We start from the raw sequence: 144,179 nt of genomic DNA on the forward strand, positions 1-144,179 counted from the left end.
GTAATCCTGAATTTAACTCTGAGTTACTTTATCATAAATAGAGATGAATGGACACATGGATGGATGGATGGATGGATGGACGGATGGAGAGATAAATAGATTGTCTTAAACCTATCCACCAAGGAGGCCTAAAAATAACATTTACAACCAAAAGACACCAGAGTTTCTTAGAGAAATGGTTGAAATAGCTTATTCCAGGGCTAGGACAGAAAAAGTAGGAGATGAGCTCAGGATATTATATTGTAACAGAGGACAGGAGCATCGACATTGTAGGACTGTGTTTAAAGGACCTGGGAGTTCCATCTACAGAATCTCCATTCACCAAAGACTGGGAAATTTGAGCATCAGTAATGATGTCTGTAATCAAAGCAGACTAAACAGGTGTATATCTGTGAGCTCACTATTAGTGCTCACAGATGTACACCTATTAGTATAGATCCATCAAGATAGTATTAAATGCACAAGAGCTGGTTTATTTTTTTATTTGGAATGAAATGCCCATGTGGGAGAAAATAGGAAGCAAGCCCAAGAAGTGTGGGAAAGTTATCAGACTTCAATATATATGTGCTCCAATTGGAAGAAGGAGGAAGATGCCTGGGTGCAAGAGTCCTAGACTACCAGTCAAGAAGGTTTGGTAGGAGCATTGGGAACCAACTTTGAGACAAAGTTGGATGTCAAGGGAGTTCGGCATCTCCCAGGAACTGATGTCTCAGGAACATGAAGCAGGATGTCATAGGCATGGCCTCAGCACAAACAGGGAGAGAGATTTCATCACTCTGTGGCTGGGTTGAATATGCAACCTGATGTCGGAGGTCTGCCTGGTTGTACACATACACACGCAGGTTCACACACACACAGTTTTAGTTAAACTTATACTATACTAAGGAGCCAGTTAGTTGTTTTGAAATCTTGTAAACAAAAGAAACATCTGTCCCGCTTTTATATGCAAATACCACTGAGAAACTAAATGGCAGACATGGGGATATATTTAAAGGAAGAAAGAGTTACAGAATTGGAGCATCACCACTTTTCAGTAGTTACAAATTAAAGATCTAAGCACTGCCAACTAAAAACCTATGGCTGCTAGATACAAAAGAAGTGATATAAGTAGACATTATGTGCCTCTTGACAATGCATTCAACAGCATCAATGAAGTAATCTTCCTTCCAAAATGAAATCTGAGTGAGGTTAAGTTTATAGATTCAACTATTGATTGCAGGAAACCTAGAGGGCCAATAAAAATGCCACACTATACTATGGGAAGACCATCAGCTGAATCTTAATTCTACAGTTTGATTTCTTCCATGAAATTATTAAGGTTAAAAAGATACAGAGGCGTAAAAGGCATATTTTTAAAATCAGGCTGACCTAAATTACAATGTTCAGGGCTTCTCACTTGAAAGTCACAAAATTATAATAAAAAGTAATAAGAGATTTCCTATAAACCCTGGTGTGGCAGTTACTTTTGTTAAAGGAGATTGCTGCCTTTCTTGGGAAGGAAACTTGAGCCTTCTGAGGTGCCATCCTATGGTCTCATCCATGGATGGTTAAAAGGACATTCATCTTATCATACACCCTTAGGTGACATATTTCATCTGCACTGTTTTCTGTATTCATATGAGTGATAATAACAAAATCAAAATATTAATGGAAAACAGAGACATCTATAGACATATAATAACAGAGCTTACCTATGAAGACACTGAAATGAATACTAAGGATGTATGTTCATAAGAAGAGTAAACATAGAAGGAAGAGTGGGTTAAGGAACAATGTTGATAAAATTAAATACAGCCTACCAAAATTATATTGGCAACCTTAGCTAAACAGTAAGTATAAAAAGTAACTCTCAAGAACTACTTACATTTATTGTAGTTTGTAATCCTGATAATTGCCATTCTGACTGTGGTGAGGTGAAATCTTAGTGTAGTTTTGATTTGTATTTCTCTAATTGCTAAAGATGTCGAACATTTTTTCATATGTTTGTTGATTGATTGTTGATTGATTATTTCTTCTTCTGTGAAGTGTCTGTTCAGTTCCTTAGCCCATTTATTGATTGGGATATTTGGTGTTAAGTTTTTTAAATTCTTTATCTTGGAGATTAATGCTCTATGTGAGGTGCATGTGGTAAAGATTTTCTCCTATTCTGTAGGCTTTCTTGTCGTGGTATTGATTGTAATTATCAAGAATACAAATAACAATAAATGTTGGCAAGGATGTGGTGAAAAGGGTACATTCATACATTGTGGTGGGAATGCAAAATGGAAAGTGGTATAGAGATGCCTCATAAAACTTGGAATGGAACCATTATTTGACTCACTGCTTGGTTTGTACTGAAAGGACTTAAAAGCATCATACTATAGTGATGCAGCTACATCCTGTTTACAGAGATCAACTCAAAATAGATAAACTATGGAACCAACCTAGGTGCCTTTCAACAGATGAATAAAAAAATGTGATATATATATATATATATATATATATATATATATATATATATATATATATGATGGAATATTACTGAGCCTTAAAGAAAGATGAAATTATGGCATTTGCTGGTAAATTGATAGAGCTGGAGAATATCAACTAAGGAAAATAAGCCAGTTCCAAAATACCAAAGTCCAAATGTTTTCTCTGATATTTGGATGCTAATTCACAATAAGGGGGTGGATAGGGAATAATAGAGTTACTTTAGATTATTAGGTAGAGAGGAATGAAGGGATGGGAGAGGGCATAGTGGTAGAAAGGATAGTAGAATGAATCAGACATTATTACTATCTATCTATCTATCTATCTATCTATCTATCTATCCATCCATCCATACAATAAGTGTGATTCTATATCATGTACAACCAGAAAAATGAAAAATTATATTCCATCTATATGTGATGTATCAAAGTGCATTTTATTGTCATGTATAACTAGTTAGAATAATAAAAAAGAACCACTTACAGGGAAGATGGAGGAAACACACACCAAGAAACCTTCTTATTCCATGGAATGGGAGTAGAAATCCTGAACAGAACTCATGGGCAGCAATTTTGGAATTTGGAAAAATAAATATCAGTAACAATATCAGAGAAAACTGCCAGAACACAAAGTATCAATGAATTGCTGGTGAGTTTAGCATTATTTTCCTTGAAAAATTTCCAGTCTGAATTCCATGCAGTAAGAAAAACTAGAATTGTGCACTGTGGTGCAGAGAGTTCCAGCAAATATACTAAAGTTTAGACTGAAAGACCATAAAAGAGAAATAGAGTGAAGGAAATCCCTCATTTTTTCCTTGCGCCCTGCCCCCAGGCAATTATGTAATGGGGGAAGCAGTCACAGCAAAAGCAGCATCAGTGGAAACTTGAAGGAGTCAGATCCTCAAAAGAAGGAAATTTTTTTCTAATGTTTGTTTAACAACATCTTCAAGAGAGCAGAATCATGCCTATAGTCCCAGCAGCTCAGGAAGCTGAGAAGGAGGATTGCAGATTCAAACCATCCTCAGCAACTCAGTGAGGCCCTAAGTAACACAGCGAGACCCTGTCTCTAAATAAAATACAAAAACAGGCTGAGGATGTGGCTCCCTGGGTTCAATTCCTGGTACCAAAAATTAAACAAGCAAACAAAACCCAGAATCAACCCTAGAAAGTTTTTTTCTCCCTTTGGTCTGTGTGCTCTAGAGAATTTGTAATTGTGAAACTGAGTAGCTTCTGTGTAGAGGAACTTCAGCAAACCAGAAAATACTACAGATAGAGCAGAGTAGAGCTCAGAAAATTACCCATAAAGTTGGACTGGATTCACATTCATGGATCTGATGTTAATCAGCATAAAAGACTAAAAGAGCTGGGATGACCAAAGACCTGTGCCCAGGCCCTTGACAGAACACTGGATGGGACAGATCAAGGACAAATCTGAATAGCACTGAAGAGCTTAGAAGAATCTGTCGGATACCGTAAACACAGCTTATAGACAACTAAAGCATAAAATATTCTTCATAAGATTTACATAAGAGGACTGGGGGTGTTGCTCAGTAGTCACAGTTATCCGGCATGTGTGAGGCACTAGGTTTGGTCCTCAGCACCATATAAAAATAAATAAATAAAATAAAGGTATTGTGTCCATCTACAACTAAAAAATATATTGAAAAAAAAAGAGTTACATAAGAACCAGGATCTCACAACCTAATATTCAAAATGTGTTAGCATATAATTCTGCTTCTTGAAATTACATTTATATAATTCAATCATAGTAAAACTATGATGTTAAAATTCAAGATAATATACTCTTTGAAGAATAGAAACTGGAATGTAGTAAAAGAAGGGCTTTTGGGGTGCCAGCCATTTTCATTTTCTGGTTTTTGTTTTTTATTTTTTCCGTACCAGGGAATGTACCCAAGGGCACTTTACCACTGAACTACAATATCAGCCCTTTTTATTTTATTTTGAGACAGGGTCTCACTAAGATTCTTAGGCTGGTCTTGGGCTTGAGATCTTTCTGCCTCTGAGGGACCTGGAATTGCAAGCATGCACCACCACACTCAGGCTTTTGTGGTTTTTGATGCAAGTATTACAAAATTATTACTTGATTATACTTCAATTTTTAAAAATCACAAAATGAAACTTCCTGCAAATGAAACATCAAATTAGATGGCCTTGCCAGTTAATTTTTTCTCATTCCTCATTTCAGGAGGAAATAACACATCTAACACAATGCTTTACACAAAGTCCTTCATAGTATAAGAAAATGGAAACTAATTCCGAACTCCTTTTAGGAGACCAGAATAATCTTGACAGCAAAACCTTCCAAGCTTATTATTAAAACAAGAAAATCTCTGGTATTTCTTTCATAGATGTAGATGTTAAGTTCTAAAGAAAAGATTCACAAAACAAATTCAACAAAACACTAAAAAAAATACCAATACAGTAAAACCAAATGGTTTATTTTTCAGGACAACCAGATGGGAAAGAATTAGTAAACAGTGTGTCTGTAACTCACTCCTCCCACTTCTCAGGCAGTTTTAATACTGATCAAATGCCTAGCAAAGAGTGGTTGATGATATGTATAGCTATGAGATAAATAAGAATTCACTAGGAGTTGCTAGGTACTGACTGCTGAACCAGGATCACTTTTAATATGATATACCTGGTTTATCTATAGTATTTATTATAAATAAATCTGCAATTGATGGGCTACAGATCTTCACGGAATAATAGTAGTTAGTTACATAGGCAGAACAGGGCTGTCTGACTTGCAGGATTATAAAGACTGATGATAACCAAACTCAGCCACTTTCCTGTACTTTGTTCACTATGCAGTTAGCACTCATCTCTCTGAAAGCAGAATACACAGTGGGTAGGAAGAGGGGACTCAGGGAGCTGTTTCTGAAGAGCTCAGTGCCTCCCAGACACAAAGGCAGCATATGGTGCTGCTCTGGCTCCACATCTTCCACTAATCATCAGTAAAGTTTGGTGCTGAACAGGTCTTGAATTTCACATAAGTCCAACTGATAATGTGGGTGCGTGTATTGTATGTTAACAATTAAAAGTGATATGCCTTCAACATATTAAAAGAAAAAAGGAGAAAGAATATCACCTTAACAGATGCTTAAAAAGTTATATAATTCTATACACATCCATTTCTATCTGAATAGGAATAGAAGGAAATTTCCTTCTTGTGAAAGAATTATCTAAAAAAAATAAAGAAAAAATAGAATCACATACACATACACATGAATAATACTACAGCTAATATTTTACTTAATGGTTGCTGTGAATTGCATTTTGTTTCTCCCAAATAGATATGTCGAAGGTCTAATTAATTACTGGGACCTGTGAGTATGACTTTATTTTAGAAATAAGGTCTTTGCAAATTTAATCAAGTTAAGATGAGGACATTAAGGTGGGTCCTAACCCAATGCAACTGATTTCCTTTATAAAAAGAGGGGAGTCTAGGCCTAGACAGGCAAGGAGGGTGATGTGATGGCAAAAGCAGAGGCTTGGAATGATGGAGCTGAAATCCAGGAGCAGACAGGATTGCCAGCTACTGGTAGCAGCTAAGAGACCAGGAGGAACACTACTCAGAGTTGCACAGGGAGCACGCTGACATCTTGGCTTCAGACTTTTAGCTTCCTGAACTGTGAGATAACACATCTGAATATTTTAAGTGAACAAAGAAATTAATGTAGTGGTGAATTATTGAAGGTTCTGCCTGAGACTAAGAATGAGACAAAGTATTGTGCTATCCTTCCTACTCAACTGAGTTTGATGGCCCTAGCTAATATCATAGTTAATGAAATAGGTCAAGAAGAAGAAATGGAAGACTCAGAATTGGGAAATCAAACTTATATAAAAACAACTAAAATTAATAAAAGTGTTCAGAACTTCACTGAATACAAGATATGCAAATATTCCATATATTCATGTATATGTAACAGTTACAAATGAATTTTTTAAAAAAATTATCATTTTTTGTAGTACTAAAAATTGAACCCAGAGTGCTCTATCACTAAGGCTACATTCCCAGGCCTTTTTATGTTTTTCTTTTTAATTTTGAGACAGGGTCTCACTAAGTTGCCAAGGCTGGCATTGAACTGTTGATCCTCCTTCCCTCAGCCTCCTGAGTCTCCAGGATTACAGGAATGTACTGCTGTGTCAAGCTAAAAACTGTATTATTTCAGTAGAATCAAAATACATCAAATGTCTACAAATAATCCTTATGAAAATTTCCCCAAATATATATATTGTAAATTATAAAGTATTCTTGATAAAAACTAGGGAAGATAGAAATAAATGGAAGAAAACATTATAGATTAGAGATCTCAGCATGATAAAGACATTAATGATCCCCAAACTGGACTAAAAATTAAATGGAATCCCAGTAAATTATAATACTATAAAAATTAATGGGGCTGGGGATGTGGCTCAAGCGGTAGCGCGCTCGCCTGGCATGCATGCGGCCCGGGTTCGATCCTCAGCACCACATACAAACAAAGATGTTGTGTCCGCCGAAAACTAAAAAATAAATATTAGAAATTCTCTCTCTCTCTCTCTCTCTCTCCCTCCCTCCCTCCCTCTCTCACTCTATCTTTAAAAAAAAATTAAAATAGTAAGAAAACCTCAGATAAACTTGAATAGAAAAAAATGACAAATTTGTACTACCAGGTATAAAGACCTATCAAAATGCTATTGTAGTTAAGAGAGTGTAATATTGATTCAAATATAAATAGATCAGACCCACATGTGTATGGTTATCTGATACACAAAGGTGAAATAACACTGAAGGGAGAAAAATGTCAACTTTTCATTAAATGGTACTGGGTAAACTGAATAAAATAATAAATCATATAAAACAATGAATCTCTATTCTAGACATGGCACACATAAAATTTAATTTCATATAGGTGAAAAATCTTAATGTGAAAGGTAAAATCAGAGACCTCTTAGAAGAAGGATAATATATTCGTGACTTTGGGAATAGGCAAAAAGATCTAAAGTATGAGGTATAGAATGTAAACTAAGGTTGAAAATGTTAAATATATGATGATAATCGTAAAAAGGATGGGAAAGGAAAATCGAATTTTATTATTATTAGGATTTTGAAGTTTACAGGAAATAGTACAGTAGTAAATGCAATAGACAGGCACAAGTTAATAATGCATATTGCCATCCCTAGAGTGGCTGGTTAATAAATGCACAATACCATAATTAAAAGGCAAAAGAGAAAATAAAATAAAATAGTATATAAAATTTTGTCTAACAACAAATAAAAAAGGTGGGGAAAGTATAAACTGTGGTACAAAAATAGATTGGACATCTAGAAAACTTAATAAAATGCTAATCTACTTAACCACAGTTAATCTAACTAGATCAATAATTACACTGAATGGAAATGAACTAAACACCCTAAGTAATATCTGAGGTATTCAGACTAGAAGAAAACAACACCCAACTGCATGCCATTTTGAAGGTATAGAAAATTATGAAAAATAATAAACGTTATGCCATGCAAATAGCAGGCATAAGAAGACTGATGTGGCTATACTAATATCAAAATAGACTGTAAGAAAAGGAGTATTATCAGAATTGAAAAAGAATATCTCATAATGCTATAAGAGCCAATTTGTCAGCATAACAACCATTCATGCATATACACATACTAACAATTCAAAATACATGAAGCAAAACTGGCAAAAATAAAGGGAGAATAGAACAATAATCAAAGAGTCTATAAAAAGTCAAAAATCAGTGAAAATATAGAACATATAGAACAACACTATCAACTTCTCTAAATGACATTTCACTGAACAATATCAGAGTACTTTTCAAGTGCATATGGGATGTTCACCAGGATAGAACATTTACCATATACTGAATTACAAAAGAGGTGAAAGATTTATACAATGAAAACTACAAAACCCTAAAAAGAGAAGTAGAAGAAGATCTTAGAAGATGGAAAAATATACCCTGTTCATGGATAGGCAGAACTAACATCATCAAAATGGCGATATTACCAAAAGTTCTCTATAGGTTTAATGCAATGCCAATCAAAATCCCAATGGCATTTCTTGTAGAAATAGATAAAGCAATCATGAAATTCATATGGAAAAATAAAAGACCCAGAATAGCAAAAGCAATTCTAAGCAGGAAGTGTGAATCAGACGGTATAGCGATACCAGATTTCAAACTATATTACAGAGCAATAGTAACAAAAACAGCATGGTACTGGTACCAAAACAGGCGGGTGGACCAATGGTACAGAATAGAGGACACAGAGACTAATCCACAAAGCTACAACTATCTTATATTTGATAAAGGAGCTAAAAGCATGCAATGGAGGAAGGATAGCATCTTCAACAAATGGTGTTGGGAAAACTGGAAATCCATATGCAACAAAATGAAACTGAATCCCCTCCTCTCGCCATGCACAAAAGTTAACTCAAAGTGGATCAAGGAGCTAGATATCAAATCAGAGACTCTGTGTCTGATAGAAGAAAAAGTTGGCTCCGATCTACATATTGTGGGGTCGGGCTCCAAATTCCTTAATAGGACACCCATAGCACAAGAGTTAATAACAAGAATCAACAAATGGGACTTACTTAAACTGAAAAGTTTTTTCTCAGCAAGAGAAACAATAAGAGAGGTAAATAGGGAGCCTACATCATGGGAACAAATTTTTACTCCTCACACTTCAGATAGAGCCCTAATATCCAGAGTATACAAAGAACCCAAAAAATTTGACAATAAGATAACAAATAACCCAATCAACAAATGGGCCAAGGACCTGAACAGACACTTCTCAGAGGAGGACATACAATCAATCAACAAGTACATGAAAAAATGCTCACCATCTCTAGCAGTCAGAGAAATGCAAATCAAAACCACCCTAAGATACCATCTCACTCCAGTAAGATTGGCAGCCATTATGAAGTCAAACAACAACAAGTGCATGTGGGGGCGAGGATGTGGGGAAAAGTATACACTTGTACATTGCTGGTGGGACTGCAAACTGGTGCGGCCAATTTGGAAAGCAGTATGGAGATTCCTGGGAAAGCTGGGAATGGAACCACCATTTGACCCAGCTATTGCCCTTCTCGGACTATTCCCTGAAGACCTTAAAAGAGCGTACTACAGGGATACTGCTACATCAATGTTCATAGCAGCACAATTCACAATTGCTAGACTGTGGAACCAACCCAGATGCCCTTCAATAGATGAATGGATAAAAAAAATGTGGCATTTATACACCATGGAGTATTACACAGCACTAAAAAATGACAAAATCATGGAATTTGCAGGGAAATGGATGGCACTAGAGCAGATTATGCTTAGTGAAGCTAGCCAATCCCTAGAAAACAAATACCAAATGTCTTCTTTGATAAAATGAGAGCAACTAAGAACAAAGCAGGGAGGAAGAGCAGGAAGAAAAGATTAACATTAAACAGATACATGAGGTGGGAGGGAAAGGGAGAGAAAAGGGAAATTGCATGGTAATGGAGGGAGACCCGCATGGTTATACAAAATTACATATAAGAGGTTGTGAGGGGAATGGGAAAATAAACAAGGAGAGAAATGAATTACAGTAGATGGGGTAGAGAGAGAAGATGGGAGGGGAGGGGAGGGGAGATAGTAGAGGATAGGAAAGGTAGCAGAATACAACAGTTACTAATAGGGCATTATGTAAAAATGTGGATGTGTATCTGATGTGATTCTGCAATCTGTATTTGGGGTAAAATTGGGAGTTCATAACCAACTTGAATCTAGTGTATGAAATATGATATGTCAAGAGCTTTGTAATGTTTTGAACAACCAATAAAAAAATAAATAAAAAAAATGACCATATACTGAATTATAAGTAAATAAATCACAATAGAGTTAAAAGGGTTGAAATCATAGAGAATGTACTGTGAACACAAAGGATGTAAGTTATAAATATATAAATATTATATATCTAGAAATTATGGAACTATTTGAAAACAAAACAACACACTTTGAAATGAACCATTGGTCAAAGAAGAAATCACAAGAAAATGAAAAAAAAAAAAGGAAATTGAAAATTTGCATTTTAAAATGCTTACCTTTCAAAGGGAATTAGAAACTAATTGTTTCAGTTTATATCTTAGAAAGTCTGTAAGGTAAGCAAATGAAACCTAAACTAACTATAAGGCAAAAATAATCAGAAGAGTAAAATTAAGAAAATAAAAAAATGAAGTTGTGAAACAAAAAAGTTGTTGTCTGGAAAGGTTAATAATATTGATTAATCTTAGCAAATGTGATCAGGGACAAAAAAGAAGACACAAATGACTGGAAGCAGGAATGAAGAGAAGATGTCACTACCCACATAACAACAATAATAAGAAACATAATAAGCAATCGTATGCCAAAAATCCAGTAACTTAAATGAAATTGACAAATTTCTGAAAAATACAACTTAACAAAACTTTCCCAAGAAGAAATAGAAAGTTTGAATTATACTATATCTACTAAAACTTGAGTTTATATTTTAAAAAATCTTTATCAAAGAAAACTCCAGGAACACAGCCTCACTAGCCAATCTTACCAAACATTTAAGGAAGAAATAATATATTGCACAGGTGATTTCATAAAAATAGAGGAGAAGGACACATTTACCAATTTAGTTTGTGTAGCTCTCATAATTCTTCTACCAAAATTGAACAATAACCACAAGAATTGGAAATTATAGAGTAATATCCTTCACTGATATAGATGGAAAATTCCTTTAAAATCTATTAATGAATTAAATTCAGCAGTAGTCAAATCCATAATTAAGGGAAACAGTGGTTTGTTATTTTTCATTAATATTGAAAAAATTTTTAAATTTACTCTTTCAATTTGGCTCTTGCCTTATTTTCACTCTCTGGTTGATGAAGGAATCTTGCATTCCTGAAAGACCTAGGTGGGAGGAGGGCAGACATTCAAGAATGTCACTTGAATTCTTCAACTGTGATGAGAGGGAGAAATAAACTTTGATAGTTAAGCCAATGGAAATTGCAGATTATTATTGCAGCTGACATTATCCACCATGATCAAAAACTTAAGCATTTTAAACATACTAATTTCATAGTTTTTTCCCCCCATGATTGTCCTATTATCTCCATTGGTGGGTATAGATTTTCTGCCTATGGACTTTCCCTTCCTGTTGACTATGTCTCCCTATCATGTGTAGTCTGTTTCCTTGAATGCTTTGTTTTTTTTTATTTTGAACTCAGTCTCATGAATACTGTGACTTTCTTTTGGAGTTCTGTTTGTGAAGGTATGGAAGTCTTCCTCCAGAGGAATCCTTGAATCCTAAACTGGGTGGGTAGTACACATTTGTACTTCACACCTAAACCTAACACACTTTGGAGTAACTTCTTTCTACTAATGCGAGTTCAAGAAGAAAATATGTTTTCCCCAAATTCCCTCAAAAATGGTTGAGGTTTTCTGGTTTCTCTTACGTGGAACAGGAAATTTTTCTCAGGCTCTGGATTTATGTGAATATCTTTATTCCAGTGCCCCATCTTTCATACGTCCAAGTTCTGGTTGTCTTCCTGGAGTGTGTTAAAATTTCAGAGTCTAATCCTTGAAAACGTATCTTTGGTTTACCTCTTCCTAGGGTTATCATAGCAATATCAGTTTGTTAGTAACTATTTGGAATATGTTTCTGACCCCTGTTTATAGAAGCTCAGGTATGTATTAATTTTCTGTTTTCTTTACCATTTCTTTATGCTGGGAATGGGAGTGAGGGTGGAGCCTGAGTAGCCCCACTGCTCTCCTCTCAGGATTTCCTACTCCTTTCTTCACTTTACCAATTAAAACAAAACAAGGCAAAACTGAATCCTAGAGACAGGGCTGAATATAGTAAAGCTCACAGGCTTACTTATTGGCATGATGGTGAATAAAATTTTTCTATACTCACATCATTCTAAAGTGTAAATTGAGTGGATTGTGCTTGTGGGTCCTTCAGGTTCCTAGCAAAGTACAGGGCATAAATGTTTATTGACCAGTTGATCCACCTTAAAATGGTTTATTTCTAATATTATAGTTTCTAATTTTACATATTTCTAATATTATGGTTCTAATTATAGTTTCTGACATAATGGGGTGCCACCATGGTAAGGAATCATTTCTGTTTGGGAATTAATTTCTCTGGGCTCATGTTCCTTTACGGTGGAAGGCAGGGCCCTTAGACCTTGCAAGATGTGTGCAGAGAATAAGTTGCACTCACATGAGGTGATGTGCGAGTGAAGATCTTCCAGTTGATGTCTCTGAGCTTTCTCTATTCTGTTGTTGGGTTTTAACTTCCTTGTCTAATATTGCCTTTGTCAGAAGGTTTTATCTTGCAGCTCATTCCTTTGGGAATGCCTAAGGTCGGGGATTAGGGGGTTTGGGGAGGCAGATGCCACACCTGTCTGTTGTTTTCTTTCCTTGGCACAACACATGCTCTTTGAAAGACCTGGTCAGTTGTCTCCTCTTCTATGAATGCTTCCATGAAAGAATCAGTCTTCCTTCTTCTGGGGCCTTAGAGCAGTTAAAGCCTATACTGTCGTGTGTATACATGTATCAGTTAACAAACAAAAATTTTCTTCAAGAAACCTCATTGCAAGGACAATGTATTTCCTTGAAATTATGGGGGTCAGTACACCATTCCTACTACTACTTTAAACTCAGTTACTTTTTTGTGAGCCTTTCCCTAGTTCTTAGTGTCACTCTAAAATCCCCTGTCTTAGTTCAGAAACGCGCGAACATTGTTGCTGTTGCCTCCTCCACAGTTGTTGAATTGGGGCGGTTTAGATGAGCTGAGGTCTACTGGACAGCGGACGATAGCGCCCCCTATAGGGGCGCAGGAAACCCCGAGTATTTGTTTCTCTGTAACCTGTTTCTGGGAGCAGAAGGACAGAGACTACCAGAGCTCTCCAAGCCCCTCCCTAGTACCTCTCTTCCAGCCCCTTTTCATATCTTTTCAGAACCACACTTCCTCCCCCTCCTCAACATTCAGGACTCTCCCCGGCCCAGATCTCTACGGCTGTCTTCGCTGTAACTTCTTTGCCTATTAATCCCACCTGGGACCCCAAAAGGCCTAAATAATACCACCAAGTTTTGGTTGTCAGTCCAACAGGAGTTGGAGTTAACTTTTCAATATTCTGAATCTCTTTTAAAGGCGAATGGAAATAAATCAAGCTATCTAACGAGAACCTCAAAACATACATTTGCATCTCCTCTCTTTTTCTGTAGATTGCCTTCCGCACATCCAGAACCCAGCCCAGAATCCAGCTGGTGATGTCCAGGGAATGGTTGCTAAAAGAATACCGGGGGCTTAAGGGATGTTGGAGAGGGCTTCCTCTTTGATCTATAGAGAGACTTTCCTAAGCCTGGTTCCGGGTCGCTGCCACCTAGACGCTGATATGGAGGAGGGAGACTTGGATCCGAGAATTTTTCCGACTTTCTCGAAGTGGTCGGATGCTGCTTCTGGTTGAGAGCAGGAGGGCGCAGAGAGAGGGCAAAGAACGCAAAGAACAGAACCCTGTGTTGGAGAGCCCCCGCCCGAGGCGTGATGCGGGGACCGCTTAGTGGAAACTAGGATGGGGGTACCCAGAGCGTAAGCAGCTGTAAGTGCTAGCACTTTCACCCGGGCGCAGCAGTTCCGGAGGTAGCCAGGAAAACGCCCGGCCCTCCCCCGAGGGCAGGCGGGGAGGAGGCCGGGGCGGGGCTCATCACGTGGAGAGGCGCGCGGGGGCGGGCGAGGCGGGGGCGCGCTCGGCTCTTTAAAGGCGTGCGAGCCAAGCGGGAGAGGTGGCTCCGCGGCCGCAGGCGCAGGCCCCGGCTGACAGCCGAGACGGCGGCGCGCCGGCTCGCGGCAGCTCTGGGACCCAACATGCGCGGCACCAGGGGAGGTGTCTGGCTGGCGCTGGTCGCGTCGCTCCTGCAAGGTAAAGCCGACGCGTCTTCCTGTCCTCCACTCTTCCGCGGGATCCCGGGCGGCTCTTTGCGCTCCGCTCGGGGGCCAGGTTGGGTATCCCCGCCAGAGAGGGGCAGCAGGGCGCTGCCGGGGCTGCAGTTCTGGGCTGCATGGTTGAGCGGCAGGGGTCGCGAGCAGCGGGGCAGGAGGGAAAAGGAAGGGGGGGGGGGGGGACGTGGGGGATCTCTCCGCTGGCCTTTCCTGAGCAGCTTCCCGGTGCTCTTTTCTTCGTAAGTGTCCCTGCAAGGCGAGTTCCAGAGGAAGCTCTACAAGGAGCTGGTCAAGAACTACAACCCGTTGGAGAGGCCCGTAGCCAACGACTCCCAGCCGCTCACAGTCTACTTCTCTCTAAGCCTTCTGCAGATCATGGACGTGGTGAGTCCCAGCGCCGGCTACAGGGATGCCGTCTCCCTGCCGCCAACTCCTAGGGGCTGTGGCAGCACAGGGACTGCCAAGCAGTGTAGCTTGGCCCGGACTTCCTAGCTGGTCGCGGACGAGGCGGCCCGCAGTCTGACCAGGACTCCAGTTTGCCTCGGGCTACCTTGGTCTCCCCGCCTGTTATGGAGGGACCGGGTGAAGCTTTTTTTTCATCGCCCAGGCCACCTGTGCATGAGTACTTTGGGTCTCACCTTTCCCTCAGCTTAGAAACTCAGGGCGAAAGTATTCCATGTTAGGAATCAGTAGCAAGAACAGTGTGCGAATGGTCTCATTCGGTGTCAATTTAATCAGTTCTAGGCTTTTCTGCTGCTACTAGTGTGTAGGTTTGTCATAGGGCGAGCTGTGGATGTTTGGACTCCCCTCCCATTTGAGTAATGGAGATTTTTTTTTTTTTTTACCTTTCTGGTGGATCTTCCTCTGGCAGTCTTCCTCGGAGAACTCAAGGCTCCACACCAGAGATCCACTTGTCTGTCCCTTCAGGCAGCTGCTTCCAGCTCTTATTGAACTCTTGCTTTGCAGCCTTACCAGTGCCCATTTCACTTGGCAAATCTGTGCACTGTCCTCTTGTTTTTTCTTCTAGACTGCTTTGAATATTCAATATGCATTGGTATATCCTTCATAGAGTACTGATACTTTTGCAAAATGTTTGATTCATTATGAATGGGTTTGCATGTCTGGTCCACACAAGGCATCGGATTCTGTTCTGGAGTGCCTGGATTAGGGTAGGGTGGGGCAAAGGAATAATGATATTCATGGAGAGGAAATGATGCCATAACAAAGAGGTGTGCAAGTTAGCCACAACTCCAGGTAGAAAGTGCTAAAAGCCACCAGAAGGTTTCAGGAAGAGTGGCATAAGATGATAGTGACATTTCATAATCCTGCAAATAGTTACCCACATGGCCATGCTGATACGTGTTTGTCATTTAATCTAGTTAAAATTGCAGTGACAAATGACTTCCTTCTGATATTACATGTGTGTCAAATGTGTACTTCTTCCTACAGAAAGAATCCTGTTTTAGATATTGAATGTATGTGTGATGATGTGGAAAAGTTATCTTGAGAGATGTAGGGGAAGATAGCTACTGTCACCTGGATTACTGGTTTATGAGTTAGTTGCTGTTTATGGAGCACAGGCTACAGGGAAGGAGAGAGGATAGGGATTTCAAGTTAGGGAAACAAACTGAAAAAGTAGTTCTAGGTCACAGGGCAATGGAGGTGCAGAGGATTTGGGGTGGAAGAGGCATAGAGACTCCAGGGCATTTGTAAGATGTACTGCTTTATAAAACAGCTCCTGTGTTACTTTAAGGAGCTCAGGATTTGTTCTTGGGATTTTGGTGCCTTTGGGCTTTGTTGGTCTCTGGGTTGTTGATTTTAGGTAAATTTCTTGAGTCTCCTGAGTCTTGACTTTCCTGTAAATAGAATGGATATTTTAGCAATTCATGGGTTATTGTGAGTAGTTTAAGAATGTGGAGATAACTTTAAGAGACCCCACACTGTGCACATTCTGTAGTCATTTTCATAGAAAAATGACATGAGGAAGGGCCAGGCAGTTGAGCTAGTATACTCCACAAATGGTACATGATAGGGTGAGAAAGGGAAGTCAGTCCCCCTTTCCCTACTTGCTCAGGATCTGCTCTGGCCAGGCTACCTCACTGTATGTTCCACAGCAGCCTTTTATGGGGTTGCCCTCATGCTGTCTGGATAGGATGTGATGGTGTAGCAGCTACTTTGCTGAGGAACATGTGTGAGCAAGTGAAGCAGGCCTTCCAAGGCTATGGGAGACTGCTCACTCACAGAGAAGCTATAAGCTTTTTATCCTGGGTATCCCTGCCTCTGTAAGAGACTCTTTGAGGAATGTGATTAATATGAGGCATTTGACCTTAGAAGAAGTGAAAGCGTAGTTAGCATTAATGATGAGAAAAATTCTAAAAATTGTCATTTTTTTTAAAAGTTAAAATAAAAAATCATAAGCACTGTGTACCCTGACCATTCCAGTGTTATAAAACATATGAAGATGACCATCAGCAGCTAGAGGTCATGGAAGGGGCAATCGGAGAAAGTCTTAAAGTCACCTTGGCCGTGGATCTAGCTGTGAATGGATTGAACTTCCCAACCAGGCAATGCTGCATGTTTGTGGAGTGGCCTTGAGAAAAGTACTTTAGCTTTATAAGCCCTGTTTTCTCATGTGTAAAATGAGAATAATAATATCCACTTCACAGGATTTTGAGAGGATTAAAAAAGTGAAAGTTCTTGACACACATGATTCACTGAAAATTTGCTCTATCTTAATCACAGAAGTATTTACAGGGCAGGAAGTCCATGCCTAGAAAGGTGTGGTAGCCTGCCTAAGGTCACACAGTGATTAGAGAAAGGGTAGTGAGGAAAACCCACATCTAACTCACAGGTCCTTCTTTCTAAATCTGCAGCCTCCTTTGGACTGGGTAACTTATTTTGTGGAACAAAGTCAGCATAATCTACTCAAACTGAATGAACTGTAACAAATTGAATATGATTGTCCTAACATCCTGGATGAGAAAGAAGTCTCTATATGAGACAAGGAAATATGTAATTATTTGTATTCTAGTTCTGCTTGGCTCTGCCTTGTTAAGAAACAAAATCAGGTTTTTCCAGCTGAAATCTCAGCACCCTGGACAGAGACACTATGGTTCTCATAAGGGAATTATGTGGCAAAATCTTGGCTGATAAGGATTCTCTTTACAAATTCAACTCTAGGGGTCATTTACCCATCTCACTGGGCTATTCTAGACCATAGTCATTTCCCCCCGCCCCGCCCTATTATTGTTCCACTTTTTGTCGGCAAGGAATTCTTAGAGAGCTAGGGAAATGGCGTATGTTTTTACATATTTTATTTTCATTAAAGATCATTTATTCTTTTGTCAATTTATTCTACACATTTATTGGGCTAATAATATGAACTTTGCTAGATTCTGTTAATTTACAGATGAGCAAGAGATAATTTCTATTTTCAGTGATCTCATTATCTGGCTTGAGATACTAAAAAAGTAAATCCAAGCTTACTATATTGATGAAATTTAACATAATATACCAAGTGCTGCAGATCTTCATAAGGAAAACAATTATTTCCAACTATAGTGGCTGAAAATGGTTTCAAAAAGGAAGTGACTGGCTTTCTAAAGGTGAGTGGAGTTTGCCAGTTGGAGAAAGTAGGAATGGCTTTCCAGGTAATGAGAACAGAGAGAGGAAAAATGCAGTGAAGGAGGCACACATTTCAACAAGGTGGGCTCCTGATTCCTGGGTGGTCTTATTTATTGTAGTTGGACATGATACCTTTATTTATTTATTTTTATGTGGTGCTGAGTTTTGAGAAGTTCTAAAAGAGGGATACCTGGTTACTGACAGTTTTACTGATCCTTTTATTTTGTGTTAGAGAAAACACCTAGCAAGATGGAAGTTATGATTTTTCTTTGGTAGAAGTGTTAATATGTGAGGTGTCTTGAATGCTTCTGCAGAGTTCACACTGGGCTCTAGTCTGGGTACCTAAGAGAACAGGAGGAAGTGGCATGCCAAGCATTTCATGAAGCTGAAAGACCAGCTTGCTGTAGCATGTTTTCCTAGAAATGAAAACAATCTAAACTGTGACATTTTTATTAAATGTAACAAGTGTAAATTATAGATTACAGTAAAAAAATGTGCATATGTTTTGAGGACAAACAAGAGTCTTCAAAGGAATTGATTTACCCACTGTGGTTTGCTCTAGTCAATAGGTGCTTGATAAAGCACTAGGTACAGAGTGGGAAGGTGAATTCCTGAGTAGGGGAGGGAAGTAATCAGATCTGTGTTTAGATGATACTGAGAGCATTGTGTGTGGGATAGGTTGGAGAGGAAGGAGGAATGTATGTCAGAGATGAGGATGGGTCTTTTTTAGTCTGTTTTCTGTTGCTAAATTGAAATACTGAGACTGGGTACTTTATAAGAGGTTTAGTTTGGTTCTTGAATTTGGAGGCTGGGTAGTCAAAGGATATGGTGCTGGCATCTACTCAGTTTCTGATGAGAGCCTTGTATTGCTTTAATCTGTGGTGGAAAGCAGAAGGGCAAATAGACACACACAGAAGAGGCAAAATACCAAAGGTGACCTTATTTAGAACAACCTGCTCTTGGGGTAACTAATCAGTCTCATGAGAATGTATCCAAAGAAAGCATACAGAGTATCCAAAGAAAGGCATTAATCCACTCATGAGTGCTCTGTCTCCATGACTCAACTACCTCCCACTAGCCCTCACCTCCTAATACTGGTGCACTGAGGAATTTAAATTCCAACACTTGAACTTTTGGGGACAAACTGAAACAACAGCAAGGTCAAACTTAAAATGATACTTGTGGGAATGTGGAGAGAGGGAAACATTTGTTAAGTGAAAGTACCTCAATTATTCCTAAATGCATACACTCTGACTTATGATGATTATTAATTTATTAACCTCATGGGCTTGTCACTGGGCTGGGAATGAGATAGTACATAAGAAATCATTTTGAATTGTTGCAAATGGAAGATTCTAAACTGCCAACAATTTTCATAATATTTCTCCTTTATTCTTGCCATTTGGTCAGTCACCTGGACACATACATCTAAAGGCCATTGTAAGAGCTGATTTGCATAAAATAAATGTGCATAGTTATGAAATCATGTCCAGAAGGCAAGGTTGTTTAAGATGAATAATATGAATCAATATATAATTAGGCACAAATATAAAACACATAATTATGCACAAATGATTTTTGGAATTTTTATAGATTTTGGATTGCAGGTCCACTTTTTGGAAGTTTTAATCACAGGTCAGTAGTGATCAAACATGTAGAGTTTACCTAAATGCAGAAGGCAGCAAAGTTGTGGAACCCAGTATCCTAGAGGTTTGTGTTTCCTCTGAACTCCCCTTGGTGGCCCTGTGCTCAGGCTCATCAGATTTATGATTTTGCATTTACTCACTACTATTTAAAAATGCTATAACTCTAAATATTATTCCATATTATTTATAAAGATTACACTTATAGAACACATTCTGAGAACAAATGCCTAAGGAAAATCTGGAAATTATCCCAGTAAAGTTATTTTTCCACACTTTTTTTCCCTAGCAGTTTTGGGTTTATAGCAAATTTAAGAGGATGGTACAGAGGTTTCCCATATACCTCCATGCCCACACATGCATAGCCTTCTTTATCAACATCCCCCACCAGTGGTACACTTGTTACATTCAGTGAACCTATATTGACATGTCATTATCACCCAAAGTTTAGAGCTCACATTGGGGTTTCACTGATGGTGATATGCATATTTATGGACTTGGACAAAGATAGAATGGTAAGTTTCCACCACTATAGTGTTGTACAGAAGAGTGCTTTTGCTGCTCTAAAAACCCTCTGTGCTATGCCTTTACATCTCTATCCTCTACTCCAACCCCTGGCAGCTGCTGATTACCTTTTTACTATCTGCATAATTTTGCCTTTCCCAGGATGTCACATATCTGAATTCATACTGTATGTAGCCTTTTCACATTGCCTTTTTCATCATCAATATGCATTTTAAATTCTCCATTTTCTATGACTTGATAGCTTATTTCTGTTTAGCACTGAATAATATTATATTATGGATAAATCATAGTTCATCCTTTCATATTGAAAGGCACTTTATTTGCTTCAAAAAATTGGAAATTATTAACAAATTATTAATGAAGCTGTTATAAACATCTATAATCATGTTTTTATGTGGATTTAAGTTTTCAAATCCTTTGGGTAAATATCAAGAAGGACAATGACTGGAATGAATGGTAAGAGTATATTTACTTTTGTGATAAACTATTCGACTGTATTCCAAAGTAGCTGTACCATTTTGTAGTTCCACCAACAATAAATGAGAGTTCCTATTGCTCCCCATCCTCAGGAGCATTTGATATTGTCACTGTTCTAGATTTTGTCCATTCCCATAGGAATGTAGTGATATCTCATTGTTATTTTACTTTGTGTTTCCCCTATGACATATGGTGTAGAACATCTTTAGGTTTATATGCCATCTGTATCTCTTTGGCAAGGTATCCATTCAGATTTTTGACCCAGTTTTGAGTCAGCATGTTCATTTCTTATTAAATTTTATGAGAAATATATATATTTGAATAACATTTCTTTACCAGGTGTGTCTTTTGCAAATATTTTCTCCCAGTGTTTGGCTTGTCTTCTCATTCTCTTGACAATGTTTTTCACTTAGCAGAAGTTTTTTTTTTTTTTTTTTAATTTTGATGAAGTCCATCTTATTGACTGTTCTTTAATGGATCATACCTTTGGTGTTGTGGATAAAATGTCATCACCATACCCAAGGTCAACTAGGTATTTCTCCTGTGTTATATCCCAGGACATGTATAGTTTTGCATTCTACATTTCAATCTGATAAATTTTGAGATTTATTTTGTGAAGGTCTGTGTCATTTGACTCATTCATTCATTCTTTGTGTGTGTGTGTGTGTGTGTGTGTGCACGCGCACATAGAAGTCTAGCTGTTGTATCATTTGTTTAAAGGCCTATCAGTTGAATATTTTCACATGGGTCTATTTTGGGTTCTTTATTCTGTTCCATTGATCTATTTGTCTTTCACCAACAACTTGCTGTCAAGACCATTGTGGTTTTCTAGTAAATCCAAAGTTGGATAGTATTATTCCTTCAAATTTGTTCTCCTTCAATATTTTATTGACTGTTCTGGGTCTTTTGCTCGTTCATATAAGCTTAAGAATCAATATGTCAGTATCTACAAAATATCAGTGGAATTTTGGTTGGGATTACAGTGTAATTTATATAGCACAAGACGGGAAGAACTGACATCTTGACAATATTGAGTTTGTGAAAATGGAATTGTTCTCCATTTATTTAGTTCTTTTATATCTTCCACCAGAGTTTTGCAGTTTTCCTGATACAGACTTTTGTACATCATTTTTTTAAAGATTTAAACCCAGGTATCTACTTTTGGCAGGCTTAAATTATGTTATGTTTTAAATTTCAAGTTCTTTTGTTCATTGCTGGTACATAGGAAAGTGATTAGATTTTACATATTAACCTTGTGTCCACCAACCTTGATGTAATGGCTTATTAGCTCCAGGAGAGTTTTTAATTTGTTAATTCTTTCAGATTTTCTACATCGACAATTATGACATTGGCAATAATGCAATTTTATCCCCCCCAATTTGTATATATTTATTTCCTTTTTATCTTATTGCGTTAGCTGTAATTCCAGTATGATATTGAAAAGAAGTGATCAGAGGGCATGTTCTTGCCTTGTTCTTGATCTTAGTGGAGAAGTTTGAATTTCTTACCATTAAATGTGTATCTAGTTGTTGGATTTTTGTAGATTTTCTTTATCAAGTTGAGGATGTTCTCCTATATTTTTACTTTACTGATTTTTTTGGTTGTTTTTGTTAATCAATGTTTATTTTGTGAAATGCATCTATTTTTCTGCATCAGTTGATATGATTATATGATTTCTCTTTTTTAGCTGGTTCATGGGATGGATAACATTACTATTTGAATGTTGAGTGAGCCTTGCATATCTGGAATAAATCCCTTTGGCTGTGGTGTATAATTATATTTATTCATTGTTGGATTCAGTTTGCTCATATTGTGTTGAGGATTTTATCTGTTCATGAGCGTGTAGTCCTCATTTCTTATAGTGTCTCTGTCTGATTTTGTCATTAGGGTAATACTGGCCTCATAGAATGATTTAATATGTAGTCCCTCTGCTTCTGCCATTTGAAAGAGATTGTAGAGAATTGTTATATTTTCTACCTTTAAATGTTTAGTAGAATTTGCCAGGGAACCCATTTGGGTCCGATGCTTTCCTTTTTGGAATATTATTAATTATCGATTCAATTTATTTCATAAATATAGGTCTGCCCAGATTGCCTATTTTTATGTGTGTGAACTTTGGCACATTATGTCTTTCAAAGAATTATGAATTTCATGTAGGTTTTCAAGTTTGTGAACATAGAGTTGTTCATAGTATTTTTACATATTATTTTAATATCCATTGGATCTACAGTGTTGTACTGTTTTTTCAGTTCTAATATTGGTAATGTATATCCTCTCTAGTTTTTGGTTAGTGTGGCTTCAAAGAATCAGGTTTTATTTCAGTTCATTTTACCTATTGATTTTCTGTTTTCCATTTCATTGATTTCAGTTATAAATATTTCTATTGTTTACTTCAGATTTGTGGTCTTCCCCGCTAAGGTAGAAACTTAGACTTTAGATTTTATTGATTTTAGATTTTTCTTTCCTGAGATGTTCATTCCGTGTTCTAAAATTTCCTCTAAGCACTGTTTCTACTAGTTCTCACAAATTTTGATAAGTTATGTCTTTATTTCAGTTAGTTCACAATATTAATTCTTGAGATTTTTTTCTTTGACCTGTGTGTTTAGAAGTTTTGATCTCTATATGTCTTGGAATTTCCAGCTATCTTTGAGTTATTGATTTCTAGTTTATTGAGAACTTAGAGTATACACTGTATGATCACTATTCTTGTTAAACAATGCTTTGTGGCCTAGAATGTGTTCTGTTTTGTCGAATGGACCATGTGATCTTGAAAAATGCAGTTCTGCTATTTGATGAAATGGTCTATAGATATTGATTATAGCCAGTTGTTTAATGATGTTGAGTTCAGCTGTGTTCTTAATGATTTTCTGCCTGCTGCATCTGTCCATTTTTAGTAAACTTGTATTGAAATCTCCAACTATGATAGTAGATTCATCTATTTCTCCCTGAAATTGTTAGTTTTTGCCTCATATAATTTTACATCCTCTTGTTAGATACATACATGTTAAGGATTTTGACATTTTCTTAGAAAATTAGGCCCCTTTGTAATGACCCTTTGAAGGCGTCTGTATCTGAAATCAGTATAGCGTTCTTAAATTAGTGTTGGCAAGATATGCTTTCCTTCATTAATTAATCTGAATGTGCCTTTGTATTTAATGTGGGGCTTTGTAGACAATGTAAATTTGGGTCTTGTTCTTTTTGGTCCACTTCAATGATTTATGTTTTTTAATTGGTGCATTTAGGTCATTGAAATTCCAAGTGATTATTGATACTGTTGGCTTATTATCTACCACATTTTTTATTGTTTTCCATTTGTTGTCCTTAACCTTTATTCCTGTTCTTCTACTCTTCTGCCTTTTTGGGCTGGATATGAGCATTCTACATGATTCCCTTTTATTTCTTGGTATATCACTTATACTTTTTTTAAATTTCTGTTTTTCACGTTTTCAGTGATTTCCCTAGAGTTTGCAATACTCATTCAACTAACCCAAGTTCTACTCTTTTGATAATTGTTGGCTTGGTATGTTTTTCTCCATTTATTGCATTGTTACCACTTCATAGATAGTGTGATTACATTATAGTAACAAAATAGTCCTGTATACATAACTAAATACATGATTGCTGCCAATTTAAGAATAAGAAAAACAAATATTTGTATCTTATACATTTTTTTGCAGTCTTCCTTTTTGTAAATTTGAGTTTCTGACCTCAAATCTACTCATTTTATTTCTCTCTAAAGAACTTCTTTTAAGATTTTCTGAAATGAAGGATATCTGGCAACAAATTTCCTCAACTTTTGTTTGTATGGGTTCACCTTTGTTTGTTTATAAATGTGTTTATTTTCTGTTTGTTTGTTTGTTGGGGGGATTATAACCAATACTTTACCACTGAGCTACATCTCCAGTTATTTATTTATTTATTGGCAGAGTCTTGCTAAGTGGTCCAGGGTGGCCTCCAATTTGTAATCTTATAGCCTCAGACTCCAGAGTCACTGGGAATATAGGTGCCCAGCTCTTCTTTACTTTTGAAGGATAATTTCTCAGGGTACAGAAATCCAGTTTGGCGGGTTTTGTTGTTGTTGCTTTTTCCTCTCAACATTTTAAATATCCACTCCAATCTTCTTGCTTGCCGAGTTTCTGAGAAGTTGAATGTAATTGTCTTTTTTTTTTCTTCTCTATAGATAAGGTCTTTTTTTCCTTCTGGCTTCTTCCAGAATTTTGTCTCTATTTTTTAATTTTCTCTAGTTTGAAAATCATACATGTAGATGTATAGTTTTTATTTGATTGGCAGTTTATCCTACTTCATCTTCCCTGCAGTTATTGTCTATGGTTTGGTGATTGACAAGAACTTGGGGGAATTGTGGGTCATTGTTGTTTCAAGTATTCTGTTCCTTTCTCTTTCTGGTACTTCCATTATGTATACATGATTTGTTTTCTTGTCCTACAGTCCTTGGATATTCTGTTCCTTTTTTTTTCTTACTGTATTTGTTCTCTTTTTGTTTTCAGAATTTCTATTGATATATCCTGAAGCTTAGAGATTTCTTTCCTCACATGTCTAGCACATTATAAGCCCATAAAAGGCATTCTACATTTCTGTTACCATGTTTGTGATTTCTAGCATTATTTTTTGGTTCCTTTTTAGAATTCCCATCACCCATATATTCTTGCATGCTTTCTACTTTATCCACTACAGCCCTTAGTATATTCATCAGAATTGTTTTAAATTCCTGGTCTGATCATTCCAAAATTCCTGTCGTATCTGTTTCTGATGCTTCCTCTGTCTCCTCAAATTGTATCTGTTGCTGTATCTGAGAAGGGAAGTGCTCCGTGTCCTGAGGTCAATCAGGTCTCAGTGGTTTGCCTAAGCCTCTGGACTGTGACACTTACAAGTGTTTCTCAGTAATTTTCTCCATCCTCGGACATGGTGGCTAATACAGACTTCAGTTGGTATTTTCCTTTCCTCAGGCAAGTTAGGCTTTGACAAGAAATCAACAGTTTAGAGACAGGTGAATTTATTCTTCCTCAGAGCAGGCTTTGTTTAGAGTAGAGTGGTCTGGTGTATTTCAAAATGGCTCCTTTGGCCCTTCCCTGCTAAGACACAAAGGGGATTTTTCTTTGATCTTTACTGGAGGAAACCTAGTCAGGGTCCTGGAGGTAAATCCTACAATACCATGGGGCCCCTCTATGACTAAGTCTCTCTGCAGTTTTTAACTCTCAGAGTTGACTGCATTGGACTTTTAGCAATTCATTAATTACCAGAAGGATTTCCTGCCCCCCCCCCCCCCCACTGGTTTCCACAGTGGTTTTTGCTCTGAGTCTCTGTTGTGAACAGTGGCTCCCTGTAATCACCTGTTTCTCCAGCACTGGGGGCAGCTGTGTGCCCTGTGAAATCCCCTTTCGGGGGTCTAAGAAGAGCTATTGATTTTTTTTTTTTTTCAGTCTGTTCAGCTTTTACTTCTTGTTAGGACACAGTGGTAGCTTCCTAGCTTATTACATGCAGAACTAGAAACCAGACCTAATAATGTTATGAAAAGTAACATTTCTTAAAATTTACAAAAGAAGTATATGTTTTATATCATGAACCAAAGTAAATTAAAAAAAAGAATGGGTGTGTGGATCATCCAGATCACCCTTGCCCAAGGTGTTCTGGTGCAGCTGTGCTATCTTTTCTTCATGTTTATGGATGTGTAGAGAAATATTTAAAAATTAAAATGGTGAGAAACCATGTATAGTGCCTTAATCAATATTAACAGGCATTAATTTTAAAGTGATGCAAATAGGCCAAGTTGTAAACAACTGCAAGTTTTAAAATCAAATTGTGTTTTTCCCCGTTATTGTATAACTTCCACCATCACTTTCTGTTCAATACCTATTCCTTTGTAAATTTAGAAATCATCTAGAATTGTTTTATTGTTCACTTGTTAGCAGTGTGAAGATGTATTTTTCTTTTTTTAAAAATTCCTTATTTGTTCTTTTTAGATAAACATGATAGTAGAGTGTACTTTGACAAATTATACATACATGGAGTATAACTTCCCATTCTTGTGGTTGCACATGATATGAAGTTTCACTGGTATTGTATATCATATATGTACTCAGGAAAGTTAACGTCTGATTCATCCTACTGTTTTTCCTCTTCCCATCCCTTCCCTTCCCTTTGTTCACCTTTGTCTAATCCAATGAACTGCTGTTCCCCCATTATTGTGTGTCAACATCCACATATCAGAGAGAACATTCAAATAGACGGATTTTTTTAAAGCTTTAGTTTGATCATCTTTGTCTTTGTCGATCTTTAATGTGATTACTGATATCGTTAGGTTTAAATCTATCCTTCAGTATTTGCTTGCTTTTGCCCTGTCTCTTCTCCATTCATTTTTTTCTCCTCTCTTACATTCTTCTGCATGAACTACTCATTTGATATGATTCCAGTTTTACTTTCTTCTAGCCTGTGAGTCATACATTCTTCTTGTAGTGGCTTAGAGATTATAGCAGGAATCCTTGAATAATGAAACACTACGTTATAACTGTTTCTGTATAATATGAGGACTTAAGATCACTTCATTTCCATTTCCATTCCAACCCCATAATTCTAACTTTTGTGCAATTATTGTCATATATTTTATTTGTATCTTTTTTTAAACTCTGTAATACAGATTATCACTATTTTATACATTAGCATATCCTTTTATATTTATCCAAACATTTAAATTTTGGCTACTTTTGTCCCTTCCTATATCTTTTTTTTTTTTGAGAGAGAGAGAGAGAGAGAATATTTTTAATATTTATTTTTTAGTTTTCAGTGGATACAACATCTTTATTTTTTTATGGTGCTGAGGATCGAGCCCAGCGGCCCAGCACATTACCGCTTGAGCCACATCCCCAGCCCCCTTCCTATATCTTCTAACTTTCATCTGAAATCTTTTTCCTTCTACCCTTTAGTGTTTTCTTTTGTGTGGGCCTGGGAATAGCAAGATCTCTCTTTATTTGCTTTTTTTTCAAAATATATTTATACTGCTATCTTTTTTTTTTTTAGTGTTGCTGCTATCATTTTTAATAATTTAGAGATACAGACTCTGGGTTGACAGTGATTCCTTTCAGCACTTTGAGGTACCACCCCATTGTTTTCTGACTTCCATTGACTTTCTAGGGGTCAGCTGTACACCTTGTTTTTGTTCCCTCAGGGTTACTCTCGTTTTTTTTTTTTTTTTTTTTTTGTCTGCTTTTAAATTTTACTTTTGATATTTGGTTTCTAACAGTCTTACTATGCTGTACATAAGGCATTTTTTTTTCCTACTTGTGATTCATAATACTTCTTGAGTCTATTACTTGTTTTTTTTTCATAAGTTTTGGAAAATTGTCACCAATTATTTACTTTAAATATGGCTTCTGTTTCATTCTGCTTTTATCCTTTGGGATTGCAGTTATGAATTGGTCATAGTTTGTCACTTTATCCCAGTGATTCTCACCTAGAAGCAGTATAGTCCCTGAGGGGATATTTTTCAGTGTCTTCAGACATTTTTTGGTTGTCTAACTGGAGAAGAAGGTGGTAATGATATTTATTGGGAAGAGTCCAATTGGGAAAGGAATGCTGTTAAGTATCCTAAAATGCATAGGACAGCCCCCCAAGACAAAAAAAATTGTCTGGGCCCCAAAATGTCAATAGTGTGAAGATTAAAAAAAAAGCAAACAAACAGAAAACAAACAAACAAACAAAAAACATTGTAGTCCCTATATTTCATATTCTTTTCTATAATTTCTGTTATTTTCTTTCTGGGCTTCAGACTATTTTCTGTTGACTGATAGTTAGTAATAGATTCTCTCATTGTATCTATTTGTTGTTCGTTCCAGAATTATAGAAAAGAATATGAAATACAGGGAATACAATTGGTTTTAAAGTTTCAGATACTGTATTTTTTACTTTTAGAATTTATATAGATCTCAAGTTTGTCCTAAAATTTCTCAAATACATCAATAAGAATAATTTTATATCTGATGACTCCATCCTTGTGATATTTTATGCTTCTGTTTCTATTTTTGATTTTTCCTCTCAATTTTCAGTCACATGGCATTTTCACATGTTCCTTCTTAGACTGATGGTTTTGTAGTTCATTTCAAACAATGCATATAAAAAATTGCAGTGATAATCTGAGGGTACTGAAAATACTATTACTCCTATTTTATATTTGCTTCTGATCAAAAGCCAGCCTATAACACCAGCAATAACACCAGCAATAACAAATTACCTTAATCCATGTAGGAATTAAAAAAATAAGAAGCCAGGCTTCAGTCTTTGCGAGGTTGGTTCTTGCATCTACATTCTAGGGTGTAAACCCAGAGAGTCTACTAGAATTTTTTTTTTTTTTTTTTCATCTTCAGTAAGCCCTGAACTCCTGTTTTGTCTTCCTTGCTCTTGAATCTAGGTCTCCTCATTTTTAACTTCTTAGGCATTTTTAAAAGAATCACCATATGGTTCTGGAAGAGTAACCTACATCCTGTTGTTCTCTCAGGGTATTCCTTTGCTCTGGGAGCTTCTCTACAATTCCTCACTGCCCTGTGAGTTTTCCTGTGCCTTCACACACATGAGTTTTGCATTTCTTCCAACTTTCCTAATTGTTCTCATTTAAGGTTTGGTTAACACTACCTCCTTAACATTGCTGATAACATTGTTATCCTTGTTGATAGCAGAATTGAAATTCTAAATTTAAACTTGTTTACAGTGCTCCTTTATAATTGATCCATATTTATTGCAGTAGAATTTTATCCCTGTCAATATTGCTTTTGGCTCTAAGAACATAAATCTACATTTTTTTTTTTTTTTTTACTGTTACAGGCTGAGAATTATGGGCAGTTTTACTAAAGGAGACTTTGTTGTAAATGATACCCTTGAAGTCTACCTCTGAAGGTTTTCTCCCAAAGAATTCAGTTCTCTCAGAGCTCCTGGTTCATTCCTGACATGCTGTTAAAGAAAGAGAAATAGTCTTGTTATGGAAGGATGCCATTGAAAATCTCTGCTCTCTTATTGGTTTATTTTAAAAATCAGGATTAGGTAGTGTTTTACAAAAAAGAAAGTTATTTGGAATCCTTTTTTCATTTTATTTATTTAATTTATTTTGGTGCTAGGGATTGAACCCAGGGCCTCATGAATGCTAAGTATGCTCTATACTAAGTATGCTCTATCACTGAGCTGTATCCCAGCACTCATTTGGTATCTTCTAATAGCAATTCACATGCTCTTCATTTCAGTGATTTCCTCACAGTCAACGCCAACTATAAATGACTGTGGCAAAAATGATTCCAAAGTATCACAAAATAGTGTACATGTGTCCATATTATCCTTACCTATTACCCTTTACTTTCACTGTTAAATATCATTTTTGATAGAATAAAGCATCACATAATACAGTTATTCATATTCCAAGATATCAAATTGGAAGCTATATAGTAGCCTCAGATCACAGCTCCTGGCAAGATGAAATAATCAACTGAAACTAATATGAGATCCAGTTGGAAGTTATGTAAAATCTGGTATAATGCTATAAAAATCAGCAGAGAAGAGGCCTGGATAAGAGGCCTGACCACCTGTTCTGAGTCGATGGCTGGTGCAGGAGCTGATGAGTCTCAACTGTTGGTGGCAGAGGGAAGAGGGAAGGAAATTGCCATTGTCATTGTTAATGAATTCCACAAGTAAGAGATCCTCAGTGTGGGAAATTTACTCTTGGATCACTGAAAGAAAATTGTAAAGATTCCTATCTTAGTTTATAGACCAACTGATATCCAAAATGTTAATATTATCAAGGTGAAGCAACCAAATGTGTATCATATTGGGGATTAGGGCCACAGCACAGCTATTAGGACTAGGATTTTTTTGTTTGTTTTCAGTCCTAGGCATTAAACCCAGAGCTTTGAGCATGATGGAAAAGCCTCTGCCACTGAACTATGTCCCTGGCCCTAGGACTAGGATTTCTGAGATCTTTTTACCATAAGCACCCAGAAAAATTGTATAGGAAAAATATTGGTTTAGTATATTCTGTAGCTGGAGTAGAAAGGGTTTGCCAAGATAAAGTACTATCTAGTTTAATGATGTTATAACAAGAGTCTGCTTTGCATGATTGTCTGTTTAACAATATGATAGACCATCAATAAAATAAAAAAAAAATTCCTGTCTTGAGTCAAAAAGTCTACTTTAGAGGAAGGAAAACCAGTTTGCTTTAGTATATAGAGAGAAGGCAAGCATTGGAGTGGCTTTCAAGTTGGTTTCAAGTTTTAGAAATTTATTATGAATTTCTAATCTGTTTTAAGAAGCTCACATATAGAATAAATTATGTTTGGAAATTTTGATTAAACAAATTAGGCTAAGACTGCTCACTGATTGCCAGAATATATTTCATTAAATTCAAATTGATAAAATTTGCAATTGAAATCACTAATTAGAAAACATTAGTTTGTTATGTTTTCTATGAAAACATTTTATTGTCACTTGAAGTAAACTTTAACTCACCAGCCAGCTCAGGGAGAGACACAAGCTTCAATTTTGGAAATTTCCTTAATTCCATTTTAAAACTTTGTAGTATAATAGATATGGGCAAATGCACCATATCAAAACCAAATGCGCCATATCAAAACAACTCAGTAAGTTGTCACAAAGGGAGCCCACCTAAGGTAACACCACCTACACAGCTTTTCACTCTTTCAGAGTATTTATCTATCTATCTATCTATTTATTTTATTGCGGTGCTTGGGGTCAAAACTGGAGTCTTGCAAATGCTAAGCATTGGCTCTGTCACTGAGCTATATCCCAGCCCCCTTTTCTAGAACTTTATATACAAGCATACAATATGTAATCTTTTGAATCTGGCTGCTTTTGTTCAATTTATTTTTGTGAGTCCCCAGGTTGTTGCCTGTAGCTCTACTTTATTTATTTTTGTTGTAAGATGATAATAAGATTTCTTATTTTATCTATGGATATTTAGGTTGTTTCTAGATTTTCGCTATTATGCAGAACACTGCCACAAATATTCTTTCAGCTGTTTCTTTGAAATTTACATCCACATCTCTAAATGAAATGCTCATATTGCCACTTTTTGGTGTAAGTTATGTTCAACATCTAAGGACTTATCATTGCTGAAAGTGAGGATTTAATTCTTCATTTTCTCCCCACCTCCACTGCCACACAGTTGCCAAATAGTTATCTCCCTGTCTTCCCACCTTCCCACAGTGAAACTACATAATCGGTTTTTGTTAAATTAATCTATAGTATTTATATGAAAATCTTTGCAATCACTTCACATCTGAGCCATGGAGTAAATTATGATATATTTGTTTTCATTAGAGTTAATACTATCTTTTCCAGTTGTTGACTCTCTCATATAATCCCTGTTTTATCCTGACTCTTCAGTAGAAACATAAATCTCTTTCCTTATGTTAAGACACATGTGGATTCCTATCTTTAACATTATTAGAGACTCTTGATACATTTTGTTCTGTTTGAAACTAGATTTGTTGTTTCCTAGGCCTATCCTACAGCTGTCAAACTGGTGCTTATTTTCACTTTTGCCTTCTGTCAACAATTCTGACACCAAGTGGGTGCCTTATAATCCAATTTAGCTCTGACACTACCCACTTAGCCTCAATTCCCACACATTAAAGGGCAAAACTCCTCAACAACACTGTCCTTAATTCAGATGTCAGTCTTTCTGTGCAAGGGTTTGCATTTCTGTCTGATCTGTAGGTAGTAGTGGGCTTGGTAGGTCATAGGATCATGATTTTAACTTTTCCTGATGATGCCAAATGGTTATATCAGTTAACATTTCTACCAACAGTATTTGAAGGTTCTTGTTGCTGCTCATGCTCCCTGAAACTTGGTATTTTCAGTCCTTTAAATTTGTCATTCTGGAGCACTGGATATAGCTCAGTAGTGTAGTGCTTACCTAACATGCTCAGCGTCCTGAGTTTGATCCACAGTACTGCAAACATAGAAAAAACATAAATTTACCCTTCTGATGGAGTTATATTTCCTTGTAATTTTAATTAGTGGCTCTCTGATTACTAATAAAGTTGAGGACATTTTCATTTTTTAGCTTTGCATTTGAATATTTACTTTCAAGAAGTCTTTATTCATATCTCTTGTATATTCTCTTTTTTTTACTTATTTGTAGGAGTTTTTCTATTTTGAACATGCACCCTTAGTTATTGCTTATTTTGTGCAGCTGTAACAGAATACTTGAGACTAGGTGTTTCTTTTTATCTTTCTTAAGGCTGGAAAGTCAAATATCAAGGTGCCAGTATCTAGCTAGGGTCTTCTGTCAGTGTCATAACATGGTGGGAGGCATCACATGGCATAGGAGCAAGAAGAGAGAGCAAGAGAGGGTAGACCTACTACTTACTCCTGCATTTATGGCATTAGTCCATTCATGAGGGTGGAGCCCTCATAACTTCCACCTCTTTAAGGCCCCACCTCCTAATACCATCATAAAGGAAATGAAAATGTAAATTTTGGAGGGGATAAACAGTCAAACCATACTAATCAGTTACTTACTTTGCAAATATCCTTTGAGACTCTTTGGGACTCTTTGGCTTGTTGGTTTACTTTTTAAAATGTTCTTTCTTTTTTCTTTTGAAAACTTTTAATGGAAGTATAGTATACTTGTAGAATATGGTGTCTTCTGATAAGCAGAAATTCTTTAGCATGGCCCAACTTAGAAATCCTTTCTTATATGTTCACTGCATATGATGCCATGTTTTAAAAGTATTTTTTTCCCTCACATTCATTAAGATATTTTTCTTTTTTTGTCTGTGCTGGAGATTGAACCCAGGGATTCAGATACACTAAACATATCTTTTCCTGCAGAGTTTTACTCCCAGCCTGATTCTATACGTTCTTAATAAGGTTTTTGTTATTGTATGATTGTAATTTTATTGTTCTTATTTATATCTGTATTGCACCTAGAACTGATTTTTTTGTGTGGTTTAAAGTATATTTAAGTAGCTTAAATATACTTTAAAATTTAAATTTAAATTAAATTTAAAATTTAAATTTAAATTAAATTTAAATTTAAAGAAATCTTGACCAATGAATTCCTATTATTTTTCAAGACTAAAGGGTTACTAGTGTGATGAATGAATGATTGTCAAACTAAATCACATTTATACATCATATTATCCACTATGGAGAAAATATATTAGCTGTGGTAGTTTTTAATATTTAGAAATGTTGAAATGACATAATTATTTACAGAGCTAACAGTAAAGAAGGATTTATGAGAAGCCTTGGACCCTGTCCTAGGATTTCCCATTGCTGTATATCTTCATAAGACAGCTAGTTTTTACAGCCTCTATTTCTTGTTATTATGACTATTTTAATACTCTTCTTATATTTCTATTTCTTGATTTATTAAAATATCAAAAAATCTAGACTCCTAAGATTAAAGTGCTTTAAGTATGGATATTCTTCAGGGATATTCTTATTTTTAGAGGGGATTTTGTTAAAAGAAAATTTACTGAAGTTTATTGGAGCAAAGAAGCATTCATGAATCAGGCAGCACTGAATGCTAGAAAAGGTTCAGAGAGTTTAACCCAGTAGCAAGCTTTTATAAGCCAAATGCAGAAGTAGAAAAATCAGGAAGGTTTTATAGGTGGAATGCAGAAGTATAGAAATCATCTGATTTGCTACAGGTGGGCATTTGCCTATGTGGGCATGGTCTGATCAGTTGGTTACCTGTGATTGACTGAAACCTGACTGGTTATCATTGGGTGAAACTTTGCTGTTCATTATACTTCCAAATTAGATTGCACTATGGTTGCTTGGGTTTGTTAGGTTGCTATTCGTTACATAAGAAGTAACGGTATGGGGACAGCCTCTGGTCAATGGTCTCTTATTTAAAAATTTGTTTATTAGGCATGACAATGTGTCCCTCAAAGCAGGGTCTGATAATGAAAGTTAGTGGCTCATGAATGAAATGGGGATGGGTTTTTTTTTTGTTTGTTTGATCTTATAATCTGCCTCTGAAGGAAAATCAAAGTAAGTGTTTGCAAAGTGACCTAGTACACCAAAAGCTAGCTAAACTGATTTTAAAGATGGTATTTAAATAGGTAATGCAGTTTTTGGTATATAATCTTGGACAACCTTAACTTTATATTTATACCTTATAAAATAAAACATATTTGGGATTTAAAAATCAATTAGTTAAAAGCTTTGAAAACACTATTTTAAAGCAACACTAGGATTTCTTTATAAAAGTTTTATATTTAATACAAAAAGTATTCTACATTTTTATCAAATGTAGTTTTACTCAGCAAATTTGTGCCTGAATCAATATTTTACATTTGCCTAAAATATCTGTATATTAAAGATTAATAAAATTTCTCGTTTGAAAGTTACAGAATAATAAATATGTTGATTAAAATGGATAAAAAGTTCATAGGATCCTGATATTTGCAAATATTCAGGTGTTTATGGTTGTTATAATTTGTATCAGAAATGTCCCCTAAAAGCCTTTATTTTGAGGGCTTGGTCCCCCGTACATGGCACTGGTGGGAGATGGTGGAACCTTTAAGAAGTGGGGTGTAGTGGAAGGAACTTAGGTCTTTGGGGGCGAGTCTTGAAGAGAGATCTTTCCTCTTTGCTTCCCAGCCACCATGAAGTAAGTAGATTTTCACTATATGTTCTATGCTGCTGTTGGTCCAAGTTGACTGGGCCAATCAACCACGAACTGAAACCTTGGAAACTGTGAGTCAAAATAAACATTTCTTCTTTTAAGTGGACTATCTCAGGTATTTTGTTACAGTAATGGAAAGTTGACTTACATAGTGGCTTTATTTTTAGGGGCATATCCTTTAGATAGTTGAAAGCAGTTAGGTAAATTTCAGGTAGTCTGGGATATTTTAAGCAGGAAGATCTTTTCATATCTGGCTTGAGACTTTCCTGTTCTTCATGTTCGTGGTGTTGTATTTTACAACTCCGGAATAAGTAGAAATTACATCAGATACTTTTCTCTCAGCAGTGAGGCTTGGGAATAGCATATACTGACTGATGACCCCAGGAACAAGAGGCATTGAATTGAGGCTTCTGTACCCAAGGGATGAATGTCACACAGCTGAAGGAAGTTTCTATAGGATTCTCCATCCTGTTCTGGGCATGTAACAGTTTAACACAGTGATAGTGATCCAGGACAATCTTTGGATAATAACCATCAGGCAAGTATTAAAATGGCAGCATACAGATGGCACCTTCATTGTTTCTGACAGGGAAAATTATGGGCAGTGGATTAAAGTACAAAGTGGAAAGCAATATTCATGACAGGAAATGTTTCCTTCCAGTGGCGTTTTGTTCCAGTGAGGAGCAGCTGGTCATTGATGTATTAGCACAAAGGCAGCTCTCCCTGGCTTCCTGGGTATTCTAGATATCACTTGAAAAGCACATTGAATTAGAAAGAAGTACTATTAAAATGCTTCAAACTTACTGTCAGGGGAAATGCTCTAGATGAGATACACCCTGTACTTTTGTCTGGACTGGGAGGATACCACTTATTTCAGAAATACTGCTCTTTTGGAGGAAAGCAAGTCTCCTTTTGATTTGATTATTGAATCTACTAGGTACATTGGAAAGGGCTGTGAGTGTGGAGCCAGGGTACATGGGAGATTCAGGCCTGTCACCCCTATAAGTAGGTAGCTTTGGTTGTATGACTTTGAGAGTCTATTTCACTGTCTGTATTTGAAAAGAGCTGTTAAATGCATCATCTATGTATACATAACTTGAAAGTTTTCAAACAGCCTCACTTACGTGTCTTCAATGATCACATGGGATGTTGTTTCATTATTATGAACAGCTCGTCTAGGTCGAGGACATTTGGGGATTTCAACCCAATCCTCTTTGTGTGTTTTGTTTTCAGGGTATTTTATGTTTAGCTGTTCATTTTATTTAAAAATTATGCAGTCGTTAACCTATTTAGATAGGTGACAGTGAGATTTTATTTACCCTTGAATCACTGATTTTTTTCTTTTTGTATTTAATTTGTTTTGTTCCATTATAGTTATTATTCTTTCTGGATGCTGACATTGTCATTTGGTTGGCATCTGTATCTTAGTGTTGTGGACTCCATGATCCTTGATAATTTCTCTATGAATTTCAGGCACAAGATAATATGAGAAACCCCAGGCAAAAGTGTGTGTACCTTCCTCCCCCTACCCAGCCTTGGGATCTGCCTTGTCATGGAGTCCTTCAGTGGAAAATTGTATTTGGAAACCATTGACTAAAAGTAGGTATTGGAATGAATTCTGACTTGAGTCTGATTTTATCTCAATAATTGAGCAAATGGGAAATACTGATTTTTTTTTTTTTTAGTTTCTAGAGTTTAAGGGAGACATGTGGCTTAAATGTAAAAGATCCATTCAGTATTTCAATTTTATTCCACCAAGTATGAAGAAAAAATCTTATTCATCCAGCCGAATAGAGGAAAACCATTCTCTAAAAGAATGAGCACATAATATCTTTCTTATCAAAAAATACAGGACTTGATAATGTCAAAGCTCAGACAGAGAAGTACTTATTATCCTAGACTCTGCAAAGCCAAGAGTAGAAAAGCAAATACACACACACACACACACACACACACACATATTTTCCCCCACATACACAAGGAATCAAAGTTCACTACCCACAAATTATCTGAAAGAATTTCTGTAATAATGTATACCAATTATGTAAAAACAAAAACAAGCCCTAAGCAAAATAAGTGTGCATAAGAAATACAAGTTGTCAGAGTCCAGAAAATTTGTCATTAAGCCTAATTGTCAATCCCTGAAACAACAACAACAGCAACCTATCTCAAATGATTAGATCTTATCATTGTAAAAAATAGTCCAGGAGGGGTGGCAAATCGGGTATTTCAGAGGTAGAAAAAATTGGGGAGTAAATATATTTCTCTCTGTCTCTATCATCTATCATTTATTTATATCTATAACCCATATATATGTTTGTGTGTGTATGTGCTGACTTATGTAGGCATTTGTAGAGAAAGTAAATTGTGGGTTTTAAAAATTGTAAATAACTGCTATAAGAATAGAAATAGGATATAAAATTTTCAAACCTTGAAGGGAATAATAGACAAAGAAAATTGAAGAATCCATTAAATCTAAGAAATGGTTTTAAAGAACACAGCAAAAGACTGGTAAACTGGTGACACATTATAACAACAGAAACAAGCCCAATCTTATCCATAATCATCATGTTATGAGTGTCACCCCACATTCAGATTGGAAAGTTACAGCTGCATGCCTCTTTCAATAGGAGACTTAAATCATATGTACTCGGGCAAAAATAAATATGTAGACAGGTAGATGGGGAATAACTGCACCAGGTAGATGCTAATAGACACAGCTGAGTACCTTGTTGTAATGGAAACTCATAAGGAAAACCCTCTGCAACTGGTATCAGAGGGAGGGGCCCTCACTGAGGAGGGAGGGGCCCTCACTGAGGTGTGAGGGTGATGGTTGCTTCTTGAAGCTGGCATCAGAGCATGTAGGAGCAGGATGAGCATACGCAGCAAGGGCTGATAGGCAGAGCTGCGTACCCCAAGGAGCACTGTGAACCATGAGAAGTTTGGATTTGCATCATGAGCACAAGATGAGATGCATGACAGCAGGAGCCAAAGTTAGGGCTGATTCTGTGGTAAACATCTCTCATTCAATCCTTCACCCACTCTGTTGGATGTACTGGTGTTAGTATTCTTATATTGTTTATTGTATACCAAATCTAGACCAAATTCATGTACTTATCATAATACAGTAGACCCAACATGAACAGAAAATGATAGGCAGTTTCCAGCCATATGCACAGGAAATCCCTGCATCCAGAGTCATATAGTTGCAGTACTTAGTGCCATCTTTTACCCAGGCCAGGCCTGGAAGAAGGCCAGGTGGTAGCAACAGAAGAGGAGAGAGGAAAGTACTCCAGACACTTTCCCTGCATGCAAACAATAGCCTGGGATTGCTTATGATACTTTCCATAAACAGACTTTTAGATCCCTTCCGGTCAGAATTAACTATTTTAGCTCCCATGATACAGAAACACTTATTTGCAAGTGGCTACTAGGAAGATTTAGAGAGATACAAAAGATTTGGGATCATAAAAGCAGCATTTAAAAATAAAATGAGACCTCAGTAATTGTGTGATCTCTGAAATGCCACCAGAGTTCTTATATCCTGTTCTTGAAAATGATAAAAAAAAATTCCCATGATCGTGTCACAGTACTCTTGTGATTATTTTAGTCAGCATTGTATCACTGTGACCAAAATACCCAAAAAGAACAACCTAGAGGAGGAAAAATTTATTTTGGCTCATGGTTTCAGAGGTTTAGTTCCTGGTGGACTGACTACATTGGTCTGGACTCATGAGGAGGCAGAGCATTATGGTAGAAGGGTGTGGTGCAAGGAGGCTGCTCCTCTCATGGAGCAAGGAAGCAGAGAGAAGTGGAAGAAGCACAGGGCAGATTCACCCTTCTAGGGTACACCCCCGTGATTTACCACCTCCAGCCATGCCCTACCTTGCCTACTATTCCCACCCAGTTAATCCATTCAAACTGAGAGGGACTGATGTAATTACAGCTCTCATGATCAAATTATTTTACCTCTGAATGTTCCTGCATTATCAAAGAAGCTTAAGGGGAACACCTCATTTCTTATTTGTATTCATATAATTCTTTCCCATAGTTTGAAAACTGGATTCTATGAAACTAGTACCTGTATTGCTTCTTTTTTTGGTATAGATGTTGCACATCTAAGGGCTTCTCAGTACTGAAGATGAGGACTTAATTCTTCATTCACTTCCCACCTCTGCAACCACATAGTTATCATATGTCATCTATCCTTCCATAGTCCTCCAGTGAAATGACATCATCAGTTTGGGTTGAATTAATTTGCAGTGTAGAATAATCTATAAAATCATCATTCACATCTGACCCATGTAGTAGTACACTATGATTATATTAATTTTTTAAAGTTAATACTAATTGCCTTTTTTCAATTGTTGGATTTTTCATTTAATGTCATTATTTCACCCACAAACTCTCCAGTAGAGCTAAAAGTTTCTCATCTTATGTTCAGACCATGTGAACCTCTCTACCTTTTATATTCTTAGAGACATATTTTTGAAACGGTTTGTCTTCCTTCTTGAATCCCAATGGATTGTTTCTGAGGCCTGTCCTACAGCTGCCAAACTGATGTTTTTTCCCCCGGCTGCCTCCTGTCAACAATTCTGACATCAAGTGGGTGTCCTATAATCCATACCAACCCTGACACTAACTGCCTAGAGTTAGCATCAGATCCCACTAAAGGGTGGGTTCTCCAACTAGATGGTCCTTAATTCGGATGCCAACCACTAATGGTGTCACCAGTGTGCCTACGTTTCTGCTCAGTTGACTTCAAATTTAATTTGGGGCTTCCCGGTAATTCCTTAGTTTTTTTAATTCACTAGACTCACAGAATTCAGAATGTGCTATTTGTACAATTATCATTTTATTATAAAGGATGCTGATGGCCACCCAGATGAAAGTTACTTAGGACAAACTCCAGAAAATCCTGAGCACAGGAGCTTCTGCCTCTGAAGTTGGCTGGTACCACCCTACTAGGACATACATGATGGTGTTCATTAACCAGGAAGCCCTCCTTAGCTTTGTCTAGAGTTCTTAATTGGAGTTTCATTTTCTATGCATGATTGATTAAATTACCAGTCTCATATTTGAATTATCAATCTATAATCCTTATTTCTCTAAAGTGAACCTGAAAATTCCATTCTTCCAATCATGTTGTTGGTTTTTCTTGCAACCTGGGCCTATCCAGGAACTCTTCAAGGGACCCCTGTGAGTCACTTCATTATATATAGTATAGCAAAGCATTTTTATCACTCAGGAAATTTCCAGGGTTTTTGAAATTGTTAGGAACTAGAGACAAAGTATAGTTTCTACTTTATGTTTTACCTTCACACAGTCATAAAGTTGAAAGGTCATGAATCGAGTTACCTTCAAAGCCTGCATTCTGTATATGACAGTTTGGAAAAGGAAAATTATGGAGATGGTAAAAATCAGTGGTTTTCAGGGTCTGGGGGTAGGCAGAGATGAACAGGCAAAGCACAGGCAATTTTCAGAGCAGTGAAACAACTCTGTAAGATATTGTAATGGGGTCTGTATGTCATTGTATATTTCCCCAAGCCCAGAGACTCTACCTCAAGAAGGAAGGCTCACATAAACTCTGGACTTAGGATGATATGTTTGCCAGTTTTTTTTTTCATCAAGACCAAAATACCTGACAAGAACAACTTAAATAAGGAAAGATTTACTTTGGCTCATGGTTTTAGAGGTTTCAGTCCTTGGTTGGCTGAGTGCATTGTTTTGGGCCTAAATGAGGCAGAAGAGCATATTAGAGGAAAGCTACTCAGCTTATGACAACTGGGAAGCAGAAAGACAGAGCAAGGTCCCAGGACAAGATATAGTCCCCATAGCATACCCCCAGTGACCTCTTTCCTTCAACTATGTCCCACCTGCCTAGAGGTTCTGGCTACTCCCAGTAGTTCATTCACCAATCAATGGATTAATCTAATGATCAAGTGTTTTGGTCATCTTTTTCATCTTTGTGACCAAAAGACCTGCAAAGAACAGTTAGAGGAGGAAAAGTTTATTTTGGCTTATGGTCTCACTCCATCCATGGCTGACTCCATAGCTCTGGCCCCAAGGTAAGGCACGGTATCATGGCAGAAGGGTATGACAGAGGAAATTGACTCAAGGCATGGCAAGCAGAGAGAAAGCTCTGCTTACCAGGGGCAAAAATATGTACTCCAAAGGCATGGCCTCAGTGACCTGTCTTCTCCAGCCACATCCTACCTCCCTACGGTTATTACCCAGTTAATCCATACCAGTGGATCAATCCACTGATTATCCATTGATTAGGTTACACCTCTCAATCATTTCGTTTCTTAAAATTCTTGCATTGTCTCACACATGAGCTTTTGGGGAACACCTCATGCGTAAACCATAATATCAGGTCAGAACCCTCATAAGCTAGTTCAGAACCAATTTGGGAATCAGTCCTTAACAAAAGCCCCTTCTCTGAGCCTAGTTGCTTTGGGGACCAAACTTTCAACACATGGACCTTTGGAAAACATTTCAGATCCAAAGCATAACTGGTAATATTGTAATAAATCTGTAGGTTCACTCAGTTATTAAAAAAAATGAACTCTGATGGTGGATGTTGATAGTGGAGGAGGTTGTACATCTGTAGGAACAGAGGCTACCTTTCACTCATTTTTCTGTAAACCTAAAACTACTTTAAAAATAAAGTTATTTGATATCCGGCAGACATCAAAGGATAAGAGAACTATGAAGAATTCTGTGCTCATAAATTGGACAAATGAGTTGAAAAGGCTTGGATCCTCAAAAAACAACTATCATAAATCAGTTTATAACTGTGAAGGAAACTGAAGTTGTCATTTTTAAACTCTCAAAACCTGTCTACAAGAAACTTGTCTCAAATATAACAGCATAGGATAGTTAAAAGTAAAATGATAGAAAAAAGGCACAACATGCAATCCTTAATCAAAAGATATCAGCTGTGGCTGTGTTAATATCAAAGTAGACTTCAGGGCAAAAAAAAAAAAAAAAAAAAAAAAGAATTACCAGAGACAGGGGAACACTATGTAATGGTAAATGTGTCATTCCACCAAGAAAACCTGGCATTCCTTAATGTATGTGCACCAAATATCAGAACTTCAAAACACAGAGAGGAAAAAACCGATGAAACTGAAAGGAATAAAATAGAAACATCCATCTATCTCCATCTATCGTTGGAGATCTCTATACTTCTATCTCAGTAAATGAAAGAAGCTGACAGAAATTCAGTAAGGATACAGACAAATTTAGTAATAGCAACTAATAGAATGCAATCAACATTTATAAAATGCTCTACTCAAGAAATGCAGAATAATTCCCTTTTTGAGAGCCCATGAAACATGCACAAAGGTATAACATAATTTGGACCATAAAGCTCAGTACACTACAGTGACTGAAATTATGCAAAATATCTTTTCCAGTCACAATGAAATTATAAATTAGTAATAGAAGAATAATAGGAAAGTATATGAGACCAGGTGGCCTCATTTTTGAGGGCCTCTGGCAAGAGTGGCACAGCATGGCAGGAATGCATTATCGGTTCAGCCACTCAAATCATGAGGCAGAAAGTAGGGAGACTAGAGACTAAAAGATTGGTGTCCCACAGTGTCTTTCAAGGGTACACCCCAGTAACCTAAGAACCTCCCACTAAGCTCCACCTCTTAAACACACTCTGCACCTCCTAATACTCTCTGCCCTGGGAATCAAGTTTTATTACATAAACTTTGGTGGGATGTTATCCATATTCAAACTATTGCAGTATTCAAAGTCTAAAACACACTAAAACACACACTTATATATAATCTATGGATCAAAGAAGATGAGTCAAAATTTTTTTTAAAAAACAAATCTTGTAAATGAAAGGTAACATTAAAATTTTGGAACAGAAATCAAGTTCTAGGAAATATATAACACTAACGCATATACGCGAAAAGAGCAAAAGCCTCAAATCAGCAGTTTAAGCTTCCACATAAAGAACCTACAAAAAAAGGGCAAAAATACCCAAAACATGAAGAGTGAAGGAAAAATGAAGACAAGAGCAGAAATCGATAAAATTAAAAAGAAGCGATTAAAAGCAATGAAACAAAGAGTTGTTTCTTTAAAAAGATCAATAAAATGGATACATATCTACCAAACTAACAAAGAAAAACTATTCAAATAACCAATGCCAGGAATGAAATAGGATATAAATATAGATCCTGAAGACATCAAAATATAAGGAGAGTACCTACATTCATAAATTGGACAAATGAGGTGAAACAGATTGATTCCCTCAAAAATCACAAACTGTCACAAGTCATTCAACATGAAGTGGATAATTTAAAATCCCTGTAACTGTAAGGGAAACTGAAATTGTCATTTTTAAACTCTCAAAAAAGAAATTCCCATACCTAGTTGAATTCACTGAATTCTATCACATGTTTAAAAGAGATTTTAAACACCAATTGTAACCATCGCTTTCAGAATACAGAAGAAGAGGAATCATTTTCCACTTCATTTATGAAGCTAGCATTACACTCATTAAAAATCAGACAAAGTACAAGAAAAGAAGAGGGCTGGGGATATAGATCAATGGTCGAGTATTTGCTCTGGGTTTGATCCCCAAGACTACCAAGAATGCATAAACAAACATAAAAGATGGAAGAAAGATGAATATATCTCATGAATATAAACATCAACAAGAAAAAGAATCCTTAAGGAAATGTTAGCAAATGCAAAATTAACAATATGTAAAAAGAGTTGTCATGACCAAGCAGGATTTATTATAGAGATTCAAGGCTAGTTTAATATTTGAAAACTAACCTATAAAATACAACAATCATATCAATGACTGTGAAAAAATTTAATACCCATTATAAAAATTTCAGAAAAATTGTGAGTAGAGACAAACTTCTTCAACTTGATAAAGATAATTCACAAAAAGCTACAGTTATATTCAGTGATTTGATAACCAATAATTTCTCCCTAAAATGGGAAATGGGTCAAAGATGTTTACTCTACACTGAAATTCAATGGCATACTTGGAAGTTCCACTCAGTGCAGTAAACTGAAGAAAAGGAAACAAAGTATTCAGATGGGAAAGGAGGAAATAAAATTGTGGCTGTTTGTAGAAGACAGAAATGCATAGGAAATCCAAAACAAACAAACAAAAACCCCCAAACAATTCTTAGAATAAATGAGTTCTTCAAAGCTGCAGGAATTAATTAAATCAATCTATTTTTATGCACTACCAATAAACATGTGGACACAAAAATTAAATATATTACCTTTTATAAGTGCTTACAAAGAAAATAAAGAAGGAAGAAAGGAAGGCAGTGTTAATCTAACAAAGTGATAAACTGGATTTGTATAGTGAAAATTACAAAAGCTAATGACAGAAATCAATGAAGATCTAAGTAAATGGAGAGGCATAACATATTCATGAATCGGAAGACTGAGTGTGTCAACATTCCCCCAGTTGATATACAGGTTTAATGCAATTCTTAACAAAATCCTTGTAAGATATTTGTACATGGACACAGATTATTCTAAGATTTATATGGAAAGATAAAAAGCAGGAATTGCTAAAACAATTTTTAAAAAAGAATATGTGGGGGCCAGGGTTGTGGCTCAAAGGTAGAGCGCTTTCCTCACATATGTGAGGCAATGGGTTTGATCCTCAGCACGCAATAAATAAATTAATAAAATAAAGGTCCATCAAAAACTAAAAAAAAAATATTTAAAAAAGGAATATGAGGGACCAGTCTAACAGATTTGAAGATTTACAATAATCTAGATTACGGTATTGGTGGAGAAATTAACAAATAGGTCAACTAATAGAATTAAGATCTAGCAGTAGACCCACAGAAGTGTGGTCTCCTGATATTAAAAAGGTGCAAATAAAATTCAGTGTAGAAAGGATCACCTGTTTAGCAAATGAGGCTGCAGCAATTGGATATTGGTATGGGAAAAAAAATAAGGAGCTTCAACTTAAATCTCATATTTTATACAAAAATTAAAGTGGATCATAGACTTAAACATAAAGATGTAAATGTTTCAATATCCTGAAGTCCTCATGACATTGGCCTGGTGAAAAGTTCTTAGCATGATGCCAAAAACATGATCTATAAAAGAAGAAAAATGAATAAATTTACCTCATGAAAATTAAAACATTTTTTTTTCCTAAGAAAGATGTTGAGTGGATTAAAAGCCACTCCACAGATAAAGTATTTTCAGTCCTTATATCTGACAAAGAACTCATCTCTAAAATATGGAAAGAGCCTTCAATATTCAACATTTAAAAATCCAGTTAGAAAATGAGCAAATGAATCTGTAGTGACAACTCAGATCAGTGGTCATCTGGGGGTTCAGGCAAAGTGGGCGTAAGGATGGAAATAGATGGGGCAAAGAAAATCCATATGGATGATGGAAATGTTCATTCTAGACTGTGGTGATGGTTTCATGAATATACACATATTTGTTTAAACTTATTAGTATACTTAAAATAGTGGGTATATTTTGTATGTAAATTATCATTTCAATAAAGCTAGGTTTTGTAAAGTTTAGATTTCTTTTCAATAGAAATCTATTAAGAATCCACCAAGACATGGGAGCAGTTGCACATGCCTGTAATCCCAGCAACTTGGGAGGCTGAGGCAGGAGGATCTCAAGTTCAAAGCCAGCCTCAGCAAAAACGAGGCACTAAGCAACTCAGTGAGACCCTGTCTCTAAAATAGGGATGGGGATATGGCTCAGTGGTTGAGTGCCCCAAGTTCAATCCCAGGTACCCAAAACACAAAAATAAACCCACCAAGAAACATTTCTTCAACTGAGGTAACTAAAATAATTGAGAACCACTAGGTACATCATTTTAAGTTCAGAGTATTTGCATTTTATTATAGCACAACCAGCATTTCTGACCAAAGTATTTCATTGGATATAAGACTATGAGTTGTTTTTTTAGACATTTGAAAATGCTATGGTTCTTCCTTTTGGTCTGTTTGGTTTCTGCAGAACAATACTCTTGCCATTGCTTTGTTTTTGTCCTATGGGCAAATCCCATTTTCCTCTCCCTGCTTTGAGGATTTTTCATTGTTTTTAGTTGTTAGAAGTTTGACTTAGATATTCTTGGTGAGGATTTCCATATATTTATCCTGTTTGGGGTTTGCTCATTTCCTGAACCTCTGGATTTGTATCATTTGTCAGAGACTGTGTCAGCCATTGTTTCTTCCTGTACTTTTCCAACTTTACCCTTTCTCTTTTTAGCCAGGACTCCAATTATACAACTATTAGAACTTTTGTTTTAGTCTCATAGGTCCCTGTGTTTTTTATTTATTTATTTTTTCAGTTTGTTTTATCTCTGTCTTTCAAATTGGGTAGGTTCCATTGTTCTGTCTAAGGGTTCTCTCCTGCTTTTGTTCTATCCTCTCCCTTCTGCTGTTGGGTTCATGCATTTAGTTTACTGCGTCAAGAGGTCAGATAATTCTGAGTAAAGTAGGTTGGATGTTTGAGCAGAAGATTTTAGAATATAATTCATCACTGAAATAATCAAATCACATTCATGAGTAAATAGGATGAATAGTATGGGGATCACAGGATAGAATGTAAGCAATTTTTTAAACAATTGGATAATGGTATAAATATAATTTTATGATTTTTCCCCTATATTTTAAATGTTTCATGATTATATTCTTTTGAAAACATATTAAAATTATATAATATTTTACCTCATGAATCTTTAATAATTTTTTTACTAGGTAGTTAGCTTGTTGACAGTGTTGCTAGCATTATACATAACATCATAACCAACATTTTCAGACTTCCATCTTTGTTTTGATGGTCTGATTACTTTTAGGGTCATTTGTTAGATGTGGAATTACAACCCCCAAATGTGTGTGTGTGTGTATTTTAACTCTTAAAGACAATTAACTTTAGATTGCACTGAAGAAAGCCTGTGATAGTTATACATTGGCTCAGTGTAGGAAGCTGTCAGTTTCACCCTCATCTGCTCTGAGTCTTACTTTAAAGCATTGATTTGAATGGCAACTTAGTTATTTTTACACACATCTGTGTGTAACTACAGATTTAAAGAAATGGTCTACAGTTATGGAAGACAATCAATCTTTCATTTTTTTTAAGGATCATTGCCTACTGTCTGTGGTAAAGAAAATCCATGAATCTATACCCAGAGGAGGGAAGGCATTCAGAATGTGGAAATTTCACAATATTTGACAAGTATATACATTATTTATAAATTTGAAGTTAGAATGAATCCAGGGAGATGAGAGAAGACAAACATACTGAAAATCTCTCGCTTTTCTCTTATTTGTATATTTTGGTAAGTTTTGTTTTGCCCTCTCCCCTTCACAAAGCAGCAATACATATTCATAACCTTGTGAGTATTATTCCTTGTCTCTCCACTTGTGAGTTTTTTTAATAAGATTTGCCTTGGTTGGTGTTGTGTTCAGTTCGCAAGATCCAGAAGAGATGGTGTGTTTCCTGCTGTCTTAATTTCCTTCCGCCTTTCTGATGGAGCTTCCACTGTCAGAGCTCTGGGGGAGCACTCTGGCTTTGAGCTCCAGGTGGAACAACTTAGGTGGGACTTGAAGAGTTCCTCCTGAGGCCTGAGGGAGGCGAGTGAGTATTGTGACATGGGACCGTAGGAGGGGAGGTTAGGAAGTGTCTTTGGGAAATAAGAGAACTTAAAATTCTTAGACTTAAAATGCCAAAGGACTCTTCCATTCCTGGGAATTTCTTCTTATTATAACCTGATTCTCTGTTAATAACCTGACTATAAATCTAAGTTAGGACAAATACATTCCTTGGTTAAATTGAAAAGAAACAGATTGGTGTTCTAGGTTGTAATGAATATAAAAATAGATGCAAATTTATTTTGGTCCTTATGTGATGGGAAGGTGTAGGAAGTAGAGGGCTGTGGGATAGAAATTTGGTGGTAGCTATTTTATAAAGTTAAACTTGGGCATTGCCTACATTGAACAATTTTCTTCCGCTTCAGGGCTTATTCTGAAAAAAACAATCTCAGACATATCAAATGGTTCATACATAACAAAAGGTCATTTATAAAGGCAGTTATTACTTTAGAAATTTATGCAAACTATTTAATCACCTAAGTTATGAAAAAGTGCCAAGGTAATTCTGTCCCTGACTTTGTGATAGGAACATTTTTCTTGGTAATTGGTGTAGAATGCTTTATGGTATGACACTTCATTGTACTTCTCAGAAGAGAAGAGGTTCGTGACTAGTCTGAATTTGGTTTACTTAGTTCCTCATTTTTCCTTGTAAGAGAGGACATCCAAATATGCTCTGGATTCAAAGAGAAAAGGAATTTGGGGGCAGGGAGAGGTGTAGTTTTTTTTCTTAGTGTCTCAACTGCAGTGATTAGAATGAATACCCATGATATTTCTGGGCACCAGTAATTTATTAGCTTTCTGGAAGTCTGTAGGAGAAGAATTGGAGCCTAAATATCTTAGCAAACTCATTATTTATAGATTTTACATAAAAACAAAAAGGATTTATAAATACATTTGGGAACTGCAAGTTTAATTAGATTCTTTGACACTTAAAATCCTCCTCATAATAACAGTATGAACTAGGAGTTGGTAAGAAAGGAGTTGCTTCCTCTTCATTAATGTCAATCATTGGGGTGGCACCCTTTTGGCCCACAGGTTCAGTGTGGCCCCAGCCTAGTTTCATAAGACAGGGATTTCAGTGCTGTCTTTCTACTGTGCCAGTTTGTTCCTAGCTTTGGAGAGCAGAACTTGGGGGATGCCTGGGTAGCAATATGGATGACAACTTAAAATCTCAGAACAAGCACTTGGGACCATGAGCAGCAGGGCTAGACCCATGGTAGCACCAATAGAGGACTGAAGGGTTAGTGTATCTTTCTTCAACTTCCTGCCTTTCTCTGAGGTATTATTTTAGAAAGCACTACTTAATAAACACGAATCACACCAGTGTTGGGCAGTCTGTCCCAGAGTTGGCTTGAAATGGAAAACACTTTGGGCCAGCTGCTGTGCTTAGGCTACTTTGAGATCAGCCCTGCCTACTGCTTATGCTTGTGCATCATAATGTGGCCATGATGCCAGGCTGGCACTGACTGCATGACCACACCCCACCCACTCTCAGCCCTGGCTGGCCTCTGACTTCTGTAAGGGGTCCAATAATGTGGATTTGTTTTCCTATAGGAGTTGCACCATCTGACCCAGGGTCTAAAGCATGCTGAGCATGTCCTCTACCACTGAACTATGCCCCTACCCCTTACCTTATCACTGATTGCTTTAAACACCCATCTTTCCCTTTTTGTTATGTTTTGTGTTGAAATATTTGGGAAAGGACAATGTTTCCTTTTGGTTGTTCATATCCTTCTTTATTAAGGAGTGCCAGGAATGCAGGAAGACATGAAACCAGGAAATTTAAAGACAGTTAAACATTTTTTTTTTTTTTTGTAGTAGGCATAGAAACTAGGAGTGCTTCACCACTGAGCTACAACCTAGCCTTTTTTATTTTATTTTGAGACAGGGTCTTGCTAAGTTGTTTAGGGCCTATCCATTCTCCTGCCTCATTTTTCTGAGTCAATTTGATTATAGGCATGTGCCTCTGTGCCAGGTGACAGAGACTCTTAATATCTTTTCCTGAGTTACATTTAGTGCTCTCACATCACCGTTATGAAATCCCCTCCTCCCCCAGTCTCAATTCTTACAGTTAAGTAATATGTTCCTGTAGGTTATTGCTTCTAGCTTTCTCTGTTTAGGTGAGTTTAGAGGTATCTGCAAACTCAGAAATTTCAGCCTTTGAGATAATTTGTTAACATATCAGTGTTGATTCTTGTAAAAATTCCTCATTTAGGCCCTTTACCACACTTAAGGATTTTCAAACGTTAGACTGTATGACTTTGAGGTGGATTGTTAACAGTCTCTGCTATTTCATGTTTTCTGTAACTTTCATTGCCCATACAAAGAAACCTAATGCCATATTCCATTCTTTTCACCTTTTAACTTATTTTTTAAATAGTTTTTTTAGTATTTATTTTTTAGTTATAGGTGGACATAATATCTTTATTTTGTTTTTAAGTGGTGCTGAGGATTGAACCTAGTGCCTCACACATGCTAGGTGAGTGCTCTACCACTGAGCTACAGCCCCAACCCCTTAACTTATTTTAAAAAATCAGTTTATATCTTAAAGTTGAATGCATCTTAAATTTAATGAAATATATGAAATGAATATTTATTGAGAGGATAAACAATGTAAAAGAATTACACACACACACACACACACACACACCCCTACACACATAAATTGAAAAGGGTTTTTCTAAAATTGTTTTCAGAGTTTTGATTATGTCAAATTAATGTTTTATATTCCATTTTTTTCTTTTAAATGTAGTATTTATGCTTCCAGGATAATACCTGATAGTAAGTACTTCAATGAGGTGGTGTCAGTAACAAAATCTTTGTTAATTTGAAAAATGCTTTTATTTTGATGACAGTTTAGCTGGGCATAGATTTCAAAGTTGATTTCCACGATTACTTTATATAAATTGTAAATGCCACTCTGTTGTTTTCTGGATGCTGTTATATTTTGCCATCTGCTCTCAGGCCAGTTGTTATTCCCTTGTAGATAAACTATGACTCTGTGCTTTTAGGATATTCTTTTTCATGGGGCATAGTGGCACATACCTGCCACTAGCTAGTCCCAGCTACTCAGAAGGGTGCTGAGGTGGGAGGATTCTGAATTCAAGGCTAGCCCAGGCAATATAGCAAGATCTCTTTTCTAATAAGTAAGTAAGTAAATAAATAAATGTTTAATGTAGCATGATTTAGTTATTTTAATGTAAACATTTTATTTTATTTTTGTGGTTCTGGAGATTGAACCCATGGACTTGTGCATGCAAGGCACAATTATATCCCCAGTCCAATATTTTATTTTAAAACTGTATTATATTTTGATAAAACTTACTCTACAATGAGTAAATAGAAGATAATACACTGAGTTTTCACATACTCTACACTTAGTTTTGTCTGTTATTTTTATCTTACATTAATTAGTGTGGTACATTTTGTTAAAATAAATGAATGAATATTGGCATTTTTTTTTTTTTTTTAATGTCCCAGGCACTTCTTGTGTCCTAGTTGTTATCTCCCCTCTTGACTTGGGCATCCCTGAGCACTCTGCGTCTGCATTGCCCTGGCTCTGATTCATAGTGTTACTGATTAGGCTGAACCCTGTGGATATGGTGCTAAGTGGGGCAAGGTAAAGTGACTTATGATCCTGTGTTAGACTTCTATCTCTGTTTCTAGTGGCCAGTGTCTCTGGGCTGTGTTCTCTAGTGGCATATAGCCTTTCTCCCATTTTAGGCAAGACAGAAATGCTATGGAGTGTTGGAGGGGGGCGATGCCTTTACCCAGCAAGGTTAAGGCTCTGATAAAACCAAGACTATAGGCCTCTGTTACTGAGACTGCTCTGGGACATCTATTCACCATGAATACTCCTCCCTTCCTCTTGCTTCAACTTCAGATCCATCATAGGAGTTTCATTGGGTGCCTAGAGGTGAAACCCATGAAACTGGAGGGGCATCCAAAAGACTGGAGCCCTTACAGTTTTCTACTTTTGTTAAAGTCCACACTCAACTGGATAGTCATCACAATTAGCATGTAAGCATTGCTACAGTTTTGTCTATAGCTCCAGGAGCTTCTGCCTAAAGGAAACAGGTCTTGGCTGTGCCTCTGAATTTGCTCTCTCCAATTTCAGTGTGACCCTGAAACCTCAGTCCTCCTGGTTCCAAGAAAACACTGATTTTTTCAGTTTGTTCAGTTTTTGGTTGTAAGTATGGAAGTAGTTCATTCTAAGCTGGTTACATATTGAAGCTGAAAAGTAGTTGAGCTTTGACTAGTTTTTGATTCATCCTTACCTTTTTAGAACCTCATACTTCATTAATTTGAAGATTTAATGGTTCAATTCTATAAACTTCTCAAACATTTTCTTCCCTAAATTTTTCCTTCTGTTGTTTTTATATGCATATGAAATGTTTTCAATGTACCCTTTATGCCTTTTAAACATCATATTTTCTGTTTATCATTCTGAGCTACATTTCAGATTATTTTATTGTGTCTGTCGTCAGCTTCCTAATTATCATTTGTTTTTCCTAATTTGATATTTAACCTGTTCATTGGGTTTTTATTTCAGTTACTAATTTTTTAAAAAAATTTCATAGAGCTCATTTTTTTCCAGATCTACTTTACCCACATCTTCTTTTAGTGTATTTTGATATCTTTAATGTTAATCATACTTATTCATTGTTACCCTCTCATATTTCCCTTGCCTGGGTTTATGGAGATTTACTTCTGCTTATTCATTTTCTGTCTCTCACTTATGAAGAAATTTCACCTACATTTCTCGTTTGAATTTTTGGGAGTTTACTCTGCTCACTTGGTTGTTTCTCGTTCGTAGGGAAATTTTCACTTATATTTAACAGCAGGAGCACATAATCACAATTATAGTTTTCTGGGCAATTTTTTAAAATCTCATTTGGTTTGCTTATTTGTTATTACATTCTGGTTGCCTTAGGTTTTACTCATCTGGAACAAGATTTATGCTACTTCCATGACTTGCATAGTTCTCATGTATTATATATTATTTATGTTTGAATTCTCCATAAGAAGAAAAACCATACATTTTCAGGATTATTGTCCATCTCTGTTTCTCTGCTTTTAGCCCAGATGGAAACATACAAACTTCTTTGTTGTTCTACCAGAGGGCGTTTCAGTATCCCCCTGCTGCCTGGGTGGGGGCTGTTGCCCTCACCTTACCTCTACCTGTGCAGTCAGCCTTGACCTCAGGACAGTAGGTACTGGCCAAACTTGCTCTGAATATGTGTGGCCACAGCTCTCCCTGCCTCTGCAGCTCTGCCTTAGTCATCTCGTGCACTTATGTTTATTTTGATTTCCCCTTGAATCTTGTTTTTGAGGTTTTCTGTTGCTTTCTTGTGAGCTTCGATTTGCATTTTAAAAGTCATTTGATTTCATCCAGCATTTGCAGTTCTGTTAATAGAGCAGTATTCAGGTGAAGGAGTCTACTGTTTTGTGTGTTCATCCCAGAGGACTTAACTTGTGTGCTCTCCACCCACTCTAGTTGTGTCATCTTTGTTTTACCTCCATCTCCAGCCTTTTGTCTCATTAACATAATCTATTTGTGATAGTCCTCTGCACAAATTGCGATTACCTCATGCCTTGCCTTCTTGCCAGTAAATCAATTTCTAACTGTGTCTGTTTTGTTTCTTTGTGTTTCTGATTTATTAACTATGTAATAATGTCATTTGGTTTCTCAGTTTATTTAACTCTGCAGTCTTCCTTCACATTCCACTGTCATTTTGTTATCTCTTTTTGAAATTATGTTTAATTTGAACCAAAGTTTATTAAATGACATAGGACAAAGAACTCCTAAGAAGCATGCCTATCTTGTCTGGGTTTTTCCAGGCTATACATGGTATATTGTTGTGCCTGCTGCATGCCTGTTTGCTTCCTTTTAAATGATATTTATTTACAAATACACTTATTTAATTCTTCATTTTTTATTCATAATCATACCATGATCATTAGCAGTCATTCCAGTTTTTTAAAAAAATTTTCTCATGCCTTGTGTGTTTCTTCATTAATTTTTGTTTTCAGTGTTATAATAGGAGTAAATTATTTTACATGTTCTTATTTCCTTATTTGGAATCCTTATTTATTTTTTCTTAGTTTATTAAACCAGTTAATCTATATTATTTTAAAAATTATTAGAAATGTTCAAGTAAAACACACCAAATTATACTATGTTCATGTACACCACAATGAATCTGACTTTTATGTGTCATTACAATGGCCTAATAAAATAAAAAGTGGTGGTGGTGTGGACCAATAGAGTAAAGGAAGGGGATGAGGGGAAGGAAGGAGATTAGGGAAAGAGGATGTACTGGGAAATGAGGTTGTTCAAATTATATTATGTGCATGTACATATATATCACAGTGGGCCTCACTATTCATAATTATAATGTACCAATAAAACCATTAAAAAACATCAGAAAAAGTTACCATTTCTAAATCCTATTTCCAGCGGGGAGGAGGAAGGATGCAGAAATGTTGGTCAGTGAGTACTAAGTTGTAATTAGGAGCAAGCAGTTTGGGTGGGGTGGGGTGACTATGGATACTAGTAATGCACTGTACATTTTAAAAATTTGGAAAATTTTTTTTTTTTTTTTTTTTTTGTTATTGTTGTTGTTTTGTTTTTGTTTTTGATACCAGGGATTGAACCCAGGTGCATTTTACCACTAAGCCACATCCCCAGCCCTTTTATATATTTTATTTAGAGACAGGGTCCCACTGAGTTTCTTAGGGCCTCACTAAGCTGCTGAGTCTTGATTTGAACTTGTGATCCTCCTGCCTTAGCCTCCTGAGCCATTTGGGATTACAGGCTTGGGCCACAATGCTCAGCCGGAAGAAATGTTTTTGATGTTTTTGCCATAAAGAAATGGTAAATGAGGGACATAGAAATGTTTCACCTGATTTAAACTGCACCATGTATACATGTATTGAAATATCACGTGATATCCCATGAACATGTATAATTTTATGTGTCAGTCATAATAAATTAAAAAAAAAATTAGACAAATGAGTCCTGCTTCTAACTTCTGTTCATGTATCTTGTCCCTTCCCATCTGTCCTTTGAGCCCATTTTCTTCTGGTTTCACACTAGGACCTTTGTTGGGATCACTATGTCTCTAGGTCAGTTCTTTGATGGGACATATCATAATTAGGTTTCTAACAGAATTTGTTGGAAGAGCCTGATACTGAGCTACCCAAATCTGTCCCTAAAGCCTTTGTGGGAGGTGTGACTCTGTGCAGTTGTTTGCTTTCAGTCCTGTCAGATAGAACTTGTTATGGGTGCCATGTTTGTTGTAGATGGTGCAGGAGATACCTGCAAACTGATCTAGTCCAGATGATGGCTTAAGCACAGAGAGGAGTTGATTGTTTTTATCCAGGGCTACTTCAGATGAAGCTTGATTCATGGTCCCCACCATGTGCCTGGAGCTGATTCTCCCCTCTGTGTCTTGCCTCCACTCTGTTGTTGTCTTCCTGTCACCTCTGCTCTCTAGCTTTGCTAACTGGAGAGGTGTTTCCATCACTGTTAGTTTCTGCTCTCTGGATCCTCTCCCAGGCTTCATTCCTCCAGATTTGGAACCTGTGGAGGAGGCAAGGGAGCCCTTCCCCTTCAGAAGGAAGCTCTTAGTAGCAGTTAAAAGTATCTGCTTTTAACTCTTCCTCATTTCCTGAGAAGGGTGGGTAGCGCTCTGGAAATGGGGTTCACTCTACAGGATCTAAATGGATGCTAGGTAAGGGGACAATTCCCTAGGAGAGCCTTCCTATCCCTGCACGCACAGGCAGCTGGCATGTCTTAGCGATACATCTTTTTCCTTCAATTTGGCATTGAACATTGGGATTCACAGGGGAAGGAAAAATCAGTTGGTATTGCTGGGATCAAGGACCTAACCTCAGAGACACACCTGCCCCAATTTATCTGGCATTTATTCTTCCCAGAGGAGTCATTCAGCCTAATTGGCCAGTTCTTCAGTTTGTTTTTATGTGTCTGTTTTGGGATTATGTCAGTAAGGAATTACACACTGATAAGTTGGGAGTGGGAGGGAAGAAAACCTGTGTTATACTTGGGTCTGATTTCTAAAAATCCCTTAAGCCTTTTGTTTGCATTGTTCCCAAAAAGAGTTTTTCTGGAGCTATGCAGAATTAACTTTGATAGTTAAAAATAGAATTAAAAAATTAAAATCATTCTGGAGGCAGAAGTTTCCAAAGGATTGCAGTCTCTGCCTCAGTGAGGTTAAATAAGGAAATTGAATCTTGGAAAAGCTCAGGGGCCTCCCCAGGTCCATCCAGTCAGAGTGGCAAAGCCCAGATCTGACTGTGATATCTAGACTTTTTACATTGCACTCTAAGACACATACCCTGAGTAGCCTCAAAGTAAGTGCAGGGAGGGAGATGTGATCTGTACTCTGCCAGGGCCAGGTTCTCTTAAGAACCAGGGTGTCAGGAATGCCAATATCTATGCCAGTGACTCTGAAACTTCTAGGTTTCAGGACTCCTTTACTTTCTTAAAGGTTATTGAGAATGCCCCAAATTTTGTATACATCTATCAATATTTATCAAGTCAGAAATTAAAACTAAGAAAACTTTTTGAAGTTTATCCATTTAAAAAGACAATAAACTCATGCTAACAGGAAAAGTATTTTATGAAAAAGACACTATATTTTCCCAACATAACACATTTACATGAAGAGGAAATTGTTTTATTAGTTTGCAAATCTCCTTAATGCCTTACTTAATAAAAGGTAGCTAGACTTTCTTATTTGCTTTTACTGCTGATCTACTGTGTTCTGTTGGCCGTGCAGAACTCCAAGCAGTGCTCATGAGGAAGGAGGGAGAAAGAAGGAAACAATTTCCTATGAGAAAACTTTCCTTCCTTCCTTCCTTCCTTCCTTTTTTTCTTTCTTTCTCTGAATTTCTTTCTTTCCCTTTATTTCTGTCTTTCTTTTTTTTTTGTGTTCTGGATCAAACCTAGGCCTCATGCATGCTAAGCATGCCCTCCACCACAGAACTACATCCCGAGTCCCAATGAGAAAAGTTTTGAGTCACTGATCAAAAACAACCGTTCTGCCCTCATCTCAGAAACCCAGAGGTTCCCAGCCTGTGCTTTGAGAACTTCTGCTCTGAACAAATACCAAAGAAAACTTTTTTTCCATTATCATAATCAAAGTGCCCATGGTTATGGCATAAGTGTCAGGATGAAATCGTGGTTCAGAACACAATCATCCAGCTAGAAGAATAAGAGGCTGGATCTCAGCTTTTACTTTTGAATATAAAAGCCAGGAGTTTATTTTGTTTTGTTCCACAATTGATTATTTAAGCGTCCCCTTTTCCCTTCGATTATAAAGGTAATATATGCTTACAACAAAGCATTCAAACAGAACAGAGGCAAATAAAATTAGTAATTCTCATGATTAAATGAGAAAAAACAATATTTCCAGCTTTGCTGAGATGCCACTAGGCCAAAGTGAGTTACACATTGTGCACATGCGTGTCCATGTATGTATGACATTTACAAGAATAAAAACTCTGTTTAATGGTTAGCCATGCCCTGTTCAGGTTATCATAGAAATTCTGTTTAGTAAAGTGCTTGTTCATCTTTTGCCCATTTTTTTTCTGTTGGATTGTCTGCCTTTATTCTTATTGATTTGTAGGAGTTTATTTCTTACTCTATCAGTCTTTTGTCAGACTTAATATGTTGCTGACACAGAAAAAAATCATAGACTCTCAGTTTATTATTCTGTAAAACTAGGATAAAATATGGTTGGTGTAAAGATTAAATTGGATAAAAGAAGCCATCCTTGTTATAAACTATACAGTGCTACAAAAATGTGAATTTATATCATCCAGTGGTCTTCCCTGCAAGCAAGAATTTAGACATGGTTAGATCTAGTGTTACATATTTTGTTTTGTTTTGTTTTCCTCAGCATCTACTCAAAAGCAAAGAAAGCAGTGAAATAATGTTGAATAATTCTTTCCTTAACTTCCAAGAGAATACCTGCTATAAGAATGCAAGATAGCACATTACACATCATCAGAACAGTTGTACTTAAATAAGATACACAATTATTCAGAAATATTGATTTTTTAAAAAAGTGTGTTCATATAAATCAAAGTGTGCTCTTCAGTGAAGTGCTCAATCTAAAAAAGAGTGAGGAGAGTCAGGCCACTTGACTCTGGGGTACGGTGCCACACTGACCTTCTTTGCTTCCATGATAGGCTTCTCCTGAGTCCTCAAGGCAGGCAGGAGCATGTTCTTCAGGGAGATCCATGGGCAAGCAGCTGCACAGGGACAGCTGCTAATGCTGAGTGACATTTCATGGATTGAGTGGTGCTACCCTTAATACCACTGGCTATAGGAGGCACATAAAGCAGCTGTTAATATTCTCATTTCCAAGGAGAGAAGATTGAAGCCCAAAGACTACAAGTGCCTACTGGCTGGGTAACTGAGATTAGACCCAGAGATCCTTTGGCCCACATCGTCTCTAATTTTTCATTGCTGTCCTACTCAGTGTGGACAGGGCAGTAATAGCCAGATGGTTGATCTGGAATTACTGAAAACAATTTTAAGAGTGCTATGGTCTGAATATTTGTGCCCTCCCCATTCATATGTTGAAATCCTAAGCCACAAGGTGATATTGGGGGTGGGGTCCATGGGAAGTAATTCAGTCCTGAGAATGGCTCCCTCCCAGATTGGACTAGTCCCCTTATAAAAGAGACTCCAGAAAGCTGATTTCACCCCTTTCACCATGTAAAGACACAGGCAGAAGACCACCACTTATGAACCATGAAGCAGGCCCTCACCAGACAGCAGAATTCAATTATACCAGCACCTTGATGTCAGACTTCCATTCTCCAAACTGATAAATAAATTCCTGTTGTTTATAAGCCTCTCAGTTTATATTGTTTTTTAAAACATCCTAAACAGGCTAAGACACAGAAACTGCATTGCTTGCTAATTACCAGCCCTGGGGTACCTGTGGGATGTTGTTTTCCACCTGAATAGAGCCTTGGCAAGCTCCCCCATTTTATCTTCCAGGAGCTCAGGAACAGTGTTCAATTACCACATTACATATCAGGCCAGCATATTGCCTGAAACAGGAAGTGCTTCATAACATTTGTTGAATGAATGAATGAGCAAACGAATGAATGAAGGAAAACTTGGCTGGACCACAGAGAAAAGGCTTGTGCACTGAGTAAGGGATTTTTGACTTGATTCTTTGTTCAGTGAAGTTGAAAGAGGATGAACTGATTATATTTGTGTTCAGAAAGCCCCATGAGGAGGTGAGCAGAGGACAAATGTGAGTATGCACATATGTGTGTATGCATGAGTCAGCATATTGCAGGTGGGAGAAAGTGTGAGACCTTGTCACCCTGTGGGTGCGGCCCTGAGCCAGTGAGGGGAGGAAGGAGATGCATTTGGAGAGTGGAGCCCTCTGACTACAACGGGCTTCCTTTGGAGCCTCAGCAGAGGGCCCCTCTTGGCATTGCTGTGCTGTCAGGTGGTGGCTGGCTGCTGCTTGTTGTTGATTACAGATTGAAATGCTATACTTTGGTCCCATGCTGCCACACAGCACAGAAATCCAGTGTCACTCTAATGAGGTTTCCGTTTGAATGCTGGAAAGAAAAAAACCTTTTAATTAGATTGGTAGTAATTGAGCTCCCAAACCGCAGAAGCCTTTCTCTCAGGAGAGGAAGACACAAATGCAATTAAAAGAAGAAAAGGCACCTAAATGTGGAAACTTGCTAATTCTAAGTCCATTAAAAACAACAGCTGCTTAATAAGTTGAGGCAGCAGATTCATGTCCTGAAGAGCTTAAGGAATAGGAGACAGAACTGGAACTGAGCACATGTACAGTTTCAACATATGGCTCCTGGTGTGGAATACGGAGAACTGTTAGCTCAACAACTTTTTACCATGAAAATATATTGGCTTGTGTTGTTTTGGAAAAGGAAATGTCTTTCCTCTGTTACAGAACTGTCAATTTCTCCTAAGCATATCCCCTGTCCTGGGAACCCTCTGAGATATAGTCCACCGGGAGCAGTATCCTCTCTGTGGTATCTGCCCAACCCCACCCATCTCACCCTCAAAGGTACTCAGCAGGTGAGCAGCAGGGCACAAGGGCATGGATATGTCAGAGTGTCCCTCCCAACTTCTTACCTGTATACCACATTTTTATTTTAATAAGAAGCAGCATTCAGTTCTCATTTGCATCCCTGCCTGCGGACTACACCCTGGCAGATGCTAGATGCTTTCAATCATTGGGCCTGTTTTTGGTGACTTCCCATTAGTGAACCAGAACAAGTAATTCCTATTACAGGAACTTGAGGTCTCAGCTTCCAGGCAAGTCTTCACGCTAACATTAATAAATACTTTCCCTGGAGAGGGTGTTAGTTGCTAATATACGGAATCCTTTAGGTTGAAGTTGAGAGGATTCAATACTAAAACAACAACATTCTAGTATAACTATTGTATAAAAGTTGCTCAGTTGCCTCTTTGTGAATTGTTTTTTGCTAGACCCTGCTGGACTTGGCCAGTGATAAAGTACTGCTTGCATCCCAGTTGTAAAGGGCAAGTTTGACTAGACTCTTCTTTACATGGTATGCTAGTTCACTTTCCATCACTGTAATAATACTTGAAGTAATCAGCCTACAAAAAGAGGAGGTTTATTTTGGTCCATGGTTTTGGAAGTTTCTGTCTGTTATTGGTTGGCCTCTTCCTTTAGGACTGTAGCAAGACAGCTCATTGTGGCAGGAGCATGTGGCAGAGCAGACCTGCTCACGATCTGCCAGGAATTGAAAGAGAGGAAGAGGAAGGGGCTGGAGTCCCACTGTCTGCCCCCTTCAAGAGCAATCCCCTAATGACCTAAAGACTGCCTACTAGGCCCCATCTCTTTAAAAAATTTTTTTTTTTAGTTGTAGATGGACACAATAACTTTATTTTTTAAATTAAATTTGTTTACGTGGCGCTGAGAATCGAACCCAGTGCCTCACACATGCTAGGCAAACTCTCTACCTCTGAGCCACAACCCCAGTCCCTAGATCCCCACCTCTTAAAAGCTCTAGACCCTTCCAAAGCTCCAGGCCTTTGAGGAATACTTATGATCCAAACTGTAATAGATGCTTGGTGTTTGAACAACGTTGATACACTGTGCTGGGCTCAGTGGCTGATGCACAAACTTGATGCCTTGCTGGATCCCTATTCAGAAAGGTATCTTGGAAATGCAGAAAAACGGGTCCTGGAGTCAGACATATCCCAGTGTGAGTGTATTTTTTGTAAAGTTGCCTCACTTTCCTAACCCTTAGTTTACTCAGTTGTGTAGGATTTATTTTGCAGATGTATGGCAGGAGCCTGACATGTTGACTGGTCAGGTAGAGAATATTAGAAGACCCAAACCCACAGGGATGAGGCAGAGCTATAGGCTACAGCATTCTCAACATAGGGTGGGGCTGCTTGACATGGGGCCATGCTTTTTTGGGAGGGAAGCATTGAATATTTGTTTAAAAGTACATAAATTCTAGCAATAAAACTGCCTTTAAAAATTAAAATTTGCACCCAATTTTTAAAGTATGTAAATTATAAATAAGATAAATAGCAAAGTCCTTAGCAGACATCATTTCTGGATGGTAGGGCTGCCCAATTTTAATTTCCTTCTTTATACTCTGCCATCCTTTGTAAGTGCTCTATAATAAATGTGTATTACTTCAGAATGAATAGAAAAGCTTAACTCTGGGGAAATGCTGCTGGCATAGATTTGGAAGTGCTTGGTGCATTCTAATTTGCACATACAACAATGATCCCAATAGTCAAATTTCTACATGAATAATTGTATCATTCCTTCTTTTGTAAAGTACATAAGCTGTATTTATGCTGCTTTTTTTTCTTTTTTCTTCTTTCTTTTTTTTTTTCTTTTTTAGGATGAGAAGAACCAAGTTTTAACCACCAATATTTGGCTGCAAATGGTAAGTTAAGACAGTGGCATCCTTGCTTCTGTGTCTGCCTATTCATGCTTCTGGGATGCATGTGCTTGATCAGCAGGGAAGGCAGAGGTTCTGTGAGGAAAAGCCCAGGCTGTCACCCCTGACTCTACACCTGCCAGCAACGAATGCTGGAGGTGTCATGCTGCAGACTATAAATTTCTGGCTTAGAGAGTCCTTTAGGTTGGCATTGAATATTCAATACTGAAAAACAGCAGGGCTTGATGCGTGCTTCTATTGTACTACTGGGTGATCTGGGGACATTTCAAAACCACTTCAGGCAAGAAAAATAATAAGATGCAGGGCAGCATTTAGATGGTCCCAACCTGTGCTGTAGCCACTCCCTAGTGCTCTGCAGCACCTGCCTGTCTTCTGTACCCTCAAGAGATGCATGTTTGACTCAGTCTGAGAGTTTCTGTGCTATAAGTCTTCACATTTCATGCTGTAGTGACTTCTGCAAAAACCTCTAAAGACTATATAGGTTGAGCATCCCTAATCTAAAATCCATAGTCTGAAATGCTATGAAATCTGAAACATTTTGAACATGACATTCAAACTCTTTCAGATTTCGGACTTCAAGTTTTTAGATTTTTTCAGTTAGAGATCTTCAACCAGCAAAATCTACACAAATATACCAAAATTCAAAAAAACTTCAAAATCTGAAATAGTTCCCAAGTATTTTGGATAAGGGATACTCAATTTGTTTTCTATTCCTAGATTTTTAACTTGATATCTATGATGCTAATCTAAATTCAATTAATTACAGGTGATATCATGCCATCAAGTTGTAAATATTGAAATTCAAACATAAAACTGTTAGTCTTTATTTCACATGGAATCTTAATACCATAATAATGATAATAATTAACTCTGTGTCCATATCATTCCCTTAAAAAACAATACAAGCAAACCCTTCTTTTGCTGTTTAATGTTTTACATATCCTCTTTTTCTCCTTGCATCTGCATTTCTGTTATGCTTTTCATGCAGGGTTTTATAAATAATGCAAAATAATTTTGTATTTGAAAGACTTTTATTAATCACTATAACTCATTTTTTCTTAAATGTAAATGTTTACATATAAATTATTCCTTCAGACCATAAGTGTTTAAAAAGTTCTTCAGATTTGACTTAATATTGCTATTATTATTGGCACATTTTTATTGGTATAAATTTTAATACATAATATTCAATACTTTTTATATTGGAAATTCATGTCTGTGTCAAGATGGGGGTTTGTTTTAAATTAATTTATGTATCCACAGGTGATTCTCTTATTTCTAGACACAAGAGAACAGAACAATACAGTTGTCATCATCAGTTCTTTAACTTATTTTGTTAATAGATGCAGGAACATCTTGAGTTGGTAATGAAAGACTTTTTGTTAAAAAATATTATTCAATTCTTTGAACTTCTTCCAGATTTTATGCCCAAAATAACATTGTTTCCATCAAATGCATCAGTTGGCAACTTAATTAGTTTTTTCTTCATTTTTATTGAAAGCAAAAAATAAAAGGATTACCCCCTCACCTTTTAAATTATTTGTCACTCAGTTTTTTAAGGTAATTCATACACAGAGACAACTGCAGGCTAATCTTTGTTAGTTCTTAGTTCAGTCTCCCAAGATGAGTTAAGTGAAGAATGCCTTTCTTTGTAAAGTGGAGTGGGGAGGAGAAATAAAAGTGAGGGCCTATGGTATTCCCAGGTGAGTCTGTGGGAATGCCATGCAGAGCTGAGAGAGAGAAAACAGATCTGCTTAAATCCATTTGCTAAGTGTCCCAGAGGTGCACTAAGCTATGCATGAGACCTCTTGCAGAACCTGCCCATAATGAGTAGGGTGGAGTCTTTGGGAGTTTTCTCCTGCAGCATTTAAAGCAGTATGCTTCAGTAGGTACATCCCATCCCTTTTCTTGTGCCCACCTATTCTAGCTTCCCTCCTTTTCCCTGGGATGCATGATTTGTTCCACCCTGGAAGGCTAGCCCTGCCTCCAGTGGACATGTCCCATCCTCTGGCACCTGCTGAGAGCATCCCTTTAACAGTTGTCCCCACTACCTTTCTCTTCATTCACATTCATGCCTCTTTCCACAGTCATCCTTGTCTGGGTAGATGGCTGTCCCATTATCCATCTGCACAATGCAAAAACCTCAGTGTCACCTTTAACTCTTGTCTTTCAGATCTCACATCTGTTTCATTAGCAAATTCTGACATCTTAACATTTTAAACAGATCCAAGATCTAACCACTTCACATCTGGTCTAAACTGGCATCTTGTCTCATCTCCCGTATTGTGGAGTCTCCAGGCCAGTCTTCTGTGCAGTGCTTGCCTCCTCTAATGATGTCTGTTCTCAACATAGCAGCCTGTGTGATCCTTTAAGATACAATGAAGTATTAGTCACATGCCTCTCAGGCTCATCTCTCCAGGGTGTCCTGCCTCCCTGTGGAAATTAAGAGCTAAAGTGCCTTGAAGTCACCTTTGATTGCTCCCTGCTTAGACCATCCTTCCTTTCCCATCTTCTCTGTCTTCTTTCCTAGCAGTGTTTCCTGCCCTTTTGATGTAAGTAATGCATACGTTATCCAAATACATGTCCACCTCCAGGCCTTTGCATTTACTGCTCTCTCTGCCTGGAAGGTTCTTAAGAACCAGTTGATTTGCTTGTTTACTTCTTATTGGTCTCTTCCTAAACAACTGTTTCAGTATGTCTTCCCTGAGCTCCTGTGTATTGCCCCAAACACTCCCTGCTACTTCCAGCCTACTCTGTCCCCACTCTTTTGCAGCGCTAGGGGTTGAACCCCAGGACCTTCACATGCTAGGCTAGTGCTCTACCACCTATCTACATACCAGCCCCCGCTATATTCCCTTTACATTGCTTCAATTTTTCTTCCAAAGCACTTCTTACCATCATACATATTTTGTATTCACTTGTGTTTGTTCCTAACCTCCAAGTTCCTTGCCTTGCCTCCACTAGCATGTGTGCACCAGGAGAGCAGGGCTCTAGCTAGATTTGTTCACTGTTATGACCCCTAGCTCCTAGCCCACTGCCTTGCCAGAATGGCCTAAGATATTACAATACAACATAAAGCCAACACCTGCATAACATTGGGACACTTCAATATAAGGTAAAGCTCTGGCAACTTGGGAGATGATGCAGATGCTTTCCCTGGTCCCTCTAAGGAACAGAGCTGTTACTGATGTTTTTCTTACAAAATAAGTGCCATGGACAGCTCTCTCTCTGGTGCCCACCTATCTTAGCTCTAAGTCATTGGTCTTCAGCAGAGTATATGATAAGGCAATATTTTAAAGTGTATTGGTTTTCAGGAAAAAATATAACTGGATTATTACTTACTGTATTGAGTTCAGGTGCTCCATAAATAAAATCTTTGCTTTGGAGGATGTCACCAGAGATCTTAAATTTCTTTGAAGCCCAGCTTATTTCTAATTAATACTTGCATTTGCAGAACCATCTGTACCTTCATTTAAAAAAAATCTCCTTTACCTATTCAACTTACCTTTGGGAGCACCTAATATGTGGAAGATACTGAATGAGGCCATGTGAGGGCACCTAAAAATGTAAGACAGTTTCCACTCTCAGCCATTTACAATCAGGCTGTGTAATTAACACATTTAAGGAAAGGTTAACCACTAAGAGATGATAAATGTTTGAGGATATGGAAATGCTAATTACTCTGATTTAATCATTACACATTGTATACATGTGTTGAATTATCACACTCCACTCCATAAGTATGTGCAGTTATATGCCAATTAATTTTTTTTAAGTCAGAAGAAAGTAGAAAAGCTTGACATACCAAGACCAAGTGGTTTCTTAGAGATATTGCAGGGGACAGACTGATGGAAGGATGGAAGAAGTCACAGGTGGGAACAATCCTGTTTTATAGTAATGGGATACAGGTAAAGTCCCAAATTCCTCTAAATAGGAAGATCTGGGAGCACTAGCATTTCATTATTAATTGATACTTCTTTTCAGGTGCCTGCCATATTGAAAGCCAATTCCCTTATGGCAAGTGCACTTATAAAGCTGAATAATGACATTAATTTGGAATGGTGATGCAGAAACTGTGAAAGTACTCCAACTAAATTTTTAGGGCATCCCAAGAATCTTGGGTTTAAAACAACTCTTAACAGTTCCAAGATTCAATCCTGTGCCTCTGTGTCCCCGGCTCCTGCTTGGTGCTTCAGTCTAGAAGCCCTGGTGCTCTTATGTGTCACACCATGGACTTGGGAGATTTGGGCAAGAGATCCTCAACCAAGGGCAAGCTTGGAAGCTTCCCCAAGACCATTTCTAAATGGTCCTTGTTCTTGGGTTTCATCATGAGTGATCAGCCTGGCGTAACCCAGCCTGAGTAGTGGACATGTACAGGAACCAAAGCTAGATATTGAAGGCAGAAAGGGCAGAGTACCTGGAAAAGTAGTAATGTGGGCAGGAGGTAAACAGATTCAAGGAAAAGGCTCTGAGCCATGGATTTTTATTTTCCACAGTTTTATGTTGCTGAATTCCTGTTCTGAAAATCTGAATCCACGTAACTTTTTCTCTAGGGTATTTAAACTCTAGGTTAGTTTACTGCAAATGATAGTTTTCCTATACATGCAAAATGGAAGAGGCAGAAGAATAAAAAAATAATTAAATTCTCTTTTACCTAAAGTTTGTTGATTTTATTATCCTTTCTCCCAGTTGTCCTTGATTTTTTTTCTGAATTTCAGATTATTCGGATAACCTTAGGAATATGAAGTTGCTGATCTCTCTTTTTACTTCTTCATATTCCTAGGAGGAAGCAGTTGGTATGTGGTCTCTGTAGCTGTTTTATCACTTTGGGAGGTCTAACAGACCTAATCTGATTTAATGTATGAGAAGAAATGACAGCAGCCATTTCAGTATCTAAAGAGACATATGAGCCATTAAACTCTGTCTTCTTTTGATATCTTGCTCATTCTTCTCTTTAGATTTCCCAGCCTTCTTTTGTTTATTCTCTATTTTTAACCTCCTAATTCTAATTATGGTACTAATTGCATTCAATCATAGAATGTTAGATTGTAAACCAAATTATTTCTAAAATGTTTACCTTTTTATTTTTTGCATTTATTTTCTCTAACACATCGAAACGCAGCACATCAGGGTCATAGTTTAGCCAGCCAGTGACCTGCTTAGGACCTTGATTGCATGCAGAGGATTGGGGTGGGGTGATTAAATCATTATATCTCACTGGGAAAGCAGTTTCAGAGGCAAGAGATAGAAAGAGGCTCACTTTCCTTCTTTGCAATCAAAGTAGTCGATTGGAAGGGTTGTCAAAAATATGATTGGATGGTGTTTTCTGACTCCAAATATGTGGTATCTTTTTCAACAGCAACAACCAACTGGATGTTGAACAATTTAATTTAGTTCTGACACTATCTACCTTGAATTAGCGTCAGAACCCACAAGCTTGAGAGCTCAGTCCCACAAGACTGCCTCCACTTCAGACACTTGCTGCAAGTGGGGTGCCCAGGACACCTGTACTTCCACCTGCCTGACTGTACATTCAGGTGTTTCTACAACCCTCCATCACTTTAGATTCAACATTCTTCTAGAACAGCTTACAGTTTTGGGGTGAATATTTAAGTTTACTGGTTTATTCTGAAGGATGTATCTCAGGAACACACAAATGGAAGAGACATAGGGCAAAGGATGGGGAGGGGTGAGGAGCTTGGACCGCTCTGAGTGCGCCATCCCCCATGCATCCCTGTGTCCATAGCTCTGAATCAGAAGTCCTCTGAACCTTGCTGTTATAACCCAATTTTGTTTTATAACCCAGTCTCCAGCCCACCACCCCTTCCTGGAGTTGGGATGAGAAGAAATTGAAAGTTCCCACCTTTTAATAATATGATTGGTCTTTCTGGTGACCAGCCCCCATCATGAAGCTACCTAAGGCCTAAACCTAAATCACTTCATTAGCATAAACTCAGGTGTGGTCCAGAGGACCTCTTTCACAAAAGACTCCTAGCACCTAGGAAATTGTAAGGATTGGGAAAATCAAAATATTTCTTATTCTACTAAAAGATATATTTTTTAAAGGAAAGAAAATTTCCCTCCCCCCCTCCATTTCCATGCTGGTCTGTATGCACACACACACACACACCAAAAAGTCTCCTGTGACCTCAAGGTAGGTCTAATAGGGCCCAGGTGTCAGAATCATGGAAGAATCTAGACTCCTGTTGTGCCTTTTAGATCAACAGCTCCTTGTTTGCTGCATATCCCATTTATAATCCCACACCCTCTTCTCTTAAAGACTCAATGAGAAGAAATCCCAGAGGGAGAGAAGGAATAGAATATTCTATTGTATGGGAAGATCAGGGAGTATTGCCATCTCTAGGTTCATTGATGCTGCTTTCCAGGTGCCACCACATGGAAAGGGTGCCAAGGGTTGTCTACAGAGATGTTGCTCTGTGCTTCGCCCCTTAGGGATCTAACATTTAATTGGAAGCAAATGTTTTGAGAGGATAAACAACATATATCTGAAACCAGACTGTTTACAGGCCTTATTCTATGTCCTTTCATAGGAAACCCATGGAAGGCAGCAGAAGGTTCCTGCTCCAGTTCCCAGCATTATGTTGGTCCTCATTCTTCTACATCTTTGGCCAGAGCTCAGTTATTATAGTTCAAGCATCCTCTAGGATTTTATATAATGGAGGAGTCTCTTTCTGTCTTTTTTTTTTATCATTTATCACTTGACTACTAGAATTTTTACTTGCTGCTGCACACATCATCTCATTTCATTCTTGCCACACTATGAGTTGCCACTCAGAAAGTGTGATTCACCTATTTAAGCTCACACAGCAACACTGTACCAGAACCTTGGCACGGACCAGGTCTGTTTGATTCCAAAACTCCCTGCAGCTCCTCCTTTCTTTCTGTGGGCCAGACTGGCTTTGGAAGTAAGGGAGAGCAACATGAGCAGTTGGTCAGCACCTTTAGAGACAGCATACAGTCCATGCTTTCGTGGGGGCTGTCTTGTCGGTATACAGATTGAGTTAGAAGAACCAGCTCTGAGACAGTGCAGAGATCACTTTGCTTGAGATCATGTAACGCAATTGAGTCCTGACCCAGTGACTGCTTCCAAAGATACAGTACTCTGAGACTTAGTCTCTTGATCATGCTGACCTCCTTGGATTGTGGTGAACACGGGCATGCATGTGATGCTGTGCTGCCACCTGGTAAGGAACCTGTGGGATATACACAGCTGGGTGTGCACATGCAGGAGGAGGTGTGGAGTGTTGGGGAGGGAGCATGCAGCCTGGCCTGGTGCCTTTAGATAGGTCTAAGCTTGATTGACCAAGCAGTTTCTTTCCCTGTCTTCCTTCCATCTTCTGTCCATTGTTTTAGCACATGGAAGAGTCCAGTGTGTTGCATTCCACGACTAAACACTTACGGTCACTCCAGGTGAACTGGGCTGGCACGAAATAATCATACAGAGTGATACCTTTGTATTTGGGTCCTGCGACGGCTTCTCTGACCTTAGGGGTCTGTGGAAAGAGAGAGAGAGGAACATGTGCTGAACCCTTTTATTGGGAAGAAGCCATTCAAATGAGGCAAGGGGTAGGATTACAAAGGAATAGGTGAGTGTAGCTCACCTCCCATGGATGATGCCCATACCCGAAGACCTGCCTTGCTATCTGAACTGGGACAATGCCCAAGTCACCACTAAATGTAGTGATTGGTCAGAGCCTAGTGATTCAAGACTGGAAGGTGTGGTCATTCAGAGTGGCTTCCCACACCTGTGCTTGCCTATAACTTCTGCTAACCTTTCCGAGCAATTCCTGGATTCCTAGGGCCCTGATTAGCATTACTAATAGTTGCCATAATTGGCTTTATAATAATCAGTGACCAATCCAGAGATACATCCCAGGGTGAGATATAAAGAAAACATAGAAATTGGTATGGAAGAGCTTTGTGCCCAGAGCAGGGAGAGAAATAAAGAGGAGCACAGGGCCAAGGGTCCTGAGAAAGATCAGACTGCAGCAAACACCTTTGGTGGCACCCAGATGTTCCTGACAAACAACTTGAACAAGACCAGCCCTTCCTCAGTGTTCTCCTCCCATACCCTCTCCAATAGCCCTTGTCTTATTAGAGACCATAGCAGGGTATTTCTCAGTCCTAAATACCCCTGATGAGGCTTCCCAATGATATTTGTTAACATATTCTCATTCTCTGAGGTCCCTGACTGTAAAATGATATTATTTACCTTGGTATCTTCTCCTGTCTGACTTCAGATTGTTCCAACTCTCAGATAACCTTTGCAGATATACCTGCCCTCCCCAGAGTTTGGTTAGATGTCTGGGACATGGCCTTGGGCCCCTGTTGGCAGTGTCAATAGTTCTAAACCCACCATGCCTCATCTATAATTCCTGAATTTCAGCAGTTCTGAAAATTCATTTCTCCCTCTTCCCTTGATATTTTTGTAACCTTGCATCAAATTCATTTGGTCTGAAATGAAATTGAAATTGATGTGCAATTGAAGCATTTATTTATCTCTCAGTGTAAATATGTAAGTAAGTTTCAGAGCAAAAATAACAGTGTTTGATTATGGGACATCTGCCTTGGTTCCAGCTGGAGGTGTTGTATAGCGTACCTTTCTAAATATTGGAAAGTCTTTTCTAGAACATGGGTGGTCCCAGGGGAAATGAAAACAGAATGGGGCCTGATTACGATACAGTTGTAGTATCTGCTGGGTCCACACCTGCCATCCTTGAGATGCCATGGTGGGTAGAGTGCTGGTTTCATGACACTGGTGGGGAGCTAGGGTTCCACCTCTATGGTCCCAATAGAATTTGGCCATAGGAATGGCAGGTTAGCACCTGGTCCTGGGATGGAGAACCCCAGGCAAGAGCCTTCCTCTGTTTGTGCAGTAGACACTCAGGAATCTAAATTAAGTCCTGGACCTGAGTTTGTGCATCTATAAATACTTTCACATTCCTCACCTGTGTCCTTCTATCCTGACAGTGTCCCACTGTCCAGGCTCAGTGTTTGCATTGGTAGGTCCTGGTGTTAGAAGCATGTCGTTGTAACTGAAGCAATCCAAATCTAAAAATATGCCCTTAGAATTTCCGAGAGTCTCCCATGCATTTGCACAGTACTGTTTTCATGGAAATAAATGGTGTATATTTCCACAACCTGATTTTTATTCCAGTTGAAATAAATAAATTTTTTTTTTCAAAATGTCCTTAGAATGAAAACTTGAAAAGCAGAAGAGTTATTCATTTGGCTAGAAGGAACCCATCACTGTGGGAGAGAAGGCTCGAGGGCATGCAGTGGGTTGGAATTAGCTTTAATGTTACCATCTGAATGTGGTCATGGTGACAGCAGAAACTTAAATGTGATTTTTATGCTATTCATGATCATTTTGGAAGGATTTATTTAATTCCCAGTTGCCTAATATTGTATAGACAGCAACTCAGTTTGTGTAAATATAAATGACTGGAACTCTTTTTCACTTTGAATATACCTAATAATCTCTTACAAGAAATATAAGTAGGTCAGGAAGCAAAGTGCTGCTAATGTCATTGTCTGTGTGCCAGTCTTGGACAGATCACTATTTACAATGGAATATGTCAGAATATCCAGGCGTGAAGACTGTTCGTTTTCCAGATGGCCAGATTTGGAAACCAGACATTCTTCTCTATAACAGGTAAGAACACTGGACAAAAGGAAAAGTGATTTTTTGCTTGCATATATGTGGCGATCAAGCATATTTGAATATTTTATAGAAATGCTGGATATGCTATCTATAATTGGAACCATTGCTCCTCATGAAGCTTTGCAAGTGACCAGGACTTTGAGAAGCAGCTCTGTCCCCCCCTGCTGGTATTTTCTGTGTTTACATGCAAGTTCAGGTTTTCCCACTTGTTGTCCAAAGTCACCTTAGGGGTCATGCATTATAGATGCATAACACCTTTTCTCTGCATATTTGGGTATGAAGCATTCATGTGTAAGAGTACATTTGCTCTCTGAATGGCAGCGGTTGCCATCAACAGCAGAAGGTATGTGCCTATGGGATGCCCAGGCGGAGTCATCTTCATTTGCATTGGGAGAGCTCTGTTGCAAAGGTGGCTAAGTTAATAAAGACTCTCGCCTTTAGCTGGTCAGAGAAACAAGCAGCCCATGTTGCCCACTTGACATAAGTAAAGTATAATAATATTCTACTAGTTTTTCTCCTGAGGGCAAGAAACAAAGGATTCGTCAATAAGTCAAGGCAGTTTGTTATGGAGAGCAGATGACTAAAGAGCAAGAATCTAGGCAAGAAAAATTTCTAGGAGTAGTAAAATTATTTGTTAAACTACTTAGCCAAATAAAGATATCTAGACTATCCCTTCTATTTTATACATGATGACCATCTTAAGATAAAATAAATTTTCTAATGAGGCAGACCTCTTTGGTTCCATTTGGAGGGAGAAAGGAGTCTGGACTTTTTAGGATTCAGAGAATGGTGTGACCATCTATCACTGTCCTCCATGGTCACTTAGTGAGCCCCCTTGAGCCAGCTAATAGGTTCATCCTATATTGCTCCTTCCAGAAGCCTGAACAATTCTATTTCTTATGGACTTTTAATTCTTTCTGTTTTTGCTGCGGGGGTCTTATTTCCCTTGAATCATTGGACCTGTTTTTAGAAGAATATCTCCTCAGTTGCTGGCATTTTCTACTGCTTAAATAAAGTTCAAGACAGTAATGGGAAAGGCAATGGGAACTTTCTGGGATACTGCTAGGCAATGTTCTTCACCTAAGTGATGACTGCAAAGATGCTCATTAAAAAACACCCATAATCTCTATGTACTCTACTTAAATATATTTAATATTTTAGAGGTAGGAAAAAAACAGTTTGGACAACTGAGCTTTGAAAACTGTCCAACGTCAAAGTATATAGTCCCTTTTTGAGGGGATGAAGCATGTGAACTTTTATGCTGAACTTTGGGTCATCTCTTTCTTAGGGTCTGTATGAGTTTGCTAGGGCTCCTGTAACAAGAGTACCACAGACTAGATGGCTTAAAAAAACAGACATTTGTTTGCACACAGTTCCAGAGACCAGAAGTCTAAGATCAAGGAGTAGGCAGGATTACTCTCTTACAAAAAATTTAAAACTATTTTAAAGTAACTATAGATTCATAGTAAGTTTCAAATATGTGTACAGGGAGGCCCTGTGCACCCTACACCCCACCTTCACCCATGTTGGCGTCTTACTTTAGTATAGCACAATGCCAAAACCAGAGAATTGACATTGGCACAATTCACAGAGCTTGTTCAGATTTCATTTGTTATTTATTTGGGTGGTGTATTTGGGTGGGGGGAATCCATGAAATTTTATCATGTGTATCTTTGTGTAGTCACAATTGTGATACAGAACTTACCATTATCATAAGGCTCCTTCGTGGTACCTCTTGATAGCCCCCCTGCTACCCCCAACCCATGCCCAATCAGAGTTGGTTTCTTCTGATCCACTCTCTGCAGGTTACAACTGTCCATCTTCTCCCTGTGTCTACACATGGTCCTTCCTCTGTGCTTGTCTATGTCCTAATCTTTTCTTCCTATAACGACATCAATCAGATTGGACAGTGACTACCCTAACAACCTCAATTGTTTTTAATTACCTCTTTAAAGGCCCTATCTACAAATATAAGTCACATTTTGAGGTACTGGGGTTTAGAATTCAACATACGAATTTTGGAGGTAGCAATTCAGATAGTAACAGGCACTATGGCCGACGGCTTATAAACAAAGCTTTGAGGTTGAACAAATCAGGATGTAAATTATAGCCATAAAATGTGCCATCTTTAAAACTTTTGATTATTCCATTTGTCCTTTGCACAGTGAAGGAAATGCCAACTTCACAGAGTTCGGAAGAAAATCTCTATGAGTGTTTGTAGCATGTTTAATGTGGTACTTGGCAATGATAAACATTTAGTCATGGCATATGTATTAAGAGGGTATTTTAACAGTTGAAAAAGAAAGAATGTGTTTCACAGTTCCTAATTCAGTTTTCTTCATCTGGAATCAATAATAGATTTTATAATAAGGCTATAAAAGATGGGTTTTTATGTCTGTGTGTAAAACTGTTAACTCCCAAATATAAAAAGTTTGATGATTCAACCATTCTGGCTAAGGAAGAGTTGCTCAAATGTTCTGTATAATTGAATTTCAAGGAGCAAAGATACAGTAGTTTCTGCCTGACATATGACACAGGCCCTCAGGAATAATGCCATATTCTTTCTGTGCCTTGCTCAGAATTCTGTTTTTCTTACATCTGCCTTTAAGCTCTACTTAGCAAATTTTCTCTTTCATCTTCTGCTCCGTTCCTGTTGACAGAGTCTTCCAGAATTGCTGATGGAGCATATAGAGGCTGTCGTGCCTTATGCTTTAATTTTTCTGAGCAGTGGGATGTAGGACTTCTTTCTGAAGTAAACTGCTAAATGTATGGCTTTCATGCTCACATGAATCGTTTACAGAGAATATTATTTAAGCCTGTCTTAGACATGGTACCCATAATCTATTGCTACAGAACAAACTACCCCAAATTTAGTGGCTTAAATAAACAGAAAACTCCTATTATTCTCAGGATGCTGTGGACTGACTGGGCCCGTGTGGCTGGGCTGGTTGTCTATTCCATGTAACACTTTCAAAGAGTAGTCAGCTGGAGTTAGAATACCAGGGAACACAGTCACACTGCTGGAATAAGCTGGCTGGCGAGAATGTTGGCAGTGGCTGGAAGCTTAGCTGGGGTTGAGTGTTGTGCCACTTGGGTTTTCTTTCCCTGTCCTTTTCCACAGGTGCATATGTACCCCCAATTTGGTGGTTGGAAACAAGAGGAAGAAAGTAGGGGCTGCCAGGCATCTTTGGGACTGAGCATGGGAGTCCCAGAATGGTCTGTCATCCATTCTGTTGGGCAAAGTAAGCAGAGGTGCAGAGTCAAGGTGGGGGGAATTGGTCCCATCTCTCTAGGCCATGCAGGAAAGGATTGAAGCAAAGGTGAGCTCTGGGGGAGATTAGCTATCACGTGCTAAAGAAGGAAAATGATGAAATTGTGAAGGTCAGATTAAAAATTTGGGGAGAACAGGAAGAACAGACTAGGCATGCATATTGAAAGTACTGGCTAAATGGAGCACTCAACTAAATTCATTCTGTAAGAGGATTAGTGGGCTAAGAGAGATTGTTTCCAAACTAAAACATCGTTGGATAATTCCTAGACTCTATTCAACAGCTTCCCTTTGCTGGCTAGACGTACTGCATGGGCCCCCAGGTATGTATGGACTGGCCCACCTTTCTAAACCTGCTATTCCCTAGCCCCACTGTCTCACCTCATTGATACATGCTGACTCTTCTGCAGACAGGATATTTATCAGAGTTCCTCTCTGGGTGAGGAATTCCCACCTTCCTTATCCTTTCAACCTAACAGAAAGGGGTTCGTGTCCCTATAGCACTTAAGGGCTGCTCTTTCTCAGGGGACCTAATAGCGCACTTAATACATATTCATGAACATATGAAGTGGAGGGAGGATATAGGAATTATTAGGAGGAGGAGCTGAGAGGATGCTGCTAAGAATGGCCAGAGAAGAAATAAAGCAAAGGGAACAAATCATATTGGCAACCCAGAAAACACTGAAGTATGAAAGAGTCCAAAAATTGACATTGGAATTAGCAAAAATGGGTTTGTCTTTAGTAAGATCCTGACCTTCTGATATTCTGTACTTGGGGATTTTGAGAGATGCCAGCTTAATATTTCTTGCCAGCTGCCAGACACTCAGAATCCCATGTTTTGCTCAGAGACTCATTTGTTGGTTCATTAGTGTGTAAATGAGGGTACAGGGGCTTTTACTGAAGAAGGGGGTTAAAATGCTATCACTCTGAAAGCCAGGGTTTTTAACGAGCGTTGAGTCCAGTGATGCCTCACAAACACGTCTCTTATTTCTCACTGTATTCCAGGTTGATATTGGAGCCCACGTGTGAGCTACTAATGGTTTTTGAGATATAATGCATTTTCTGTGCTTTGAAGAGGCTGGGTCACTGCAAAACAGCTATCTCTGCATCATTTCTGGAATAGGTTGCTGAATTTTCTTGATGGATGGGGAACCAGTTATGTGTTCCCAGCCAGCTGGCCAGACTCTGAGGAGAGGATGGGCGTTAATAAAAGCTCTGCCCAGTGCTGATTTCAGTAGTTTCTCGTTGCTTTATTTTGCTTCACTTGAAGCCATCAGCTCAAGGATTTTTCTGAACACAATATTGCTCAAAGTGAGTAGCAATTATGGCTGGTTTGTCACGATGGCCTCTTTTGGATGGGATTGAAAGCCTTGCCAGTATCAGCAGTCAGCTTGCAGAAGGTCTGAATCCTAGGGACATGGAGGCCACCCTATGCCATGCAACAGCAGGCAACTGCCTCAACCCCTCTGGCTTCATTTTTGATGAGCATATTTAAAGATGTTTTGTTGATTCTGAAATTTGAGAACAGTGAAGAGTGCTAATCATCCATTTCACAGACTGTGCAAAGCTGCATTTGCACATCTATAGGTTGATGTTTTTCTTTACACTTTTCTGTCACCCTGTGATGATAGCAGAACCTTGGAAGTGACAATGTGTACAGGGCATCCTGGGTACATTGTAATATAGCTTTATAAGAATTCTTAATTGTGCTAATCAATGAGGTGCCAATGGAATCAATTTATTCCCTTGCCAACGGTCTTAGGTTCCCCCAGAAGTCAAGCCCAGACAGATTCATGTGTTTTTTGGGGGGGTAGTCATAACCGAGAAGCACTATTGGGGTAGGGGGTAGGGTGGGTGGTTACTAAGGCAAGCAAAGAAGGAAAACCAATCAAGGACCCATTAAAAGTTGCTTTGTGGGCAGCTGGGGCCCACTCCTACTGGGGACCTCTGAGAGACCATCTCAGAGATGCTTCCAGAGATGTCAGTTTCATGGCATGTCTGGCAATCCTGCTCCCTGCATGGACCAAGTGTGCTTTGGTAGTCAGAGCCTTGAGCTGGGTTGCAGATCCCCAGAGGAAACAGCTGTCGGGGCCTTGGGTGTGGAAAGGATGGTTGTCAATATGGCCTTCCATAGCACAGATGGGCCATATGCTCAAATTTCAATCATTTTCACCTTGCTATGATTGTAGATCCAATCTTGGCTTTCTGGGACACACAGCAAGAATGTGAGTGGTAGGGAGAGTGTCTTAGGACGCTGGCCAGCTGGGTGTCCTCAGCTAGAGCAGAGTAGGCAGGCAGGTTGCAAAGGTAACTGGGCTAAACAAAAGTTCAGGCCCACTGAGTATTTCCTGGGAGTGCCACACACAGGTCTGCATGTGGAATGGGATCACTCACTTTCAGTGTTGTCACTGTTAACATGGCCTATATCATGGTATTTGTGGACCAGAATAAAGTTGGCCTGCTGGTGCTCAAAGACCCATAATGCAGTCATGGTTAGCCTTGAGGTGGGAGGGCGCTGAAGGCATTGTTAAATGGTTGTCAAGAATAGTTCTTGTATGTGGTAGGAATCTTCAGGTGAGCAAAGATAGTTTTGCTGCTGCATACTCAGAGAAGAAGGCTTTAGCAATGTACTGTTAGGATGAATCTGCATTATCAAATATTCAGACCTAATCTGGAGAGAGGCTGTTTCTAAATAGTGTGTGGGTAGAAGGAGAGGAGGAGAAGCAGTCTGTTTTCAAGAAGTGAGTGGAGCCAGCCAATCTATATTTACATCTCTAAGATCATCATTCAAATGGTCCATCATAGGCTCTCCTGCTCATCCTGGGTTCTGGTGATGTTTGTTTTTCATTTGTTCATCCATCCAGTCAATATTGGATGAAGGCTCCTTCACTATTATTGCACACTGTTGGAGGAACTGAGGGTGCAGCCATGATGAAACCAGACCAAATATCTGTCCCTTAGAGAAAGAGAGATGGAATTTTCGAGGGGAGAGCATGCACCAATTGAAGGTGCTCCCAGTAAAACAGCAGGGGAGGTGGGAAGGAGTTAGCATAACAAGAGCTAGGGCCAGAGGCAGAGGTGAGACCCACAGAATAGCACATCATGTGATGTCAAGGAGGGGAGTGTTCCTGACAGAAAGAGCAGCCAGGGCAAAGGGCCTGTCAGGAATGCTTGTGAAAGACTTGGAAATTCAAGAAAGAAGAAGACAATTGGGCTTTTACTGAGTTCACACCTTACTGGTTATCTGATTCTGCAGTGAACTGTGCCCATCAGGGTCTTCCACCTATGTTTCAACTCTGTAAGTTCTAGAAAACTGGTAGCAAAGCAGATGATTCTAGTCCATAGAGAAGCAAAAGGATTTTGTGAGGTGGTGGATTCCTCTATTAACAGATTGAGATCAGCATTCCTAGATTCCTGGTTACATTTGTGTGTGTCTCCTGGGTGTTCCTCAGAATGGTTTTAGCACCTTGAGGTTCCCTCATGAATGAGTGACTTAAATGCTGTCTTTGACACATGTTCATTTTATACTTGTGCAAGTGTCATGGTTTTATCATTTAAAAATGTATTTTTTATAGTTGCCTTAAGGCAGGAATATGCCATCTAGATCTATTCTAGGAACAGAAGGGGACTGTGTGGCTGTTAAGGATGGGGGAGGGGACAAAGTCAGTCACCAGAGTGGGTCAGAGACGGGATGGGGAGTGGACCAAGTCTGGGGGTTCTTGGCTTTCACTCTGAGTGAGGTGGAAGAGGCTCTCACCCTTTTCTTAGCATTTTCATTTCATTTCTTTTTTGCTTTGAATAATTATAAAAAGATTTATTCTCCTTCCACCTTGCTGTCAACTGACTTCCATCAGGTGATTTTGTCTAGAAGTTACTCTCTGTTCTTTTCTGCATTGTTCTCTCAGGGCATGGAGTACACATGTTTTGCTTTTGTTATTTCCTCTGGCCTCTCAGTAACACCAAGAGGGGAGGGAGGACAAGTGAGTGTGCATCATAAGCCAACCACTGTGAACCCAGCCATGGGTCCACCTTTGACCAACTGGGAGCCATTTGTCTTTCTCCATGACTCCATGTACTGGGCTCAGAACACAGGCCTGCACTTATTACTTCAGCATGTTGGAGCCAAACCCTTTTTACTGGGCACCCACCTAGTGCCAGGGCACCAAAGAAGCTTCCTTCTTTCTTTCTAGACTTTGTCAAATTGCTATGCATATCCACTTTTCTCAAGATAAGAAACAGGTGCTCAGAGACACTCAGTCACTTTCCTGAGGCCAGCCAGCTTGGCCTGCCTGACTCTAGAGGTTGGCTTACTACTTGCCTGTCTCTGGTCATGTCTGGAAAGTCCATGTACTTTTAATGCTCTTGTGCTTTGTATTTTTACAAGTTAAGTTCTGGTGTGCTGTTACACAGTAGGGTGACTATATATAACAATAATGTACTTGAGTTGGTAATTTTTCAATACTGTAACAAATATATGAGATAAATAAACTTAGAAGAAAGGCTTATTTTGGCTCACAGTTTTATCATGGGGGGAGCCTGTAGCACAGGAAGCCTATTTACCTCATGGTGAGATACAAAAGGGAAAGAAGATAACTCTGAGTCCTGTAATCCCCTTGAAAGCATGCCACCAATAACTTAAACCCTCCCACTAGGTCCCATTATTTAAAAGCTTCCACCACCTCCTAGTAGCACTGTGGGTTAGGGATCAAGGTGTAACACATGGGCCTTAGGGGGACATTCCACACCTAAAATATAACAGTATTATATATTACAAAGGATGTAGAAGAGAGGATTTTTAATCTTCTCACCACAAAAAAAAAAAAAAGAAAGAAAAATATTTAAGGAGATAAATATGCTTATCCTGATTTGAGCATTATACAGTGTTCACATGTATGGAAACATCACATGGTACCCTAAATGGGTATAATTTTTTGCATATAAATTTTAAAAATTAAAAATGAAACAAGGGGAATAACTCCTTTCTCCCTCTGTCTGGATGTAGACTGACTTCACTTTCAGGTCTTCTCTGGGATACTTTGCCTGCCTCTGCCTCCACTTTTCCTTTCATTTCTAGAAATAGTGAATGTGTCTCTTCTGGAGCTGCTGTGAGGTTTTCATATTGATGCCTTTAAAAAAATAATAATTATTATTTTGATACTAGGGATTGAACCCAGGGCTTTGAACATGCTAAAAAGTGCTCTACCTCTGAGCTACATCCTCAGCCCTTTTTTAAAATGTTATTTTGGGTAAGGGTCTCACTAAGTTGCTGAGGCTGACCTCCAACAGCAATCCTGCTTCAGTCTCTTAGGGAGCTGGGATGACAGGTTTGTGCCACCATACTCACCCATCCTGATGCTTTATTATGACTTTCATTCAGCATGTGACACCCACTTTTTCTTTGACCAAATCCCTTGCCTGCCATTGCAGACCACAGAGTAATCCTATGACGAAACTGAGAATAGAAATATCCAACTGCTGTCCGAGAGCCTGAGCAGAATCTGTAGCAGAGGGCCAGGTGCTACTGTGAGTGGCATTTTCTGGGGATGCCTTTGAAACCCAGGTGGCCCAGGAAAGGCTGTCTTCCTGCATGTGGTATAAGTCTGTTCCGCAGAGCAGCCCTGCACCCTGAGGGCCACAAAACCAATCATGCCCAGCAGCATAGATTTGGAGATGAGCTTATTGATCTTTGTAGCAATGAACAGAGCCAACAGGATTGTAAGGGTCTGTGTAATAAATATGTGAGACAGGAATTCAATGGGGAGTTCAGTCATCATCATGAGCTGCCTGAGGGAAGGGGGATGGGTAGCATAGGTGGGGCTAAGGTCAGTTCCCACTCTGCCTCCTCCTTTGGGCCTGCTGTGGGTGTCCCTGTGCATTTTCACTATCTGCCATGGCTGTTTTCATCTGCTACCTGCATGAGAGGAGGACATAGATAATTGTGGGTCCCAGGGCAACTAATTCTTCCCTTCACCCTAGGACCTCAGCTACACAGGGTAAAGGCCCAAGCTGAAAGTGCCCAATGGTATATTTCAAAATCTGGAGAAACTGAGGCTTGTGTGCCAGGGCCATGGGGCTGGTGTGCTGAAGCTATTTGTTCAGCTCAGAGGTATTGTTTTGAGGACCCACTATGCATAAGATATCGAGTTTCTAAGAGGATGCACATTCACTGCTCTCAAGGCATGTATAATCAGCAATAAATCACTTCGCCCTATGTGGTTTCATCTGATTTGATTTTGTGGCAATCAGTGAAGTGATCTGGAATGACTCCCCTGTGTTCACAATTGAGAAAATTGTTTCTGAGATTAAATGGCTTTTCCCAGGCTTTGACTGCAAGCCCACATGCATTTTCTAACACTGGCCAGCTTCTTCAAGGGTGTCAGACAAGGATCCCAAGAAGTATCCTACAGAGCAGGAGATGATGGATGTGTCAGGGATATAACAACTTAGAAAGATCTAGAAGAGGGAGATCTTTATTCAGGGGCAGACTGTGAGTTTTGTTTTTTTTTATAGTAGGGGTCCACACCATTTAGTTTTTCAGGGATTATCCTGATTTCTGCCTGGGGTCCTGGAACAGCTGTTAATTGAACCCTTTTTTTCCTATGTTTAAGAGTGACTTGGTTTAGATTGGGGGCAGTAGTGTGTGCCGTAATCTCACCTACTCAGGTGACTGAGGCAGAAAGTTCTCTGGAGCCTGTGAGTTCAAGGCCAAGCTTGACAACATAAAAAGAGAGTGACTTTGTTTATACAATAATTTATTTATATGGGTCCCCTTACCTTAAGATGGCAAGCTACAGTGACGGAACGGATATATTAATGCATGGGAGCCAGCAAGGTGGGAAAACAAGTAATCTAAGGTATAGCATGGGCTCTGAGAGTGGTGGGACATATCTTGGAAGGTAGCAAATAAGGTAGGCTCTCAAATCATTTACTTTTAACTCAAGAGAGAGGATAAAGAATAGGAATCATGTGATCAGGAGTAAACTAAAATGTAAGAAATTCAGCTCAGCTGAGTGAGACTTCTCCTCTAGGAATCTAACACTGACCCAGGGCCACAGTCACCCCTTCTGGGGTGCTGTGTACCTTGAAGGATGTTTGTTTGTAAACATTGCATGATGTGGTGCAATTGTAACAGTGAACTCCTGGGAAGGAACTTGTTCTCTTCACTATATATATATATGGAGAGAGAGAGAGAGAGAGAGTTGTAGATGGACACAATATCTTATTTTTTTTTTTATGTGGTGCTGAGGATGGAACCCAGTGCCTCATACATGCAAGGCAGGTGCTCTACCACTGAGCTGTATGGCCCCAGCCCCTCTCTTCATATTTATAATTCCCCAAAAGTTAGCATGGCAAGAGCATATGAAAATCAGCAAATTCCAGTGAATGAATGAACTTATTAGGGCTGTTACCATGTAACGATGGAGAGTTGCACTTGGAACTCAAGGTTTTTTTATTGATCTATTTTCCCAGCAACAAAAAAATAAATGGGTTGGGGGCAAAGGTTTGGGATATGAATAAAATTTACATAGTTTTCACCTGAGTCACAAATTAGTCTAATGATGATTATTATTTCTCCTTTACTACCCATACTAATCTGTCATGAAGATTAACCATTTGATATCATTACAGATGTCTTAGGACACTATCTATTATGTTGGTTAGCTTTCCATCAGAATGACAAAATACTTGACATAAACAACTTAAAGGAATAAAGATTTATTTTGGCTCCTGGTTTTAAAGGTTTCAGTGCATGGTTGGCTGGCCCCGTTACTATGGACCTGTGGTGAGGGAGAGCATCGTGGTGGAGAAAGAATGATAGAACAGAGCTGCTACCTCATGGTAGCTAAAAATAGAGAGAGAGAGAGAGAGAGAGAGAGAGAGAGAGAGAGACACGCACACACACATACACACACACTCACATTCACACACAGAAGGCACAAGATGTATTTCCCAAGGGCACAGCCCCAAGGAACCACTCTCTTCTTCTAGGTCTCACCTCCTATTTGCCACCATTTTCCAATAGTCCATTCAGCCATGAGTCCAGAAATTGATTGATCCTCATGATTCAATCACTTCCTAAAAGCCCCACCTATAAATATTGCTACATTGATGACCAACCCTTTAATGCACAAATTTTTGAGGGCCATTCCAGATCCAAACCATAACATTTATTTAAAACAGATTTTATGTTCTTGGATAATTAGATCTTTTTTTAATGGATCTTTAATGGCCTCGGAGTGCCATACCAAAAAGTTACAAATTCATTCAGTTATAGTTTCTTCTAATACTTTTTGATAAACCAGATAGTTTAATTTTTATTTTGTGTGTTATCCTTCTGAAATTGTTGTACATGTTGTGAAGTGAGTGTCTAACTTTACTTTTCTTTAAGGGTTAGAAAATAATCCTAACATTTATTGAGCAATATATCTTTTCCCCTGCTGAATTGCAATGAGATAGTTATATTCATCTATTCATGTGTCAATACCTTACTGAGTGCTGAGCAGAATGAATAAAAAGATGTATTATCATGCTGAAATTTTAAAACATCCAAGATAAAAAGAAAACCCTTACAAGCTCTGCAAGTGAAAATTCATAGTAATAGGAAACAAATTTTTCTAAGTTAATAGAGTATTACTTTCAAATATTGGCCAGAAAATTATTCTTTTAAACAAATTATTTTACTAAACTGACCTTCCTAGGCAAAAATTAAGGCAGTTTCAAATATGTAGAGATTCAAGTCTAAAAGAATTACTTAGAATATACTCTAGCTAATTGAAATCAAGAAAAAGGCAAACATAGTCTTAGTCCAATTTGTGCCACTGTAGCAGAATTCCTGAGACTAGATAATTTATAATGAACAGAGGTTTACTTCTCATGGTTTGTAGGTTGGAAAGTCCAGTATCAAGGGGACAGCATCTATTGAGGGTCTTCTTGCTAAATCACAACATGACAGAAAGACAGAGAGTACATGAAAGAGTGCAAGTACAAGAGGGACCGAAACCACTCCCACTGCAAGTAACCCACTCAGGAATAACAGCATTTGCTTTCATCTATTCATGAGAGCTGAGCTCTTAGACTGAAACACCTCTTAAAATCCCACCCAGTAATATGGGTATGATGGCAATTAAATTTTAACATGAGTTCAGGAGAGAACAGACATTTAAACTATATCATGTTGGCACCAAGATTCATAGTTAAATCTAAATATTTGATGATATTTTCAATATAAATCATGACTTGGGGATTTGAATGAGGAAGAGATTGGGGGGGGAAAAAGTAACCATAGAAGTTCATTGTAGGGCTTCTCTGGTTTGGATATGATGGAAATGCCCTAGTTATATAGAAAATGAGAAAGGTACAAGTAAATATAGGTGTTAAATATTAGACTAACTCTTCCAGGAACAGAAATAGTATTATAATTTCCAAACCACTTGACATTAAATAGGAAACACAACAGTAAAAATGCAGTCAACATACCAAATGCAAGATCAGAAAAATGAGAAACAATAGAAATATTGTTTAGAAACAATAGAAGTATTGGACCCCAGAGTTAGTATAAAGATTATTTTATTTTATTGTTGTTGTTGTTATTATCACTTGGTGGTGGCAGAGATCAAAATTAGGGCCTTGCACATGAGAGGCAAGTACTCTACCATTGACCCCTATCTCTGATGAATAAACTGAAGACATTTGTGATTCAGTGGTGACAGAAGTCTTCTAGAAGCCTCAGTCTACTGACTAAAGACAGAAACTTTAAGAAACTAAAGACATAAACCCCTTTCCAGTAGAATCTTAATGTCCACAAATAATACAGAGAAAGCCACTTGGACATACATAAACAAACATTATCTGAAATGTCTTACCTCTTTTTGTTCTCCTACAGACCCATTTATTCTTCCCATGGAAGGCCCTCAATCCCCAACTTCCCCTTTAGCTGTTTGGAGAGTCACCTATTTCTGCATGTTCCTGCATGCCCCATGAGTAAATATCTGTTTATTCTTGCTAGTTTGTCTTTTGTCAGTTTAGTTTGTAGCTCCTCCACACTAAACATCAGAGGTTAGTGGAAAAAAATTTTTTTCTCATCCTAAAAGAAAATATGGCAGAAAGATAACTAATAGGCTGACAGTAGTAAGTAGTAAGTTTAAAAAAAATCACTAATCACAAAATGCAAATGGGTTTAAATTTCATATTCCCAAACAAAATAGACTTACAATAGGGCAGTAAAACAAATCCAAATCCAAATGTTGGATATATACAGACAACATATTTGAATCAAAATGTTCTATAAGATTGAAAGTGAAGGAGTTGAAAAAGTCACATCTATCAAACACCATAAAAATAAACCAAGTTTAGCAGTAATTTTTTTGACAAATATAGACTAAGGAAATGCATGAAAAGGGACATATGGACATTTTATATTTCTAATACTAAATAATTATAAATATCCCAAGTGACTCTTAATGTATGAATGGTTAGGTGAACTGTGATACATCCACACCATGGACCACCACCTGGCCAATCTCAAAAGGAAGCAAACTGTATAAATTCTTGCCTACAATATTCTTGAACTGCCATAATCATGAGGGAGTACTGCTAAGTCTTTTTCAGGGTTAGGGACATACAGAATGTGGTTATAATGATATAGTTATGAGGGATCGTTGCAAAAATGATACAGTTCTTAATTGTAGTGGTTGTTATACAGCTCTACACACGTTGCGGCATTGCATAAGATCATGCATATACAGAAATTCATTCATATAAACCTGGTGAAATCTGAACAAGCTCTGTAGATTTTACCAGTGTGTGTGGGAAAATTAGAAGGGATAGGAAAATGTGCCTCTCTATATTTTTCATTTTCTTATGAACTATAATTATCTCAAGACAAAGTTTTTAAAAATCAGACACCAGATATCCACAATGAAGAAATGGACCAAATCTGCTCAATAGAATATTATGTCCCTGATAAAATAATGATTAAAAAAGCAGTTGGAAACAGAAAATGTTTATGAGGACCAAGAAATGCAGTAATTATAAACACAATAAATGTATTGTGAATGGACCAATAAAAGATAATATAAAATGAAATTCAGTTGTTTGGGGAAGGTGACACGGAAATTAGGCAATTTGACTTGGCTGTGGCAACTGATCCTCATCTTTTGAAATATGAAGTCTTCTTTCTTTGCCTTGTCCTCAGTCTGAAGTTTGTTTTTATAATAAGTGAAGTCAACATTAAGTCAGTTACTAAAATGTATGAATGGACTACCTTGTGCAAGTTCCTGGGTTTGATCCACAGTATAGGAAAGAAAAGGAAAAAAAAAAAAAAGAAAGGGAGAGAAAAAGAAAAGAAAGAGGATAATAACTGGAAAGTAAGGAAGAACTTTACATGCAAAATCAGATGGTACCATTCCAAGTTTTCTAAGAAATCTCCATACTCCTTTCCAGATCGGTTGCACCAATTTGTAGGTCCACCAGCAATGTAAGAGTGTGCCTTTTCCCCCACATCTTCGCCAACATTTATTGTTGTCTGTATTCTTGATAACTGCCATTCTGACTGGTGTGAGATGAAATCTTTTGATTTGCATTTCTCGAATTACTAGAGATGTTGAACATTTTTCATATATTTGTTGATTGAATGTGTATCTTTTTTTTGCTTTTTGCACACACAGCTGTTTTTATTTTTTATTAATGTATATCTTTTTTCTGAGAATGTCTGTTTAGCTCCTTAGCCCATTAATTTATTGGTTTGTTGTAATGCAGCCACATCAATGTTTATAGCAGCTCAATTCACAATAGGAAAGCTGTAGAAGCAACCTAGATATCCTTCAGTAGATGAATGGATAAAGAAACTGTGATATATATACACACAATGGAATATTACTCAGCATTAAAAGAGAATAAAATTATGGCATTTGCAGGTAAATGGGTGGAGTTGAAGAATATCATGCTAAGCAAAGTAAGCCAGGCCCCAAAACCCAAAGGCCAAATGTTTTTTCTCATAAGTGGATGATGACCCATAAGTGGGGGGCATGGGAAAAATGGAGAAACTTTGATTGGGTAAAGGGGAGGGAGAGGTGGGGAGGGGAAAGGGGCCAGGAAAGATGGTGGAATGAGATGGACATCATTACCCTAGGTACATGTATGACTGCACTACATCTTGTACAACCAGAGAAATGAAAAGTTGTGCTGCAGTTGTGTACAATGAATCAAAATGCATTCTGCTGCTGTCATGTATACCTAATTAAAATAAAATAATTTTTAAAAGATTTAAAAATTAAAAACAAACAAAAAAACAGATGGTATCTACCACAGGTCTCCAGTAAGCTATGAATGGACCCGTGAGTACAAAACACTTAAGTTCAGAATAATAGCCTTAAGAAGTATCATCTTGGAATCTGTGAAATGCATCCCATACCATGTTCTACTTTCTAAGAGCAAAGAAACTATGTCAGAGTTACATCTTTCGTATTAACTAAAAAATGCATATGGCATCCTTCAATGATTCATTAAAGTTTCTAGTACTCTACTCATGCATCATAGGAAAGATAAGAAGCTAAGGAAGTGCCTGAGGAAAGTATTCAGATGGTTAACATCAAGTTCCTCATCATTCTTCTGCCATAAGCCCCATGATGAAAGCACCATTCATCAATCAGTTGGTTTTTCTCTTGGCAGCAGGAGGGAGACAAGAATGTAATTGAGGTTAGAGCATGGGCTGAAAATCACAACTTCCAGCCACCAAATTCCTCCTAGCTTCTACCTAATTAAATGAATGCAAGCTGGTATTCATGCCTAGAAGGCAGAGTTTTTTAAAGTTTGTTCCAGGGGACCACTTGCAGCCAGCAGATTGTTGAGCTTTATATTCCACACTTGCCATATCAGATCCAGTGCAAAGCAGAGATGGAGTCTTACTTGTTAACAAGTGCTTGGGAGCTTCTAAGAGACATCAGAAAATCAAGGTATAAGTCAAGATGAGCAGCAGGCTCTCAAGCACCCACAAGAGTGACAAGGTTCAAAAGACCAACTAAGAACCATTATACTGTCCTGGGAGTTTTCAAAGAAGGTCCCAAGATACCTTTTTGATCCCCTCCATCTGGTGCAGAAGACTGCAGATTAGGCTCCTGTACTAGGTAGCCCAGCAGAGAGTGGTTCTGGAGCCCTGCCTCCAAAACCTTAGGCATTAATTCTTCTGCAGCACTCAGCTGGCTTTCAACATACCAGGGGGATGCCCAGGGAGGAAATCCAGGAAGAACACATCTGCTGCTTCTGAGCTGTAAAAGTTGCTAGAGCACTCTCTTTCAGATGCTCTGGCAACTTTTACATTTAAGTATGTGGTCTAATATGTTAATTATCATCAATTATTATATACCTGAAGTTAGGAGGTTTATCTTTATGCCTATGGATTTCCAATTGCTCTGCCTTCCTTAGTTAAAAATATTTATTTCTTCTCTGAAGTGACTCATACCTTTGCAAAGATTAGTTGAGCATATTTGTGTGGGTTTACTCTTGGGTTTTCTATTCTGTTTTATTAATCTTATTTCTATCCCTCTTCCAATATTATGCTTATCTTGTTTGCTTTAGCTCTTCAGTAAAGCTTAACATTGAGTAGGGTGTTTCCTACCACTTCATTCTTCTTTTTAAAAATTGCTTTAGCTATTTTAGTTCATTTTCCTGTCTATTATAAATTTCTATGTCTACAAAATCCTAGCTGGGTGTTAATAGGAAATTTGTGAAACCTAGAGATCATTTTGGAAGAAGTTGGCATCTTACTATAATATCTTCCAGGCAGTAATCAAGATATGTGTCTTATTTAAATTGTCTATGATTTTTTAGTTAGAATTTTGCAGTTTTTGGCATACAATTTCTATACATGTTTTATTAGATTTGTATTTCAGTGTTTCATTTTTGGTTTCCCTTGTTCAGTCCCCACATGTTTATTGCTTGTATGTAAATAGATAATTTTTGTGTGTCAATTTTATATATTCTGACCCTGATACACATACTCATTAATTTAGAAGCTTTTGATTTGGGGGGATTCCTTGGTATTTTCTACATAGACCATCAGGTCACCTGGCAATAGAGGCAGTTTTATTTCTTTATGATACTCATTTCTTTTATTTCCTTTACTTCCCGAGGAAGAGTTCAAGTATTATATTGAAAGTGGACATCTTTATCCTTTTCCTATTTTAGGGGGAAAACATTTTTTTTCACCATTAAATATAATGCTCATTGTAGTTTTTAGTAGTTCTTTCTTTAGGTTGAGGAGATTTCCTTTTATTACAGTTTTATGAGTTTTTATTATGAGTATATGCTGAAAATGGTCACTTACTTTTACTGCATAAATGGGTATAATTATGTGCCTTTTCTTCTTTAGCTCTTTAAGAAAAGGGTGTAGAGTATATGGATAAATTTTCAGTTATTGAACCAGCTTTGAACACAGTGAATAAACATTGGGTCATGTGTAAAATTCTTTACATATACTGCTGAATTGTATTTGTTCATATTTTCTTAAGATATTTATGTGTATTTATGAGGATTGTGGGCTACAGTTTTTAATCTTAACCTTTTTTTTCTTTTTGTACTATCTCTGGTTTTGGTATCAGAATACTACTAGTTTCTTAGTATTACAAGGATTCCCTCCTTTTATGTTTTCTGGGAAAGAGTTGTAGAATGTATATTCATTATTCTTTAAATGTTAGAATTTTTCAGCAAAACCATCAGGATCTGGAGATTACATTTTTAAGAGTCTCGAGAATCATGAGTTCAGTTTAATTGCCTTCAGGGTCCTCAGCTTGCTGTGCCATATCTCTTGGTTGGGTGTTAGTAGTTTTCACTTTTCAAGGAATTAATGCATTTTTATTAAGTTGTTAAACGTATGTATATACAGTTGTTTGCAGCATTTCCTTACCAGCCACTTGATATCTACGGAGTCTATAATGACACATTCAGATTTATTCCTGATATTCATTTCTCAATTATATTGATCTTTTCAAGGAAGGACATTTTTGCTTCATTGATTTTTCTCTATATTTTTCTATTTATTTTTTCCTTTCTTATACTTATTACAGACTTTTCTTCTTTTTCCAGTTTCTTAAAGAGTAAGCATAGATTACAAGTTAGAAACATTTGCTCTTTCTAATGTGAGCATTTACTATTATACTGTTCCTCTTAGGATTTTATCTACATCCAACACATGTTGATACCTTGTATTTTTGTTTTTAATTAAGCTCAGTGTATTTTTTTTAGTTTTCTTTTTTTTTTTTTTTACAAAATATGCTAGTTTATTTAATATTCAAATTTCAACCATCATCATTTACTATAGCATTTAAATATAGCATAAGATCTCAATTAATGCAAAAGTGTTGATAAAATTGAGATTAACCATATTTTACAAAGAAATTTCAAAAATCTTTTTTTTTAGTTTTCTTGAGATTTCGTTTTTTACTCATAGATTCTTTAGAAATGTGGCACTTAGTTTCCAAGTATTTGGAGAGTTTCCTGTTACCTTATTTATTCATGTCTACTTTGATTCTGTTGTAGGCAAATGCCACACTTTGTATGGTTTTACTTCTTTTAAATTTATTGGGGTTTGTCTTTTGGCTCATGGTCGGTCTTGGACTCTATTCTAGAGCAATGTGAGATGAAAATGTATTTTTTGCTGCTATTGGTAGCCATTTGTCTAAATGCTTGTGAAACCCTGCAGGTTGATGGTGTGTTAAGTTCTTGTACATCCTTGCTGGATTTCTATCTAGTTGTCTTGTCATCAATTTCTGAGAGAAGAGTGTTGAAGTCTCCAAATATAATTGTAAATTTGTCTACTTTCTTTTTTTTTTTTTTTTTTTTCATTTCCGTCACATATTTTGCAACTTCCTCATTTGGGAAAGCAATTTTGATTGCTGTGACTTCTTGGTGGATTGAGCTCTTATCATTATGTAAATTTACATCTGTCCTTCTAATTTCCTTAGCTCTAAAGTCTACTTTATCTGATAATAGCATAGTCACTCTTGCTTTCTTTCTGAATCATATTTGCTGGGTGTATATTTTTCTCAGATTTCCTCTTCCCTGTCTTCCTATGGTTTACTTGAACATTTTGTTTAGAGTTCTTTTTTTATTTGTTTTTGAGAGTGTCCCTTTGTTTGACTGTTTCAAGGTTGCTGTAGGCATTATAGTTGTTCTACTAGTGTCAACATCTGGCTCAAGAATAGACATTTTATCTTCCCTTCTCTTTTATTTTATCTTTCAAGAACTTCCTTAAGGCACTTTTTTTCTCCAAGGAAATCTGCTGATAATGAGTTCTCTTAGTTTTCCTTCATCGGAAAATGTCTTGACATTTCTTCCTTATTTATGAAGGATATTTTTACTGGATATAGACCTCTGCTTGACAGGTATTTGCTTTTAGCACTTAAAAAAATGTTATGCTTCTGCTTTCTGGTCTCCATGGTTTCTGATGAAAACTCTACTGTCATTCTACTGAACTTTGTTTAGTTTAATTTAAATCCCTTTATGGATCATTTCTCTCTTGCTGCTTTTAGAGTTTCTCTTAGGTTTAGTTTTGAGATGCTTAATTAGGATAAGTATTGGCGTGAATTTCTTTGAATATATTTTGTTTGGGTTTTACTCAATTTCTTAGCTCTTGAGATTTATATCCTTTACTAAGTTTGAGAAAGCTTTCGCCATTATTTCTATGAATAAGTGCAGTCTCTTCTTTCTCCTCTTTCTCTGAGACTCTCATGACACAAATATGAGATCTTTCGTTATAGTTCCACAGGTCCCAGAAGCTCTCTTCCCATTTAAAAACAAATACACACACACACACACACACACACGCACACACACACACACATATATTTATGTTATATAAAATTATATGTGTGTATATGTGTGTGTGTATATATATATGTATATATATATTATATATGTATATATATTATATATATGTATATATACATGTGTATATATGTATATATATGTTATATATATATATATATCTTTCACCTTTGTTGTTCAGATTGGATAATTTCTATTTCTATTCTATCTTCAAGTCACTGAGTCTTTCCTTTGTTGTCTCTACTCTGTTCTTGAGTCCAGCCTGTGTGTTTCTAATCCCATTGGCTATATTTTTCAGTTCCAAATTTTTCATTTGGTTTTTCCTTCTATCTCCTTTTTCTTTACTGAGACGTTCTACTATTTTCTTTGTTTCAGAGCATGTTCCTCATTGCTTACTGAAGCATTATTGTAATGGTGGTTGTGAAAGCTATGCCAGAGAATTCCAGTATTCCAACATGTGTCATCTCAGTTTTGTCATCTTCTCCTTTTCTTTTTTTAATTACATTTGAGATTTTCCTGGATTTTGGCTTTACAGTTAATTTTAATTATATCTTTGGCACTTTAAGTATTATTTTATGAGACCCTCTGTCTTCTTTCACTGTTCTTTTCTCTACCTCACCTCTTCTGACACTGCACCAATGGAGGATGACACCCACATTGTCAGGTGGAGGTAGTGGTCCAGGGTTCCTGCATAGCTTCCGTTGACACCTAGGAGAAAGAGGGGCACCTTGTTACTTCTGGATGGGGGTGTAAGTCCAGACTTTACAAGTGTCCTCTAGTGAATATGGCAAATGGCACTTGTTACTAATGAGTCAAGGCTAAGTCCCAAATCCTTGGCCTTTTCTCACATCACCTTGTTCAGATATAGGAAAGGGTACCTTATTTTCACCTGGGGAAGTTAGAAATCGTCTTCACTGGGCCTTTGTTGATGAGGTTAGTGAGCACACTCATTTTTTTTCCTTTGGTGTTTAATTGGGGTAGAACTATTGTGTACCTAATATTTGTTTGTCCAGCTTCCCCTTTTCTGATCTTTTTGCTTTGCTTAGGACTTTATGTGTTCCTGTTTATATTTATGGGGGAAGCCTTCTTCAGGACCCAGTTGGGAATATGTAAGACAAATAGAAAACCCAGGGAGTTCAGCACCATGTCATTCATTTTTAATGTCATCTTATCTCTTCCACCTGCTTCTCTGCAATTTTTCATATGTTTATTTATGCCTTATTTTCACAATATTTTGTTCAACTTAATGAGAATAAGTATTTTAGTCAACTTGGGTTGCTGTAACAAAATAACAGATTTGGTGGCTTTAAATAACAGAGCCTCACAGTCCTGGAGGCTGGGAATCCCAAAATCAAGGTTCAGGCTGATTTGGTTCCCTGGTGTGGGCCCTGGTTTGCAGGTAACCTTCTTCCTATTGTGTCCTCATGAGAGAAGGTTTGGAAGGAAGGAGAGGGAATGCTTGCTCCTTGCACCCACAAGAGAGCAGGTAGGGACACAGATTAGATCCAGCTTTGTTTTCTTCCATTTATTTATAAGGGCACGATCATAGCAGTTTAGAATCCCACCCTTGTAACCCCATTTAATCTTTATCAACTCTTCCTTACCATTTTAACCTTACCACCTCCTTATCATTTTATTTCTTTTATACTGTCATAGCAAGTAGGTTTTTTAATAAAAACATAACACTTCATTTATTTGGATTTTATATTTATTCAGGTTGATGTTGGTCAATTTCCTTACTTGATGTAAGAGGAAATACACTCTCTTTAGAAATATCAGTCTGAACTGGGCATGGTAGCACATGTCTGTAATCCTAGCTACTTGGGAGACTAATGAAGGAGGATCTCAAGTTTGAGACCAGCCTGAGCAACTTAGTGAGACCCTGTTTCAAAATTTGAGGAAGGAGTTGTTCTGGGGATGGATCTTAGTGATGGAATGCTGGCCTAGCAAGAACAAGGCCCTTGGGTTCGAATCTTAGCACGGAAGGAAGAAAGGAAGGAAGGAAGGAAGGAAAGGAGGGAGGGAGGGAGGGAGGAAGGAAGGAAGGAAGGAAACAAAAAAATCAGTCTGGTCAGTTTTCAGTCAGTTATAGCAAACCTCAGGCATGAATTTGGGGCCCTGAATAAAATTACCTTAACATCAGGTCAAGTTTATCGCTGGAGGACAAACTGTCATGGTACAACATTGTTATGTTTGCCTTTATATTTTCAGGTGACCCTTGACTGATACAGATGTATTTCCATATGTAATGAACAGTCTTTATACATAGGAACATGAGTGTCAGAACATCTTCTCGTCCACTGGTAGACATGTTTAGTTTTCCTGCTTTTTCTCTTTTCTTTTCCTCACAGGCCCAGGGCCAAATATAGGTCACATAGTTTAGGAATTGAAATTAATTATGTTTAGTTTATAAACCCATTGTCAAGTTACACAGGCTACACAGAGCTCTGTGATACAAGGGATGTCAAGGCCCCAGGCAGGCTCAGGAGGATAGAGTCTAGCATTAAGTGCTAGGGAATTCACTGAACCATCATGGGTCACAAAACTAATTTCCCACCAAGGCAGGAGTAAAGTCTGTGCTTCTTCTTTCTGGATCCATACAAGGAGGGTAGAACTGAGCAGGTCAAGACTCATAAGGTAGCAGACTCAGTCAGAAGTTGGAAAGGAGGAGAAAAGTCTACTCTGCAGCACAGGAAGATGAGAAGGAACTTGATTGTGTTAGGGTGTGCTAGGAGTCAGCTCAACATCTCCCTTATAGATTTGTAACAGGTGGAGTGAAGGGTTCCCTCTGGTGCATCTGAAGTTTGTTTTTTTGTTTTGTTTTGTTTTGTCTTTAATAGCCAATACTACCTGGGAAAGCCCAGCTCCACCCAGCATTAGAAATGGTTGGGTTGAGCTGGAAGGTTCTGAGGCAATCTGCTAGAAAGGAGCACAGGGCATCTGGAGAGAAGGTCCTCCAGCCAGGTCCACAGGATCACTATGGAAAGGTAGCAACCCTGGCCTTACAAGGATTAGAGTTTCATTCTAGTCTGTCCAGCCAGTAAACTAAAGCTATGGGGATGCAAGTTAGCCTTTGAGTTATGAGATTTTTATAACCTAAAAATGGTCCCTGCTACAATAAGTGCCAGGAGTGGACGCCATGCAGCTTTGAGGGAGCCCCAGAGCTCTGCTCATTTCTCCTTCCTTGCCTATTTTTCCATGACTGCGCCTGTGTCTTTTAATCCCTTCTTATATATTACAAAAATGTTACATACAAAGGCTTTATCAGGAATGAAGCAGTATAGAAAATATGACGAGGATTCAATTTTAAAAAACTGCTGAAGATGAACTGTATGTTAAAAATTACAAAACATTCTTAAGAATCCATTTGAATTTGAGCAGGCATCTACAAACACAGCAGAAGAAAGAGAATTAAACATAATTAAGAACTAAAAACACAAACAACTTTAAAATATAGTTTTGAAAAGAATCAAGTAGGATTAATAGAGGTGAGAATTATAGCCATCAAAATCTAAAAATCTAGTGCAGGCTAAGGATGTCAGATGAGACATTATCATTTAAATTGACAGATACAATTTTCTGTCAATGAAGGAACACTACATAGATGGAAAATAGGAAAGAATGTTAAATTGTAGTTGCAAGAATATGATATCTAACACTTCTTTTGTGTTTTTATATCCTGGGTTCTATTCCAAATGCTTTACACATATGAATAAACTTTTGGGGAAAGTACCATTATTATTTGCAGATAAGGCAACTGAAGCAGTGTGTCCAAGGTCACAGAGAAAGCAGGTTTAGAAAGCCGAATTCTTATCAAGAGAGTTCCTCTCACTTGGGGAAGAGGTATTTCCACATACCTATTGTCTAGTAATGTTGAAGACAATAACAGAAAGAATGTAGGAAAATGGTTAAAAAGATTATTTTCAGAAAACAGGTAAAGTGATAACTCACAGATATAAAAGTGAACACCTGTCAGAGAGTTTATTAACTCATATGACATGAGGGAACCAGGCAGATGTTATAGTCAGTTCAGTGGAAAAGCCAAACCAGTACAAATTTATATGGCATTTGGGGATTTTGAGATGACCTGGAAATGGACACAAAACTTGTTCATCTGCAGTGGGCGGGAAGTCAAAGCATTACTTATTAATGACAACTCAGCTTTCACACCTGTCTATTGCCAACAATCTACTAATCATTGCAAAATAGCTCAGATAATCGGCTGTCATGTATAATAACTAAAAAGAATCAATAAAAAATTAAGATCAATGAGCTACGTTAAAAAAAAAAACAACAACAGTGAACGTCGATAATTTAAATCTGTGTCCTGTAGAGAATATTGTTTTCCACTGAAATATGGTGCTTTTTCTGCAGAAGCCATGTTCCAAAAGAGTGGCTGAGAATTTAATAATGTTGATGAGAAACACAAATCCTCAGATTCAGGAGACATAGTCTGAGGAAACAATGTGTAATAAAAAAGGAGCCCAAGAAATGTTGTGGGGGGGGGGGGGGGTGGAAACAAAAAACTAGAATGCCTGAAGCCAAAGGAAATCCTGGAAATAATGAAAGAAAGAAGACAGCTTGCTAACGAAGGAATGGCAATTAGGTAGACTGCAGACCTTTTAAAGGCAACAATAGGCACCAGAACAAAAATAAAATGAAATAACATCTTAAAAGTACTGAAAATAATTGTCAGCCTCGAATTCTGTTACAAGCAAAACAATTCTTTACACAGAGGGCAAAATCAAGGTACGTTCAGGAAAACAAAGACTAAAGGACCTTACTGTGTAAAGTCTGTACTCATATAAAAGAAATGACCAGAAGATAAAAGTGGATCAAGGTATGAAAAGGAACAGTAGGAAAGCAATTGGTAAACATTTAGGTACATGCAAACAGGAATGCATAACATCATAAAGATGAATTTAGGGTATGAACGCAAAGTGGAGGGCTGGGGTGTGGCTCCGTGGTAGAATATATGCTTAGTCCTTGCCAGGCCCTGGGTTCTGTACCACCCACACCCCCAGAAAAACAAAAACCAAGTGGGATTAAAATATTGTAAATAAGTGCACGAAACGTGTTTCTTGGAGAGTACTTGGAGGTAAAACATTCAGGTGCACTTACGTTGCCTTAAAAGACCACACAGATAACAGCTTTATGTAGAATATGCAAGTTAAAAATGTAAGAAGAATCAACAGGCCCATAAGACGAATATATTTATCTTCTAAACAGGTAGAAACTAAGGGGAGAAGAAATAAAGAAAATGTCAGAAAAGGAAGGAAAAATCCAAAGCACGACATGAGATAGTAGAAATAAAACATTATAGTCAGACCAAGGTTGTGGCTCAGTGGCAGAGAGCTTGCCTTGCATGTGTGAGGCACTGGGTTGAATCCTCAGCACTATATAAAAATAAATAAAGATATTGTGTCTATCTACAACTAAAAAGAAAAAGCAGTCTTAAAAAAATTATAGTTGGAAGGAGACCCTCATTGTTATACAAAATACATGTATGAAGATGTGAGGGAAAAAAAAAGAATAGCATTACCCTAGATAAGGTAAAGAGAAGTGATGGGAGGGGAGGGGAGGGGTTGGGGAGATAGGAAGGATAGCAGAATGAAACAGACATTATTATTACTGTGTGTATATAAGTGAATGCATGACTAATGTGATTCTGCAACCTGTATGCTCAGAAAAATGAGATATTATATCCCATCTGATTCAAATGTATGACATATCAAGGTCATTGTACTGTCAGTGTAACTGATGAAAACAAATTTAAAAAAAGAAAAAAATAATAAAGTAAATGTCTTTATTATTTTAAAAAATTATAGTCAACAAGACAAAATATCTGTTAAAAGGCAGGTATTTCCTAACAATAATTTGTTTTTTAAAAAGATCGAAGTATAGACTATTTAAATGGAACTAAATCACATGTACACAAGAGATGAAAACAAAAACAGGGAAAAATAAATATTAAATAAATAAAAATAAATTATTTTATTTATTATAAATTATAAATTATTTATTAAAAATAAATATCTGAAATATGAAACATCTAAATGTGAATTAAAAAAGAAAAAACACCTTTGATGTGTATGGAGTATGTGTAAAGAGATGGACTGAAGACCTTTCAAAGGCACACAAAGAGAAATACATAACCTTAAATATATAAGAAACAATTTAAAAAGGAAATTTGTGAATTAACTAGCCAATCACAAGATGTTAGAAACAACATTTAAATCCAAAGAGGAAAGAAGGAAGAATAAAGATAAAACTAGAAATTTGTTAAATAAGATAAATAAAATACATATTGATAAAAGATAAGTTTTATTTATTTATTTTTTTAAATAACTACTAATAACAACTTGGGAGGCAATTAACAACAAAGTAAGAGGGCATAGGAAAGTGTTTACTAGGTATAAAAGGTATAAATTACTAGGTATAAATATGAGCACTTAAAACAGAATATTATGGGAGTTTGACTCAATAAATTTTGGAAATTTAGAGAATATTTAATACTTTCAAACAAAATAGAAATATAGACCAAAAATTAAATGAAGATTTAAAAATTTATATTGTTAAAGCAAATTTAGGTTTACAGTATAATTGAGTGGCAAATATAGAGTTTCCATTTATACCCATTGCCCCCCGCCTCCACTGACTTCCCTGTTATCAACATCATCCACCCAGTGGCACATTTGATGAACTTGCATTAATTCATCATTATCATCCAGAGTCCATGTTTTATATTAAGTTTCACTCTTGGTGTTGTACATACATTAATTCATCATTATCATCCAGAGTCCATATTTTACATTAAGTTTCACTCTTGGTGTTGTACATTATAGTGTCCTATGGAGAATATTCACCCAAATCTTCTGTGCTTAATCTATTCATCTGTCCCTCTCACTGACTCCTAACATCACTGATCTTTCTACTGTCTCTATAGTTTTTGTGTTTTCCATAAAGTCATTTGTTGGAATCATACAGTATTGTTACCTTTTCAACTTGGCTTCTTTTATTTAGTAATGTAATATAAATTCAAATGTAATATAGATTTAAGCTTCCTCTGCTTTTTTCATAGCCTGATAGCTCATTTTTTATTTCTCTTTATTTTTAAATTTTATCATTATTATTTATTTTATTTTGTTTTATTCTAATTTTTTTTTTTTTTTTTGCAGCTCTGGGGATTGTATCCAGTAACTTGCACATGCCTAGGCAAGCGCTCTACTACTGAGCCACATTTTTTGCCAACTCAATTCTTTTTAGAATTGAAAATGTTTTAATATCTGGATGTAGCATAGTTTATCCACTCATCTACTGAAGGGCTTCTTGGTTGCTTCCAAGCTTTGGCAATTATGAATAAAGCTGCTTTAAACATCTGCAGGGCAGTTTTTTATGTGTATGTAAATTTTCAGCTCCTTTGGGTAAATTCCACAAATCAAATATAAGAGTAGATTAGTTATGTAAGAAACTGCCAAAATGTCTCCCCAAATGACTGTACCAGTTTACAATGAATTGTCAGGGGTGGAGGGATTCCTGTTGTTCCACATCCTTGTTAGCATTTGGTGTTGTCATTGTTCTAGATTTGGGCCATTCTGATAGGTGTGTAATGGTATCTCATTGCTATTTTATCTGCATTTCCCTGCTGACAGGATGTGGAGCATATTTTCATATGTTCATTGCCATTTGCATATTTTCTTTGATGAAATGTCTGTTAAGGTCTTGAACATGTTTTTCAGTTGAGTTATTTGCTTTCTTATTTTTGAGTTTTAAAAGTTTTTTTTGCCTATCGTATTATTTATAAGTTATGTTTTTTTGCAAATATTTTCTCTCAGGCTGTGATTTGTCTTTTTATTCTCTTGATATATTTTAGAAAAGAAATTCAAGCTGGGCATGGTGGTACGTGCATATAATTTCAGCTGCTCAGGAGGCTGAGGCTGGAAAATAGCATGTTCAAAGCCAGCCTCAGCAATTTACGGAGGCCCTAAGCAACTTAGTGAGACCCTGTCTCTAAACAAAAATATAAAAAGGGCTGGGGATGTGGCTCAGAGGTTAAGTTTCCCTGGGTTCAATTTCCAGTACCAAAAAAAAAAAAAAAAAGTAATTCAAAAAGGTGGGTTTTAAGGGGAAGTCCCACCTAGCATAACACTTATGAACATAAAAATGTATGAATATTAATTAAAATACTAGCATACTAAATCTAACAAATTTTAACAATAAATATTAACAAAATTAGTTTTGTTTAACTTTCAAAAATCTACTAATACAGTTTAATCTAAAACAATCATCCTGGTAGTTGGAAGAAAAAAAAATTAATTGATATTATTTAATACCCATTTGTGTATTAGAATAAAACTCACCTAGATTGACACATGATCTTTACCAAAAGCTCAGTTAATGCTGAAACATTAATGTTTCTGTACACCAGTCCTTTTGGATTCACTTTCCTCAGTTTCAATTGCCATGGTCAACTGTGATGCAAAAATGTTAAACAGAAAATTCCAGAAGTAAACAATTTTATTACAATACATTGTTAAAATTGTTCTATTTTATTATTAATTAGTGATAATCTTACTATGCCTAATTTATAAATTGAACTTTATTATAGGTGTGTAATTACAGTAAAAAGCACAGCATATATAGGAGCTAGTGCTCTCCATAGTTTCAGTCATCCCCCAGGGCCTTGGAATATATGCCCTTGGATAAGAGGGACTACTGTGTGTGGAGCAAAGGAAGGATATCATTTGTCATCACTTAAAAAAAAAGAACAACCAATAAGTAGTTAAGAATTAGGAATAAACTAGATTATCATCCATAGACTATATTATTTTTATATAGAAAACTCACAAAACTAGACAAAATATTTTGGATACAAAACAAAATCAATATTTTTGATGTATTTCTATTGAATGTATTTCTATTACACAACTGGAAAATGTAATATAGCAAATTTTATGTCTAATATCTGTACATATTAAAAAGTATTAATACATACTAAGAAAGATTTATATAAATGTTGAATTATATCAATATATGCCTCAAAAATCTCAGTAACATAACACTGTCAAGTTTTCCCAAGTTAAATTTAATGTGATTCCACCAAAAGTCTCAACAGTGTCTTAGTGGGACTAGACAAGCAGATCCTAAACTTTACAATAATGAGCAAAATGTCAAGAATAGCTAAAGCAATTTCAAAGAAAAAGCACCAGTTTGAGGGACTTGCCTTGCCAAATACCAGCACTTTAATAATTCTGTAATAATTAATATGATGTTGAATTTTACTGGGTCAGGAATAGGCATATAGCTCAAGGAACAAAATAAAGAACCCAGAAACTTGAAACATGTGATGACAATATCCCTATGCTATTTAGAAAATTGTTATAATCCATCCAATGTTATATCCAATTGTTTTATAATAATATCAATGTTATGATACTACACTTGATCTTAGCCAAAAGGCCGAGAAGCGATATATATCAATGTTATGGATAATTGAACGTGTAAATTAATAAAGAAAGGATTCTCCTTTGCAAAATAAATTTCACTGTGTATATTTAAGGTATATAGCATGATATCGTGAGATAAACATGCATAGTAAAAATTATTGTAGTGAAACAAATGAACATACCCATCATCTCACATAGTTACCCATTCTTCTTAAGTTTGTTTGCTTTTGTAACAAGGGCAGATAAAGTCTACATTTAGCAGGACTCCCAAATACAGACAGTAATCCTCTTGTTGTATATTAGGTCTTTAGGCTCCTTCGTCTAACATATCTGCTAATTTATGTTTTTGGAATCTCCCTATTTCCTTCCTCTCCATTCCCTTTCTGCTTCTGATAAATACAGTTTTATTTTCTTTCTTGAATGGATTCTTCTGGAAGCCTTCTACTGATGACCCAGACATAACCTCCTGGAACTTCTAGCAGCTAGAAATGACCATGAAAATTTGGTTCTACACAAGCTTTTTCATCACAGACTGTAATAGGCCATACAATGGGTCATAGACCTTTAATGTTTTAGAAGAAAACATGGAACTAAATCAGAATAGTCTATGACAGGGTGTATAGATATAGGTACAAATGTATAAAATTCATCTAACAAAATCCATCTGTTTTAAGCAAACTTGTTTTCCCTCTTGAAATTGGGACCTACCTTGCATCAGTAGTGCCTTTACCCTGTGTCTTAATATGTACTTTACAGATTTTTTTCCTTTCTTTAGAAATCTAAAATAAATGGTGCCTTAGAACCATTGTCTTCTGAAATATATGGGCTTCTCCTTCCTCCTGTCTTACTTTTTTTCAGATAAGAGCATTTTCATCTAGTCTACTGTTCCTTCTCATAGTCTTTCAAGGATATTAAATGCTCAGATGGGATGGGACTGATTTCACTTGAGACTTCATTAGTTGGGGGTCATTCTGAACCCACATATGTTATCCTCTTTGTACAGTATACCTGGATTTTTTTTTCAAAGCTTCATCTGTTCCTGGATGCACATTCTTATTCTGTGGAACACATATTCCATTGGGACTTGGACTTGCTGGTACTTCTTGATGACTGAGCTTCACTGTTTTTTATTTTAATTTTTTCTCTCTGGTGGTCCATTTCTTCCTTCTCTGTGGTTGGCCCAGACACTCTCCCTTTCTTGATTATGGTTGAGCCTCTCAAGCTCAGTGGTGGTGCTCATTGCTTCAGGGCAAGCTGAGGAGTTTATCCTGAAACTGGGATCAGAGGGATCTCATTCCAGGGCATGCAGCTCTTTGCAGATACAAGATACAGTGAGGCACTACATGGGACCCCAAGGATGTGGAGAAGGGAGAGTTCCAAGTTCATACCCACATGATCCACCTATGCCCTGTGGAATCTCCCACTTTATGCTTCCCCTGCATCTGAAAGAATTGTTTGTCATCCCCTAAGGCTTGGACCCCTGAACCCTATTTGGCACAGCCACCCTCAGTTTTTCCCCAATCCCCTTTCTAGCCTCACTACTTAGATACTGTTTTTCTCACCCATGGTCTAGGGAAACAGAAGTTCCTGAAGCCTCCATCATTTAATTTTATCCCCAGGAATGTGATAAGATCATGTCCCCTTCTAGAAGCATGGCGGAAATTTGTAGCATCTCTGCCCATCTCTAGAGTCTGTGTAGGGGCCTTTCCTCCTGACCGCTCCCCTAAGGACAGAACCTGTATCCTGAGTATCTGAGTTAAATTTGCCCTCAGTGAGTGTCCCCTTTGGGGTTGTTGGTGAGACTCAAAGGTCTCTTTACACCAAGATGGCACTCTGGTCATCTCTGGCTGGAGGAGGATGAAGGCAGCCAGAGGAAGGCAGCACTCGAGGAAACCTAGGGACCAGGTTGGGCATCCTCAAAACTCTATGGATGCCTTGTGTCTTCCGGTAGTCAAGGAAAAAAAAAATATATGTATATATATGTATATATATATACATATATATATATACACACACATATATATATGTATATATATATACACACACACACACATATGCCATTTCAAACTATTTAATATAGAAAATTTCAAATATACACAAAAGCAGAGAGGAATGAAGTGATTCCCTTTGGACCAATCCTCATCTCTGTGGTTATCAGATTTTCCCAGCAGGAAGGCTTCAAGATCACATGGCACTGTGATTGCTGTGTTCTGGCATCTGTTGGACATTTCTGTGTGCAAAAGGCCAGGCTGTGCAGCAGACTGTGGACTTTGTGGCCACCCACAAAATGAGTGGCTTTAGTCACTTATATTTCAGAAAAATCTCATTATTTGTCTTGGAGAGCTATGTTCAAACTCAGTGTTTTGCAACAAGGTCCCTTTTCAAGTCAATCTTATCTGCAGCCCTTATGTTCAAAACAGATAAAGTACTTTTAGCACACATCTGTTACATGAGTTCACTTTTGTATTATTTATTGATAAAATCAACTTGCCTATGGGAAAGAACATTTTAACTGCTGTCATGTATATTGATTTTCGAGTTTTGATAACAATTGCAATGTCACAATCCCATGTATCTCAGTATTCTGTATGGATGAACAATACTTTGAAATCATGGAGTCACACAGGTAAGCTGTTGCTAATGGCAACAGTTTTTTAATCTTGTTTTAACCTATTCCCCTTGTGGTCTTAAAAATCTCTTCACTTAAATTGGAATAAATGCTTGGAGAAAAAGCTCGTAGAAAATTTTTTTTTCCCAGAGTTGGATCATTGATCTAACAGATGCTCATAGTATTTATTATAAATATAAAAACCAGGAAAGAAACCCAAGCCTAAAATACACAAAATTTTGTATCCTGTGGCATGGCATCAGACCACACTTTCTGTTGTTGCTGCCAAGGACCATTGTCAGTGGCAGAACACATGCCAAGTCTGGTGTAGATTCACTGTTATGTAACTATAGACACAAACTTGCATTTTTTAAAAGAGTAATGCAAAACTGAAATCTCATGTGGTGAATCATTTACAAGAAATTCAAATATGTTGTACATTCATGGCAAGAGAAATTCAGTTTATCTCTCACCCAAAGGGGAATAAAGTGACCCATAAATTAATATTGGTAATCTCTGAAAAGTTAAAACTTTATGTATAATCATTTGATTGCATGGACCTTAATTCGTATTTTAAAAATTCAAAGAAAAGAAAATATTGGAATCAAGCATTTGCAGAAATCTCAAAAGACTTCCATAGCATGTTAGGGTCCCAGAGAACCTAGTTTGAAAACCATGGTGCTATTCTGAGTACATTTTTGAAGGTTTCCATTTTTAGCTATTTTATGCCCAGTTATGGTTTCTGATATGACTCATTAACTCAGTCAGATACAGACTACAATCAAGCAAGAATATTTACATCCTTATCCTACTTCCTCTCTGTCTTTCCTTTCTGGTGTTTGGATGTTACGAGGTGGATATGTTCTTTATTGTCTCAGTGGATAATTCTTATATGTCAACTGAACCTCCGTCACTCCCTCCTTTTCTTCCTTTAAAATTCCTCATATTTATCATATTCAAATCATGACTTTCTTATATACTTTTTTCCTTCAGCTTCTGGTTCCTGTTATTCTTATTTTAAGATTGTTTTTAATATATTTTAAATCAAATCCATGATGTTTTCCAGCCTGTTATTTCTTCTGTCTCTTGCTCTGCATCTCCATTTCCTCTGAGAAATCCCTAATGTCTCTCATTGGGACTCTCTGTTCCTGGGCTCGTGTCTGGATTGTTGTGGTGATCCTGACCTCTGTCCCCAGGTTTTGTCTAAAAGTTTGTTTCTTCTTTCTCAGTTTCATCCTCATTTTTCTGAAGCTGACCAAGGACACATATGTGGGAGAAAGCTCTTTGAGGCTTCAGCATTCTTGAAAATGCCTTTCTTTGCCTTCATGCTCGAATGGTTTTTTTTCTGCTCTGGAAATTTTTCTTTGTGTGATTTCTTTGGTAATTTTCTCCCTCCCACTCTCCTGTTGTCTCTGGATGGACCTCTGTTCGTGACTGGAGCTCTCCTGGCCTTGTCCTTATGAGGTGCATCATTTCTGTCCTACTTGTCATCTCTGATTTTTATCAGCCAAACCTCCAAATATTTATTTAGAAAATTATTTCATCAATTTTAGCTTCAATTTCCATATTGCTGTTTTCCTAATTGCAATATCCTCTTGAATTTGGGGGGAGAATATTATATTTTTAAAGAAGTAATTTTGTATTCTTTTCATGGACAGATCTCTTTGGATTTTTAAAAGATGTTTATCCTTGATTGTAAATCTCATGTAAAGACTGATCACAAATATGTAGTGGCTGTGAGTTTTCTCCTGAGAGGACCAAGGCATAGAAAAGGCTCACTGAGCCTCTGTCCATGTGGGCAGCCCTTACTAGAAGTTTTCCGGTCATCAAAATGAGGGGCAATTTGACTCTGTGGAATGAGCATCTTTTTTTGCCTAGGTTTTCTTGAGGCAGTTTATTATTATTTATAGGTAGAAGGACTGTGTTTTAACAGTACCCAGGATTTATTTTAATCACTATGGTAAGACATATAGATACAGAACTGACTGTTGCTAAGGAAGAAGATTTTATTCAAAGTTTCCTAACAGCAAGAATCATAACTCACCCCTGAGTCAGGGATACAGGGGGAAGTGCTGGATTGATTATAAGGCAAAGAAACCAGGGAAAATGTAGATAGATAGGAGCTTTCATTGTGTTTTTTCCAGGGAAGGAAGAGGTCAGGCAGAATAAGCAGGTTTGTAATGGGCTGATTTGAATAATTTCACATCCCTGGGGTGGTTAGGGCTGGTGGATAGTGACCCCCCAAGTGTGAGAGCCTGATAGAATGGGAGTTGAGATGTAGGCTCTGGATTGATTGATTTATATTTGAAAAGAGCTCTTGAAGACTTGTTTACTGTTTCTAGGAATTGACTAATCCCAGGAGGGGCAGTTCCTCCAGGTCAGCAAGGCCTCAGATGTGAAATGTCGGAAAATAGAAAAGCAAGTCATGGTTAATTTAGGTCTTTACTTTTAATCCTTTTTTCCCCCTTTTAGGGGTGTGTGTATGTGTGGGTGTGCACAGGCCTGTGTGTGCATTTATCTAAGTTGTCACCGACAGGGGAGGGTCTTGGGGCACATTCATCTAAAACTTGTGCTAAATTTGCTATCTTTCCCTACCCCCACCTTCATCATTACCAGCTGTGGACCAGAGCCCTTTTGGGGTTCTGTGTCCAGCTCCCTCCTGCACCTGCAGTTTCAAACATATGGAATACATTTGTTAATCCTCAGCAAGTATTGGGCCCCTTTGAAGAGATTGGAAGTAAAGCTTTGAACATAGAAGGTCACAATCCCTGTCCTGTGAGGTGGACAGGGTGGCCACATGCACCTATGTTCCTTATCTCCTGTGGATATGTTGAGATTTTTTTTTCCATCTACAGGTGTTCTCCTTAATTGATTTTAGGTACCTGGTTACAAACAGGAGCCCCTAGAAAGCTGCTACTGTTCTGACCAGGGGCTCAACTAATCTAAGTGCACTGAGGAATCGACAGCCTCATAGCACTGGCTCACAAAACTCCATTTTCTGTTTCTAGTGCTGATGAGAGGTTTGATGCCACATTCCACACCAATGTCTTGGTGAATTCTTCTGGACATTGCCAGTATCTTCCTCCAGGTAAGACCCATTTTCTTTGTCTTCTTCCAGTTGAAAAATTTAAACAAGTAAATTAAGCAAATATCAGCCCAGTTGATGGCCCACCTGAGGGTCAACTGGCTCTTATATGCATTCTACTTCCTCCTCTTACTTTCTCTCTGTGTTTTCAGTGCCCCCTCAAGACTGCCATCTTTCTCTTTTTTCTTGGAATCCTGGCTCAGGTGGTCTTTGCCAGCATGTGTCGGGTGTTCTTACTTTCTGCCATGTGCTCTGAAAAGTCAGTTCAGTCCATAATTAAAGCAAGCCTTCCTTGTTGGGTAATCTCCAAGTCTCTTTTCTACCCATAATCCAGATAATCAGGTCCTTTTGTCTCCATTTCAACATGTAAGTCAGATAAACATGCCCTTTCTTCCCTGTTGTGACCCACAAGTCTGATATCCAAACCATTTTTCCTCCCTTTCAACCCACAAATCAGACAATCAGGTCCCCTTTCCTCCACTTTGGTCCTCCACTTTCCTCGACTTCCTGTCTTGGCAGGTGTTCCAGGTGTTGGGGGAGATGGTGGGAGTGCTGCATGGTGCATTGAGTTCATGCATTCAAGAGCACTCATGGGTTAGATGTTAGGTTCAGTGCTTTCTAGGGAGCTCATTACTGACTTGTTCCTGGACTCGTTTTTTCTCCTTTTCAACTTTCTCATGGTGAGACACTTTCTGGGATTGACCTCCACCCCCCATCCCCAAACCCACTATTTCTTGGGACTTATAAGGCCCTAGGCTGTTCATTGAGTTATCCACAGCTTGGTAAATTCAGATTTTTCGGCCTTGAGGCACAATGTGGATTGTTTTAGCATATGAATATTAACCAATCTTAGGTTCAGCTTTTAGAACTTCTTTTTTTTTTTTTTTTAACATATTCTTTTCAAGGATTTTCTCCTATACTAACTGTCTGGTTTACTTAACTGCCTACTCAAAAGGAACCTGCAATTATCTCACGACCAGCGTGCACACACTCACACCACCCACACACAACCACACACACATCACATATTCTCACATCACACACACAGACACACACACACACATACACCCCTTCAACAGTCTCTCTTACTCATTCCACTGCACACACAGCAAAGTCAGCTTTGCTTTTTGGGTTGTTGTTTACATGCTCTTTCTGTTAGCTGATGATAAACATCCTCTAGACAGAATCTGTGTTTGCTCACCTTAGAATCCTTGGCTCCTCAACCATGTGAGGCCCATGTGAATGAATGAGTGACTGAATCTATCAATAACATACACCTCCCTGTAATATTTGTATAGATTGAAGAAATCCAGCTTTTCAGGTTTTCTGTCTCAACACAACTGTTCTTGGGCAATTCCCCCCATTTTTCCTACCCCAGCCTTTCCTTCTGACAGTGGGTCCTCTGTAGACTGGCTGTGGAATGCCTTCCAGCACATCTGAGTTCCTTTTCACCAGGCCTGCAAGTTACAGCTTCTGTTATGAGTGCCATTATCAGGGCCATTTTAGAAGATGGTGTCCAGTAGTCTCCAGGGTAGAGGAACATGTTGCTGCAAATTGTTCTTAGGACTGAGTTTATCTTCAGCTACCAGGGCAGCACTCTGGACCCTCAAATCCTCTGAACGCAACAGACCCTGTGAGACTCCATCCTATGACCCTTCCTCAGTGGCCTTGGGAGTCTGGTCAGGATGGGACACATTGTGTTGTGACCTGGGACAATGTCTTACACTGGAAGGAAGGGTACAGAACTCCCTGTGCCTTGGGGTCATGTAGGGCTGGTTCGGGGACACTGCTCTGCCCCTGCTTAGTGATGTTTAGTGATACATGGGTATAAAAGAGTGTTTTGGGTGTGGGTTTTGAAATAGAGACTTGATTATAACGTGACTTTTCCTGCTTCATTTTATGCATTTATTTTTAACATCTTTATGGAGGTAGAATTTACATATCATACATTTTAAGTACATGATTCAATGATTTTTAGTAAATTTAGAGTTGTGCAACCATTACCACAGTCCCATTTTAGAGCATTCCCTTCACTCCACAAAGATCCCTTTTGCCTATTTGCAGTTAATCCCCACTCCCACAGCCAGCCCCAGGCAACCACAGATCTGTTTTCTGTGTCTTTCTTGGATTTTTTCATAGAAATGGAATTGTATAGTTATAGAATGTTTTAACTTGCAAATAGTCTGGGTTTGGGGGAATCCACACTACTAATGGAAGGGGAGTGTCAGTTAAGACTTCCAGACTCCTATAAACATTTGAAATAATGCTGCAAATCATGTTTAGAGGACCTTAAGGGGGCAAATAATTTATTATCTGTTCACAACTTGGCTGTGAGTTGAAGTCTGGGTTTTCAAGGCACTTTGAGTCCCTTCCTCCCTATGGTCTTTATTTAACTCAATAGTTGACATTTACAGAGTACCTGCCTTTCCCCACCAGCAGTGGGACACTTAAGCCATTCATGCCTTCTAGTGTTGCTCAATCTTCTCTGAGCAGGGAAGAGAACAGGGCATAAAAATAAAACTAGAATGAGTTTATCTGATTTCATCTTCATGACCTTCTGGGAAATTCACTTTCAACTTACCAGAGCCTGAACTTCCTCTTTCAGTGGAAACCCTTTCTTGTATTCAAGCACTCTTTCTTGGGCTTACACCTGTCAGGTTTTGTTGTATTTTTTATTTTTTTTTTATTGTAGATGGACACAATATCTTTACTTTATTTATTTTTATGTGGTACTGAAATCGAACCCAGTGCTTCACATGAGCTAGGCAAGCGCTCTACCACTGGGCCATAACCCCAGCCCGTTGTTGTATTCTTCATCTAGAATCCTCCACATTTATTTCTAGGTAATCAAATATTTTCCCAATTGGTTATCTAAATAAAATGGCTTCCCAGACCAAACATACCCACACAGAAATACATGCCCCCATACTTTAGATTCTTGAGCATTTTTATTAATTCCTCTGAGGGTTTTTTTTAATGTTCTTTATTTTTCTCCTACTATTGAGTCTGATGCACAGAGCAAACACAAGTTTATAAAACTAATTTCTTTGCACAGAAAGCCCTGAGAAGTCTTCTTCAACAGAAGCTGTCATGGTTTTTGAATTTCAAAAGACAGTGAAGCTTTAGGTGAGCTGCTTGTCTAGAGGTTTGCAAGATAGATTGATAGATCGATAGATTGATCAATTGATAGATAGATAGATAAAATATATACAATTTTTTCTGGGTAGGTTTAGAAGCAGTTTGAAGGTGCAACATGGTCTAGAGGGACTGCTGTGTATTTTGAGTCCATCTCAGTTGTCTTCCACTTCAGCCTTCTGGTTGTTTCCATCACCAACACAGGCATATTCAAGAGCTCCTGCTATATTGATGTGCGCTGGTTCCCCTTTGACGTGCAGCATTGCAAACTGAAGTTTGGATCCTGGTCTTATGGAGGGTGGTCCTTGGACCTGCAGATGCAGGAGGCAGATATCAGTGGCTATATCCCCAACGGAGAATGGGATCTCGTGGGTAAGCCCAGCAAAGACACAAGACTTGCAGCCTGGAAAAAAACCTGCTTTCTTCCTGTTGAAGTTTAAAAGTTAGGGATTTTCCACTGACCTTTCCAGTGTGAGCATTTTTTGAACTCTGCAGCATTCTTCATCATTTACTGAGAGCTATAGGATGAGAAACCAACAACAATGAGTAAATCTAACACTTTCAGGAGGAATTTGCAGCTTGGTGAGGACATGTTTAAACAAGTCAGTGCTGGTGACATCTTCAAGTCCATGCCATTGCTAAAATATGATTGCACAGCAACTTTCAATCAACAGTGTGAGTGTCATAAATGAGGTCCAGATAAAGTAAAAACAGTTTTATACAGTAGCAAAACACATTTACAAATACTGGGAAACGGGTTTGGCTACGCACTAAACAAGTCTGCTTAGGGACAGTTGAGCTTGGGGTTTATAACAAGAAGTGGGTATAAAAGCTTAGCATTTTGGGGAAAAGATCAACAAGATTGAGGCAACTCTGGTAGTTGGAAATGGATGCAAATCAGGGTGATCATAAATTTCATAGTCCATTGGATTGTCCAGCTCAGGAGGCAAACTGGTCATTGTAGCATTCCTCGAATCTTGCAAGGAATTGTTAGATTTTGAAAAAATCGTTCCTTCTGTAAGATTCAGTTCTCAACATGAAATTTATCTCGCAATCTACCCCGTCAGCAAATCTCTAAGACTCAGAAAAACATTTTTTTTTTTACTACTCTGCAGTCATTTTCACTTTTATTTTATCAACAGCCATTTAAAATGGAAAAGCAATGTAGTTAAAATTCACTTAACACTGAATATGCATTCTGAAATGCTTTGTTGCATGATTTTGTCATTATGCAAGCATCATACACTGTACATACACAAACTGAGACAGCTATAGTTCAGTAGGTGATATAAAACTGAAGCACATTTTTTATCAATTTCTTTTTTATTTGTTTGCTTTTTGGTGCTGGGGAATCAAACCCAGGGCCTCATGAAAGCCAAATGGATACTCTACCACTGAGCCACATCCCCAGATTCACTTGTTTCATCTTTGACAGAAGCATCATTATGTGGCTCATGACTATAATTACTTTTATAATGATAAAAATTGAAAGTGCATCATTTATTCTTATGTACTTTTATGTACTTATAATCCTTCAAAAGAATATTTACCCATTTGCTTAAGTATCACTGAGATACCTTAAAACAATTTTATAACAAGCCAGCAAGGGTTTGTTCAAACATCAGTTACCAAGATTTTTAGCACTTAGCAAACTCCAGGGCTATGCTTGTGTGTGGTATATACATGGAAACAAACACAGTAATTATGTTTTCAAATGATAGTTCCTTTTCTCCTCCTCCCCATGCAGGAATTCCAGGCAAAAGGAGTGAGAAGTTTTATGAGTGCTGCAAAGAGCCATACCCGGATGTCACCTACACGGTAACGATGCGCCGCAGGACACTCTACTATGGCCTTAATCTGCTCATCCCTTGTGTGCTCATCTCAGCTCTGGCCCTGCTAGTGTTCTTGCTCCCTGCAGACTCTGGGGAGAAAATCTCCCTTGGTAAGTGCCCATATCTTTGGCAAGAGTCTGAGACTGGAGGCCCTTTGTTTAGGTCAGCTCTGTAGGGTTCACTGTGGATGGTACAGGGATGTATTTTGGGGTCCCAAGGGCCTGCCTGACTTATTCTTCATGAACCTCTTAGACCAAAGCAGCTCCAGAATATCATAGGCTCCTGATTTGTGCTCCAAACTGGATGGATGTACCCTCCTGAGAATAACACAGGATCCTGGAATCCTCTGATCCTACAAAGAGTATGGATTCACCCATGGAGGGACCAGCTAGTTGGATTATGCCCAGAAGTGCCTGTGCTTTCTCCATGGTGGCAACAAGTTAGCCTTCATTGTGGACAGGGAAGAGTTTAGCTTGGTTTCGGCTTGCATTTGTCTATTGTTGTATGCAGCATAATTCCTTACAGTTGCTTCCATATGAAGATAAGAAAAGTAAAACTTTGAATGGTGAAATGACTTTTTAAATATCTCAAAGAATTTCTCAGTATCTCAGTCCATCAATCACAAACATTTAAACTTCTGAGTACAAGTTCAGAACATTACATAACTTATCTAAGATCACACAGCTAGTAAATGGCAGAGTCAAAACCTGAAACCAGGCCTTCTGACTGCAAGGTTTCTTTTTCCCACTATGTGGAGGTACCTCTCAATAATATTGTGGTAAAGAAACTGACAGATAATTGTTTTGTGATGATTCCTCCAAATTTCTGATTCCGAAACTTGTCTTTGTCAGAGATTCTTTTGGGACTTTGACAGGTGATAGAGATTTTCCTCCAGAAAAAAATTTAAATGCACATATGTAAGAAACCATCTGTCCCAAGGCCTTTCCCCAGCAACTCCTTAATTCTTTGAAACTCAGGTTAGATGACCCGATTACTGGTAGAGGGAATTTAGAACTTGTTGCCTGTTTTGTCTAAGGATCTTCTGTGTGTTTGTTTTAGGGATCACAGTTTTACTGTCTCTAACTGTCTTCATGCTGCTTGTAGCAGAGATTATGCCCGCAACATCTGATTCAGTGCCATTGATAGGTAAGTCAAGAGTCAGGCTCCTTTCTAGAACTACAGATTTAGAGAGTCCCTAGCATTTCCCAGTAGATGCAAAGAGTAGAAATGTGTCCTTCATGCCCTGAAGAGCTGTATCGCTCCCTCATCTATTGCCTCTGTTCACTTGGGCCCAAATAGTGGGAAGAGGATATTCAACTGTGTGGTTAGGCTTTAAGTTACTGAAATGGCTAGGAGTGGTGGTGTGCCACTGTGGTGCTAGTACTCAGGAGGCTGAGGCAAGAGGATCACTTGAACCCAAGAGTTCAAGACCAGCAAGGGCAACATAGTGAGACTCCCATCTCAAAGAAAAAAACATGCAAAATTGCCTATTATGCCACTTATTATAAATTCTTCCACTTATTATTGCTTTGAGGTCAAAGATTTTATTATTAGAGATTCATTATTTTAGCTGAGACCTTGTTTGTCTACAAATCTTTTGTTACAAAGGGAGAAACATACAATTTAACTCTTAGTCATTGTTTCCAGGAATAACTCAGGGTCTCCATATAATAAATATTTGGGGGAAATATATGTTTTGCCCAAGACAGGTATGAGGTATGACCTTCTGCTCGGGGAGGAATGACAGGTGCTTTGCACCTTCCTGTATGGAAATAAATGTAACCATACAAAAGGATACCCAGTTTAGTGGTTAGAATTAGATACTCTCACTACTGCAGCTGGGGTTCTATTCCTTGTCAGGGAAGCAAATCCTCCAACTCAGTTGTGAGGTTGCAAAGCAGCATTCTGCCAGCACCTATTAGGTTTATTATGGGAGGTGCCACTCCTATACGGTGATGGAAAGTCAGGTCTTTGGGTTCTAGGCTGCCTGCTTCCCACCAGGGGTGTGGGCAGTGGGCTATAGGCCTGGCCCAGACAGCCAGTCACTGACAGTAAGAGAGCGAGGTCTGCACACTCCTCCTGTGACTTTCAGTGCTCCTGGGGCCTCAGGTCTCACCCTGTGTCTGTTCTCTTCACAGCCCAGTACTTTGCCAGCACCATGATCATTGTGGGCCTCTCTGTTGTGGTGACAGTGATTGTGCTGCAATATCACCACCATGACCCTGATGGGGGCAAGATGCCTAAGTGGGTATGTTCTTCTCACTCCCATGGGGTCAGAGCCCTCCCTAAAGCAGAGTTTTCATATGGTTTATCTGTTTTAAAAACCAGCCCCCAAATTAGCACTCCAAAACAAATGGGTCTGTTTTTCATATGACTTCACCTCTCTGACTTCAACCTCTTTTCAGAGAGTGTAGTTATGGTGAGTGTGCCTCTTAGTATCCATCCTATGACAGTGTTTTAACCTGACATCCCAGAGCATGGCTCACATACTGGCTGCCTGTGTATTTTGCTAACAGAGTGTTTCTAAAAACTATTATTTTGCATGGACAAATTGGAGAATTTTGCAACAGTAGAAAGCAACTGATGACACAGACACTTAGCAACATGGTTAGGGCTTCACAACAGAATGAGCTATACAAAAACATAGCTACCCTTCCGTATCTGCAGAAAATTGATTTCAGGATTGCCTGTAGATAACAAAATCTTTTAGATTTTGTTTAGAGAATAATGGAAAAAGAAGTCTGTACATGTTTAGTACAGATGCAGTTATTTTCTCAATGTTGGTCAAATCCATGGATGTGGAACCCGCAGATATAAAGGGCCCAAGTGTACATACACTTAACACACATAGAAACATAATCTAATGGAAACCCTATAATGTAAAGGTAGATAGGTTACTAGTAGAGAAAGGAAAGGGGATGGAAAAAAATGGAATACTTGATTAGAACTGAGCCAGGGCCAGGAGTTTCCCCATGTCACCAGAACAAAACCTGAGTTTTTCACCTCCCATGCTCATGTGAACCCTGCAGACCTTCCTGATCTTCCTGTCCAGAGTGTTTAGTCTAGGATGGAAAAATCTCTTCTGTCCCCAAAAGAACCTGTCTCTAGAGATCCATTAGTTTGTATTTAAGCCCAGAAGAGAGTCTAGGAATCATCACCATGCTAAATGTAGCATAAAGTATGAGATGCATTTATATACTCTCCAGGAACAGAAAGTTTCTGGGCTTTCTAAGAACATTCAATGTGCAATAGTTCATAGTTACCTACAAGTTAACTAAGGGAAGATCACTTTTTAAAAATATCGGGCTTGCAAATTTACTGTTTCCCCTCAAGTTCCTTTTCATGTACACTCTTCTCATATACTTAGTAAAAACTCACCTGTAACTTATAGTGCCAACAGCAGTGTCACTCAACCTAAAATGATGATGCCTCCTGCACAGGTCACATTGCTACCATATGTGAGAGTTGTTTTGAGAAGTGCCCATCCCCCTTTAAAAAATGGGATACATTTGCACATATGCAACTACATTCTCATCTGACTTTCTTATATATTTGACACACTTGGACAAGATGCCAGGACAGATATGAGAGTAGGCTTCTAGTTTATTTTTTGTCTGTCTGTCTGTCCATCTTTCTGTTTGAAGCAGATGATACATTTAGATACATTTACCTGTTTCAAAAAGTGTATATCATATTAACACTATACCTAAGAAAATTGAGCTCCCATTTCCACCCTTCACCCTGCTCCCACCACCAATATTGAAACATTTAAATGAATTCCTTCTTTTTTCCTTTTAGTGTTTGTTTATGAAAATATGAACACTTCTTAATTAGTTTTTCAACTGATGTGGAGATAAGGGAATGAAACACAGATGCAAAACCATTTTTAATGACCTGATAGCACTATGCTCTTTTGAAAAATCTTAATTAAAAGCATATGCTAATTTTTCACCTCTTAGCATAAGAGCTTGTTAAAACCAATTGGCTACAAATGAAATATAAAGTGTATACATTTCATTTTTATATAGCATACTATGTTTTTCTTTTCTTCCATGTGTTTTTAAAACATAAACAGCCTCCGAGGGACTCTTACAATGATCTGTTGCTATGAAGAAGATACTGCTGAGTGCAGTGGCATTATGTGACATTTGCACAGTCAGAAACAAAACTATAACCTAACAGAAGAGGTCACGAGCACAGTTTGATAAGTGCCAAGAGGATAATTTCATCTTTGGAGATGCTTTGGCCTTGAAAGCTAATAATTCAGGCCATGGAATTAAAAATAGACTTGGCAATGTGGATCATATTAGCTGGATTTGTGCCTCAGGGGATGTGCAGATTCAGTCATGGCTGGAAAAGTGCCTGACCCTGCTTGGCTCTCATGTGCACAGTTGCATCTGGGTATAGTTGCACTCACTGTCGGACACCTTCCCTCAAGGTCTGATGAAGACTTTGTGGTATTTCCAAGAAGGAGTTGGGCTAAGTCACAGGAACGCTGAAAGAGCATGTAATCTCTGACTGATGAAGCTACAGAGGTCTAGGTACATTACCTGGTGTAACCACTTGCTTATTGTATGACCTTGAGCCAATTAATTAGCGTCTTGGAGCTTCATTTTATCTGTGTGTAAAATGGGAGAATTAAGCTCACTTCCTAGAGCTCTTAATGGCCCAAGTGAGATGACATGTCTCTTGAGGGCCAAATTCACCCTAAATGTTTTCACAGAGGTTTATGTTTTCCTCCTCGGCACAGATGGTAAAAAACCCTCCAGGGTCAGGAGACCTAGCCTTCCTAGGATATAGAGTGCCACCTACTGTGGAAAGCACACTGTGAAATGAAGGACTGTCTTTGAAGCTATAGTGAAAATTATTTTAGTGTTTCTTCTTCTTTTTTTAAAAATTTATTCCCTGCCCCCAGATCTTGTTTGCTTCAGTCACCTTTGATAAGATACCATAAAAGTGAATGTCAGGAAAGACTGCCCTGCAGATATGAGCTTCACAGCTTACCATCTCTATCTACATGGAGATAGACCTGCTAGGTTGTTGATGAAATTTTCTCATACTCAAAAAATGAAATAGGTATCTGGATGATTATAGAAAAAGAGCTCCCTTTTTATACACTTATCTAGGGAAACTTACAAAAATTATATAGTTATCTAGAGATGCCTACAAAAATGCTTTATTTATTTTTTCTTATTTTGGGACATTAGCTGTCTCCCCTCTTTCCAAGAGAGTTAAAAATAATATAAACTCACATGGTAATTTTTCACAAACTTCTTCAGGCACATTGGTACCAAATGTGTATAATATACTTGAGCCAGAGTTTGGCAAACTGAGACCCAGCTGGTCAAATTTAGCCCACAAACTTTAAAATACAGTGTTATTAGGAAATAGTTATACTCGTCCGTTTACCTCCTTTCTATGTTTGTTACTTCGTAAGCTGAGTAGTTGCAACAGAGATCTGTGGCCTGCAGATCTAAAAATGTACCATCTGTCTCTTTATACAAAGTTTGCCAACTCTGCTTTCAACTTTCAATCTAAGTACTTTCCCAGACATCCTTGTATTTGGTGTTCACTGTAGCTTAAGGGATCCTAAGATGAGGGGCTCTATGACTTCCTTGGTCCACAGCACATTGGTGTCTCAGGAATTTTTCCACAGAGCTCCTAGACCTGAGGAAATATTCCCCCACAGTGTCTTTATTACATAGGTTGAAACAATTTAGCTTTTATGTCTTAACATCATGAGAGCACCTGTGGGGTACGTTCAGCACATCCTCTTGAGTCTTGGGATTAGATTGGAAACCACTGTCTTCATTTTTTTGTTTCACATTGGCACTTGATTTTTTTTTCAGGGCAACTTGGAAAACCAGTGTTGCAAAGATATAATGTCATCACGAGATGTGACCATCTAATGTTGAAAGCCTGAACTATTTCAAATCAGTGGTCCTTGTGTTCAAGGGCTGTCCTTGAATGTTAAAATCTCCCAGTGCCCCTGTGATTTACAGTGGTCTTCCAGGGTGCCTTACACACAGTATGGGAGATAGAGGATTAGAGCTGAAGGTCCTTGGTTACAGATGTGTTAAGATCAGAGAGGGAAAGTGACTTTTGTTGTTTACCTATCCCAGAGGTATTCTTACCAAGCCAGGCCTCCTCTGACAAGGCTGTCTTCTTAAAGAATGCAGCATGTGTGCCCACCCCAGGGAAAAATTCAGCTCATAACCAGGGTGATAAACCTGTTATAGCTTTTATTCTCACTTCATATTTGACTAACAGTTGTTAGGCTTTGGCACTGCTTGCCCGTATAGAATCATTAGGGAGGTGATGAAACGTGTTAGCCCCAGGATCAACAAAGTCAGGCCTGTTATGTAGGATCACAGTGCTGTCAGGATCAGTTAATATCCACTTCTTGGCCTCTCTTAACATTCTCTTGTCCCCCCCCAGACCAGAGTCATTCTTCTTAACTGGTGTGCATGGTTCCTGCGCATGAAGAGGCCCGGGGAAGACAAGGTCCGCCCAGCTTGCCAGCACAAGCAGCGACGCTGCAGCCTGGCCAGTGTGGAGTTGAGTGCGAGTGCAGGGCCTCCTACCAGCAACGGGAACCTTCTATATATCGGCTTCCGAGGCCTGGAGGGCATGCACTGTGCCCCGACCCCTGACTCTGGGGTTGTGTGTGGCCGCATGGCTTGTTCCCCTACACATGATGAGCACCTTCTGCATGGTGGACAGCCCTCAGAGGGGGACCCAGACCTGGCCAAGATCCTGGAGGAGGTCCGCTACATTGCCAACCGCTTCCGCTGCCAGGATGAGAGTGAGGCTGTCTGTAGTGAGTGGAAGTTTGCAGCCTGCGTGGTGGACCGCCTGTGCCTCATGGCCTTCTCAGTCTTCACCATCATCTGCACCATTGGCATCCTCATGTCAGCTCCAAACTTCGTGGAGGCTGTGTCCAAAGACTTTGCATAACATCACCCAGTTCTATACACATAGGAAATGCACAGATAGGCAAAGTGGTTGTTGGTGAGAATTCTGTGTGGTAAACTCACAGCAGCATTAAATGTGACAACTCTGATGTATCCTTTGTGGCTGTCAATTGTCAATCCTGATGGTTACAGTTTCCTTGTTACCTTCAGTAATAGGATCTTAGTATTTTTCTCTTTGATATCTTATGCATACCACTGGCACATCATTCTGTTCAGCAGGGCCACTGTACAGTCATTTTGCCCATTTGTTCTCTTTCTGGAGAGCCATTTAGAGAGATCTTTGTGGCTCCAGACTGTCAGGGCAGGCCTGTACAGTTGGTTTTGCATGCTTGCATGTCACTTGCCATAAGGCCCACATGAAAATTCAACGAGTGCTTTTGCCTATGTACAAACCTAGATTAAAACTAACCATAATAAACCACTCACTAAATCCATTCTAATAATTGACTTGTGAAAGAAAAAAAAAAAAAGCTAAAACCGATCTGCTGGCTTTTCTGTAGTTCAACTATATATTTTTTCTCTACCAATGACAGTCGGTAGAGAGAAACAGTTGTATGCTGTTTATAGAAGAGAGTGAGACAGACACTGTTTGTGTGTGTATGTGTGTGTATCTCGTAAACTATGTTTATACCAGCTAATTTTTACAAACCTATTCTTTTGAGAAAAATCAGAGGGACTCAAGTTTGTGTCTATTGCAATATAGGACCAGACCTAGTCAAGTGTGCATGAGAGGCTGTGTCCCCTGTAGATCCTAGATGACTCCCACGCTTCTTCTGCTACCCCTGGACACTGTTCTGTTCTGCAAAATCCAAAGGACAAATAGGGTTCTGTGAGAAATACCAGCTCGAAGGAATAACTGAAGCTAAGTTACACATTTTAATGTGCTTTTTAAAAATAAGAATGTATTAGATGCTTCATACTTGTAGGAGATGATTCGTTTTAGAAGAATGTCCATCCAAATGCACACCGTAAAGTGAGCATATTATTTGGCTTTTTCTCCATGTGATAGGGCCAGGATGCAAGGACTGGGACCTCTCTGGCCCTCTGTGTAGTAAGAACTGGGGAGGGGATGGTGGCTTTCCGAGATGCCCATCAGTAGCAGTCAAAATGGAGGAGCTGTCAGAACATCAGAGGCTGCACAGCAATAAGCCCTGGTTTCTGGCTTTTGGGGATCTGCATCCTTATAGCCTGTTCACCCCAGTTTCAACACAGAAAGTTGGCTCAGGGTTAATGGGTGATTCACTGGAGATGTGTTCTAAAGACAAGAACAATTTCAATTTTTTAACCTAAGAGGGGACACCATATCCCACTGAAATTAGCAGGTAGTAATCACTATGCCTCTTCTTGTTTGTTGTTGTTTTTAATGAGATCAGAAGGTAATTCACCAAGAAAAACCTCTGTGGTTCTATTGTAGCATTCAGTAACTGCTCAGAGCTCAAAACTGTGCTTCTGAGCTCCTAGAAATCTTTAATCTGCTTCCAACCACTGAGTGGGGCACATCATGAAAGATTAAATTTTCAGATCAAAATAAATTGCCATCCATTTCACTAATTTCTGAGTAATGCCTATAAATTCACTTGTTTAGAGGAAATGAAGGTTTATGTGTTTTATGTGTGCATGGGTGTGTGCATATGTGCAAGTGCCTGTGTGTGCAACTTAAGAGGAGAACTTGTTTACAACAAGAAGGTTGATAAACCACGAGACTCTAGCAAAATGCTATTTGGAGCAGGGTCATCCACCCATTCTACATGGTGTGGACAAATGACGCACAATGTTGTTTTTGTTTTTCCTATTGAAGTGTCTTTAGAAACAAATAGAAGTGTTTGATTTAAAAAGAGAGAGCCTCGTATCTTATTGTTACATGAAATTAATCTCTACCATATATTTTTTTCTTTAAAAAAGAGAACGTTTTTCATTTTGTATTTTATACAGAAAAACATAAAAAGCAAATAAAAGTTTATCATTTTGACCACCCAAATAACTATTCTGTCATTGATAATAATAATTAGGAATTAACTCCCCACAAAATTAGAAAAATGTATATGGTTAGAAACAGAAACCTTCCTTATCCTAGTCACTTGAGAAGTTGAGGCAGGAAATCACAAGTTGGAGGCCAGCCTCAACAACTTGGGAAAACCCTTCCTCAATATAAAAAAAAAATTAAAAAGGTGTGGAATTGGCACAGAGGTAGAGCATCGTGTGTTCAGTCCCCTGTACCACAAAACAAAACCAAGCAGCCTCCTCCCAACCCCTTCCCCTTTTTGTCCTCCACAGAGGCCCCTTTTTGTTCTCCACAGAGACTCCTTTTTGTCCTCCACTGATGAGTTTTCAGAGACATTTCTAGAATGGAGGAAAAGAAGGGCGGGGGCTGAAGGAGGAGAGAGTTGGGAATGGAGAAAGACATATTCTAGCCATCACGCTATGCAAAGCACTCTGCACCTAGTGTTCTGACTTAAAGATCTTTCCACAGTGACATATGAAGATCTACCTCTATTTCTCTAAATGGCTGCTTAGCATTCCTTTGCCTCAGTGGACCATAATTTATTTGAATTTTTTTTTCTTTTATTGGTAAACATGTAGATATTTCCAGTTTTTATTTTTATATGCAAACCTATACTTATCATCTCTGTGTGTATATTTTACCACACTTTTGTGATTATATCTTGGTAGAAATTCCAGTTAGAAATGGAATCTCTGGACAATAAGGCTTTGTGCATTTAACATTTTGATAGATATTGCCAGATTATCTTCCAGACACCAATCAGTGGATACCCCACCAAGAGTACAATGAAAGGACAAATTTCTTAGCCTTTTAGTGCTAAATACTGTTGAATTTATTTTTTTCCCAACATGGTAAAAAAAAAAAAAAAAGATATTGCAATATTATTCTGACTTTAGTTCATTCTATTGTGAGGTTGAACATCTTTTCAAATGGTTTTTTGGCAATTTCAATCTTTGTAAATTTATACTTTTATGCAGTTTTTCAATTGGGTTATTTGGCTTTATTTTCTTAATTCATTTTCTTATGCATGTCAGGCTCTTTCTCTTATGTCTGGAAATACTTTAATTTATCATTTATCTTTTGATGTGTTTATTAGTTTGCTTGTTTATTGGCATATAGAAAGTTTATAATATTATGTTGTAAATTTATCTGTATTTTTCTTTGCAGATACTGGGATTTATTTACAGTTTATTTAAATGCCTTCCTGATTTTGAGATTATAAATAAACTTACTTACTTTTTCTTCTAAAACTTTGTGGTTTCATTTGTTTATATCTTCTGACTTCACGGGAATCTTTTATTGCAAGAAATAGAGGTAAAGACCCTATTTCTTCCCTCCAATCTGTGATCAGTGGTGTCAATCCAGTATATAACAATGTGTTTCTGTAATAAAATAATATTCTCCCCACTTGCTCAAAATGCCACCTTATATGTAAACTTAGTTTCTTTAAGCATTTGGGTCTATTTTTCTTCTGTTGATATTCTCTCTCTCTCTCTCTCTCTCTCTCTCTCTCTCTCTCTCTCTCTCTCTGTGTGTGTGTGTGTGTCTCTCCCCCCCCTTTTCTAAAGCTTTATTCAAATTTCAAGTTAACACACCCATCAACTGCCATTTTCTCTTTATTTCTCTGTCATATGCATCATTTTTTAAAATTGTGCCTCAATTTATAAATTGAGTGTTGCTATTCAGAAACACTACAATCTAGGCTTGTATTCAAGTCAAATTTTAAGTCACTCATTTGAGTTTTATGATTTTGTTTAACAGGTTCTATGAATCTCTTGTCTATTTACAGATGTTTTGTTTTGCTATCATTTTCAATGTAATGATTTTTTTCCCATTTTTTCAAACTGGATGTTTAGAAAAGTCATTGGGTTTTCTACATTAATGTCATAATCAACCACTATAATTGTGATATTTTTTCTCAGATTTTCTTTGGACTTCTTCCCGATATTATACTTCTTTCTTTCTTCATCCAATTGCGTTTGAGAATAGTGTTAAGGAACAATGATTCACGTAGCACACTTGTCTGTTCTTAATGTTAATGGGATATTTTAATGTCTCACATAATTCTGTTTGTATGAAGACATGTATTTTCCTTGTCATAATAAAAAGGTATCCATTTAGTCTCTCAAACTATTACTGCTCCCTTGGAAAAATGTGCATATTAGATTTTTGTCAAAGCCTTCCCAGTATCCATGGAGATCATCAGAAACTTTCCCCCTTTGCTCTAGTAGAATTTTTTATTATGTTAATAGAATCCTTCAGACTAAATCATTATTATATTCCTGAGGTGATTGTAGCAATGGTCTTATGATTTCTGCTATCAATAGTCATAATTATGATTAATCATTCCACAGCTTTCTTTTGTGTGCATCGATGGATTCAACTTACTGTGGATGACAAATATGCAGAAAAGAGTTGCATCTGCTCTCTGAACACATACAGATTTTATTGTCACTATTCCCCAGTAATACAATATGGCAGCATTTACATAGCATTTGCATCATATTAGGTATTATAAATAATGTAGGAATGATTTAAAGTAAAGGGGAGAATATGTATAGGTTACATGCAAATATTGTACCATTTAATATGAGGGAATTGAACAACATCATATTTTGATATCTGAGGAGGGTCCTGGAATGAAACCCCCGAGGACAACTCTACTTGGTTTTATAATCATTTTCTACTTAAGTTTAAGAGAACTATGTGTGAGATCTCTGGGCTAGCACCATTATGTTTCTGGATTTCTCCTACCAAGCAGGTTAGGTCCTCAAGCACTTCTGGAGTTAATTTCAGTTACATATTTTAATATAAAATTAATCATATACATTTTTCATCTTAGTAGAATAGTTTTAGAATATAGGTACTTAGGATTTTTAATTTATTTATTTTTCTCCTCTAATTGTGTACATGTCTCCTGTGTTCATTGATTTGACTTTACACAGTTTTTTGGTTTTTTTTTTAACATTTCGACTTAGCAGTTTGGGGACCTAGATGCTGAGTTCCATTGGTCCCTGTGCTGAGGCAGTCCTTCCTGCTAATAGCAGGAATCAGGGTAACACAAGCCACAGGTTCAGAAGTGTAGCCTCCTCCTGCCCAGCTTCAGGGACCCAGAATGGAAACTTTTGCCTTCCAGGGCACTGAGAGTCAGTGGAACAAACCTGGAAGGACAACCAGACTGTATTAGATGTTGCTGGTCATTCCACTCACACTGGGAACAGTCCTCTAGAGAACAGACCCAAACAAACTTTTACCAGAAGCCCTCTTGCCATGTATTTCTCAGGAAGTAACCCTTTCTTGCATAATGCAACATTCATTTCTTTATTCTTTTCCTACAAAACACCCCTTCCATCCTCCTTAGACCTTGGTCAAAGAATTGCTGCCTCACCACTGGTGGATTCTTCTTCTAATTTCATTTAATTCATTTTTATATGGGTTTGACCTTCTCATGTAGTGTATCATGAGTTGGGGAAGTGGTTCCAAAGTAATTGCTTTAGGGTGCTGTCTGCAGTTTCCATCTGTATGAAACTTTGTGGGCTATGTCCACAGCAAACCCCACTTTAGGAGTTGCAGGAACAAGGAACAGTTCATAGTTTTAACATCTTTTTTTTTTTTAATTTTGTTGCTGGACTTTACACATGTTAGGCAAAAACTCTACCAGTGAGCTACATCCTCAGCTCTTAACCACTTTTAAGAGTGCAGGTCAGTAACATCAAGAATTTTTCAAATTGTTGTGCAGTCATCACCGGCATCCATCTCCCAGGACATTATCATCTTCCCCAGCTGTAATTCTGTACCCATTAAACACTAACTCCTCATTTTGCCTACCCTTTGCCCTGGCAACCACCATTATTTTTTCTATCTATGCCAATATGATACTCCAGGAGCCTCATGTAAGTGGAATTGTATGGCATTTGTTCTTTTTGTGACTGGCTTCTTTTTCTTAGCATAATGTCCTTAAAATTCATCCATGTTACAGTTTCTTTTCTACTTTGATGTTGTGTTGTTTTTTCTGTTATTCAGAAGATTCCAAATTCCTGTGTTTCTGTGTATTTTTATTTAATCAAGTGAGTACTTTAACTTTCAGATTTTATTATTCTAATCAAAGATTTAACAGCCATCTCCACATTTTGATATATAGTGTTTTATTATCTTCATTTGGTAAATATGAGTTAACTTTGATATCTTCTTCTACTGAGCTTTAATGAATGTTTTAACATTCTCAGTTTTATTGAGTTAAAAATTTCAAATTTTATTCCACTTTTCTTTGAACACTGTGTGTGTGTGTGTGTGTGTGTGTGTGTGTGTGTGTATAAAAATCAGTTTGTATAAATAAGTCCTATTCTGAATGGGACCCTGACCCCCATCTGGATTTCTGTTCCCATTGCCTTTGACTACTTGTCCTGTCACAGCCTGGCGTTGCTTCTCTTTGAATTTTCCTTCTATTTTCTATATGCTGTTTAACAAAATCAGATTTTGATTCTCCTGTAAATCTTCATCTTGAATTCATACTTGATTGCTTTTAAAATCAGGCCCATAGGGGCTGAGGCTGTGGCTCAGTGATAGAGTGCTTACCTAGCATGTGTGAGGCACAGGGTTCAATTCTCAGCACCACATATAAATAAAATAAAGTCCTTTGACAACTAAAAACAATATTTAAAAATTAAGGCCCATAGATTTTCTGAGAAGATGCCTAGTGTATTCTCACCTACTGATGGGGAAAACAGGCTGTATATTCTCTACATTTACACAGTACTTCAGTCTTCAGGTATGCATGGTTTTTCCCCACTAACCAAGACACCTGCTTGGAGTCTTATAGTTTAATTCAATCTACTACTAACTCCCCAGAATGAGGGCAGACTCTACAGGCAAAAGTCTCATCCCACAAAACTGTCCCTTGTCCCACTTCTCTACCAAGTAGTGGTCCCAGGTATCCACAACTTCTGTTGGATTTGGTTACAAATTGGAGGTTCCCCTTCTAAGTTTCAATCATGTTCCAGAACTGCTCATATAACTCAGAGAAACATTCTACTTACATTCACTCATTTATTGTAAGGGATACAACTCTGGAACAGCCACATAGAAGAGAAGGATTGGGGTATGGGATAAGGTATGGAGTTTCCATGCCTCTTTGGGTATGCAATACTCCTGGTACCTCCACCAGTTCACCAACCTGGAAGCTCCCAGACCCGTCCTTTAGGAACTCCTATGGAGGTTTCATTCATGGGTCTGATCAATTATTGACTATGTTTCCAATTCTTCTTCCCTCCTGGGGTCAAAGGTTCCAGGTTTCTAATCATGGCTTGGTCTTTCTGACTTCCTGCCCCCATTCAGGAACCCAACAAGAGTGCTACCTCGTTAGGACAAAAAAAAAAATCTTCCATCACTCAGAATATTCCTAGGACTTAGAAGCTATGTACCAGGAACTGGGTCAATTAACAAAATAGATCAAAAGATACTCTGTGTTCCCCTGTCACTTAGGAAATTACAAGGATTTTTCACACTCATAATTTGTATTTCTTTGATGCACATTTAGATTTATCTGGAATATGAATTTACATTTTAATATAACCGATATATTTGCTTTTAACAATTTTAAACAATTCTTTAATTCATATTTCTTTTGCTTCCTCTTTGGGATTTTCTTTCTTTTTCTTCCTTTTTGGTTGCATGGCTTCCTTTTGTTAAAATGAAGAAATATTTTTGTGTGTCTAAGTGGTTACCTATATAATATTTCATAATAAAATTAAACCTATATTTCATAATTCATCAACATGACAGTATCTATTCATTTTCTATTTCTCACCTCAAAGACTAGCACATTATTATCTTTTTGTTTTAGTCCTTCTGCAGACAAAGTTTCCTTTTATAGGCTTACATAATGTTTTAATATTTATCAATTCTTAACAGTATCTTATACTACTATTGAGGGCAAAATTGGAAGATATTAAAAGGGATGTAAAAATTAATTCATTTTGCATGCAAAAATCCCCAATTTTCATAGTGTAATTATCTTTGTTATTTTTACCGCTTCACAAGTTGTAACATTTACTTTATGAAAATTCATTTCCTGCCATCACATACATGGTATACTTATATAAGTAAAATGAATACCCCATATTTTCTTTATTTTGGCTTATAGATGTGTCATTCTTCTCTATTCCTTGTGGAGATCTGAAACTTTTCCTCTATGTTGTGAACTTTTTTTTTTCCTGACATTATCTATTCGGTCCTGCCCTGACCCTTTATTACCTTTTCCAAAATGATGGTGGTTTGGGTTCCTCATTTGTTTCTAAAGCTCTGCAGTTCACCTTTCATTTCTTATTAGTTCCTTTTGTTATACATGACAATAGGATTCATTTTGATAAAATTACCAAGGCATGGAATACAATTTGCTCTCATTCAGTCCCCAGTACTACCTTTTCCCCTCCTGCCCTCCCTTCCCTAGTTCCTTTCTCTACTGAACTTTCTGATATTTACTTATATTTTTTTTTAAATTAGTGTCTGTGGACGTACACGGTGGTGACATTCACTGTGATGTATTCATATAGGCACATGGGAAAGTTAGATCAGATTCATTCCACTTACTTTCCCTATCCCATTTTTCCTCCCTTCCCTTCAACCTCCTTCATCTACTCCACCTAGTCCAGCTTTCTGCTCTTGTTTTAATGAAATCAATTTCTCATTGACTTCTTATATACAAGTTGGAGAATTTTCTTCTCTCTTATATTTCTTTGCAAAATAGAATCTTTCCTCACATGCCACAGTTTATTCTTTCATTTCTGGTCTCCTTTAGTATGTTAGCATGAACACCTCCCCATTTATTTTCATTGAATTTCTTTTTTTAAAAAATATATTTTAGTTGTAAATGGACACAATATCTTTATTTATCTATTTTTATGTGGTGCTGAGGATGGAACCCAGTGCCTCACATGTGCAAGGCAGGTGCTCTACCACTGAGCCACAGCCTCAGCCCCCCATCATTTAATTTCCTTTAAATAGAAGGTCTGTGACCCTCTTCCCAAATTCTCAAATTATTTTCTCTCAAGCTCAAGTTGAAGACTCAGTACTCCCTCTTCATTCTGCTTTTTTTTTTTTTTTTTTGAGCTTCTGAGAGGAAGGTCAACCTCCAGGATGGAAGTTCTGAGCTTTTCTGTTTAAAGTTGTTGCTGCTGTCATTGGCCTGTTAGTGCCCATAACATCTCAGGTATTGCTCTGGGGGGAGATCTGCACTGTCAGTTATCTTTGTACTTCAGCATGGAATTCTGTCCTCTTTGATCAGCAGAACTGGTTCTTCAGCTTTCTCAGTTTACCCTGATCTTCCCAGCAGTGTTTTCCAATACTTGTCCTTAAATCCACCTTTAGTTAGGACAGAGGAAAGACAAGATTTCCATGCATTTTGCTGTTAGGACTGGGAGCTGGTGGGATGGTGTGGGGGCACCCACATTTTCCCTGATTGTGCCTTGCAGGTGGTTACAGTGGCATCCCTTTTCCATTCTGTTCATGGAAGAAAGACTCATGAAGAGCTCTGGTAGCTTTTCTGCATCTGCTGGGATCCTTGGGATTTTGTAGGGGCTTCTGCACTCATGGGATTTCTTGAATTCTTTCCAAGTTAGAACTTCTCAATCAAATCTCATTCCAAATTGGCAATGGAGGGTGGGAAAAAAGGAACAGATTATAAGCAAAGCTCACTGTGAGATGTCAATTGTTTTCTCTTGTGAAAAAGGAGATGACTGGAATGGTGGCTCACTGCATCTGCTGAGTATTCAAAGTATTCAAATGGCATTATCTCTAGCCCCGGGGTTGGGGTGGGGACAAAATTCCCAAGTCCCAGTAGGGTATCTATAGAATATGCAATCACCTTTGCACTATTGCAAAATTAGAAAAGCATAAACCAAACCCTCCAAAGTCAGGGATTGTCTACATTTCAGGTGGAGGCATGTCTAGGGTGGGGTGGGAATGCACTGAAGCAGGAACTATGCTAAATAGATCCCACCGCTCCATTTTTCTTAGTTGCAGCATTTTGAAAATGTGGCATGAGGCTCTGACCCTTCACATAACTGCTGCAGTTTAGTATTTTGCTGGTTAGGTTAGGAACATCTCTGACCCTTTCTTCCTCTCACAAGACTTTCATAAAGCCATTGAGCATATAGTCAGAAAAAATGAGCAACAGTGGAGGTGTTAGACATAAATACCAAGGCTAGTGGAAAATTATAGCCTCAATAATTTTAGAGTATCATGGCAGATGTTTTTAACTTCACGCTGGAGCTGTTGATCTTTCTGTTAAAGGACCTTATGTAGTTGCAGAACTTAATATTTTTCCACCTACATTTTCCCATTTTGCTTTCTGTGATAAATGAAAATATTAAAGAGCTCGCCATTTCTTATAGTATCCTTTTATTAACCTCATGCATGCTTTTCAAGATAAATTACTTTAAACTATCAAAGAAAATAAGGATAGTCTTGTAGATGTATTTTAAGGTTAAAATAGAAATTTTGTTAAAATTTTTATCGTGATAATTATTCAATCATATTAATTGTACAAATTAATGGGTTTCCATGTGCTATTTCCATACATGTATATATCATGCTTTAACCTATACATTTTAAAAATTAGTATACAATATAAAAGCAGCTGTTACACTTTTCAAATATAAGAAGTCTCAAAAACTTAAATGGCAAGTGTCCCTACTTACTGGTGCTCCCTGTACTCTGGGCATTCTTGGCTTTCTGTTTCCTCTGGTCAGGATTAACTCCTGTGGGCATCATCGTTTTCCAAGCTTCATGCTGTCCACAAAGAGAAATGTGGCTGTAGTACTTTAGAATGCAGGGTTTCAAATCCTTGGTGAAAAGAGTTCACTCTACTCAACTCGATTCAGAATTTTCAAAATATATAAAGGTTTAGAGCTCATCTATGCCATCAGGTTCCAAACATACTTAATTTTTTTAAAAAAATTAAGCAAAAGAAATAAGAATCACTGCTCTGGAGTTCAGGATTGGGAGATTTCAGGTTTAGCCCTAAAGAGAAGTAGCAAAAGAGGAATTTTGAAAATGATTAAAAATTGGCTCAGGAGGCAGTGGACCCTCAAGGGAGGAGGCACAGGGTCTTCTAAACATCTCTGTTTGAGGAGGTAGGGGCCTCTTGCTGTCGGGAGGGCACCTTGGTGGTAATGGCCAGCAGTAGGCTTTTGAGTTCTCCTGAGACTGTTCCAAACTCTTAGAAATAGACAGAGAGAGAGAAGAGCACAAGCAACTGGCTAAGGCCAACCTACAGCTTGAATTCAGATTTCACATTGATGTGGCATCACGGGAAACAGGGGCACACACTCCACATGTTCATCTGAAATGCTGGACCCTGTCACACACTGACCTGTGTGCTTTCCAAATTCATGTTGAAGTCCCAGTATCCATGATGAAACTTATTTGGAGATAAGGCTTTGAAAGAGGTTAACTAGTTAAAACAAGGATGTGTGGGTGAGTCGTAACCCAATCTGATGGGTTTCCTTATAAGAAGAGGAGAGTAGGACACACACAGACAAAAGACCAAGTAAGAACATAGCAAGAAGGCAACCACCTAATAGCCAAGGAAACCATCCCTGATTTGGGATGTGTAGCCAGAACAATGAGAAAATACATTTATTGCTTAAACTATCCAGTCTTGGTACTTGATGATAGCAGCTATAGAAAACTAATCCATGCTTTCATCTTATGCTGTCACCATTTCCAGACACTGGGGGTAGACAGTCATGAGAAAGTGACCCTTAGCTAGAAGGAACTCTTTCTCAGTAAGCCAGTTAGATAAGGAAACAGATCAGGGCCACACAGTGAGGAACCCTAGCTCTGGGCAATGACAGAAGACCTCCCAGGCATGGTGGCTCCTCAGTTAAAATCAAGAAGGAAGACAGAGACCAACATTGACTTGCTCAGTCTCACACAAACAATTGTGCCTTATCCAAACCTCATTTCCCCACCTTTAAAGGGCTAAGGACTAATAGTAGCGGCTGATATTTCAACCCAGCCTGGAACAGAAAAAGCACTGGGACTAGAAACTCAGTTCACACTGCTTTTGTTTACACCAAATATACCTGTCTTCACTTCTTTGGAAATGGCAGAGATTGAATTATGTCCTATCTTTGAATATCTGGAATGGAAGGGAAAGATAGGGACACTCTTGCTGATTTGCCTTCATTCAGAATATCATTTTTGTTACTGGTAAGTGCTGCCTTTGGGAGCTGCAAATGAAAATTTTTGGCTGAAAATATTCTGCATTGACAGTTAACCCTTTAATACCATGATTCTTGGGACACCGGCAATCCCTAAAACTGCTTTTAGTTAAGGCATGAGCAAGGGTGTCAGCTGAGAGTGAATGTCCAAAGGGCCATGGAGTTAGAACTTTCTATAAAATATTTTAGAGTGGTGTTAAGGTACCACAGAAAGCTTGAGTGAGCCATAATTAAGAAAACCTATGTGAGGCATTTTCCAGCTTGAGATATTCTGTCCCCTCCGTACCCCTGTAGTACTTCTAGTACAGCGGTCATAAGTGGCCATCATGCTCAGCTGGCCTTACCACCAAACAGAGCTCTGCCCCCACTGACTGATCTCCCACACTCCACTTGCCTTAACCAAACCTCATTTCCTCACCTTGAAAGGGCTAAGGACTAATAGTAGCGGCTGAGATTTCCATGTAGAGCCCAGCCTGGAACAGAAAAAGCACTTGGAAAATGTCAGTGAGGTCAAGTCTGCATACACTGCATGGAACCAGCCTCCTCTACCCGCCACCACCTATGTTCTTGTTCTCCAAGGCTTTCTGACACATGAGGTTTCCTCTGGAGTTCGCAAACAGCTTTTGCCACTGTGACAGTAGCAGCAACATGTTCTCTAGTGAGGAAAAGGAAAGTTTAGAGACGTTGTCAGTTGTCTCTTCCTTAGTGATATTTTTCAGACTGCAAATGCTGAAAAGCAATGTCAAAAATGCAGTCTTTAGCAGTGTCACTCAGAAGAAGTTGGCAGGGTCATTAGAAAAGAATCATCACACATGAAAAGCATCAGGGACCGTTGACAGAATGAATATTTGTCTGTGACATGAGATAAGAAGGGGGAGAAACATTGCCATGTGGAGTGTGAAGTCTGGTGAACTAGCCAGCAGACCCATGGAGACAAGAGAGTATCCATAAGTGTGACCCTGTGACAGATGGCCTGGAACTGTGGAATAGAGGGGACAGGATTGGCTGGATGCCCCAAGGCAGCCAACCACGTTGCACACCATGAATCCTGAGTCAGAATTACCCAGTAAGGAGGGACAGCAGGACAGCATAGTAGAAGAACTAGGGAGGGGATTATGCTGGAAGAGCCATTGGAATTTCCTATTGTTTTTCCAAAGAGTGATAGGGAGCCATTGAAGTGTCTAAGCAGAGGAGGGGTATAATCCAATTTATATTATTAAAATAGATTTAAAATATTGAAAAAGAGCTGGGGATTCAGCATCTCTCTTCCCTCCTTCCATCCTAGAAAGAATTTATTGAGCACCATGCTGGGAGGCGGAACAAATCTAATTGCAGGAGGGGTTATCTCTCTCCTCCATTTTTAAGGTGAGATAGAGGGTAAGATTTATAGATTATGTATGGGATGGAAAAGTGCAGCCAAAAAGACTTGACTGATGAAGGAATAACCTCTGACCAGAGCTCTGGACAGAGGGTCCTAGGAGGAAAAAATGTCAAAAGTGGTTTTGGAGCATTTTCCAGGAGATTGTGATATAAACCCTCTGTGATAAAAACCCTCTTCTCCATCTTCCCAAATGAATACTTTCTAAACCCCAAAGAGCCTCTTTCATCAGTCAGTGCAAATGGGAGGCAGAAACCACACCAACAAGGTAAACATAGACTCTGTCTTAGGAAGAATGGTTGAGAGGGCAGAAAGTAGCCAGCCACTGCGAGGAAAGAAAAAGCTCTCAGATCTAACCCAGGCAGCGGCTACAGGAGCCTGCCCTGGAGCTGAGAGGAAAGGTCTGAGATTCTCTAGGGTTTCATTTACTTCAAGAGAATTTGTAATTATTGAGGCATTTCTTTTTTAATGGCAGCTCCTTTAAAGTCCTTGTTAGATAATGCTGACATCTGATTCATCTTGGCAGCAGTTGATTATCTTTCTCGCTCAAGATGTGATTTTCTTGATTTCTGGCATATTGAGAGAATTTTTAATCATATTTGGACATTTTGTCTGCCACGTTAGGAGACCCTGGGTCCTATATAAATCTTTTACTTTAGCAGCAGTCACCTATTTTTTTAGTTTGGCACATGGGTCCCAGTTTCTTTTGGAGGCTATTGTTCCCCAATTGGTCTAACTTTCAGAGTCTCTTCTGTGTTTTTTCTTCATGTAGATTTGTCCATGAGGCTCTTGCCACCTTTGCTCATGCCACCTGTGGGGCACGAGGAGCTTCCCTAGGTTGGTGATGTGTCAGGTGGACCCAGCCTAGCTAAAGGGATGCCATTTCATCAGAGGCAGAAGAAGTTCAACTGGCTACCTGCAAATGCAGGGTTGGGTCACCTGTTGGGTTGGGGCCATAAAGTATTCTGCTGCAGTACTGTCCTTTTCTTCCTAGTGTCCCAAACTAGCCTGCTTTCCTTAGACCACCTTTCAGAACTTTTCAGTTTCTTCTTAAGTTATTCCATGGTTTCTGGTGATGCTTAGACCATCAGGGAAGGGTCTTCTCATCCTTTCATGACCATCAGTGACAGGGGCATTGTGTGTCACGGAGGTTGGAGTGTACTCTGAGGGAAATTGGAGCTGTCCATGGGATAGAGGAAGTGCTAAGGTGCTGGGTAGATTTGGGCTGTGGCTTGTGGAAAGAAGGGCAGCCCAACTGAGGAACTACCTTTGGGGAAGTTGGTTCTGAGGGAGAGAGGCACCTGGGTACTAGGGAGAACAGATGTGGGCAGCCCTCTGTGTTCTCAGGGGATTTGGTCTAACAACTGTAGCACTTTCTTTACACATATGCATATTGTAAGATTTGATTGCCTTTAGCCCAAAATCTTTTTATCATTTTTACTTTATGCTTTCCATGATTTGAAATGCTGTCCCTTCCAAATTAATTATTTTCCAGTGTTTGTAAAGAAAGGTTATGGAGCATTATTCAATAATAATCTCACAATAAACAATAATGCACAATGTGTTAAATTTAATATTCAGTTGCCTCAGATGTTATTGTTTTGTTGTGAGAAGGAGAAAAGCAGTCCTTGACATATAGGAGCTGACCAGGGACTCCCAACTGGGCCTCAGTTGTCTCCTTCTGGACATAAAAAATTTCATAGACATGAACTTCAGCAAGGCCATTTGGTGACTATGATAGATCCAAGACAAGAAGGAGACCACTATGTCATCAACCCGAACACAGGTAAGACAGAACATTGTCCAAATCATAAAACTGACCCAAAACCCCCCTCACCCTGCTAATTGGTGTGGATGCTGCTCCGTTATAATTGAAAAGCTGCTGCCATGCTCTGCTCTGCTCTGGTCTTCTTTCCTCTTAGAGGAGATTGTGGTTTGGATCTGAACTGTCTCCCAATGCCATGTTCTAAAGGCTTTGTCAGCAGCCTGGAGTGCTATTAGGAGGTGGTGTGACCTTTAGGAGTTGGGGTCTAGTGGGAGGAAGTTAGGTTATTGGCAGTGCGCCCTTAAAGGGGATTTTGGGACCCCAGCCACTTCCTGTCTTTCTGCTTTCTGACCTACAGGTGAGCAACTTGGTTCCACTATGTGCTTCCTGTCATGATGTTTTATTTCACTACAGGCAAGCAATCATGGACCAAAACCATAAGTCAAAATAAATCTTACCTCCTTGTTTTTTTCATGGTATTTTGTGATGCAACATTGACAAACACAGAAATTATTTAAGATGCTCCAGCAGAGTATTTCTCTATTCCTGAAATCATCCAATCCTGAGCAAAACCTTTCTTCTTTGAATCTGCCTGTCTTTACAGACCCTAGTTAAATTGGGGTCCCAGATCAGAGTGACTAGCAACACTGCCCATGGGAAATAAAGCTCTGGAGGTGGGTATGTACAGCATGCCTTTCATGGATGCTTCTATTCCCTGATGGATGTCTAATACCCAAGTGCTGACCAATGAGTTGGTGTTCCTCTCATAGGCAGTGTGTTTGTACTGGAAGATGCTCTTGTGGCTCTTCTCTGACTTTTGTCCGGTTCATGTCTATCTGATCATCACTCTGTTGTTGGGAGCCTGGAGTTGTGTTCTCCTTGGAGTTCCAGGAAAAAAACTGATCTCAGAGATAGTTCCCTGTCCTTCAAGTAGAAGGGGAAAATTCAGTATACCACTGCCACAGGAAACACATTCAAGATATTTACTTACAGATCCTGAACAGGTACTTACAGCACCGTGAGTGAGAAGGACAGCCCTCTGCTCATAGGTCATCTGAAGCAGGAATGAAGAGTTCAGCAGAAAGGGTGGGGCCGGGGGCAGGGAGAGACAACAAGTTTTGTATATGTACACCAAACAACATGAATTGAGTCATTTTAGGTCCATGAAGAAATACCTGCATGAACTCTTTAAAAGAAGCTGTGGATAAACAGAGAGCCCATTGTGTTAAATAGGAAAGATGCCCCTAAGTTCTTATCTCTGAACACTGACCTGGGCCTTGGGTGGCTTGAGCTATTTGGGTGTGGTATTCTACTTCTAATGTCCAGGCAGCAACTTCTGCTATGGTATTCCCATTACACTTCCCAAATGACCCAATGCAAGCCCAAGTCCTGTGATGAGCCCTTTCTAATCCCTCCTATTGATAGACCTACAGGTGCCCTATGCATTGGATGTAGTCTCTTTGGTGCTAATGAATCATAAACCTAACTTGTTTACCTATCAACGTGTTCCTAGGGGTCTTTGGCTGGAGGACATTTTCACTTACAATATATTCACATAGCGTGTATGGGCTAACTTGCATGAGGTCTTTGAAAATGTGTAAAATATTTTAAATTTTCTACTTCTACCTGCCCACCAACATCCTGATGGTATAAATTTAGGATTAAACCCCGGGATTTGATCTCCAGGATGCTGGAACTTGCAGGATTTTAACTTTTGAGTTAAGAACAGCCTTGTTGTTTGGCTTGGTTTTGTTTTTGTAGTGTATGGATGATACCACAAGAGGAGTAACTTCATTAAAGTGGAAAACTTGCTTTTTCTCCCCCCACTCATTGGATGACTCTACTAGTAACAAATGAGAAGCTCCAGGCCTTTAAACCCTTCTTCCCAAAGCTCTCCTAAGAAAGGAATTGCCATGACTTTTGATTATTATTTAATTACATTCAAAGAACATATTTTTTTTGTTCAGGAAACAACAACACAAAAGACATAATGTTCACCACTACTTTATTAGTAGAATTGCAAAAATATTGTTAACTTCATACACATTGCTCAGATAGGGCATTAATATCCAGAGTATATAAATAACTCAAAAACATTAATTCCAAAAAAACAAATAACCCAATTCATAAATGGGCAAAGGATTTCAAGAGACACTTCTCAAAAGAAGAAATACAAATATTCATTAAATATATACAAAAAAGTTCAACATCTCTAGTAATTAGGAAAATTCAAATCAAAACTACATTGAGATTTCATCCCACTTTAGTCAGAATGGAAATTATCAAGAATACAATTAATAATAAATATTGGCAAAGATGTGGGGAGAAATTATACTTGTACATTGTTGGTGGGAATGCAAATTGGTATAATCACTCTGGCAATTATTCCATTCTTAGAATGGAACCACAATATGACCCACCTATCCTGCTTCTAGATGCATATTCCAAAGATCTAAAATCATATATCCATATGAATGTCTATAGCAGCACAATTCACAATAGCCAAGCTATGGAACCAATCTAGGTAACCTTCAAACAAACTTTGATATATATCAAGAAAATGTGAGATATATACACAAAAGAGTATTGCTTAGCCATAAGGAAAAATGAATTATGTCATTAGCTGGTAAATGAATGAAACCAATGAACATCATGCTAAGTGAAATAAGCCAGATCCAGAAAATCAAAGGGCAAATATTTTCCCTCATTTGCAGAAGCCAGTCCAAAATATGGGGGAAAAGAGAGAAGAAAGAGAGAAAAAAAGCAAAAACAGGGAGGATTCATTGAAATAGAAGAAAGATTGTTGGACTAGATGAAGGGAATTGAGGGGGAGAGCAAAGGGACAAGACAAAGGCAGAACAGAGGAATGAAATAACCTAACTTTCCAATGTACATATTTGATTATTACACAGTGAATCTTACCATCATGTGTATCCACAAGACATTAATAATAATAAAAATAAAAACATGTATGTAAATATCAGAAAAAAACAGCAGGGAAGGGAACAGGGGGAGGGAGTAGAAAAGGGAAAGCCGAAGTCCTAGGGACTGAATCAGAGCAAATTATATTCCATGTTATTATTATTATTATGTCAAAATGAATCCTAAAGTTATATATAACTAAAAAGAACCAACAAAAAAGAATGAAACAAACAAACAACAAAGACAGAAAATTGACTTGAAGTCTCTTGTTACTGAGTCGAAGGAATTCAAGCCAGAGAGCCTTTGCCCCTCTGCTGGAGCCTGAGAGCCCTGTGCTTAAGCAGTCTGCAGTCTGTGTCTAGAATTGATGATGGGGTTTAGGAAGCTCAAGGAAGACATCGATGGTCTGCAGAGCCCTTCTTTCTACCTTTCAAAAGAAATTGACCAAATTATGCTATGTACATGCATGAATGCATCACATTGAATTCTACTTTTATGTATATTTATAATGCACCAATTTAAAAAGAAAAACAAACATCCAATGCATATAAGGAGGACCAGAAGAACAGAGGAAGAAGACGGGGGAGGGAGGCAGGAAGGGAAACTCGAAGCACTGGGGATTGAACTGGAGCAAATTATATTACATACATGTATGAATGTGTTAAAAAGAACCCAGCTATTATGTATAACTATCATGCACTCATAAAAGATTTTTTTAAAAGTCTGTGAGGCATGCAGGAGATATTATCTGAACCCTGAATGCATGTGCTTTGTACCAGTGGAAGAACTTGCCTTCATGGACTTGATGTGTGGGAGTGCCCACTAAATAGTCACCACTTCATTCCAATTTACATGTCAATTAAAAAAACTTGTAAGTATTTTGTTTTTACATTAAACAGTTGTAATAGAATTCTGGAAACTCTCTCCTCTAGGTTTGGTGGAAGGGAGTTGGTAAATCTAGGGCTGCTGTATAGAATAAACATTGGATGTGCCATACTAGTACTAAAACAAATGAAGTCGCTCACCTGGAATTCACATTTCAGTGGAGGTATCTGCCCACCTCAGAGGAGTTAGAATGGGAATACTTGAACTAGAGAGCCTCAATTTAAGTGAAATAAGTCAAACTTAGAAGGTCAAAGGCCATCTGTCTTCTCTCTTATGTAGAAGCTACCGAGGAAATAGGTAAAGAAAGGTGGCAGGATCTCATGAAAATTGAAGGAAGATCAATAGAATTGAGGAAAGAAACTTGGGGTGGGAGGAGGGAGTAAGTGCTGGGGAGTGATACTGGCCAAGTCCTGTTGTTATATTATGCACCTGTACAGCTATGCAACATCAAAGCCCACCATTCTGTACAACTATAATGTACCAATAAATATGTGGAAAAAAACCGAGTAGATGGTCATGGTGTTCTAAATTAAGGAAGGCTTTGTCTATAATAAAGTCCAAGGCATGTGATTCATGATTGCTATGAAAATGGCCTGTAGGCTTTGAGCATCCCTCTAGGAAGTAGGAACTTCATGGCTGGCTAAAGGAGAATGTGAGGATAGTGTATGTGGTAGGGGATCCCCCATTGATGTGTTCTAGAGAGTTGCGGATTTCATAGGAAGGTCTAGTGCCAGGCAGTGCCTGGAATGATAGGTCAGGAGGCTGAGCCACATGCTGGCCATCTGAGAAAAGTGCTCTGCGTGGGAAAAGAGCTATCCCTAGTCTGGGTGGTATTCTTAGAGAAAGGGTAATAAAGAAGTCTGTGTCCTGTTTTTCCACCCTGGGAGGGAGTATTCTGTTTAACCATTTGAGCTTTGGTGGGGTGGAGTGGGGTGAAGGGGTAGTGGGGTGCTGTTCCTGGAGCTCAAGACAGCTATGTGTCTGCCGGGTCTGCTGTGTGTAAGAGAAGACAGGAGTCTAAGGGAGGGACCCACCTACCATTCTTACCTCCCTCCTTCCTCCTTCCTTCCTCTCTTTATCCTTCTCTCCCTCCCTTCCTTCCTTCCTTCTTTCCTTTCTGTGCCTGGCTGAGTTCTGACTCTGGGCTGGCCTTGCTGCTCTCTGGTTAGAGTTGCCCACTCCAGTAAAAGCGTCCAGATATGAACTATACATAATAATGATCATCCCAGTGTGAGCCCAGTATTCTATGTGCCTTGAACTACTTGCATCAGCTTTGTTTGTACCACAGAACCATCCTTTATGATAGGTAGGAAATATGATTCCAGCTGCCAGGATGAGGACCAATGAGACAGAAAGGAAACAAATATGATTGGTTTAGCCAGCAGTTAAAATTGTAGGAATGGAGAGTAAATACCCTCTCTCCCCCTGCTGAAACGTGAATGATCACGTGAACTCTCACTATGTACTCCAGCAGTGTTACCAGGCACCTGGCTGATGGCATTTCACAGCTCAGCATCAGCCTGACACAACCTGCCATTATAGGTGGCCCCCAACCCTTTACCTTATCTGAAGCATCTTGGGGAGGAATGCTAAATATGGGACAGGTCCCAAGGAGACTGGGCCAATGAAACTGCTCTGAGAAACTCACATGCTGAAAGGGTTCCCAGAGATGGATTCTAAAGAAGCCAGCTCTGGGGGAAAGTAGACCAGCCTGAATCTCTTCTGGGCCGTATGTGTGAAGAGAGATTTAGCATTCATCCTCAAGATGCTTCAGATAGGGTAAAGTATCAGGGGCCACCTATAAGGAAACAAATATGATTGGGATGGGGTTGTTGTGTCAGATGGCAGGTTGTGTCAGGCTGATGCTCAGCTGTGAAAGCCAGGTGCCTGGCAAATGCTGCTGAAGTAAACAGTGTGAGTTCACATGATCATTCAAGTTTCAGATAGCTCTCCTCTGTCAATTAGTAAGATGTTTCCCTTAATTTCTTAGGAGTAGTGTTGTTTTTAAATCTACCTGTATTAGTTTCTGGATGGCTATTGTAACAGATTGCAATAAACTTAATGACTTCAAACAATAGAAATGCATTCTGGCAGGGAGTGGTGTCATGTGCCTTTAATCCCAGTGGCTCTGGAGGCTGAGGTAGGAGGATTTTGAGTTCAAAGTCAGCCTCAGCAATTTAGCAAGCCCCTGAGCAAATTAGTAAGATTCTATCTCTAAATAAAATATAAAAGTGGGCTAGGGATGTTGCTCAGAGTTTAAGCACCCCTGGGTTCAAATGCCAGTACAAAAAAAAATGCATTCCTTTATTATTCTGGTCATCAGAAATATGAAAGAAGTCTTGATGGGGCCAAACCAAAGTATCAAATATTTGGTTTCTTCTGGTGTCTCTAAAGGAGAATCTGTTTCCTCCTCTTTACCAGCTTCTGGAAGCTATTTACATTCCTTGGCCCTTTGACAACCCATCACCTTGTTTTCCCCTACTTGTGACACCAAATTGCCTGTCTTACTTTCTAAAACACCTCGCCCCCTTAAATCTAGGAAATATGTTGCAAGACCCCCAGTGAATGCCTGAAATCCCAGGTAGTACTGAGCCCTGTATATGAGCACCACAATTCTGTGATCGTCAGTCTCGTAACTGAAATAGTTACTAAGTGGCTGACGGGCAGATGATGTGTGCAGTGTGATATGCCAGACAGAGAGATGACTCACGTTGCAGGCAGGATGGAGTGAGATTGTGCAAGTTTGTATCATGCTACTCAGAACAGTGTGCAATCCAGTGTTTATAAATTGTTTACATTGTTTATGTGACATTTTCCATTTAGTATTTTCAGATCACAGTTGTCTGAAGGTAACTGAATCCTTGGAAAACAAAATCTGTGGCTGAAAGAAGGACTGTGGTACAGTCAAATCCACTTCTGCCTCTGTTTTACAAAGGTTAGTACAATTTAATTTAGGCTCTACCTCGATAATCCAGATTAAACTCCCCTACCTCAAAGTCCTTACCTTAATTATATCTGCCAAGTACCCTTTGCCTGTAAGTTAACACTTTCACAGGTTCTGAGAATTGGGATGTTGACACTTAGGAGGCTATTATTTATCCAGTCATACTCCATCTTCTTCAGATTGAGCTGGTGGCCCTACCTGCTCTTCCAAGGCAGGGAAAGGGACTTAAGACCTCTGCTCCTCGCAATGTCCTCTACAAGGAGTTTTTCTCACATATGTTTAACAAGCTCTCAAAATTACCTACAAATCAGGGTTCACTGTCACCATCATCTTACAAATGGGAAATTAGGAAGGAGACTAACATTTCTAAGTTAAATTATTCAAATGTTAATTGAGCATCACTATACACAAAGCTCATGGTCATTCATTACTTCATTTGTTTCTTCTATAGTATGGAAAGTACCTGCTTTTACTTCCATTTCGCTTTTATCTGAAATAACATAGATTGAGTAACAAAAATAAGACTGCCAAACCAGAAGTGAAGATGTTGAATTTGAACACGGATTTGTGATTTCCAGCCTCAGATGATTCCCCATCCTATTTCTCCCTGTTGAGAACTCTCAGTGCACAATGCTGCAGTGGTCTGAGGATGAGGGTTGCTGGTAGGTACTGGGAATCCCCACAGATGTTACTTTGTTATGTGCAATTAGTTTTCCTTGGATGCTTCCAGGACAACTGAACATCAGGACAGAAATAATGATCATCTAACCTGAGTGATTCTCAAACAAAAATGTGCAAAGAATTGTCTGGAAGCTTACAAAGAATAAAAGTCACTAAGCACCATTATCCCAATTTTTAATTCAATAGATCTGGGATGAGGTCTGTATCCATATTTTTAACATGCCTGAAAGCTTATTCTGATACAACTGAAGAGAAAAGTACATCTAGATGAAAGGGGCAATGAGTTTTCTCTAGAATATAGCATTGGTTTTTCTTTTTGGGGAACACACTTAAGTGTTATGAAGAACTTAGTCCATAGAACTACACTCTCTAGAACACAGGGTTAACTGACTGGTGAAAGACATCCTAAATTGAGGAATGGATGGTCAGTACCCAGAGTACATGCCCTCTACAGAGATGTTAGTGCAGGCACGGGGTTGATGCTGCTTGGAAATTTGAGAAATAAAGCACTGTAACTTTACTTGGGCTGGGGGAGAACATATCAAACAAGATGCCTGGATACATGATTGGCTTCAGCAAATCTGTCCTATGGGACGTTGCCTTGTTCAGATTTATAAACTTAACAAGTTTCCTTTTACTCTATGTTGCATTTCCCAAGTTGACTTCCTGACACTGGTGCACAGGAAATCTGATTGACTGGCATATTTCTCATGGTATGAAAGATATGCATGAACAATGATTCTTGACATATCATGAATAATAATATGATGATTGTCACAGTGGGGTTTGACTTAGTTCATTGGGCTTTACAAGAAAAAGATTTCTTGAAAGAATTTAGATTCCTGGCTCAAGATGCCTTTGCTAGAAGGGAGTTTTGAATGGAAGAAAAGCAATAGCTCCAAATTTCTTTCCATGGACCAGTTCTCAAGTGAAGTCACAGTTTTAACCAGTGTTGGGTGTGTACTGATAAAAACCCAACTCTCCATTTTCCAAGGCAAGAGGAAGGGCCAGGGTTTCTGGAGACAGTAATTTTTAATGGCAGGGTCAGCAAATTATTCTAAGTGTGTGTCCTGTGATCTCCATAAAAGGGAATCATTGAATTTTCTGTCCACTTAGCTGTGTCGTTTGTTAATGATGGGCAAGAGGCTTGTATTATTTATGGAGCACTTTGATAACTCAGCAGTTTAAGGAGTATATATGAAGAAAGAGAGCACTTTATCATCTAATAAAATGCTGCATAACAACTCCAACTTTGAACTTATAGAAAAGGAATTGTGGGTTATCCTGCAGTAAAGGAGAAAAGGGATACTGTGGTCTCACAATCAAACTCATTTCTCAACCTTTATGGCTGTGTGTGTATGTATTTGTGTGTGTGTTTATATACACATGCCTGTATATATCTGCCTGTACACGTGAGGTATTACTTCAAAACTAAGGAGATTTATTTCACCTATTATAAATTCTTCCCAAAGCAAAGAACCATCTCATTAAAATGCTGTAAGTTCATCCATGTGGGATTTGGGTGAAGGTAATTTTGGACAAGCCACTGTGTACTGGTAATGAAAATAGAAATGAATTCAACCCTCTAATGGGAAAGTGACAAGCAAATAAATTAATCTCCAGGTTATCCAATTTTAGAAAATGATCTAAGACAAAACATTGCTAAAAGTTGAAAGGGAAAGTTAAGAGTCTCAAGGCTTCCACATGGATGATTCACAATGTAAAGTGGTTGGGGAGTACAATCCAGGACAGATCTGAATATTAATATTTGCCCCCAGCCCGATTGCTGCCTCCTGCACTTTTTCTGTGCCCCTCTTTCTCCATTTCATCATAAGTGTGAGTAAAATTCACATTAACTGTTATCAGCATGCAGTGTACACACTGTGCTTGTTGCCTGAGACTGCGAGGGAGCCTGTTAGTTTTGCCTTAGTTGTGTCTTTTAATGAAACAAATGATTAACTCTGCCTATTTCCAGAAAAATAGAAATGGTGTATTGTAGTATAGAAAATGTGTGAATTATACCTTGATGTTCAGGAAGTGGGGTAGGTCAGGGATGGTTTCAGGGCTTTTGTCTTCGAACTTTCCACCGTTTACTTTCCCATTATATATTGTTCTTCTGCCCTAGGATTCCAAGACACCCATGCCATCTGCTCTAGTTTGGATCTTAAATGTCTTCAAAAGGCCCATATGTTGAAAGCTTCGTCCCTCCAGCAAGATCTATTATGGAACCTCTAAAAGGTGGGGCCAAGTGGGAGGTCATTGGGAACATGCCCTTGAAAGGTATAATGGTATTCTGGACCCCTCTTCTTTCTCTCTTTTGCTTCCTGGTCATGAGGTAAGCAGTTTTACAATATCATACATTCTAGCCATAAAGTATTGCCTCACCACAGGTAAAAGCACCACAGGTAAAAGCAATGGGGCCGGTCAATCATGGACAAAAAAATGAGCCAAAATAAACTCTCTCTTTTTATAGATTGATTACCTCAGGTCTTTTGTTATAGTGATGGAAATCTGACTAACACACCATCCTTAAGATGGTGATTTTTTTTGAGATGGGATCTTAT

General features: G+C 38.1%; 1 protein-coding gene and 1 pseudogene across 2 annotated transcripts; one reads left to right on the forward strand and one right to left on the reverse strand.

Annotated features, from left to right (window-relative positions):
• The first annotated feature begins 14,358 nt into the window (after nt 1-14,358).
• Nucleotides 14,359-118,798, forward strand: Chrna7 (cholinergic receptor nicotinic alpha 7 subunit). 2 transcript variants are annotated; one of them, XM_027921180.2, is made up of 10 exons: nt 14,359-14,491; nt 14,678-14,817; nt 61,902-61,946; nt 71,528-71,637; nt 106,798-106,877; nt 110,214-110,381; nt 111,757-111,951; nt 112,901-112,987; nt 113,980-114,089; nt 118,280-118,798. In XM_027921180.2, the coding sequence occupies exons 1-10, from the start codon at nt 14,359-14,361 to the stop codon at nt 118,796-118,798; spliced, it is 1,587 nt and encodes a 528-aa protein (XP_027776981.1). The 2 variants fall into 2 exon arrangements, with proteins under 2 accessions (XP_027776981.1, XP_027776992.1); XM_027921191.2 differs by having other exon boundaries at nt 14,359-14,413.
• Nucleotides 101,077-101,206, reverse strand: LOC139704891 (U2 spliceosomal RNA; annotated as a pseudogene).
• Nucleotides 118,799-144,179: the final 25,381 nt, after the last annotated feature.

The sequence above is a fragment of the Marmota flaviventris genome, chromosome 2 (assembly GCF_047511675.1).
Source record: "Marmota flaviventris isolate mMarFla1 chromosome 2, mMarFla1.hap1, whole genome shotgun sequence".
Classification (NCBI taxonomy): domain Eukaryota; kingdom Metazoa; phylum Chordata; class Mammalia; order Rodentia; family Sciuridae; genus Marmota; species Marmota flaviventris.

Bases quoted from the DNA above. Each gene is read 5' to 3' on its own strand.
- Chrna7 (XM_027921180.2), top strand. From the start codon at position 14,359: ATGCGCGGCACCAGGGGAGGTGTCTGGCTGGCGCTGGTCGCGTCGCTC. The intron at 71,638-106,797 runs GTAAGAACACTG...TTCTGTTTCTAG, and splicing joins GACATTCTTCTCTATAACAG to TGCTGATGAGAGGTTTGATG. The intron at 111,952-112,900 runs GTAAGTGCCCAT...TGTTTGTTTTAG, and splicing joins TGGGGAGAAAATCTCCCTTG to GGATCACAGTTTTACTGTCT.